The 144,179-nt window shown below is 46.1% G+C and overlaps 2 protein-coding genes across 2 annotated transcripts; one reads left to right on the top strand and one right to left on the bottom strand.

The window, feature by feature from the left end:
* The first annotated feature begins 11,675 nt into the window (after positions 1–11,675).
* LOC144170743 (oxytocin receptor-like) lies at positions 11,676–115,331 on the top strand. The gene is made up of 3 exons (XM_077700724.1): positions 11,676–11,720; positions 106,538–107,526; positions 113,486–115,331. The coding sequence occupies exons 2-3, from the start codon at positions 106,744–106,746 to the stop codon at positions 113,867–113,869; spliced, it is 1,167 nt and encodes a 388-aa protein (XP_077556850.1). The 5' UTR covers positions 11,676–11,720; positions 106,538–106,743; the 3' UTR covers positions 113,870–115,331.
* On the bottom strand, positions 41,143–56,574 carry LOC144168652 (uncharacterized). Its single transcript, XM_077697597.1, has 4 exons — positions 56,539–56,574; positions 53,285–53,350; positions 41,468–41,645; positions 41,143–41,399 (listed from the first exon to the last, which is right to left on the bottom strand). The coding sequence occupies exons 1-4, from the start codon at positions 56,572–56,574 to the stop codon at positions 41,143–41,145; spliced, it is 537 nt and encodes a 178-aa protein (XP_077553723.1).
* Positions 115,332–144,179: the final 28,848 nt, after the last annotated feature.

Raw genomic sequence — 144,179 nt, forward strand, 5'->3', positions numbered from 1 at the left:
AATTGCATTTGTGCGAGGAATGGGGTACGGGCGCTAGGAAATAAAAGAAACATTTTTGGAAGAAAACGGAAGTTCGTGGATGCTAAAACCCACAAGTAGCAGTGAACCATAGGAACATCGTGCATTGCACCCGAGTACGCTCAGTTCTACAGTGCTACAACTCTGTGTACACAAAGGTGACTTCTTTCGTCATCGATACTGCTAGAGGGAAATGAAGGAGTACCTTAGGGACAAGGGTGGGTGGATTGCTTGGAGGACGAAATTGCCTTTCTCGACAGATATGACCAGAACTGGTCGAGAAATCAAAGATGAACTGATGATCTCGGCGAGAATTTGCAGTAAGGTTTGTGAAATTGAATTTATCGCACGGAGGTTCTTTTTTATACAGCTGTTTTTTTAGGCGTAGTTGTATTTCTGCTTCTCGGCCGTGCTTCTTGCCCATAGGTCAACCTGAATGCAGTGGTCTGCGAGTGTAGAGATTTTAGTTGGTAGTCAGCAGTCGTTCTGCTCATACTGCTTGTGTGTCCTTTGTGCACGTGTTTGTAACAAGCAAGGCCTGCAACGTTGCTTAAATGTCCAGTATGTCACCGCCGTATTTCCAGCGGCTTCCCGTTCCTCCCTGTGTTCGGCTGCTTTCTGTTCCGAAACTTGGCTTCCACTCCGACGATCATCCACGGCTCTTCTTTCGGATGTCTGCGCTGAAACAAAGCGCGTGCTTAGGAAGAGAGTTCAATAACCTTCTCAGCCTCACGTGCTGCACCTAATTTCATTAATACACCCCAGCTCGTTGACGTGTCTAAAGCGGTCACAATGGTGCAGTCACTAAAGAAAGAGTTGTTTGCAATTCATGCCAAGCTGTTCGGGATTGGCCATGGCGTAACGGCTACAACGCCGAAGCAAAGCATTTGGACACACTCGCGAACAGAAAGGAAGCGCAGACTAACACTCACAAATGGACTCGTGTACATGAATGTAAAATTCGTACTGCTGCATACGGGTCATTGCGTACGTTGCAAATTGGCTTTTGTAGTCAGGCTCGGTACCGACATGGTAGTATTTCCATGGAATTCCTAGAGACAATGTTATTGGAAATTTCTAGTTGTACCTAAAACCTACGAACAACATTGGCCGTTCATCCGAGCTAACATGAATGTGGGATCGGTCTTTAAGCGCAACCAGGATGCCTCAGTAGACCGAACTAACCTAACTCAGTAACGAGCCCTGTTGTGGTGTGAAAGCCCCTAATCAAGCAAGATATTCACCTCACCATACAGAAAACAAGACCTAACGACTCCCGGCACTCACTTTGCCGGTGCTACTGTAGAGACTAGGAGGGTGGGGGCGACGGCTTCAGGCGGCTGATCATAAAACGAAAGGCCTGTGTTCTGTATCAGGATGTTCGTTATGGTGACGGGCGCTCGCTCATTGTCGTCTGCTATCAAATTGCTCCTGCGCTTGATTAATTTCGTTCAGGCTTTCGTGCTCATTGCATTTCCGCATAGAGAAGTGTTGCTTTTTTTTACAAAAGAAGTATTCTGGAATCTCGTTTCCACCCAATGCTTGCAGAACCCCCAACGGGTTAAATAAAAATGAAATGGACTTCTTTGTAAGTGACAATTGGTAGAATTTCTACGCGAACTAAAGCTGCTAAGCAAGATGAAGAGCAGCGATCATAGGATGGTAAGGGGCAGAATACGGGTGAAACCGCAAAAGGGAAAGAGGGAAGCTGGACAGAAGAGGAAAACCCATCACGGAGTCAGACAGAGCCAGAATGTGGGTTTAAGATAACCCCTTAGCACAAATTGGTGCTTTTAGCAGAAGACAACTACAGAGTTTCCAATCTAAACGACTAAACCTACAGCGCTGTAACAAACACACACAAGGACAGGAAAAAGACATACAAACTGAGAATTTATTAAGACGTAAAACATTTATATACATGTTCAATATGGTAACACAACATGTGAAAACAATTAGCCCAGACTTGAACCTCACTAAATTTAAACGACAACCTAAAATCGGTAGTCCCAGGATCGGCATCATCTGCAGGTGAAGCGAAATGTAGGAAAGAAACAGGTAAAATAATAAAACAGGAGTTTATTTTAAAGCGTACGTACATAAAATTGTCGATAACGGTGTATCAAATTGAAATAATTGAAATAACGGAGTTGTCCAAATTGTTTAGCAGAAGAAAACCAAATGGCATTTATGTCTACAACATGCTAAAGACTGAGGATACATTTAAGAGAGGAGGAAGCTTAAAACAACTCAGAAGAAGCTATCTACCGGAGAAGATAGGTTGTACGCATTGGAAGACGAACAGGGTTTCATTATTACATTACGTCCAGCATGGATGAGGTAATAATAGTAGCGGAACAATTTTATAGCAGGTTGTAGGCTGGCAACGTTAGAATGGAGGACACTGGTGAACCTGCAAATTTAGCAAAAATCAACGGTAGGTATTATGTAATGACAGCAGATTTAGATGTGCTTAAGTCCCGTTCTCTCCCCCGCAAAACTCGAACCTTTCCTGCCTTTACTATTTTCTTTTAGGCTACAAGAGCAAACGCCCGTAGCCTAGGATTACTGCTGCCGCCGCACAGTACACTGCTGCTCCAGCCAAGTGAAAGGCCCACGTCCCTTCAGAGGATAGGCTTTCCGGGATACCGTGCCCGATGACGGTCATTTTTAGGCGGCCGAAGTGGTCATTTGCCAGCTAAACAAGCATGCACACCGCAATACAGCTCAGCCATCTCCTTTCATTGCAGACAGCGAGTCCTGACAGCAGCAATGAGCTCAGCCTTCCCCAATGAGTGCTTAAACGCTATTTTTGAGTCATGTGAAAAGAACTACCAGCACAAGTGACGAAAGGGAGTGAGTGGCTCAACTCATCAAGCGCTCACTTGCAGCAGGTCTTAGTGCAACTGTAGGGGTTTATTTTTTTCTGTCTTTTTTTAGCGTACGGTTGTTGGCGCCACGTTTTTCGAGCTCGGTGTAATTTATTAGATTTAGCACGATGAGGAAGCACCTTTGCACGGAACGCTTTACATGTACATGTATAATCGGCGTTTTGTTAGGCAGGCACTTCATTCTGGTGCATTTTCACATTCACGTCTGCTTTCCCACTTTACAGGAAGCCGTCGCGATATTTATTTATTTATTTATTTATTTATTTATTTATTTATTTATTTATTTATTTATTTATTTATTTATTTATTTATTTATTTATTTATTTATTTATTTATTTATTTATTTATTTATTTATTTATTTATTTATTTATTTATTTATTTATTTATTTATTTATTTATTTATTTATTTATTTATTTATTTATTTGCTGCAAGCCTCAGTGACAGGCCTTACGGAGGCGGGGTGAACGGGGTACAGGAACATTCGCCACATAACAACGCTGAGAAAGATAGTTCGATTGACTATCGAAGAGACAATAGTACACAATATTTGCACATGGTATACATACTTGTGCGTAAATAAGAGCTAAGTACAAAACTTGGTAATGACAAACTTATACAAATAACACAAAAAATGATGGCAACGATGCACTGGTTGCAAATTAGGTCAGCAGAGAAGCAGGGCGCACCATCCACAGTTATCACTAGTTCGTAATATGACATCAAAACATACATGAAATCTTATCATAGGCAGAGCGCAGCAATTTTTGACGAAGCCAATTTTTAACGACAACAAATGCTGCATTTTAAATGACAGGCCCAACGCACTTAGCGCAGGTTTCCTAATCCACAATGCACTACCCGTTTCCTGTTGGAAATCTAAGCACACCATAAAGTTGGTCGCTCTCTCGGAAACCGGAACGCTTGAAAGCGCCAAAATATGTATTCAATCGCACCAGAGAAAGGTACCGTGCCTCTGTGTTTCCGCATGACTGAGGCGGAAATCGATAACTTAGGGGAAATCACAAAGGCCCTTGTCGCATCTGACACTCCGCATCCCACGGGGACAATGCAGCACCGAGGACAATGTTTTGCAAAGCCAGCCATCTTCTCTGAGAAATCTGAGCTTTATAGCACGGCGAGCCCCCGTCGCCCGGTTAACGAAAATCTGTTTTCGCTTCAGTAAAGTACGCGCTTTCCAGCCAGCGTTATTTCCGCCATCGAGGGGCTTTTCATAAATTATAAAACAAAAGTAATAATCCACGTTCTACGCAGAGATGATAAAGATCTCTCCTGTGCCTAGTCAAACGCACTTCGATACCTCATTCACAGGCTTGCCGTCGTTCCACCTCCTCACTCCAATATTAGGAAGATTTGTTCCCAAGTAAACAAAAACTCCAAATAACCCGTGGTTCCGAAGTTATTTCAATACGAGATACATAGGTTTTCAGGTGTTTTATTGTTATCAGGCCTTTAAGCATTGCTCAAAAAAGTAACGAAATACGATACTCGTTATTGGCAACTAAATACAATGCATCATGGTTTAATGTTACCTCGAAGGAAACTAATTTGTCATTGTTACCAAAAATATAGCGTAGGTTACTTTATCATTGCGTTTTGATAATATAATTACCATAACAGTAATCATTCACATGACTGATTTGTATTGATTTTCGACCACTCTTATAGCGAAGCCCCTAGGGTGTAGGAAGTTTGTTCATTTATTTATTTATTTATTTATTTGTTTGTTTGTTTTTATTTATTTATTTATTTATGTATTTATTTGTTTTTTATTTATTTAGTTATTCATTCATTCATTTATATACACATTGCGCACTGGACGGCCACTGGATCGCCTCCAGAGGAGTTCATTCATTCATTTATTTATTTTTTATTCATTTTTATTTATGTATTTATTTATTTTATTTTTTTATTTTTTTATTTTATTTATTTATTTATTTATTTATTTATTTATTTTTTTTTATTTTTTATTATTTATTTATTTATTTATTTATTTATTTATTTATTTATTTATTTATTTATTTATTTATTTATTTATTTATTTATTTATTTATTGTAGGTTTTCCCGCCGATTCCCGCGGTGGCCAGGAATCGAACTAGCGTCCTCGGGATCAGCAGCGCAATGCCTCAGCCGCTGAGCCACCGCGGTTGGTGGAGTGAAAATGTGCCGAAACAAGTAACTTTATGGCAGTCATGGTTACGCATCTATAGATGGGCGTACCATCATCGAAAAGTTTTAGGGAGATCTGTTGTCCATGATGATTTCGGCAGATAACAAGAGCGCGGGTGGAGTTGTAAATTCTTCCGAATTGTGGTTTCTTGTCGATACATAGTCTTTTACACGAAGGCTATTACAGAAAACGGCTGCAACTCGAGTGTTATCAGAACCATTCGCGCTCGTACTCTGCCATTTATTTCGGAAGAACCTCACAGCCGCCGTCACACGGGGAGCCCCATATTTTCTCTAAAAGGACAAAAGTTTATTATCTACATCTTTTTTAACTAATGAACTGGAATGTGAACTAAATCTGAAATTAAAACAATCTCGTTTTGTTTGAGTAGTTTGGAATGTCCCGGTCATCATGTTTTCGATAGTGCTCCCATGTGACTTGCTGTACATCCAGGCTTACAGCACGGATTAAGGCACTTTTTAAGGCCAACTTTCTATAAGCGGTCCTGTTTTCGTTTATGGCCCATCTCTGTAGTTTGCGGTATGTCTCTCCATTTCTAACAAAAATGGTAATTTTCACGGAGCTCTAATAATTCGGCGATACTTCATGCATATCCGCAATGATGTTTTCCCTCTCGATTTTATAGACCTGGGAATGGGACTGTTTTTTTGTGTCTGTGCGCACAATAAAAGTTCCAGAGGACATCCACGCTTAGGTCGTAATATCTGAGGCGGGATAATGTTACATCGTCATGGGGGTATCGTTTTCGTACGGAACGTGTGTATCCAGACTCTTCAAGCTGCGTAGGCAAGTCCAGAGAGCGATACTAGCAGCAGCATTGGTAAACGTCGCAGCACGCGAAACCAATCACTCATATGCGTGAGCGCCGATCAAGGGAGAACGAACCTCACTGCGCAAGCGCGGCGACTACTGAAATATCGTATCCTCTCTTTGCTGTCCGCCGCACCATCATAATTGCCAAGCTCACAGGTCCGTGTGCCCCTTTCCAGATTCGAATTTTCCGCCGCGCCCAACTCCAGCTGCAGACGGGCGCTTGCAAGATTCTTGCTGCCCGTCGTTTCCGGTTAGCAATGAAGACGTCATTTCGCAGTCGCCTTGGAAGCACAGCTGAGGAGCACGCCAACTGGGGACGCTTTGCACTCGCAGAAAATCGTCGACGCGGGGGCGGAGCGGAGTAGCGCTATTGCGCTGAAATGGGATATGACCAACGCTGATACGAAACTAGCGTATTTGGGTAATAGGTAGTACGTCGGCTAATTTCAGTTGAATTTACATAAGTCCTCTACTAGAAGGTAGAAATTCCCAATTATGAGTGGGTAGAAATCATCCCACTCATTCAATAAAACAAATAGGGCCGGTTGAAAATAAAATGCCACGAAGAAACCTGCAGTACTGCCGGTGCACCACAGACCAAGGACTCCTGAATCAGAGAGACCTCCCATGGTCCAGCAACTAGCAGTAAATAATACTATAGTCTGGTCCCAATAAAACATACTCCTCCTACTCCTCCCCCCTCCTCCTCAACTTCCAACCCCTCAGAAACGAGATCAAAGCTTGATTTAGCCCTGCCTTCCTTGGCCAGTCTTGTGAGCCGCCTGTGAAAGCAGCCGGTGAGATTCCCACATTATTCAAGAGGAGTACCCAAATCAGTGGTCGATATTCGCAGCATTTGTTCGCTCAAAGCCCACAGCGCCCAACCAATTTGCTGCTGTTTCTAAATGTCGTGGTGTTCGTTTGAACCCAGTTCGGAATGTTTAAACAAGGATCACGCCATCCATGGGAAGGGGGCTGGAGTTAAAACTACTCGAGCGCGTTCATCAGAGAATTTGAACCTCTAAATGTTTTGCTTCGACGCCTAGATACCGGCGAACGGGATCAGAATTCCGGCTCGCGGCTCCCAGAATCGAGGTTATCGTAAGCTCAAGTACGTTTACTTCTGAACTACTGGTATAGACAAGTATTCTACTGATTACATTTCGTTAATTACGGGTAATGCTTCGGTTTGAGAATGCACGCCTAGAGATGCATAATAAACTTTTCTGTCGCTGAAGCACGCGATCGGTTTATCCTTCTATAAAAGAAGAGCTGAATCCTGGTACCCATCGGACCTGGTGTTTTCCTTGATGCAAGGTAATCCTTACAAAACTTGTCGACCTACGCTTAACAGCGTTTGCTGCGCTTATCGGCGAAGTTTCAGGAGTTGAGCCGGAATAAGCGGGTCCTCCTCCCCCGCAAAGTCTTGTGTGGCTCTTTCCCAACATCGAAACATGGGGGGAAGATCCAGACGAGAAGAAACCCATGTATTGTCAATATTTGTAGTGTGAAAAGAATACTCACCGTCCCCTTCCGGCAGTGATGCAAAAAATGTCTTTCAGTTCCGCCAGCGAATGTATCGTGAAGAATCTGTCGGTTACCACGTTATCAGCTACGCGTTGTTTGAGTCATCAGTCAGTCAGGCAGGCAGGCAGGCAGGCAGGCAGGCAGGCAGGCAGGCAGGCAGGCAGGCAGGCAGGCAGGCAGGCAGGAAGGCAGGCAGGCAGGGCAACGCAGGGCAACGCAGGGCAACGCAGGGCAACGCAGTCAAGTAAGCAAGGCAAGGCCGACAGGCAGGCAAGGCCGGCAGGCCGGTAGGCAGGCAGGCAGGCAGGCAGGCAGGCAGGCAGGCAGGCAGGCAGGCAGGCAGGCAGTTCTTTCACTGTGCAGTGTTAACCTATCCATACAAAGAATCGGCCCCTTTATTCTATCTTGTCCTGCTCCTTAACGGAGAAGTGCAAAGTGTTCTTCGGGTGCAGGTCTATTTTATAATACCAAATGAACCTCGCAATATATCTAGCGAACATATTAGTCCTTATTTTTATTACTTTTGTCATCGATGCTCCAAGTTTAGGCGAGTTCGAAATGCCTGGACTAAAAAACAAATCTGAAAGAGTACTTAATTTGCCCCAAGGAGTGGCGCCGAGTAGTTATGATTCCCTCTTCAGAATATTCCGTCTGGAGTTTATTCCTAGGGTGGACAAATGGGTCTATCTCATTGAATGAGCAGCCGTTCTTGTTGGCACATATATAAGCAGAAATAACACATTTACGGCAGACTCGTCGCTACGGGTCTCGCCATAAAAATGAGCAAGAATAAACAAATGTGGAGAGCTTATAGAGGCGAATAAACAAATGTGGAGAGCTTATAGCGGCTAGCTGCTTCTGGCCGTGTCGCACTCAGGACATTTTCTGTTCTTGTCAAAATCGTAATCCGCACAGGCCAACCCTTCTTTTCTTGCATGTTGCGCTTCCGTATTACGCCAAGGAAACGCCGAAGATGTAAGGGAATTCATTGCTTCTAAACAAACAGGATGGTGTAGCGTTGAACAGAAAGAGAAAGACCAATGACAGCTGTAATTTTTATTCAAGTTAAGCAGCAATTTTTTCAGCCTTTAGCGCGAGTTTTATGCAAACAGGAGTCGCAATGTAGACAACGGTCGTAAACACGATGATAAAAAAAATACGAAAACACCTAACGCTCGAGATTAGTGAAGGGGAAATTATCTGTGCCCACTTCGCTAAGGGATATGGCACGCCAGCATCGCGCACTGGATCATTAGGAACAACTGCGCCGCTGGCTTAAGCAGGGGCGTCAATGTTACGCTCGACACATTCCGCCCTCTGATTACGTGTCTTCTCACGATTATCGTCACCATTTCTTGCGTGCGTTTTTTCTTCTATCTGTAACTATCCCCCAGAGCTCTGGTAAAATGCCCTTGTTAGGCCGAAGTGCAGGCTTAACGTTAAATAGTCGTACCTTTCACCCTAACGGCACGTCGAGGAACGTCCAAATCACTGTACGTCAAGCTGGGCGTACGGCTTTACGACTATGGAGCTCAAAATGTAATGTTCCACTTAAAATCAAGTGGGCTTCACGTTTTACCCGATGCTGCGTGATGGCGATTCTATTGTACCCTAACAAAGACGAACTTATAGCGCAAATGTCATTTGCTGCTTGCTTCCGTACGTAGCATACTCAAATTACTCACGTAGGCTATAGCACATATGTAAATCACACGTGGTCAAGTGGAAGTCAATAGCTCTATCACTAGGTCCACCGAAAAGAGTAATCAAGTCGCTATGGCGTTGGGGCAGCGTGCTAGTCGCGCATTCTGGAAACCCTGTGTTCAATTCCCATCGGTCCCTAACCTTAACAAGTATTTTTTTGAACTCAAATGACTTTACTCTGTCTTCTTGAGATTCCATGAGAAATTTGCCGTCAATCCGAGCATTATATGACCTGTTTCTTGTTCTTTGCACAGTCAGCAATTTTGTTTTATAATTCTTTGACCACTTTTTATGGAATCTCTTGCTCATGACGGTGGCAGATTTTCTACTTGCCTCTTTATCTAACGTTTTCGTATTGAAATAACGAAAACTGTACACAAGGAAAAGCGTGCATCGGAACCTATGACGTTGCAAAGCTTTCCAGAGCTATGTCCTGAGGAGGAGGTCGTGTGTGATTTGCATAAAATATCCAATTCTCGGGCTGCCATCATTATGCAGTTCCGTGCCTCTTATTATTGCAGACGGTGAAAGAAAAAAAGCATTAGCGAACCTGACTAGGAGGATCTGCAATTCGCCGTCGTTAATAATGGTCCGCTGCGATCGGATCCGTGCGAGAGAAAGTTAATTGGCCCTCTGGGGAGAATTTGCGCTCCCCTTCAATGAAGAAAGGATTACGCATTACGGCAAGTTTATTTAGGCAGTATTTTTGTCCTGCCTCTTCGTCCATGTGCCGTAAATTCTAGTACCCAATATTTGCTCCTTCAGAAACGCCTAACAACCAAGGTTTACGTTTGAGTTAAAGCCTTAGCACACGCAGCACATAACAGATGACTAGGAACCATCCGTCAATTTTAGTAGGCACCTGGTATGTGTTGACGAAGACGGAGAGGGACCTCCTCGCACATTTCCGCGTGAGTAGGGTGTGTCAGGACCTGCGCTCGTCTCTTGCTGCAGCGTCGCCTGCGAGTGAACTCTACGACCTGCAACCGACCTGACACTATAGTGTTTACAATTGGTGCGGGCAGCCGTTATCCCGATAAAAGACGATAGTGCGGCTCCCTTTGCACTGATTTTGTTAATAGGAGGTTTCGCACACAATAGCAGAACCGTATATGATAGCGTGAGGCGGTTTTTCTTTTTTTCGGGGGTGGGGGGCGGAGGAGGGGTGGTTGATATTGTTTGAACAATGTCGAGCTGTTTTGTATGACACCGCGTTCTAAAAACCGAAGGGATAATTTTAATCCCCCAAATCTTTTGCGTTTCTTAGACTGATAAACTTCACCAGCGCTCGCAGCACAGAGATAAGGTTGTGATTATCACCAGCGATTTTCTTTTCTCTTTGTAGGGAAAGGTGTTCAACATTCGCGTTTCCAGGATATACGCGTGCTCGGCTCATATCCTCAAAAGCCGCCGCTTGATCATGCGAGCGAGTTCGGGACGTTGGCGATGGTTCCACCTCCATTCAGCTTGCTTGAAAGAAAGCCGGACTTAACTTAAACTTATTTCGACGAGCTTAGACGGCTTATCTGCAAGCTACCCCAGGAACGAGTGCGTGCACCTTGGGAAATTAGTTTCCTGCAGTTACGTTTGTTCAAGCTTTTCGATAAGCCCCGACTGTTTAAAACAGCCAAGGCATTGCTCGCCGAATAATCTTATACTAATTACGGCTCTGTTTCTTTTGAACCACCAAGAGAGCGATAACTTCGTAGTTTCGCGAAGCGAGGACATTAATTACAACCACTAATTTTTTATTTGATGCGCAGACACTGCATAAAAGTTACGTGGGCTGTTTTCACTCAGCAGGTGCAAATCAATAAAACCGAGAGATTTTGAAGGGTAACCATAAACTTAAGGCATTTTATCACGTTTCACTAAGATTTTGGTTTATTTTGGGTATATTTTTACTGTGTTGTCGAGTGTTTCTTCCACGGATATCCCCTGTGAGGGGGACCGAGGTACAGGCGGAATGCCTGAAAAACCCTCTGCCCCCCTACAGATTAGCGTAGCAGGTAACAAAGGAGAGACGTACTAACAAGCACTTGCAAAACACGCAGTGCATAGTGCTTGAATAATACTACACTATACAGACATGCAATAAATGCCTAAAGATGTCACGACCTGCGCAACTTAATATAAGCGATTAATGTACATTTTAAGCCGGTAATAAATGTAATCTCAAAACGCACATTTTTTCGCACGTAACAACAGGCGCCATAAGAAATGCACGTTGCTGATTATAATGACCACGCAAATCCCCAGTGTAGCCTCCGTACACCCCACTAGCTACGTGTGCGCTTTCGGTGGTGTCGAAACCGTTCAGCCAACTGCGAGCTGCGAAAGGGTATGGGAGGAAAGCTGGTAATTGGGGAGCAAGGGAAGTTGAAGGAGAGCAAAGTGCGGAAGAGGGGAAGGTAGCGAGGAAGCGAAGGGAAACGCGCCAGTGGCGTCTCCTACATTCGCGAGGCGACACCTGCTCGGCCGTCTTGTGGGGGTCATAGTAAGCGCGGCCAGCGTCCCGAGCGCGGCATGTCTCGCGGATTACGGCGCCCCTCTAGGTGAGTGCGTCGCTGCCAGCGCGTGTACTCGCTCAATCGATTTCTTCCGTAGAGTTTTTTCTGTGGCTTCAATTCTGGAAACTGTTAGCATTGAGTTGGGAATCCCAGTAATCAGTTTCTAATATATAATTTTATTTTTCGCATGCAAAAAGCATCGTTTTATTGCTTCGAGACTGTTCTGCAGGGTGCCCGATCAGTAATCGCAATAACAGCTGAGCACACCAAACTACGTGAGGAAAACCACGGGAGCATCAGTGAAGGCCCAAAACCGAGAACGCACTGTTCAAACTGTAGCCCATCAGTGTTGGTTTTGCAGTTTCAGAGTGCTGACAGCATGCTGCAATGCAAACAATGCTGGCTAAATAAATGAAAACTTTGCCCTACCGCTTCTGAATCTGCTCAGGTTGCATTTCAAGCGGAAATGTAGCTTCGACAAACTGTCACGAATACAATTATAATAAAGGTGGGTGCTAGGTACGGGGCCGAAACTATTTTATGGCATGTCATTTGAAGGTATCCGCTTAATGAATAATGTTGACTTTGTTTTAAATTGTATGCAAAACTATCAGTGTGGAAAGTTTCAAACTTTGTAATTTAACAACAGCATTTTTCGGCACTTTTATATCCTTTGGTTTTACTGGGTTACAAAACGTCTTTAGCTTGTTCTTTCGGGGACCTAGATGCAGACACTTTATTGGCCAATTACCTGCTTTTCGGGCCTACATATACGTTAGAAAACACATTTATGTTCATCAAAATCAACAAAATACTGTCCCGTCTTAGAGAACCAGCTACATTCCCCCCCTCCCCCTACTCCAGCCTCGCGATATGCAGCATCATCAAAAAGTAGGGGGTAAATGTGATGTAGTGTAACCGCAAGTGCGTTAATTTTAACTTCGCTTCATTTCTTCTGATGACAAATTTTCTCACACGTATATTTATGCACGCTAGAAGGCAGTTTAAAGCATAGTAGTGCGGTGTCAGCGCCGGAGAAATCTATCACAACACCAGAAAAACTAAAAAATTGTTTGATCGTTTTAACAATACTGTATTGGTTGTATAATTTAGCCAAAGTTTCTAGGATTTCGTGCTGTCAAACTTCTTGGGAGAAATGTTCTGACTCAACAAAAAGTATGCAAAAAGAAGAGGAGGGAAAGCGTTGAGGTTGTCACACTCAACAGCAAAAACAGTGATGAAGACCGCGTGAAACTTACCGCATCTTTCGAATCCTTCTGCAGCCCCACGTCGAGCGTAAACGGAACTGATGGGTTCGGAACCATCATGCCGACAAGCTATTCGGTACTCAATCTGTTCCAAACTGTGCTGATTTCATGTTTTCTGAACTCGGGAACTTGAAACTCAAAATGTGTTATGTTAGGCTTATTATCATCATCATTTATTGTACCCTTGAGGGCCCCTTGCGGTGAATAACATACGGGGGGGGGGGGGAAAATAATAGTACTAAATTATACGAAAAATTGGCACGTTTAGTTTGATGATGTAGCAAGACGACGTTCGCGGCCTGGCCGCGTTCTACTTGAAACATGCCGATGCTCACCATCAGGACTAGCTGCCGTGGTTACCAAGAATTTGTGTTAGCTCAACGCCGGTGGAATCCGTGTAACATGTAAACAGATTCGTGAGGCAGCATCGACGCCATTGCCTTTTTTATACATAGCACAATTGGGGCGTCTAGATTTTATGGGAGGCCTTGGCAGCTCCGTCAAGTGGTACGACGGGTCCGTGGTACGACGGCTACCGTAGCACGCTTAGCTAGCTATTTCAACGTTCACGGTAGTTTGAGAAGCCCCACTGCCTCCGGCTGATTCTGGATTTTAAAGCGACGCTTTCTTAGTGCAATGGCGTTCTGTCAAAAAAATAATTTCTTTAGGCAGGTTCGTCGAACGAAAATCGCTGATAATACCTGTGGACACACGGCGCATGTGTGAAACTGGGCTTCGATTTTCGAGTAACCGTTTGTTACTTGAAAATCGCGAAAAAGGAATGGTTCTAGATAAAACCATGCACGCATAAATCACGAGAAGGAGTACAGTGGTATACCTTTATCATAAACCACGTATCGGTATTCATTTAGATCTTTCGTAGGGGCGTATACTTATGGCGCGAAAAATCGTCGCATTGGTAAGTTCTCTGTTTGGGATTTCGGTCTTTGAAGGTCTAAAGATCGATTGAACGCACTTTCAGAGTATGTTGGACGCACATTTAGCGAAGGTTTTGACGCACTTTGACACAGCTTTGACGTGAGAAAGCTTTCTTGCTTCTCTCAACTTTCTTTAGGAAGGTATGGTGCAGTTTTTTTGAAGACCGTTGTGTGACACTGCAGTGTTCCTTCACAAGTCCTTCTAAGCGTACGTTAACTTTTCCGAATCACACACGCACACACAAACAAACGTAATAAACACTCCGCACACTCGCATGATGGCACGCCATAAGTGCGCACGCTGTTAACAGGCCCGCTCCGAAGTGGCCGCGGTCGTGAAAACAAAACCCTTGCGCACATTTACGCTCTGGCTACTGAAAAAAATAACGATATATCCCGGCTGTATTGGCGGGAAAAATGGCAGGCAGCGTTAAAAAATATATAAAGCAGGAGGAGCAAAACGCAGTTCCTCGAGACGCCCGGAAGCAAAGTTATACTTTATTTATAATTCTACTACGACCCACGAGGGAGCGCACTACAAGCAAGCAGTTAAGAACTATGAAGGATATGCATGACGCGTACTGCAAGATTGTGGCCGTAAACAGTAAAAAAAAAACACTTGTAATAAAAAGTCAATTAAACAGTTCTATATGTTAGAGATCATTTGTTCAATCAATTCTCACTTATACGGTTAGCCTACGAAGGTCACAAAGTCTGGTCCACTGCCCAGGCAGCGTGCGTAAAAGGGAAAAGCGTGCGCCCGAAAGTATGGCGCTAGGAAACGCGCTAGGACCACGGCTTCCTTCTTTATTGCCAGTTAAATGACCTCCCGATGGCAAGCTTTATTGCCTGGCGCAGGCCTCCTTTTATCCGCAATAAAAAGCAATTACCCACATATAAGGACAATTTGTAACTGTTACGTGTAGGAAGCTCCTTTGCGTGTGAATAAATAACCTTCTGTTCCACATGGCGAGGTTGTATTTTTCTTTCGTTTTTTTTCTTTCCTTAAGCTCAGTACCGAGATTGTATGTTCAAGACATAATTACTTATATACTTTTTTTCTTTTGGGGGGGGGGGGGGGGGGGGGGGGGGAGGGTCCAGTGCGAAATTATCCGCAACCCTATACTGTGCGTACATATTGCTTTAACAAATTGTTACCGCGGTGGCTCAGCGGCTCAGGCATTGGGTCTCTGAGTCCAAGGACACGGTTCGATTCCTGCCTCTCCGGTCATTGTTTACTGGAAGCGCGGAAAACCGATTGGTCAACATGTACAGCAGTTGGCGTACGTAAAACAGCGCCGATGATATAAATAATTCCGTAGCTCTTCCCTTTACGGAACCTCTTTATCCCAATTGCAACTTCAGCGCGAAAAAGCTCATTTTTATTCACAAATTGTTTACAGCGTCGTTCTTTCTCGGCATGTGAAGAAGTTTAAGGATATTGTTTTTATTGTTTCTACAAATTATTTTTATAGCAACCAACTGTTGCTGAAGCAACCAATTTCGGACCCATGCAAGGAAACACGCGACATTCAGTTTCTATCTGTTTTTTAGAAAAAATGAACGACTTCACTCGGTTTCTGCAGCTTTGTTGTTGATTAGCCAGAATCGCGAACCTTCTTCGTCACTGAAATTTTACATTGACGCCTAGACGAATGTTTCCTTTCATGGTTCTCAGTGCAGCAAAAAAGGTTTTGTACTGCGTGAGCAGCGCGTTTGTTGAACGAACAATGGTGAAGGGCTTTGCTTTGGGTTAGTTGATATTCCATGATTGAGTTCTGAGTGGACAGGAAAAAAGACACAAAAGATAGGATGAGGATAAGCGTCGTTCCCATATTGTCTGTCCCTGCCTTCTTTCTTTTTTGCACACTGAAAATACAATTATAGAACAATGACGATTTCCGGGGCACCCGGAAACGCATATATTGTTTTCTTTAGAAAGAGACGGCGCAGAACAGACGCGTTCCAAGAACACGGGAAATGCGCCTTGACGTCATTTTCTCCGTATGCTTTGAATATGCAGTGAGAATAAGTAGACAGTAGCAATGCAATTCCCTCAATAGTAGTATGCTATTGGAGCTGATGATGATGATACTGATGCTTAGTGGCGCAAGGCCAAGAAGGGCAAAAAGTGCTATTGGAGCTACGTGCAATCCTCCTAGCTCGAGTGATCTTTTTTTTTTTTTTTGCGAATAGTGGCCTCCGTACATCCGGGGTGCCTGAAGCGCGAATAATTGAAGGGTCACTATACAAACCTTATTAATTCAGAACGTCGGATAATTGGATCTGGCGGGCAGGTCTGACCATGCCTACCTAGGAAGAAACGTGTTAAATATCTTGTTAGTGGAAATCCATTCCTCTACCTTTCGTTTGAATTAAGCCTCTGGTCTGTTCCAGTGATGACGACTCCCGTTCACCTTGCGTGGCAGAAGAACATGACTCCCGTCAGGAGACGACGCATGGTCTCAAGAATAGGTTTGTCTTAATAAGGGAAAGCAATGTTAGCGGGCGCTTTTGACTTAGGCTGCTCTTACATACTCGTGGCTCACAGCTCCATGGAGGTTGCCTAAGCGGACATGGTTGGGGCGCTGTACTGCGACAGTGCTGCTAAAGGGATACCGCAACACTTTCGATGAATTCTTTCACTCTTTCCTTCGCGCCCGGAAGCACTGCGAAAGCTACAGTAATCGCCAGCACGGAGTGGCACTACGTGATTTGCTCGTCGCACCAGATATGCCTTCAGTTTTTGCTTTGTTTTGTGGCTTTATTTTTAAAGTGTCTATCCAGAAGCGTTCATTGGTGCAACTGAAGGAAATCCGGCAAACAGCCGCTGCATAGTCTCAGTGACGTAATTCGGGCCGTCGAAAACCGTCAAGACCGGGAAAGAGAAAAATCTTTTGAGCGAGTTTCCTAGTTATCTGATGACATGAGCAGTAATTTCTTGCTGAGGTACTTTGCGACCCACTAATCTATGTACTGAATGTGTTGGGTGACTACGTTCTGGAAGCATTTAAGATTTCAAAAAAGTTGAGAAAGGTGTTGCAGGGTCCCTTTAAGTACGTTGCGCTGTAGTGTATACATGGTGCTCCTACTAACGACGTCATTTACGCTGTAATTGGTAGCAATAATCTCACTGTGGAAGCGATCAGCGACGTGTGCAAGGAAAAATAGTAAATGGAGGCGGGGTGATGCGCGTGGCTGAGTATAGAATGATTTAAATATTCCCTCCTTTTTCTTTATTTTGACACAGTCGTACGTTGCTCTACACACTGCGTTCCAGCTCTAAATAGAAGATGGAGTATCCCAGTTTCAACACTCCCTGTCCCTTCTACGTTAAAAGAAGACATTATTTTTACATTTCGTCGGATAGAATTGCGCTTATCTGGAGCGATGTTTGTATTACTACAGACTGGGATTAACCAGCTTTTACTTATATACATCTGCACGACATTTTTGCCTTGTATGCGGTCCCGAGTTTTTTTAAAGATAAATGCTGTACTTGATACATTCTGATAAATTCTTGATAAATTTTAACGTAATAAATTCTTCGCAGTATGGTTTTTGTAGGAATAAGTCTACACAACCCGCGCTACTGGCCCAGAAAAAAGGTCATGATAGAAAATTTCTAACGTAAAATTATAGTATTTGGGTTATTTAGACCTCATTAATATTAAAACTCTGCTTCAAAAACTGGATCATCATGGCATAGGAAGGAAGGAAGGAAGGGTGTAGGAGGAAGGCAGGAAAGTTAACCTGGCTAGAGCCTAGTTTGCTATCCTGCACGTGGGAAAAAGAAAATAGGCAAAAAAGAGAAAAAAAAAGAATGAAGAGAAGTTGGAGTAGACACGTATGCCCAGCGCTGAAGCACTGACACTGATAGACACTGGAGGCGTTCAGTCTATAATCTGGTGTTTACGTTCGTCGCCCGTAGAAAGCGTAAACGTTCCTTAGTCGCCTTCTGAGCGGATGACGGAGAGGGCCAGTAGCGCAGAATCTTCTCCTCCGAAAATGGCCGCCGAGAGTCCAGGTTCCTCAGCGCTGACGAGAGCTTTTTTCTTTCAGCCGAGTAGCGTGGGCACTCGCATAAAACGTGCCGGATCGTCTCCGCCGTGCCACACGTTTCGCACTCCTCACTTGCTGCCATTCCTATTGTGTATGAATAAGCATTTGTGAAAGCCACCCCCAGCCAGAGACGGCAAAGAAGAGTTGCGTCAGACCGCGGGAGGCTTAGTGGAAGGGGACGCTGCAGGTGCGGGTCAAGGGAACCAATGCGTGAACATGTGAATTCATCTGGATGCCATTGGGAGAAGGCTGTTTCCCGGGCAAGTATGCGGAGAGCCCTAGCTGCGTCCGTCCTAGACAGTGGGATGAGCACAGTCGCCGCTGTTTGATGCGCCAGCCGGGCGGCAGCGCCCACACTGTCGTTGCCGACAATGCCGCAGTGGCTAGGAAGCCACTGCAGGGTGACATCATGGCCCGCCTAAGTAGCACGGTCGTACAGCATTCTTATTTTTGTCATGAGCTGTTCGTGAGGTCCCCGGCACAGGGGTGACTGGAGTGACTGAAGTGCAGCCTTCGAATCTCAGAAGATAGCCCATCTGCGGCACGAACTTTGCTCGATGGTGCGAAGAGCGCAACGGATGGCCGTAAGTTTTGTAGCCGTGGAGGTTGTAGGATTGGTTATCTTGAATTGGCTGGACAGTGACATTTGTGGAATAAAAACAGCGTCGGCAGAAACCGACGATGTTACAGAGCCATCGGTGTATACATGGGTTCGGTCATTGTATGTCTCGTGCAGGTATGTCAAAGTTAGCTGTTGCAGGGCTGGTATGGGAAGGATTGCGCAAAAATGTATTAATTCGTATTTACAATACCACACTCAATTTGTTGTAATCGAATGAAATTATTCTGCAATGAAAGTAAATAAAGCAGGAGTCCCGCAGAGAGCCGCCCTGGTACAATTTTTATTTATACTTTATATCAATGAAGTAGTCCCCATGGATGAAACAGTCGGTTATATAATCTGCGCTGATGATACCAGATTATTCTTTTCAGGCAAATCGAGCGCTGATTTAGAAAGCAGAGCGAATAGCCTACTGTCTGAAATTAATGAATGGGCTCTAATTTTGTGCCTAAAACTAAACATTAAGAAAACGAATGCTATTTTATTTTTCCCGCGCCGCATGCACGCCGAGTTGCCCACCATTCTGTTAAGTAACTCTGAAAGGGAAATGGTAAAAAGCTTGAAATTGATCGGTGTGTATTTCTAAAAAAATGTTACATGGTGTGATCCCGTGAATTATATTGTTATTAAACTATGTAGGACAACCGCTATAATGTGTATCCTACCTCTGTTAATATACGCACATTTAACTAATTTTATTCTGTGTTACATTATGCGTTTCTCGTATGGTCAACGAAAACAACAGTAAACATTATTAGGCTTGCCCTCTTGCAAAAAAAAGAGCATTACGCCCAGCTCATAAAGCCCCATATCACAACCACACCGCAGAGTTATTAGATGCAACGCATCTCATGCTCGCCCCTCTGTCCTTCCTGAGTCTGTCCGGCGTTGTCCGCACAGCTGCGCCTCTCCTCCTCTCCTCTCTCCGATAGCGAACACATCTCTCCCAAACAGCTGCGGGTTGGCGCAGCGCGCTCTCACTCCGTTACTAGGCGCCGGTGGGCGGCGCTGCGCTCGGCGCTGCGCACGCTGCGCATGTGCAGTACTCTCTCTCTCCGCGCTCTCCTCTCGTTCGGGCGCTGTGAATATAAAGCGGCATGCCGCGCTCCGGCGGTCTCAGTCGACGGTCGTCCGCCCACCTCCCCTTCTCGTGAGAATTTCTGCTATAAGCGTAATCAATACGATGGAAAACGCCAATGGAACCCCCCATGAGATGCGTTGCATCACACCAGGGTTCCCGCGAGGGGAGGTGGGCGTAATTTATGAAAAGCATCACATAGTTCAGGTTCCATCAATGCACGGCTATAAACAAAGTCATTCATTTACAATAGGTTTATTGAAAACTAATGAGACCGTAACAAGCCACGCAAGACTACAGAAATGCATCCCACATTACAGTGTACGCCATCTTGAAGTGTGCCGCGTTTGCAAATGCAGAAAAAATTATGGAAAATCGAATGTTAAAATTTCAATTGCCTGCAACCGCATAATAACCGCAACCCACATTGACATAATATGCATAACAGCAAAAAAAAAAAAAAAACTCCGCTCAATGTGCGTGTAATGGTGGGATATTGCGACTTCTTTTTTTGTGTTTCTCATTTATAACTCTCTGTTCAAGCGGCAATGTAACACTCGCATGTCTTCCATAATTGTGACTTCCCCCTTAGCTGTAAGCTTTATATGCCGCCCCGCGTTCCAGATGGTCAGGGCTCGTCAAGCTGTTTCGACAGCTTTTACCTGTCCTCCTCGTAACAAGTTATTGTTGCAGAATATTTCCATTCCAATTCCTTTTTAACAGAATTATGAAGTAATGAACCTCGTAGGCAAGGAGCGTCGTGGACATTACAAGCAACCTTTAGAGGACGTGTGGTTTCAAGCGCTCAGGCTTTGTGATTCAACGGGTGCTGCCGCAAACTTCCCCAGTACATCAAGAGGAGGTCGAACTAGGTTTTCATATCCGCGTCTTAAAAAGGTCTCAGCATACCTCATAGTTTCATTTGTTTTTGTTCTTTAGGTAGTAAACGCCCGATGAACTTGCAGGTGGCTGTAAACACAACTTTATATTGTCGTTGTAATCAGAACTATGGCTATAATTTTGTAAAGCCGCTCTTGAAACATTTTCTGTTGTGTAATACAGAACCACACGTTTCTGCATTTTTTTCCCTTGTATAGCAACCAAATAACAACTGACACTGCAAAACCTTCTTACGTCGTTCGGCCACAATTTCTTTGCGAGATTTGGCCGCACTTAGCTAAATTTCGCACGCCGGCAATTTCAGAAGTAAACAACTGAAAGACATCCGCAACATATCCTCGAAACAAGGCGCTAAACATCGCCTTTTCCAGCTGACAATTTGCAGTGCTTCATAATAATGCTTCATAACAACGTGCAAAATTGTTTTGCAATATGCGCGCAGAGGCCGTGAAGCCCATTTCCGTCCCTGTGCTAACTACAGATACAAGTAAACACTCACCAAAATTGGCAGCAACAGGCCCACAAACTGGCCCACATCAAGCTGTTGCTGGTAACACCAAGCATGTGACTATTACAGGTCAGCTCAAAAATGGCCGCAGGACGGGGGGTTTCAGTCACAAAGGAAACGGCCCCGCATGGAATGAAACGCAACTTCCTTCATACCACAAGGCAGCGCCCTTCCTTTCTTGCCAAAACCCTCCATCGAGCATCTCGTTGCCAGAGATTCAAAGTTCACCCTTTTTTCTGGCCGTTGGCTGCTCTCCGCGTTTTGTACAGATGCACTGCTTCAACGTCCGTTTGAGCTTTTCGTCGGGCGATCTCAGTCCTGCATAAAGACTTGGATCGCACTTTCTCCAGATGTGTGTATGTATCCATGTTTGTCTATGCAGGTGTGGTGGGGAAGCGTGTTCTGCTTGAATAAACGTCAAGCTCCATCAGTACCGTAGCTTGAAAGCTAGCGGCGCGCTCGTAAGATCACACGGCAAAGTAAAGCATTTCCGAGCTGTACTGGTTTCATGGAGTACCCAAACTGCCCACTGAAAGTTTTATTTCCGACTTTGTTCTTTTTGTGACCATAAGTCGGGCTCGACAAACCAACAGTTTTTAAGGCTCCTCAAATTCCTTTTCTTCCAAAACAGCTGGAGCAAGATTTGATACCCACTTACGAGTGCCGAAGACCGTCCACAAAAGATTTAGATCAACGGACCCCAGCCGACGGGCTGTTTGCTAGCTGAGAACGTGCGAAGAATCCCTTGTGCACTTTTCCCCAGGATATTTATCCGCCCAGCGTGTGTCAACAAACCGGAGACGTGAGAGGCTAACCAAGCTTAGAGTTTTCCGAACTTTTGAGCCTTCTATGAAGGGCTCGGAAGATGTCCAAATAAGCAGGCATAAAACACAAAAAATGAAACACGCCAGTCTTGTATGATTGAGAGCCACACAGATAGACCGTGTCCACAGCGTATTTTAAACAAACCCCGCAAAATATCTGGTGTTCGTTTTTCGGCCTCGGATTTTCTGTAGCGGGTTTGTCAGTATTTCGTTTATTGGCATCTATTTTTTGAGGACAAATTCAAGCCATTGGTTTCAAGGGAGATTTCGCAGTTGTTGCAAACGGCTGTAGCTGTTTCATGACGTGAACATACCTTCAAAAATTAGCGACTCATATATATATATATATATATATATATATATATATATATATATATATATATATATATATATATATATATATATATATATATATATATATATATATATATATATATATACATATATTTAGCGATGAATAAGTTCCGGGATTCGGTTTCAAAAATACACGAGAGGGTAGACACACGTATGAAAACGATGATCGAACTAACGTTTCGACCGGGGTCCGGTCTTCGCCCATCTAACTCTGACGAAGACCGGACCCCGGTCGAAACGTTAGTTCGATCATCGTTTTCATACGTGTGTCTACCCTCTCGTGTATATATATATATATATATATATATATATATATATATATATATATATATATATATATATATTTCAATGCAATACTTTACGCTGGTGGCCAGACGTGCGCAATTATATTGCTGATGAGAATGTTCTAATTTATACTCCCGGGCATGCTCGCGGAAAACCGCCGTAACTCCCTATATTATGCGACTACATTAAAGCAAATTCCACCCCCCTACATACCAACTATTCCTCCTAAATGTATGCAGCTCCTGAATGCTGGATGCCTAAAAAAACTGCGGGCCAATTCACACTGTGAATGTGGTTGGAAAGCGAAGCTGTTTACGATACCAACAACCATTACCCATGCGACGTCATTTGAGTTCACACACGTGGCTCTATAAAGAGTGAAACCAAAGACAAGTGAAATTCACTTAACCACACCCGTTATTAGTACAAAGAGATACTATTTGCTAAGGTTAAATCATTGCATGATCCCCAATTGTGGTTGATTGAGTTGTACTGGTGAAGAAGATGAGTGGAAACTGATTGTTTTTATAAAATAAAGGCTCAAACCCGGTGTCTCGGCCGCCGCCATCTCCGTCTTCTCCGTCTCGGCCGCACCCCGACGGAGGCGACGAGATGAGCGGCAGAAACGTAGGAGAAATGAGATGCCATGCATTGGTGTGATCTCCCTTTTATAATCATCATCACCACACCACCACCACCACAAACACCACCACCATCATCATCATCAGGAGCCTTGTCAACGCCCACTGCAGTACATAAGCCTCTGCAATATATATTAAATTATTCCGGCCATGTGCTAACTGCGACAGATGTATCCCCGCAAAATTCTTGATTCCATCTGCCCATCTAACTTTCTACCACCCCGTGCCACTCTTGCCTTCTTTAGGGATTAAGTCTGTTACCCTTAATGACCAACGGTTATTTTGCCTTCGAATTTTATTCCCTTCCCACACCCATTTCTTTTTGTTAATTTCCGTTAATATCGGCGTAATACGCGCTTGTTCCCTGACCCGCCCGGCTGTTTCTTCTGCCTTAAAGTTACACCTATTATTTTCCATTTCATTGCTATCTGAGCTGTCCTCAATTTAAGTTTAACCCTTTTAGTGCGCCTTCAAGTTTCTGTTCCATAAGTGAGTACCGATGAGATGCACCTGTTATACACTTCCCTTTTTAGGCAGAATGGTAGCCTGCCATTCATTATCTGAGAATGCCTAGAGAATTCGCTCCACCCCATTGTTATCCGCCTTATTATCTTTGTCTGATGGTTGCGATAGGGGTCACTATTTGGCCTAAGTAAATATACTCTCTTACCCCTTCCACTACCTAGCTGCCTATCTTTAACTGCGGCGCTGTGCTCTCCCGAGGCTTTTGATCATTACTGTAGTTTTTTGCATATTAATTTTCGGGCCCAAAATCATACTCTGCGTGTAAAGCGCGGTAATCATGCTTTTCGATTTCGTCTCAGGAGTTACTTAGCAAGACAACGTCATCAGCAAATCAGGGGTGGTGGATGTCTTCTCCATTAACCCTTATGCCCACCAGTTCCCAATCCAATGTTCTGAATACTTCTTGTAAACATGCTGTGAATAACATTGGAGAGATTGTCCCCTTGTCTGCCTCCCTTTCTTGTAGGTATCTCTGGACCCATCGTAGATATCATCTAGTATTCTTACATAATGCTAGTCTACACCCTGACTCCGTAATGCCTGCATGAATGCTGAAGTTTCGACCTAGTCAAATGCGTCCTTATAATCTATGAAGGCTATATATAGGGGTTGAATATACTCCGCACATTTCTCTGTCACCTGACTCGAAACCCTGCTTGTTCATTAGGTTGACGGATATTTAGAGTAGCAGAAATTCTGTTAGCCATTATCTAGGAGAGTACCTTGAATTCGACTGAGTGTAAGCTTTTCAGTTATTTTTTCGTTCTTTTATTTTTCCTTCCCGCCTTTTATTTGTTCTTTCATTTAGACTTCCTTCCATTTTTACCCCTTCAATTTTTCCTTCCTTTAATTTTTGCTAAGTCCCAGGGTATGCGCAAGCTGCGCACACGGCCTCTACAAGTGCCGTAGGAGGAGCGCACAACGGTGCAAGAGGGAGGTCGCGTGACGCTATCACGTGGCTTCAGTGAGAACGCAAGGCGTTCACCCGCAGATGTGCGCAGTGAGTGCACCCTCTGCCTACCCTTCCTACGCGTGTATTCGTAGCGCAATCGGCAAGAAACGGGCGATTTCCCGTTCAAGTTGTTTGTTCGTTCCAGGTTCGATTCCTGGCGGTGCCTGTAACTTCTTTTATTTGTTCGCTGGAGTTTTCTGTTGACACCAACGGTCGCGAAAGAACCCTTGGGGGGTAGAGGTAAAAAGCTTCGCTTTAAAACTTTTTGTTTACTTTGAAGAAAACGGCTATTCCGCAAAGTTCTGCGCAGTTCAATTCTGTTCTGTTCAGTTCAGTTCTGCGCAGTTAAATACGCACAGTTCAATTCATCAAGTCAATAGGGCAGCGGGGTTTCGAAAAAGAACCAGAAGTCTTGCTTTAATGCGCTCTCTTCAAACTATCTTACCGCACGCTAAGTCAGCTGCTAAACAGTGTATTCAATCATAAAGAAATCGCAGAATCTCTCGAGCGGGAATGACCGATAGCGCGTAAGAATTTCCTCCAGGGGCTCCGTAGATACACGTATACCTGTACAACTAGAAAATTTCAGTGTAATGCCCCAGAGGACCCATTACCGAGAGGACCCAGAGGACCCAAACCCAGAGGACCCAGAGGACCCATGGAGCATACCCTGTCACGCGTAACACGCAACACGGACACACAGGAAGACTTATGAGGGGACTCGTCGCGCAAGAACCCTCGTCCGCGTTGATTTAGGCAGCAAAAATGAGACAGAAAGCAATCGTGTAATCCCCCCAAAACAAAATTTGACCATCTCGAGATGGGGAAGACGACCAGGACGCGTGGAATGTGTTTGTCAATTTTAACCAATGCGGGTAGATGTACTCGCTTGCTCACGGGCAGGGGAGCACAGCACCCGCCACAACTTCAGCATGTAAAATTCGACGTGGCTCCCAACTTTTTCCAGCGCGATCAATTATTCCAAATTTATTCGGGGTAAAGTAAAGGACGTATGTGTATATCCACTATCATTCTCACGATAATTTAAAAGTGTAATCAACTTCTCCGCTTCGCAGGTGTCCCAACAAACCCATGAAAGTATGAGATGTGTTTAGCATAGTCGCAAACCGAAGTGCCGTACGCAAACAGGTACCTCGTCCAATCCCTAAAGACGGTTTAAGGTATACCCGGCTCGGGCTCAGTACAGGGATTTGATGAAAAAAGAAGAAACAACGACACGAATAGACCAAGGAACTAAGCAGCTGATCGACAGGCTGCTCCCCTTCTCATGAGGAAGAGGAGTGCCCTAGCTGCTCCAGTGTCTCCTGTTCCCGATGAGAGAGGGCGCATTTTGTTCGAAGTGTGTCGAGTAAGCGGACCGAATGTGTGGACGCGGTGTTCTGAACATCCCGCTTTGCCACAGAAGTGCGAATATAAACGCATCTTCTATTAAAGCTAGATGGTGAGAATCACCTTGCCGTTCTCCACAACGTCGCCAGTATTCCGCAGCAGATCATCAGTTACCGTCGCCCCTGCGGCCTTCCTTCTTTTCTTTCCATTAAGCTCTTTTTAAAGACGACAGTCTTTATTGGCTACCTAAGTCCAAAAAATTTTAGTCTGTCTGTCTGTACGTATGTGCGTGTTTCCTTCGGTTCCGTCACCGGGCCAAAACTTAAGAGTTCTTGGACGAGAAGTTTGTATACGCAAAACTTCGTTAAACCGCGAAATATGGAAACACATATTATACTTGTCGACATTGTTCAGAAAAAAGAAAACATTATCCATATTTGAGGCAAAATATCAACACATAACGGGTATTTTAAATGTTCTTTCAAAGGGGCCATACAGACAAAACACAACTTTGATTCATTGGAGAGATTGCCTCGTTAGAATCATACTGTCACCACTTTCAACTAAACTTTGCTCAACTAACCTATATAATCAGGGAAAAAGAGAATTGCCAGGCAACTCACTAGCTTATCTTCCATGCTAGACCCTATGACGTTCTATGCCCAGCCGTGAGGTCGGCTGAGGCCGGCAAAAAAAGTTAGGCAGAGTTGCAGGCTTGCAGCACAAGGTATTTCCTCTTAATAAATGCAATGCCTATTCATTTTATAGCAGTAAGAATGGTGTGGTAAACAATGAAAGTTACGAAAGTACACGTAAACATAGAATTACCAGTGCGCAATACTGTTGGTTCAGCGCGCACTATGCTTTTATTTGATACAGAGGAGTCCGGCGCTTTGGGTTTGTCTCAAATGACTCTGGCCCATTGGGGGTAACCGACATTGTTTTACGTGACCATGTTTGTTGAGCATACCCCATGTTTCACGAGACTATTACTACCTACCGTACCAAAAACAAGCCAGATGCCACTACGGTCAGAAACAAAGCAAAGGCGAACAGCCGTCGAGCGCAGTACGCTGGCGTTATCTAGGACGACTGACGGTAAACAAGGCATTCGGCACATAGTTTCTGACTAGGTTACCTAGAGGGGAATGTGGCGCTAGCGTCAACGTGATTCTGCGAAAGCGCTCTATGTCTGGGTGCCGCCATACCGTGTAGTTCGGACCGAAGTTCGGCGTGGAATGCCCGGCAACGACCTTGCAGCTACGTAAATTGAGTTTTTTGTTAAAAAAAATTGCTGCCGAAACTAACAAATTTTACTTTGTATAAGACACTGTGTTAGAGGGCTTATGTTGCAAAGCAAATTTGGTGGTTACAAAAAAAAAGCAGAAGTCCTGCCTTTGGCTCACGCCGCCAGATACAGCGGGCCGTCCCGGATATATTTTCACTTCTTACATACTCCAAATTGGGTGAGGTTTTCTTTGATTTTCTGCTATATTTAGCAGAAAAAAATTGTTGAGATGGTCTTAAACTGTGTTCTTGCTTCTTCTCATCATTATCATCACCAGCCTATCTACGCCCACTCCAGGGCAAAGGCCTCAACCATTCTTCGCCAATTACCCCGGTCCTGTGCCAACTGTGACCAATTTATCCCTGCAAACTTCTTCATCTCATCCGCCCATCTAACTTTCTGCCGCCCCCTGCAACGCTTGCCTTCTCTAGGGATCCCCTCTGCTACCCTTAATGGCCAACGGTTATCTTGCCTGCGCATTAAATGCCCTGCCCACGTCCATTTCTTCTTATTAATTTCTACTAGTATGTCCTTAACACGCGTTTGTTCCCTGACCCACTCCGCTCTCTTCTTGTCCCTTAATGTTACACCTATCATTTTCCGCTCCGTTGCCCTCTGAGTCGTTCTCAGTTTAAGTTGAACCCTCTTAGTGAGCCTCCAAGTTTCTGCCCCGTAGGTGAGTACCGGTAAGATGCAGCTGTCATACGCTTTCTTCTTCAGGGACAATGGTAGGCTGCTATTCATTATCTGAGAATGTGTGCCGTATGCACTCCACCCCATTCTGATCCTTCTAATTATCTCTGTCTCATGGTTGGGATCCGGCGTCGCAACTTGGCCTAAGTAGATATATTCTTTTACCACTTCCGCTGCCTCGCCCCCTATTCCAAACTTTTGTGCTGTCCCGAGGTTATTGATCATTACTTTAGTTTTCTGCATATTAATTTTCAGGCCCACGGTTCTACTCCGTTCGTCTAGTGCAGAAAGCATGCTTTGCAATTCGTCCCCCGAGTTACTTAGCAAGGCAACGTCATCAGCAAATCTGAGACTACTGAGGTATTCTCCATTAACCCTTACCCCCACCTGTTCCCAATCCAACGTTCTGAATACTTTTTGTAAACATGTTGTGAATAACATTGGAGAGATTGTGTCTCCTTGTCTGACGCCCTTCCTTATAGGTATTTTACTGCTCTCCTTATGGAGGATGATGGTAGCTGTGGACCCATTGTAGATATCCTCTAGTATTTTTACATAATGTTCATCTACTCCCTGGTTCCGTAATGCCTGAATAACTGCTAGGGTTTCGACCGAGTCAAATGCTTTCTCATAATCTATGAAGGCTATATATAGGGGTTCAGAATACTCAGCGCACTTCTCTATCACCTGATTGATCGTATGAATATCGTCCATTGTTGAATAACCTTTACCGAACCCTGCTTGTTCTTTAAGTTGACTGAAATCTAAGGTTGCAGAAATTCTGTTAGCGATTACCTTGGTAAGTACCTTGTTGACGACTGACAGTAAGCTGATCGGCCTGTAATTTTTCAGGTCCTTCATGCCACTTTTCTAATGGATTACGATGATGTTCGCGTTCGTGCAATATTCCGGTACGCTTGCGGTAATTAATCATTGCGTATACAGGTTTGCCAGTTTTTCAAGTAGAATTTCTCCGCCATCGTTCAAGAGGCCTACTGTTATCTGATTCTCACCAGGTGCTTTGCCCCCTTTCATTTCTTTCAAAGCCTTCCTTACTTCTTCGGTCGTTACTGGTGGGATGTCTATCTCCTCTGAACTACTTCCTCGTTCATCATTATTCTGGATGTCCCGGCTACTGTACAGATCCCTATAGAACTCCTCGGCCGTTGTGACTATGTTATCCCTATTTGTGATGACATTGCCTTGCTTATCTTTAAGTGCATACATCTGATTTTTCCCCGCGCCAAGACGCCTCTTTACTGCTTTCAGGCTACCTCCATTCTTTACAGCGTATTCGATTTTCTCCATGTTATACTTCCGTATGTCAGCTGCCTTACATTTATTGATTAAATTCGAAAGCTCCGCTAGTTCTATTCTGTCAGCTGGGGTGGAGATTGTCATGGTTTACCGTTTCCTAATTAGATATTTCGTCTCCTGGGAAAGTTTACCAGTATCCTGACTAGCCATCGTGCCCCAGACTTCTACTGCACACTCCGTGATAATGCGTGTGAGGTTGTCGCTGGCTTCCTGTGTCGTAAGCTCGGCTTCCTCGGTAAGAGCTGAGTATCCGTTCTGCAGCGCGATCCTGAATTCTTCTACTTTACGCCTTACTGTTAGCTAATCAATTGGCTTCTTTCGTACTAGCTTGTTAGGGTCCCTCCTCAAATATAGCTTAATTCGAGATCTTAGCATACGATGGTCACTACACCTTACCCTTCCGAGCACTTCCACATCCTTCACGACACCAGGGTTATCGCATAATATGAAGTCTATTTCATTTTTATGGTCCCCATTCGGGCTGCTCCACGTCCACCTTCGGCTCTCCCGTTTACAGAAGGTATTTATTGTGCGTAGGTTATTCCGTTCTGCAAACTCAACTAGTAGGTCCCCCCTGCTATTTCTACACCCCAGACCATAATTCCCAACTGCCTTGTCTCCAGCCTGATGCTTGCCTACTTTAGCATTGAAATCTCCAATAACTACGGTATACTGTGTTTTTACTTTAGCCATTGCCGATTCCACATCTTCATAGAAGCGTTCCACTACCTGGTCGTCATGGCTGGATGTGGGGGCATAGCCCTGTACCACCTTTAGCTTGTACCTCTTATTGAGCCTAATTACAAGACCTGCTGCCCTTTCGTTAATGCTATAGTATGCCAGCTATGCTTTTATTGACTAGAAATCTCACGCGCCGTTCTCTTCTGTCCTTTACACCACGGTAACATAGAACGTGTCCATTTTTCAGCACCGAAAAGGCTTCACCTGTTCTCCTAACCTCGCTAAGCCCTAGGACATCCCATTTGATGCCCTTTAATTCATCGAACAACACCACTAGACTCGCTTCACTAGATAAGGTTCTCGTGTTAAAGGTTGCCAGGTTCAGATTCCAATGGCGGCCTGTCCTAGTCCAGGTATTCTTAGCACCCCCTGCTGCGTCACAGGTCTCACCGCCGCCGTGGTCAGTTGCTTCGCAGCCACTGGAGACTAAGGGCCGTGGGTTAATTGGCGTATTCATGGGAGGTTGTGGAGCGACCCGGGGGCACATCTCGTAACAAAACACGCAGCTGATTTTCTTCCCGCGGTGGAGACTGAGCTGGGCCCCGGGAGTCTCTGCGAACGCGAATGCGCTCGTGCTTTTTGAGTTGCCTTTTAAATACCCGTCAGGGGATTGACGCGCTCTAGAAGTTTCGGGATTAGAATTCCATCGCGGAGGGGCCAGCGGCCTACTAAGAAAGAGAAAAATAAAAAGTTGCCCGGGGGCACATACCATAACGTTGTTCTCTAATCACGCAGCGTATTTTCTTCACGCGGCGGAGACTGAGCTGGGTCCTGGGCGTCTGTGCGAACGCCAGTGCCTGCTTCCTCTCAATACAGCATTATTATCGTAGGCTACGCGCTTTGACATGCAAAGGAGATGAGATGCAAGAATGATGGATTCGCGTTGTATTTATTTGTTTTGTCCAAGCAGATATAAATATCCCAGAGGCGAAGCCTATTACCGCAAGTAAGTCTTCAAGCACGCTCGCAAAGCATCATTAAATTGCATGAATGCTTTAAATGACAAATAAATACTGGCTTCTCGAGTCCCTATGTATGTTGTCTCATTGCGCCTGTCCAAGGCAGTGCATGCTTCAACGGGTAAGTAAAAGCAGCGACGGCGGCGAGCGACGCGAAAATCGTAACAGAATGGGTACAGAAAACGGATAGCGTGGGCTTTCGTAGCTTATTTAGTGGTATAGTGTGGGCAACAGCGGCAAGCGGTATAAATTTATACAAAGGCCGCCGGGCCCCCGCCCTCTTTTTCGCCGTCCAGAAGCAGCCCACAAGCGTGCGGCAGGGACGATACAGTGGACTGTAGCGACGAGCGACGACAACAGGGAACACTGGAGGCAGTGTATTAATTTTTTTCGTTTGTCGCTATTGCCCGGTACACTGTATTGTTGCGCCATTTGAGTTACGGCTTCCCCGTCGCTCGTCGCCGTCGCTGCATTCGGTCACCCCATCATATTAAAAAACTCCCTCTAACGCGAGCAGATGCATTAAGTTCTAATCACGCTGTTATTTAAAGATATTTGTGATAGCCATTGAATGCCAGGAAGGGGCATACCGAAAACAGAATAGAATACCGAAAACAGAACTAACAAAAACTTCAGAGCCAAAAAGCCTAATCCACTGCTCTTCGCACTAGACTTGCTGCCAATCCGATTCCCACAGTACCCACGATTCTCATGGCGGCGTGCGATCACAGCGACACTTTCGACTCTAGGCGATATTGAGAAACTCTATTGTTCGGCAGTCTGCTGCAGACCAAAAAGCGCATTTCCGTTCGCTTGAAGACCTTTCCTGCCTACGTCATCGCAGACGTCACGAAAGACATGATTTGGCGGGTGAATAAAACTTTTACCATGAATTGATTAATTCATCCGTGACAAAATCATCGTTTGCTGCCAGACAAGCGCTTGGGGCACTACAGAACACAAAATCTTTCGAATAAAACAAACTCGCATATTTTCTGTGTGCCCCCTTTACATTGTAAATACATGGCTGCTGATTTTTGCGATGGCAAATAAAAAAAATTCCAGTTGACAACAATGTTTCGGCCCAAAAATTCAAGAGCTCTCACCCCCGAGCTTGGACCTTCTGGCGGCATTCCAAAAGACCCTACAGTAACGGAAGGTTCCAGCAGCTGGCGCGCGAGCAGTGGAACGCGGGAAAATTGAATCTACTCCAGCGAACGTCCACCGTCTTTGTCATGGGAGGAGCGAGACAGGAGGGGGAGATCGTGAGGGGTGGGCGGAAGAAAGATGCCAGGGGCGCCAGAAGACTATGACATTTTCAGCGAAGTGCACATATACGCGGCCAATTTTTCCACCTCGCCGTAATACTGCTTTAACCTCGATACCTAGCTAGTCTGCTGAATACTGTTGCCTCGCATAACTTTGATAAGGTACAAATCTACATAGAAACTTTCCGCTACTTTAATGATCGAATTCATGCTGGTCGTTATATTACCAGTTTCGCCTCTCAGGGCACCAAGTAAGCCTCTCTTTATACATGTGTAAATACATACATACATGCATATCCTCAAAAAGAACAAGAGTAAGTGGGCTATGGCACATAGCCCCATGTTTACCCATTAACGGAGAAGAAGCACATAGTGTGACACAGGCATGCTCGATATATATTGAGAGAGTTGGCGAGAATGCTCGAGGTCCAAATTATTTGCGAGCGCCGGGCAGGGCCACAAAGAAACAGCAACCGTTCCAGCAGCGGAGATGACGATGCTCGCCCGTGGAAAAGGAAGATGAAATGAGATGATGAACGTGCAAAGTGTATAAACGACAACGAAGCATAAAAGGGATATTGACCGCCCACGTTGCTAAGCCTCTCGTATGCTGAGCTCGCCGGAGAAACGATTGGGTCTATAGGCAGGGTTGGTCTCGCAACAGCTTGAGAGTACGACTGGACGTGTAACGGAGCAGGACGACCGGGCTGTTGAACGTAGGTCATACACGCCAGCTCTTCCTTTATCAAGTCGCACCCGCCATGAGTGTGGACGTGGGCATTCTGGAAACAGGTTGCGTCACGCTGCTGTAGCACCTCAGGGATGATAGTCCGAATCAAAGTACAGAGCTCTGAATCTGCAAACGTGCCGGTAGGCAAACAATCTTGTTGAATGCGATTAGACTGCAGGAGGTCCAGGCCCTGGCAGATCTAGCGTACGTCAGCAATCGTGATAGGTTCAGTACCGCGAGAGCATTGAAGGCGAAAGGGGAGATCCTCTTCATGACGTGATGTACTTTGTCGTTTTCCGACATGCCCTTGTCAGCTGGTCGTCAAAGCGCGATGACAACTTCGATGTACGAAGAGTAGCAATCATACGGTTGCTGCACCCAGGCCGAGAGTTTCTTTTTGGCTCCATCCGACCGAGTCGACGACGTGCCGAAAATTTTACGCAGCTCTTCTACAAAGGTGGTCCAATCAGGGATGTCTTCGTCATTGTTCAGAAACGAAGTCTTCGCCACTTCAGTCAAGGAAAACGAGGCATTCTGCCGTTTTTACCCGGTTGAATTGATCTAGTTAATCTTCAACAGCGTCACACCGGAGGCCAGCGAAAAACGGAGAATCATGATGACGGCTAATGACTGTGATGGCAGGCTGGACCAGGGCCGCAGCGTTGCTGCCCGAGTGCCACTGCTCTCGTGCTGCTTGTAGCTGGTGGGCAGTAGTAACCGCCGGCCTGATCGGTGCTCGCGCATATGCGTTTCCTAGTCAGTACAGCCAGCCGTCACTTGAGCTTGCTAATGGGGGTTAAATCAGAGCATAAAAGTTCCTGAACCATACAAAACCACCCGAACCGAAATAAATAACAGCCAAAACGGATCTGAAATGGGTAAAAACCACGGCGTAGAAAAATATTGAAGAGAACTAGCCGAAACCGACCTAAAAGGGGGAAACCCGCAAAAACACACAAGAAGCAGTAGCTGAAACTGACCAAACGGCAACGAAAATACCCTAAATCCCATTTATAATGCACAAAGTTGTCATAAATAAATCATATGAGTGATAAAAATGTTAATATTCAAATATGACAAACCCTTGAAAATGAAAAAAAAAGCGGTAACGGGATTTGAACCCGGATTAGGTTGTTCGCTTCGCGGGAGCGGAGCTACTACACTACGAGTCCTGGCGGTTCTCAGCGAATAAATTGAGGTCCACATGCACGTGGATATAGTTTCAAACATGCCCCTAGATGGCACCTTGCGTCGCTTGGCTGTGCTGACTAGAAAACGCCTATACGCTCGGAGCTCCAGTGGCGCGACCGCGACAGGTACATGGCGGGATCAAAGGCACCCTCCACCACTTGAGAGAGTCGGTGACAACGCTTGAGGTCCGCTTTATATGCGAGCGCCGGGAACGGCAACAAAATAACTGCAACCGTTCCAGCAGCGGGGGTGATGACGATCATCCGTGGAAAAAGAAAATGAAATGATATGATGATGAACGCGCACAATGTAGAAACGACAACGAAGCATAAGCTGAGCTCACGCTCACAATATGAAGACCGGCGCAAAGTTCCTCATTTTTGTGACGTGGCTGCTGTGTACATTGCTTAGTTTGATAACGGGATGGAGGCACAGGATAAGTGATAACTGGGACCCTTTCAATCTTGGCTGGCGATATCGCAATTTAAAGTACTCGGAACCGCTATCGAAACACAGAAAAAAAGGGAGGGGCTTAGCGCAGGTATTCTGTTTCTAGCATGCGTAATCATGCGAACGGCAATTAAACTTCGCAATTCGATATGTCGGAGTACGGTTGACCTAGAAGATTTGAAGAAGTGGAGAAAAAAAATTCTTTCTTTCTTTCCAAATTCTTTATCTGTTTCAGTGACCTACCACATCCTCCCCTTTGCTTTCCGAGGTTTTCTTGACTTCCAACCCTTATTTACGTATTATTTTGAACGAGCCCCTCATTTCCTATTCTGATTCGTTACAAGCATAGCGAGGGGCCTCTGTTATGGCAGTCTTGGTGCCATAGGGAGCTTAAAACGGTTTAATGCTGGTCGACCACTCTCGACATGTCGTAGACACTCGAGTCATGGCCCGGTAGTTAAAAAGAAGGTCCCCTTCATCCCGAGTAGTCCGAGTGGCACTGGCTACCACCCCCAAGCGAAAGAAACAAAAATACCTTAACATAAATACCCCAGAAAGTGGAGGGGAAAACAGCCCCGCTGGTAGCGTAGTGGTCATCACACCATAGCGGTATCTTGGAGGTCATGGGTACAGATCCCACACAGCGGGCATTTTTTTCTCCACTTTCTTTCTTCCTTTCAAAATTCTTTATCTGTTTCAGTGACGTACCATATCCTCCCCTTTGCTTTCCGAGGTTTTCTTGGCTGCCAACCCTTATTTCTGTCTTATGTCGAACCGAAAAAAATACCGGTTCGGTTACTCTTCTGGTTCATGCGAAATCATTTCGTTCCGGTTCAGTTCCGGTTCGACAAAATCCCGTCCGAACCGGCTCGCGAACCGGTTCGGGAACTTTAACCAGTTCCCGAACCGGTTCGATGAGTTGAATTATCACTGAATTTAGAAAAAAACCTTTAGTAGTTTAAAATGACAGTTAAATAAAAATACAAACAAAAATTCAAGCGGCTGGTGTTCCCCAAGGGCAGTGGCGCAATTGCAAAGCAAAATTAAACAGTTACGAGATATTAGAAAAACAGATTAGATGGCGACGATTTACCAAATACTTTCTCGCCCTGACTTTATGTTGTCCTAGCGACGATTCATAAATCCACCGCCAAGGGATATGACGGTGGGATATATTTTCTGCCCTTTCCTTTTTTGTTGAAATCACAATCGTCGCTATGGAATCGCCCATCACGCTAATCTTGAAGCCTTAAATTTAGGCCTGCGTAAAGGCTTGTTCAAATACCAGGGCTTAATACCAATGGCGCACATTTTTTTATTTTTGTTACAAGAAAGAAAAATCCTACAACAGGCACATAAATACTACCAATGAATTAGATTATTTGGTAACCCTGAATAATTTGTAAGCTGTCGCCTTATCTAATGTGCTAGCCACACTTCTGTTTAGAGTAAGCTTTAGTTAACGTGTACTGCATTATTGCTCTGACCACTGCAATTCCTTTTGCGATAGCTGTACCGGATGTGTGCATTACAATCAGTATTCATCGTACCACATGACCTCCGGCCATCGTTCCGTGTGCTACATTGTGGAATCTTATAACAGATTATGCTGTTACAAAATGAAAGGGAAATTTGACGCGCGGAGCATGAGATCAGACTTTTTTGGGTAGACGCTCTTTAATTCGTCCACAGCAGTACTCCCCTACTGAATGGGTAGCTGTAGAAGTAATGTAGTGAGTTCAGCAGTCAGTACAAATGCACCTTCGAAAAAAAAGCAGGTCTGAAAGAGACAAAACTGCAGAACAAGCAGAAAAGATGATCGCTGGGCATTTTGCGGATCGACCACCTTGTTGCGGTTGTGCCGCCAGGAAACGAAGCCTTGGGACCCCTGCTCCAACGTCTCTTTAATGGGGATGACTCCGTTACAATGATTATGATCCCCATGCCCTAGGTGCCAGGAGCAGCGTCTTCCTTTTCTACGCGATTCCCAACATTCTCACGGCCACAAAAGAGTAAAACAACGTCCACATGTAGCCAGCGGCTCCTGGCCTAAATACCGCACTATCATTATCGGTAAAAATCTGACGCATATACAATCCTTTTCCGTCTAGACCGTCCTTTTTTTTTTCCTGTGGGTTTCCGTTCTGCCTGGTTCCCTTTTTTCTTTCGGTGTATGTTGCTTAGAAACGACATTGTTTCTGACGTGTTCAAATTGACATTGAAAAAGTGCCTCCTGTGCTGACGGTTCCGGTAACCATTCAAGTGCTCGCCCACTGCTGAATCAGTTAGCGAAGCGGCTCCTCTCTTTGGCATAGAATGCGCCCTAACGCTGTCTTCGCAATCGCAATTCATAGGCTTTGACTCATTGCACATGTCGGCAACTTGTAAACTCAGGGGCGATGTCGACAATTGACTCAATTCCTTAAGAGTTGGATGTCTGCGCTCACGAATCCGGTATCTGTTGTCTGGCTCCGGCCAACTTGGATGCTTGCTGGATTGTCCTTGACCGTGCACGTCCACTTCAAAACCCTTAAATGCCCTTGCTTCGTTTCTTTCTGTGGTGTGCTGAGCGACGGATTCAGCACCTGGGTATAGGGCAAGAAGGCTGCTGCTGTGCAGACTCCCTGCAGGGTCTCCTTTTGATTTGTCGTTGCGTGGTACTTGCGTACTCAACAGGCAAGACACTCCCGCGGTTGTCCGATTCGCAGTAGTCAATTCCCGGACATGGCCTTAAAGCTTCCATCCGAGCGAGGTCTTCATAGCGTACTAACCCTTGCACTTGATCGCTGCGAATGAAGTCCCCTGTCATTATCGTCCACAGCTGGTCCGATCCTATGAGCAGTTGGATACCTTGGTCCTTACATTCTTGCGGAACGATTCGTTCATCAGCAAGTCTGAAACCTAACTTTCGTAGATGTTCCACGAAAGTACCGTTCATTTCCGTATTTCGGACGTTCGAGCAAATCGTTGGTACAGCAATTGCGGGGATTACATGCTCTACGTCGTCAAACTGGCTGCGCAGTCGAACCCCAACGATCCCTCTTCTTCCCACTTGAGAGGGGACTGACGCTGCAAAGGTATTGAAGGCGAGGCTTGTCTCTCCTACGACTTTTCGTCGCAATGTCGCCACGAGGTCTTCCTTAATGAACGTTCGCGGGCTGCCATCATCCAAAATGCCTCGTATGTAGCCTCTACCTTTAGGACCGATAACCCACGACCGGAAGGTCTGTAGGTGAACGTCCTCAACCAACAGGCAGCTAGTGAGGGCAGTTGATGCTGACTTGGAGTCCAGCGTCTGCACCGGGGCTTTGCAGGTTGGGTCAGTGTGCGCCTCATCTCTCTTTGCTTTGCATGCATAGTCTGGGTCGCACATGACGGTTGCGTGCCTTCCCTTGCATGTCAAACGCCTTATCTTTCGTCGGTACTCCTTTGATCGACGGCCCGTCCTCGTAGATCGATAGCACCGCATAGCTTTTGCCAGTCGCTTCTTCTTTTCTGAAATGCTCAGAGAAGCGTAGCATGCTACTGTGCCCGGTATCACGAGGAAGGAGTATATTCCGGCTCCCGCACTAAAGTTCCTCGCCCTGGACTACATGTCGCGGATATACAGAGACCACACTCATGTGTACACTGATGGGTCGGTGTCATCAACATCATCCACTATCGGGGTGTGGATACCGTCATCTCCTACTACCATCACTGTCATGCTCAGTCACAGAACGTCAACTACGGCTACCGAATTTGCAGCTCTGAGGGTGGCTTTCGCTCATATCGTCAAGCAACCCGCTCGAGAGTGGGCCATCTTCACAGACTCAAGGGCTGCCCTTCAATGTCTAGCATCTTTTCCAAAAGACCAGCTTGTGTGTGACATACACGCTTTACATCTCCAAGCTCTACAAGCGCACCATCACATTTCACTTCAGGAGATTCCAGCCCATTGTGGCATAACTGGCAATGTGAAGGCGGACATTGCTGCATCCGTTGCGCATAATCATCGTGCATCGGCAATAGCTATACCATTCTCCAGGAAAGATGCATCTATACTTGCATCCAGCGTGGCATGGAACATGCAGCGTGCAGCCTGGGATGACGTATCACGTCATTACGCGCCGTTATCTTTCATCGATCCCAAGTGCAAATTTAAAATGCCACCAGGGGCCCTATTCTCGACTGCACAAATTGCCGGCATTTCGCCCATGTTTTTTTGCGTAAGCACGACGTAAGCAATCAGTGACGTGCTGCACCTATAGCTATGACGACATGCAGTGTAATTTGACGAGTGACTCATAAAGATCGCCACCAAGGTATCAAACATTGTGCAAGAAAGATATAAAAACACTTGGCATGTACTATAAAAATTAAGACGGTGGCTGAGGCTGACAAGAAAAACACATTTATGGAGGTCACATTTGGCGCCAACACCACAAGACGATCGAGTAACGTTGATCCAAAAGCGGGCGAAAGGCGGATGTCGAGCTAAAGAACATCACACAATTTTTTTACCGTAGCTATTTATTTCTTTCAATCGCTTTTATTAACATAGCTGGGCTCTCTGCTTCAATGCAAGCTTTCTTGCGTTATCACCTTCCCTGCCGCCACCGCTGCCACACCATCGTCTGCTGCTATGTTACAAGTTTATGGCATGATCACAGAAAAAGACGGCCGCGACCATCGCTTCTATGAAACATAAGAGCAGCGAAGCGCTACGCCTGATAACCGCGGAGCGCACCGATGTCGCCGATTCACTCATTCGTCAAGCTCGACTGCAATCAGCGCTGTAATGAACTAAATAGTCACTTTTCATTGTTATTTTTCTCTTGAGTTCGATCATGTGACCCAACAGCTTACTAGGACAAGTATGGACAAATGCCATGCATTGGGTTCTCTTTGTCATGGAGAGGCTTGTACTGCCCTCTTATGTTGCGGTTACGCCAAACAAATAATTTTTATTTCATTGCCAAACATAAAATCAAAATACTGCATGTTATTCGTATGTTCCATGATCGCTGACTTGGAAGCAGTTAAAACTATAATTTGTTTCGGTAGGAAACACACTTTAAACAGCGCGCATGCGAAACGGCGCCTGCTGCAAATTGCCGCACATTTCGCGGCACCGTAAGACGGGGCAATATTGCGCCCTATTTTGCTTGTATTTTGCGACAAAAACAGCCGCCATTTTCAAGCTGTTACGTAGCATTACGTCACTTTTACGCAGGCTGAAGTTGCCAATGCATGACGTAATCGTTCCCGCCAACTGTTTAAATTACGTCACGCCTTCTCAGCCAATCACAGAGGGGGTGTGTATTACAAGCAGTATTGTTATTGAATAGCAACGACAGGCTTACGTTGTCATGTCCGCTGAATTTAGTCTGGTTTTTCATTGCCGGCCAAGAATTATGCGCCTGTAGTAACGAGAAATAAGGCAAACTTTAGAACTGGTGTCCGTAGACGACATGAAACGTCAAAATGACGACAGCACACACAACCGCTTTGTCAACCGGAAGCACGTGACCAAAATTGAAAGCCAATCAGAAAAGACTTCCGGAAAATTGCCTGAATTGCCGGCAATTTGTGCAGTCGAGAATAGGGCCCCAGGACTCTCCAAGCGGGTAGAAGCAATTCTACATCGCATGCGATTGAATCTCGCATACACGCGCAACTTCCTCTTCAAGATAAAACAGGCTACGTCGCCACTCTGCCCACACTGTGATGTGCCAGAAACCCTGCAGCACCTGCTCTGTGAATGTGCTCGATTCAGTGCTCAAAGAGTATCCCTCCCAGTGACTTTGGGACTGCCGCTTTCCATGGACATGCAGCTAAAGGACGTTTTAGGACCATGGGCTTGTCCCAAACGTGCTTTACGGGCTACCAAAGCTCTGATAGAGTACCTGCAACACACAGGTCTAGACCAGTCGCTGTGAATAACTCGCCGTATATATACGCATCAACTTCGTGAACATCATCGCCATCATCTTCATCACGTCATCAACTGGCGTAGCAAGTTAGGCATTTTAGCCCAGCTAACATCGCCAGACTTCATTAAAGATCCCCTCTCTCTCTCTCTCTCAGTAGTGTGCTTCACCGATTTGCAAAAGAAGCAGTCGTTCCTTTCGGTCATCGATGCTTGAGATGCGTGCGGAACCGACGTTGACTGGCCGTTACTTTGGAGAGGGTCGCTTGAGTCTGCCGAAGTTTCCACGGGAGCACTTCTCTCCCTCGTCTGGAGCTCAATTTGCAAGTACCACAAAAGTTGCTCCAGTTGGTGGCCTGTCGTTACGTTTGCTTCACCAGAAGACGATGCCGTGGCCATTGATTTCTTTTGGAGGAGGACGTGCCGGTAAAACGCCACAACGACCTTTTCCGGCAAAACCTCGAGCAGGATGTCGCATAGCATCGCCGAGAATCTGCTCGTTGGGACGTCCAACACGTTCAGCCAGCGGATGTTCAGCTGAACGGAGTCATACAGACAGCGCAGCTCTCTCGTATCAGATGCAGATGGCACGTGCTGAAGCCCGCGGAGCATTCAGAAATGCCGGTGTGTAATCCGGCTTGTATCCCCGAACCCGTCCTGGAGCTGCTGGATGGCACTCTCATAGCACGTCTCCGTTGTTGGCAGTCCGGCGATGGCAGCTGCTGCTTCACCCGACCGGTAGTTTCGGAGGTAATGAAACTTGTCGGTAGCGGTGAGACCCCGGTGGGTGTGGACTGCGCCGTTGAATTGCTCCCAAAACGACGTCCGGCTACACACGTCTGTGAGCATGGGAGACGGGGTCCAGAGATCTGGGATGGAACCGTCATTGGGGCACGGGGCGTGTTAATCGCAGCCGAAGGGGCAGGTTGCGCCATACTGCTGACGCTAATTTCCTCGAGCCGGTACATCAGGCGAGTCAGAGTCTCGATCGTCTGGTCGTTGTAATGCGCCGCCGACTCGTACTCCCTTTCCAGCTCCTCGACAGGAATCACGTCCTCGGCCTGGGTGTCGATCTTGGTAAGGTCCTTACGACTAGCCATGAGCTTGTCCAGCACCTTTCGGAGCGTGAGTCGGTCAGAGCAGCCACTATCGATGAGTGCTGTCGTGTCGGTTGAAATCTCGCCTGGCAGCGCGTTTCGCCTTCAGCCGGTCCATCGTTGAGCGAAAATGTCCGGCTTACTCGCTTTGGCAGGCAGTCAGGTCCGCGCGTTTTCTCCCTGTGTGCGGTTCCGATGAGGACGAAGTGCTGTGGCGGCCGTTTTTCAGTGAAACTCGTCGTCGCCGTCACCCGTTGTCCACGTCGTTGGGAGCCGCTCGCTTTCCCTTGGGGTTCGGCACCAAATGTTGCGGATCGACCACCTCGTTGCGGTTGCGCCACCAGGAAACGAAGACTTGGGACCCCTGCTCCAACTTCTCTTTAATTGCGATGGCTCCGTTACAATGATAATGATCCCCATGCCCTTGATGCCAGGAGCTGCGTCTTCCTTTTCTATGCGATTCCCAAAAGGACGAATGGGGCAATGTGAGGTACCGGCCTGCCTTTCTGCACGTGTCATCTGCTTTATTACTGTTTCCGCTTCCAAGTCAAGGCTGAGAGCTGCAGTTCCTTGCCAAGGGATTAAGTGCGCACTTTAGCAGTTTTCCCTGACATATCTGTTGTTATTTTTATCTGTAAAAAACGGAACTTGTCCACTGTACTGTCCTCAAAAACTGACCACGGAACTCACTTCCTTCGCATTGATGACACGTTTGGTTGTGAAAGGCAGTGCAAAGAAAAGTATAGAGCAATATACGCGTTTGGGTGCTTTTTTACTTATTCGGTTTTACTTACTTTTTGCGTAATATTTTAAAACAACGTGATTCGCCTTTTCTTTTTTGTTGTTTTCCGTGTAAACACATTTACAAAAAAACTTGCGCACTTGATGCCCCGTGATATATCTCTGGTCCGAGGCGCAGCTTATGTTGCAGACCGGCAGGCTCATTTTAACCAGCTGGTAATATTATACGTGGATAAAAATCTCGACACACGGACGTTCTCGATGTCCATCTACTTCAGAAAAACGGTCGTGGGGAATGGAGATTGACGCCACTTGTGGTTAGCAGGAAACGGCTTAGCCACTGAGCAGCTCCTGCGGTCACACTTGTAAACTATTAACAATTTGCAGGTGTCGGACCTTTTAAACAAATTATGAAATGCAAAAAGTTTGCACACATCGGGTGTTGGCTTTCGCTGTTGCGCAGTGGAGCACTCCTGCAGCCTGATTGCTCCAATAAAGTGGCAGCTGGGGAAGGGCAAAGTCGTTTTATATGCCGTGAGAGCTGCCGAGAATGACATTTCGTTTGGTCAGCTTGCACTACGCTCGCGCTTCCAGCAGCAACAGACCATTGCTACATTGGTGCTCATTCATTTTCACTGTTGTTACATAGAGCGTGATAGTGTTCCATTGTCGGGTACGAAGTTGATGGTACATGACAGAAAAAAAAAGACCTGAATTGTCTTCACTGTGCAATATCAGCAACGGAGGGTCGAACCTTTTCGGCGTGAACCGGTAACCGTTATTTCATTTTTCGGTTCAGTTTCGTTTTCGGATCCTGTTCGACACCCTGATTATATATATATATATATATATATATATATATATATATATATATATATATATATATATATATATGCACGAGAGGGTAGACACACGTATGAAACCGACGATTGAACTAACGTTTCGACCGGGGTCCGGTCTTCGTCAGAGTAAACTTTGATGATTGAGCGCGCTGAATATATAGGAACGAAATGATAAAGGCTGACGAGTAGTCTTGCCACTTTGCAGATACAAATCAACAATAATAAAATAAAAAGAGCACACGTGGTGTTTGTACACGTGGGTATTAACATGCCGTTTTAATATACAGAACTTGTACGGAATATCGGAACGGATAAGGGAGGATCAACAACTACTCATTAGAAAGAAAATGATAACGTTCGGGGATTACAGCTTAGCGCTTAATACGCAAACACATCAGGAGCAGTATGTAGATATAAAAAAGAAAAGGTGTCATCGTTTCTGGAAACATTTCATGTCGCTTCCGTTCGCGCAATCAAACAGAGAAAGCGGTAAAGCCGCCTTGAAAATGGTGGCTCTGCTTCTACGGTTCCAATAGGAATAATGCAATATATATATATATATATATGTATGTATATATATATATATATATATATATATATATATGCAATATATATATATAAGAGGACTTCCTGAAGAAAGGAAGTCCTCTTCCTGAAACGTCAGTAAACGTATTTTTATTTTTCCTACGTCTTTCTCGTGTGTGTCTGTCTCTACTAACATTATATATATATATATATATATATATACATATATATATATATATATATATATATACGATAGACAAGACAAATTGAAAAACATAACAATATTTTTTCTAACATTTCGACCGGGGGCCGGTCTTTTTCAAAGATCTTTGAAAAAGACCGGCCCCCGGTGGAAACGTTAGAATAAATATTGGCCTGTTTTTCAGTTTGACTTCTCTAGTAAAGTTAACCTTAGTGCCAGGAACCTTTTCTCTCTCTATATATATGTATATATGTATATATATATATATATATATATATATATATATATATATATATATATATATATATATATATATATATATATATATATATATATATATTTCACCACTTTCTGTCTGTCTCGAAACATTCTTCAACTGCTTCTATGTTCTACCACCTTCTCCCCTGATTCTCCCCTGTGCTTTTCGAGGTTTTCTTGACTGCCAATCCTCATGTCTGTCTTAATTCAACAAGCGCCTAATTTCCCATTCTGATGCGCAATCTATATATATATATATATATATATATATATATATATATATATATATATATATATATATCGGGGCTTTTTTCTTAAGTTAGTTTGCTAAGTTAGTTAAGTTAGTTTTTTTAAGTTAGTTTTCGGGTTCCCCGAACGGGAACCCGCAAACTAACTTAGTTTTAACCCACTCATCCTCCGCTCCAAGAGTGTCAACCGTACTAAAAAAACATCACAATATCCTAATGCAAAGTGACTGCTTAAAAAGCCTATTTCCCGAACCACCACGCGTTGTCTACCGGCGTAATAAGAATTTAGGTGACTTTCTTACTAACTCTCGTATCAACCGACCGGCAACTACTGGCTGCATGCCCTGTAATAAACCCCGGCGTAAAGTATGCCCACACATGACCACTACACAGCGCGCCACTAGCACGGCTTCAGACTACTACGTAAATATAAAAGGTAACTTTAACTGTGACTCCGCTAATGTCTTATATCTTCTAGAGTGCACTCTTTGTAGGCAACAATATATTGGCCAAACTGAAACGCCCTTCCGAATACGGTTCAATAATCACCGCTCTCATGCAAAAAGCTGCCCTTATTTGCCCCTGTCAAGACATGTGAACAGTCCCGGGCATGCATTTGAACATCTTAAAGCAACGATCTTAGAACCCGCCTTCAAAACGCAGCACGACCGCGAGGTTAGGGAATCTTATCTCATTTACAAGTTTGGGTCAGCCACACTTGGGATTAATGAAAGTTACGGAAAACTAACGTGCTTATCCCTCGATTAAAATTGGCGGCTTCCGAACCCAGGATTCCTGCCCAAGCGCCTCCGCGGAGAGCAGCGCCTGCTGTCGGCGTGTGGCGGCGCGACGCTCCGTAACTGAAGGGAGCGAAAAATGAAAAATCAATAGCTCCTCACCCAAACCAGTGAGCTAATTGCTCTCCCGGTTGTATGCAGAACAGCTTTTACTCTCCATTACTGTATATTTTCAATCATGTAACTCGAACGATGCGTGTTACCTGGGCATATAACTTTTTGTCAATGGCGTCTATGGGCAGTCTCTGAAAAATTGACCACTTGGCTCTCTTAAATCGAGCACTGTGTCGCTGCAAGATCAGATATCCAATTGCTCTCCCGGATTTGAGTACTACAGTATGTTAACTTCAAGACGCCATAAAATTCCACGTGATTGGTTCACAGAAAAATGTTACTGGGCACTTTTTGTCTGGAGTCTGATGCCAGGTTAGAGAGTTGGAACGTGTGGTGCCCTCTCTCGTAGTGGCCGGCATCCTCTACAGCTCCCATAGCCTCCGCGGTCGGCTCCGGTCTTTTCGGTGCAGGACGTTTCGGTACAGTGCGTTTCGGTACGCTCTTTCCGGCGCACAGACCTTTCGGGACACGGGTGTTTCGGGGCACGGACCTTTGGGGACACGGGTGTTTCGGTACAAAGGCGAATTCCGGCATGCGCTGTAGGCTGCGCGCGTTGTTTACGTGGTGGTTGCGAGCACGCAATTCGTACCTAATTATTACAGATGTTCTTGTTCGCAGTTCTGCGTTATTTTAGGCCAGCAGTTGGTTGGCGGCCTTGCCAAAAAAAAACTTTCGTTTATTTGTTGAATATTAGCTGGGATATTTGTAGAATTTATAAAACCTAACTGTTCATTATTCTTTTTGTAGTGACTTATTAGGTATTTTATATAACAAATCAGTGACAGTATCACCGTATTTCCTCGGTCGTGTTTTGACGACTTATTATCGCTTTTTTTCCAAAAATCAGTGAGAGTAACTATTTTATTTTCACACTTTGCGGATCCCCTACGACAAAGGCTGCGGATATGAGGGCCACTGCGCGGGAAAAGGAACCTGTGCCTTTTTAGACCGCTAAATGATGTAGGGCAATTTCTCGGCATTCCGCATTTGTATGCGTTGGTTTTTTTTTATAACGCAAGTGCTTAACAAGGCGTTTTTAGAAATGCATTACGGAAGGTATGTACCTATTATATTCGTCATACCTGTCACCCTCTCCATCTATGCTCTTCCCCCTTGCCCACCCCCACACAAAGTAGCAGGTCAGAGACTATACGATCAGGCCGACCTCTCTGTGTTTTCTTTCCATGCAATAAATTACTCTCTCTCTCTCTCTTTTTATCGCCGCACGCTTCCATCCCGGCTTCGTTGTTAGCAGGGGCTGCGGCGGGTTTGCATTGTTTGTTTTATCAGAAGTTGGAAATGCTTTTTAATAATGTTTTCTGCAGCATACGTACAGATAATTAACTTCTCAAGGACTACTCATTTGGAATTTTTCTAAGGAACAATGCAAATATATGTTATGTATTGGTGTTTTATTTCAAATATGCTTAATGTTTTTTTTCGGCTCAACAATAATCACAAGTATTGACATTGCCAGTGGACTTAATTGTTTAGAACTCTCTTCTGCATTAACTTTGGCCGGGCGGCTGAATCGAAGAACAGAAAGACAGGCTGACAAACAGACCAAGAGAGAGACCAAACTTTCCGCGTTTAATGAGCCCCTCAACCGTCACAAAAAAAATAAAAAGGAAAGAAACCAAAGTGCCTTTTAATTAAAGCACGTGTGCATTCGCCTTTCCTGATATTCTCTATCACCCCGTCGTCGTTGCATTCGGTGTATTGAAGGACTCTGGTTCTACTCAAAAATAATCAGCGATCGCACTTACAGTGGCGTTGCTAAGGGGATTGACCAGGGAGAGGGGGGGGGGGTTGTTGCTGGAGAACCTCCTATATCGGGGGTGCCATTTGTGCTTTTCCACTGTGCAAAGTGGGCGCCGAAAGCTTATAGACAACTGTTGCAGCTCTCGCCACACCAGCCGATTAAAAGTTCCTTCCTATTATAATGGGAGCAGGCGAGGAGACGTCTGCATCCAACAATGTCGGAAGTGTTATTATACCCGGCTTGAAGCCGTGGAGGCCAACGGGGCGAAAAAGGAGCGATTCCTGGAAAGGGGCGCCATCGGTATGACTAAGGCCCTTAGGTATGACGGCGACGCGCGGAAGGGTGCAGGGAGCAAGCCTGTTCCTTGAGATGGGCGACACTGGGGCGAATGAGACTGGTCATTGTGTCCTCGGGGGCTTCTTCGGTGGCTCTTTGTTGTGCATTAAAGAGATTATGTCAGCTCATGGTGCATGTATAGCTATAGCACTGCCATGCACCCGGCCACAGAAACGACTTCGTCGGGACAGCCATCGTCGAGAACGAAAACTTGGTGGCACAACGTCACAATACCTTAATCGCTACCTTGGGACTCTCACTTTTGTGTACACGCATGGCCTGCGCTAGACAGAGAGGGGCGTTGTGAGATACCTAACGCGATGAAAGGCTATCGGACGCGGCAGCAGGCTGACCCCAGTCACCCCTGAGAAAGAAAGCTGGTTGTGAAACGTCGGCTTCTCCATTTATTGTACCATTGTTTGCAGTGTAATTATAGCTTTTCATTTGTAGCCTCCCAACCAGACAGGTCGCAGCCAAAAGTTTACCTTCACTGCATGTTGTGTGGGTCCTACAGAGGAACCAATTGGTAATGGGCCTACCCAATTTCCCATTGATTCCGCTGAATGACGATCATTTGCGACCCCACAAGCACGTGTGCATACGAACTTTTAGAGATATTCGAAGGCACGTCATCCCGCGGCTCAGAAAACTTGCACAACATAGGCAGTTTTTTTTCTTTTTTCGTACCACCGGTGTTGGGAGTCTAAGCTACTTTCTAGTAGTCGACCAAGTGATAGTAAACAAAAACAAAAGAAAAGTGATTATGAGCGAGCTCTTTAATAACAAAGTTTTACTCGCAAATAATTGCAAATCGGCACGAACAAACTGGGTGCGAGAGTACAAGCTTTCGCGTTTCAAAGGCCTTGGAGATTTTTAAAGGTCGATAGTCGTGCTCTTTTGTCTCAAACGGCATTTCAATCAAATGGTTTTGAAAAACGTTGTGTGTCAGCTCAAAGGTGGCATTTTACTCAAATGGGGATCCGGACATTTCAGTGTAGGACATTTCGGCGCAGACATTTCGGTGGACGGACATTTCGGTGCACGGACATTTCGGGGGGTCTAGGTCTTTTCGGTACAGGGCGTTTCGGTACGGTCTTTTCGGTACACGGACAGTTCGGTGCACGGACATTTCGGGGGTCCTGGTCTTTTCGGTACAGGGCGTTTCGGTACGGTCTTTTCGGTACACGGACGTTTCGGTACAGGACATTTTGGTACAGGGCGGTTCGGTACAGGTATTCGAGCGAGCGTTTGAGGCAGCAAAATCCGCGCCCGTTGTTAACATGGGAGTTGAAAGCACGCAAATCGAACGTGTTTATTACAACTGTTGTTGCTCGTAATTTTACGTTATTTTAGGCCAGTAAAAAGATAAAAGAAAGGACACCAAACAGGCGCTGAAAGTTTATTGACAAAACCACCATGTATATATAATACATCCATGGAACGGAAACAAAAGCCCACATATATGACATACTTTTCATGATGTCATACCTTTCACTTTTTTTTGGAAGCTCGCAGATACTGCAGATGCTCGTTTTTGGCGAGGACTTGTTTAAAGTGATAGACACATGAACGACCGGCGGATGCGATTCGCATGCGACTGATCGTTACGACTGATTGTTAGGACGGGTTTTGGCGGATCAGTCGCATGCGAATCGCATGCGCCGGTCGTACTTAGCGCCTGTCTTGCGTGTTTCTTTCTGTCCTTGTCGTCTGAGCTGTGGAATCATAACGTCGACAATTGAGTGCTGCTGCGGCCGTTTTCTCGATTTCCCTGGGAAGGCCGATATGAGTGCTCTTGTATTAAAACACGAAGGTTCAGGGCCTTTTATTCTTACAATTTTCGCATGCAGGAAAGTCTGGCACATCCTGCACCCCAGACGGACAGAAGGGTTTGCGTGTTGAGTCCACACAGAAAAGCTACACTTTTAAAATGTTTTGAGCGGGTTTCCAAGTTATCCGATGTAAAAGGGTTGAGATTTGGGCGAGTTGGTAATAATGCATCTAAAAAAAACTGCGCGGAAATTAACGGGGTTCTCTGCTGTCTTCGTGTGTTTTTGTCCCCGTTAATTTGCGCGCAGTTGTTTTTTTTTTAGATTATCCGATGTGCCTGGAGTGGTAATATTACTGCGTAAGAATGTATGTCTGCAGCAACAGTAAGTGTCGAATTGGTCACGCTGGAACATGTAAGTGTTATAGTAGATTAAATGTAGATTGATAGCTCCCAATTTTGTGAGGAATAATCGAAAAGAAAAATCACGAGACATTCCAGGTGAATGTGGATTACCAGCGAAGCTTGTCTTGGTACGTGACACGCAGGTGGCGCCAAATTTACCGGAAAGGTGTAAACAAATTTAATTTCTGTTGAAAGTTGACGATGGGCATCCTCAAGGAAGACATATACATTTATCCACGCACTTTTATTTTTAATTCTAGCGAATGAGCAGACGGTGCATCATATTAACTAGTCTACTGATGGTGCGGATCGAGTGTTGAGACGCATAAGCTTGAGGTCAAGAACGGCGAGTGACATTGGTGGTGACCGTGTACTGATAATGCCTACACCGGGACATTTTTTTTCGAACGCCCCACGGTAAAGAACGCCTCACTCTTCAGATACGTAACTTTTTGTTTGCATACATGCAAAATACAAAAAAAACACTATATATTCAAATGAGCTTCGCCTAAAAAATGTATTTGTCATGAGGCGGCTCGCTGTCGTTGTTTCGGAAGCCGATTCCGAAAAGAGAGGGTGTGGGTAAAGCGGGGCTTAGGCGTTGCGCTGCTAAGCACAAGGACGCGGGTTCGATTCCCTGCTGCGGCGGCCGCTTTTCTAGTGGAGGCGAAAAGCAAGAAAGACCGTGTGTCCGGAATTTCGGCGCACTTTAAAGATCCCCAGGTGTTCAAAATTAATCCGGAGGAATCCACTGTGGTGCGCCTCATAAAACGTGAAGCGGGGATTTCCTCCTTTTGACCTAACGCTATTGCTCGTGACCCCCGCACTTCTTTATGTGTATCCAACATGAATGTTTACCAATTCACTCCAATTCGCGGATTTTATTCGGCCTTGTAACTGGAGTACCCATATTCGGGGTGATTTAAATTCAGAATTTTTCTACAATACGTTTCGGAGTTCATATACAGTGAACACTCATGTTAGCGCAGTGTCCTTGTTATTCTTATATCGCCTCAAAGGCGTTCTGCTGTGGTAAATGGCGTGTTGGCAACGGGAATTCTTATTTCTAGAAAAACAAGAAAAACGGAAAAGAAAACAGTATATGTGGATACTTTTAAAACGAATAATTCTCGCGATTACCACGGGCTTGGAGGGCGACCGACAACATAAATTAATGAAGCCACCTAAGGTTAGGAGTCTTCATGCGATCGACATCGCTTGCAGGAAATGCAGTAAAATTTAATATTCATCAGACGCGATATCCGTGCAGTGAATCGCAGTTTTTGTTCTGCCATGAGGTGAGATCCTCATTTATGTGTAGGTTTGTTTTATGCGTTTCTTATGTTTAGCGTTCATTTTTATATACCCCGTTCACGCATTACTTGTTACACATGCTAAAACTTGTACTTGTGTCTTTTTTAGCTTACCTTACTCAATGCCTTATCGAGGAAACTGAGAGATAGTTATAAATAAATAAATAAATATATCTAGAATATTACTCATATGGAAGCTAAGCCCTTAGTTGAAACACTAGTTACAAATCTTTATCTCTAGTGGTGTGTCCGTGAGTTCGCATCGTGCAGAAAGGTAATAATGAGCAGTGACAGAGGAATTCTAATACTAATTATTGATACGTCATGATGTCATAAAATGAATCAATTCCAGAACTTCATTGAAGTAGTAAAGGTGACGCACCGGGAACATCGCTCGCAGGAACTGTTTTGAACGCGTTTTGAAATTTCATGCTTTCTGCTCACGTAATTAGATGCGTCCCTGCAATTTGAATTTTCTCAAAAGCCATTCAAGAATACCAAATTTCGGAAGAAAGAAACGGCGGCTGCTGCCGTAGCATTTTTTTACTCGAAAATATCGTTCCGCAGTTCTAGCTGTCCGAAATAAGTAATTATTATCGAATGCTTTTTTTTTTTCTGGTGGTATGAAATGTGCGATAAAGAGGAAAATAGCGTCGTAGATAGACATAAGCCGTATATCTAGTAGTTGTCGTGAATTACTTCGCAGCGGACAACCTTTCCAAGTTCCGCCAAAATCCTAACGCAGAGGGCATCCGCTTTCAGAGTAGAGGGCAGCGCAATGAACGGGACGAAGCGAAGACGAGACAAGCACAAAGCGCTTGTGTGTGTCTCGTCTTCGCTTCGTCCCAACTTTTGCACCAACCGGCTCAAGCTTCAACTATTCTGAGGCATCCTCTTGCCATCCCACAATAGTCGCGGGGGAACTCTATTGAAGTGACTCCCCGCTCACAGACGAACAATTAACTTGAGGAGAAGGAGTTGACTGCGCCGTCGCACTTGACAGTCAAACCCGTCGAACGCCGCGACCGCCCCGAGAAGAATGAGGGAAAATAGCCCGTGTAGGCAAAATTCCATTCTGCTACGGCACGTGGTGGCAGCTTTGAGAACTAGGGGCGCTTGGACAGGAATCCTGGACTCGGTAATTTTTATAACTATGTTCATTAATCCTACCCTTGAGTTTCCCATCAGAATTCGCAGAAACTCTCCTAATACAGCAGCTTATTAGCCTAATGCGGCTCAACAATGCCATTTGTCCTGTGGAAGGAGGCCTCGTTCCCACCACCACTTAAGAATGTTTAACCTTTTGTGATCTATTCATGTTTAACCCTTTGTGACCCTACCTATTTCCTGTTCAGTTGCTAGCTTCTGTGAAATGCTCTTTTGTGCCCCGTATCTATTCTCTTCATCCGCGGGGGCACACCCATCTTCGCTTCCGCCCCAACCAGTCTCCCCAGCCACTGAATACCTTACTGTATACTCTTCCCTTTCTTTTAAAACCATGGTTGCCCAGTTTCCCCCATTGTCTGAACTTGCAGCCCACGCGGCATACGTTGACCCGTCATGGTGCAACCTTGAACGCTGCTTTGTTAACACGACTCCTTTCTCTCTCTCGCTATCCCCCCCCCCCCTTTTTTTTTTGGTTTGTTGTTGTTGTAACATAGGCGTAGCCCGACTGTATGCATACTCTCCATTTCCGAAACATTTTCCATTCCTTCGCACAGCTTTCTGCAAAGCTATATAATAAATGTGTTCCAAATGTTTGCGACAGCAAAATCATGTAACTGTACTGTGATGAAGGCAAGTCCCGTTGCCACTACGTAAGTAAACCGTGTTTGTTATGGTTCTGGCTGTGTATCCGACTATTTCTGCGCGCTTTGTGAGTTTTATCTTTCTCTCTCTCTCTCTCTCTCTCTCTCTCTCTCTCTCTCTCTCTCTATATATATATATATATATATATATATATATATATATATATATATATATATATATATATATATATATATATATATATATGAACACACGCAAGCCACCCGTGTCATTGATTAATGTAACCGTGGATTAGGACCTAGGCCTGGTCCAGCCAGTTCCGATATCCCTACATCGCGAGCAGCACGGAGCCTGCGCGCAGTAGCGTGATAATCAGCCGGGCAGCGGCACAGTAGGAGTATTTGCTTCCGAGTTGTGTGCCAATACGCGTGAGCGGAAGGGTCGTTAGGTTGCCCGTCTGCTCGCGCTGTCGTCATTGGGCATGCTGAGGGAGCACTGGAACGTGGCTGGAAAGTCAAGCACTCGACCCCTTACGGCCTGCGACGGCCGAGCGAGCTGCCGTAATTACTGGGTGCGTACCGGTTTGCGTGGCTGGTCAGCGGGGTGGCCGAGAATGACCACTTCGACCGCCACATTCCCTCGTGCCTAAAAGCGGGGAAAGGGGCAAACTTCTCGAAACTTCGGATAGCCACTCGTGACAACTTGGCATTGATTAAAAGCACGAGCGATGTGTTTAGATGGCCCTGAAGACAATGATGTTGATGACTACGATTATAACGATGATAATGGTTACGTCGATGATACTCGACGTAAAGAAAAAATGGAAAATACTTAATGAATTTTTAAATAAGGTCCAACTACCCGACAGAGTAATTACTCTACGCAAGGATGTTTCCGTTATCACCGAACCCGCAGAAATTGCAAATGCTTTCTGCGAAACTTTCTTCCGTAATGTTCCTGTCGCCACGGCTTCGCATTATGCTCCGCCTTTCAATCGCAGTTTGCAATCTTTTTTCTTGAACCCCACGTGTCCACAGGAAGTTGAGTCTATTCTTAACACACTAAAAGTAACAGGCCCTGGCTTAGATGGTATTCATGGCAAAAATATTGTTATTATTAGTAAACTTATATCGCACGTACTGAGCCACATTTTTAACTGTGTATTTAAGACCGGAATTTTTCCACAGCGTCTAAAAGGGGCTAAGGTTGTTCCTATATTTAAAAAAGGTGATCCTACAAACCCGGACAACTATAGGCCAATTTCCATTCTTTCTTTTTTCGACAAGATTCTAGAAAAACTGTTAGAGGTAAGGTTGTCTAGGTATTTCAAAAGGTTTAATATTCTCACTTCCAACCAATTTGGATTCCGAAAAGGTTTCTCAACCGACATTGCCATTGCTACTTTTACTGATAAGGTTAAATCTTACATCGATGAAGGTAACATCTCGGGAGCGGTCCTAATAGATTTTTCGAAAGCTTTTGACACCATTGATCATAGCATTTTGTTTAAAAAATTGGAATATTATGGCATAACTGGTCCAGGTCTAACAATTATAAAAAGTTTTCTTCAAGATAGGTATCAAATTGTTTCCATCAACAGTCACAATTCCGCTAGGGTAATAACAAACAGGGGTGTTCCACAAGGTTCTATTCTAGGCCCCCTGTTATTTTTAACCTACATTAATGATCTTCCTTTGTGCCTCTCCTATTCCACTTGTATACTTTATGCCGATGACACCACTATTTTATCACACCATCAGGATATCGATTCCCTTATCTCTAATTTACAATCGGACCTCTTCTCCCTCGAGCAGTGGTGTCATGCAAATAAACTTTCCATCAACGTCTCGAAAACCTGTTTCGTACCCTTCTATTCCCCTCAAAGAAAATTGCCCGCCATCTCATCCTTGAATATCAATTCTCAACCGATTCCGTTACATGAAAAGGCTTCTTTTCTGGGTATTATTATAGACACGCACCTAAAATTCCATTTTCATGTTGCCGCTACCTGCAAAAAAATTGCTTATGGAGTAAGGGCACTTCTAAGGGCAAGGCATTTCTTTAATGTTCGAACTCTCACTTGTCTATATTTTGCATTCATCCACAGTCACTTAAACTATTGCATTTCATCGTGGGGAGGCGCATACAATGTTCACATTAGCCCGTTAGAAAAGATGCAAAAACAGGTCATGCGTATCATTACTTCCTCGCCTCGTCTATCACCGTCGTCGCCTTTATTTTCTCAATTGAATATTCTTCCCCTTTCTAAATTATATGCATATAGTCTTGCCATCATGTTATTTCGTGCAATAAATAATGACCTTGTTCTAGACATGTTCCCTTCCCATTTAATGTCCAACCGTAATAATACACGTTTTGCATCTCAAAATAATCTGTTATTACCCAAAGTACGAACAAATTATGGAAAACAAACTATCGCATTTTCCGCAATAAGCTTTTGGAACACTTTAAGCATTGACCTTAAAAACTCTAAATCCTTGTTCTTCTTTAAAAAGCATTTACGCATGCATTTATTGGAATAAAAGGAATTGGGCTATGCCACTACTACCGGTTTTGGTTGTGGAGAACACTTCTGGCATCTTGTTTTTTTGTTGTTGTTGTTTGCATGTAACCATGTATGAATTATTTCGAACAAAAATGTATTGTACTTTATTTTTTCAAATTTTTTTTTTCTTTTTCTTGAATTGTTTGCTCTCATTTGGTCTGTGCAGTATACACAGTTGACCCATATTCTAGGTATACTTTGCTATTGTGTGCTTTTGATGTGTTTCTGTATCGCCCACTATTTTTTTTTTCCGTTACGTGCTAATGGATTGCTGAATTCCGATTACGTCTTTTTATATGCTCGCCCTTTATGGTGTAGAAGCATAGGAGGTCCCGCCCACGGTTTCTTACCTTGGGACCTTCTCTTGTATACTTACATTATGTAATAACACATTATTGCATTTTTGAAATAAACTTTGAAACTTTGAAACTTTGAAACTTTGAATGGTTGTGTTATTTAGTGGCGCAAGCGCTTCTAGGCCAGAGAGCGTCAAAAAAGGTGTGTTGTGTCTCAGCTTACTTGTATGCGCCGTGTTTTGGTTAAAGGTTTTTGCCGAAAAACTGGTGGACTGGGCAATAGTTAGGGGGATAAGTGAATATTTATCAGTTTGGAGTGGAGAAATAGATTTGAATTTCAAATCAGGTTGCTTCGAGGATAATATTTTTGCTGAGGCAGAAAGAAGACGAGACCCCTTGGTATCCTAGGTGAGCCCTCAGTACTGTTCTCAACACGGGAACCTAAAACTCTCCTGGAAGCTTTATGCAAAACGGAATTAAAGCGAAAACGAATCTTTATTATGTGAAAAGTCTAATATTTTAAGGAAACTGAAAAAAAAAGATATACTGAAGAGGACATCTTTTCCGGTTTACTTATAATGCATCAGACTTTTTACAAGAGTTAACCAATGCTTTTTTGCTTTAACACAGATTTTTCATCAAGGTGATTCCTAAAAGTTTTTAGTTCACAATATTATACTTTGGCAAGGGTTGATAAAGCGCGGAGCATGCAAAAATATCAAAGAGGTACGAGGAGGAGGAGCAATAAACGTCTTTCTAAAGCAGTCAGCCCTGGGGTAGAGTCCTTCTTCCAGGACATGAGTCTGTCCGGCTACTTGGGCTCTCTGCACCAGCCAAAGCTGGTCATAAGATGCGTGCTGGAGCACGTATTTTTTAAGTGAAAGTTTTCCATAAGGCATTATCATCATCATCATCATAATCAACAACAGCCTATTTAGGTGCACTGCAGGATGAAGGCTTCCCCCACTGACCTCCACCCGCTTCTGTCCCGCGCTGCCCGCATCCATTCTTTACTTCCGAACTTCCTTATTCGTCTCTCCATCGAGTTAACGGTCTTCCCTTCGTCTAGTCCCGTCTCTCGGTGTCCATTATGTGGCCCTTGCGGCCCATATGTCGTCAGCTCATTGTACCACATGACCAGCACAAGCCCATTTTTTTTCTTAACGCGAACCATGATACCCTCTATCCCACTTTGCTCCCTAATCCAGGTTGGTCGTTGTTTATCCCTAAACGTTGCTCCTTACATTATTCGCTCCATGGCACGTTGGGCGGACCAAAGTTTGCATTATAATTGTTTAGTAAGGTGCCAAGCTTCCGCTCCGTATGTCATCACCGATAGGACGCATAGGTCAAATACCTTTCTTATCAGGGATGGAGGTAGCTTAATTTTCATTAGTTGCGAGTTCTTGCCAAATGCGCCCCACCCTATTCCTATTCTGCGCTGGATTTCTTTCTCGTGGTCAGGATCTGCACGGACAATCTGGCCAAGGTAGTTTTATTCTGCTGCTTGTTCGAGTGTTTCGTCACCTATGCTAAAAAAGACGCGTTCAGCATGCTGATTAATCATTTCACTGTAGTTTATTCATATTTATCTTTTAGCCCCCCAGCGAAGCTCTCTGATTGTAGTTCTTCGGCCATTTTTTGAATCTGTTCTACAGATTCATTGAACAGGACTATGTCGTCTGTAAACCTTAAATGGCTCAAGTATTCCCCGTTTATCCTTAAGCTTACGTTTTCCAAGTCAATCTTGATGAATGCACTCTCCAGTCATGCTATGAACAATTTTGGTGGGATGGTATCTCTTCGTCGCCCTCCGTTGCGGATCGGGAATCCATCACTTTCCTTGTGCAAGGTAATTCTGCCTATGCATTCCTCATTTATGTCCTCTAGGAGTATTATGTCGGTGTCCTATATTCCTTGGTTTTTTAAGGCGTCCATAACTGCGGCTGTGTTAACTGAATAAAGCGCTTTTTCATAGTTTATAAATGTCATGTATAACGGCTTGTTGCAATCTGCGCATTTTTCTATTTTCTATTTTTCTAATAATTTCTAACCCCAGTCTGTTCCCTGCGTTACTAGAAGTCTAGGCTGTCAGTCACGCGATTGATTATTATATTGGCAAAGAGCTCGTATACAACAGACAGAAGGCTGATTGGTCTGTAGTTCTTAAGATCTTTGTTAACTCCCTTCTTGTCAATTAAAACGATGTTGGCGTTTTTGCAGGCTTTCGGTACCTCTAAAGTACTCCAATATTCTCAGAAAAGTCCAGCAAGCTTTTCTTGTATTACATCTCCACCCTCCCGTAGAAGGCCTATGGTTATGCCGTCACCCCGTGCAGCTTTACCTCTTTTCATGCCCTTAAGAGCCTTTTCTCCTTCCTCTTTAGTTACTGTGGAACATCGCAAGCTAAGCTTGTAGTCTCGGCAGTTTCCTCTGGTCAAGCGTAACTGGCGTATAGCCTGGTGTAAAATCCTTCCGCTATTTTTATAATCTCGTCCGTATTATGCGTAATGGTACACTGTTCATCTCAAGTGCGTACATTCTGATTCTGTCTTGGCCAATACCTAGCTTCTTCCTTGCTGCCTTCAAGCTACCTACTTTTTCCAACGTTTCCTCGATGGCCGCCATGTTGTATGCACGAATGTCATTTGTTTTACTTCTGTTTATCAATTTTGAAAGCTCCGCTAGCTTAATTTGACCCAACGTACTCGACAATTTCATCTTCTGACGCTTCGCAATAAGCTACTTTCTTTCTGGCTTAATTTTGCAGTTTGTTTGCTACAGTCTCCTCCTTCAATAGCCGCTGCTGACTGTCATTGCTGTTTTTCCGTTGTCATTAACGTCAACACTGTCCTCGTTCTTATCGTCTAGATGCGTGAATTTCTTCTGAAGGGTTATTTTAAACTCCTGCGCCCTGCTTCCGACTGTCTTGATGCTGGGTTTTAGACTTTTTACAACTTTCCGACTTTTTACAACTTTCCTTTTTTCATTTTTGAGATTTAACCTTACTTAGCACCTAACCACCATGTGATAACTGCAACGAATCTTGCCTAGTACCTCCACGTCCTGCACAATACCTGTGTTGTCACTCAAAATGAAGTCAATTTCGTTTTTTTAAAAGCGAACATGATGAGCTAATCGTAATTTTTTTGTCCTAAGATCAAAATAAATAAAAAATAGCCGAATGAGCGCAGGTGAGCGTGCGCACGTTAGCGCGGGCCTCCCCTGTGCCCCTGGAAACCCCGGCGGGCCTCCTGGCGTCCCCTGCGCAGTCAAGCCAAGCTTGTCAAGCCAAGCTTGTAAAGCCAAGTTTGTCAAGCCATTCATCAATTACTTAAACGTAAGCGCAAACTGACACAGGGAAGGGAAAGGGAAACGACACCCTGTGTCAGTTTCTCGTCCCTGTGTCAGTTTGCACTTGAGTTTCACTCATGGATGTGCACCAACTAGCTCGTCTCTGTATTTTGCTTCATCAATTAGTTTTGTTAATCCAAGCACACACACTTAAGGAGACTGGCCGAAATTGGAGCGATCGCCCGGGAGTATGAATGAATGAATTAATTAATGACTTTAATGCAGAGGGAAGACTAAAAAGCTCTGTGGGTAAAGAATGGAAAACAGGATTGGGAAAGATGTCAGTAATTAGTAGCACACCTGTCTAGGTAATGTTCAAGTTTAATTATCATAGCAGCTCTCTCTCGAGGTCCCGTTGGAGCAACGCACACACCCTGGCCTCTTCCCCTGAGGGGAGAGGGTGTCCGGCATAGTTTTTGTAGCGACATTATGGTTGGTGTGGCAAGACGGAAGCGCACCGGTGTTCATTTGTGACTGGATAACATGAAAAGGGTAGTCATTCAGCCGTTAACCATTTTATAGAGACCAATTTTAGGGCAAAAGGTCTGTTTGTAATCTAACATTTAGGGGCTGTCCCTAACATACTCGACATGCTCTAACGCCACCCGCCGCGGTGGCTCAGTGGCTAAGCCGTTGCGCTGCTGAGAACGAGTTCGTGGATTCGATTCCTGGCCGCGGCGGTCGCTTTTCTGATGGAGGCGAAAAGCAAAAATGCCCGTGTGGACGAGATTTCGGCGCACGTTAAAGAACCCCAGGTGGTCAAAATTAATCCGGAGCCCTCCACTACGGCGCGCCTCATCGCCTGCGTTGCGTCGGCGCATTAAACCCTACAATCAATCAATCAATCAATCAATCAATCAATCATGCTCTAACGCCGACGTCAGAACCAGGGCGATTGTGACCAACTGCGCACGACCGTCTCAGAAGGCTGCACATGACCCAATAAGGTGGAACAAGTTAGGTGTTTCGTTGCGGCCACAGTGGGGGCACCTGAGTAAGGAGGCACGCCTTGGGCTCGCCCACTTCGAAATCACATCAGGGGTATAGGCCGAGTTGGCGTAAACTTTGTTGGCGAAGATCTCTCATGTTCTGGGAAGGGTCTTGCAGTAAAAAAAGCAACGAAAAATCTGAGCGCTCGTCTGTGCGTGCCTCGCGTCGACCGCCCAGCGTCCCCGCCACACGCTTGTCAAGCTAAGCAAACCGACTTAGGGAGATTGACCAAGTCTGAACAAAAAAACTCCAGCGTTGGCCGTAATCTTGGCAACCGTTGCTCGGAACGAGAAAGACACGTCATAGTGTACGCCCTTTCTGGGCTGGGCTTTCGAAGCCTCTGCTGGGCTTTCGAAGCCTCTGGGGTACGCCGCCACGACAGCGCTACAAGAGAACGCCCTGTTGCTCTACGTGGGTCCAGAGAGCGAGATACTCCGACAAGGCGAGCTCCTAAAGTGTTCTGAACTAAACATGACTAATTAATTAATTTTAAAAACTTTCAAAGAGCGAATGGGTGCCAGCATCATATCCAGATGTGCTGACATGAGCTTCCGGTCGACAGTGGCTCTTCAGACTAGGTGGAAAGGCGACGACACGCGCTCTAGGTAAGTCGCTGAGAAACGCTATTGATCTGTCCCGTGTTTTAGTAACAACAATTCGAGCCCTAAAGAACACCGACGAAAAAAAACGGACTATCAGTGTACTCTCTGAGTTGTTTTTGAAGGGAAGGAGAATCGTATTTGTTAACATCGCTAGGATGGTGCTGCCAGTAAAAGTGCCATTTGGACTTTGAAATAGATTTTTTGTTGCGGTGTCTTCTCCTAGGCATGTTTCGCAATATTTTGATCCCATGTACAAAGAGGATGTTTACAGCCATGGGACCGGAAACTATAGCTCTACGTAATACGCGAACGCTCAGACAGACGGTAACAGCGATAAGTAAAAGGAATATGACGATATGAAATAAAGCGCTCGGTTGTGTACAGATTAGGGTGGTCGTAGCACAGTGCCGTAGCACAGATGTCGTAGCAAAGATGCAAAAAAACCTGTTAAACATTGTTCTTTGAAGACACATAAGCTGTACCACTGCCCCTTCAGTACCGTTGGTTCATGAATGTAAAATAAATAAATAAATACGTAATTACTACTTTTCGAAAATTTCAAAGCAGAAGTGTTACTTTTAAAGGAAGAGCTGTTAGCGCTGTTGTATCACAGATTTCGTTATCGCATTAGGCGCCTGCAGTTGTTCCTGTGCGTCGGTTCAAACGCTAGTTAGGTTAATTGGGCGACACGAATGTTATGTTCGTATTAATATGCTTTTGTGTGTGTTCGTGAGTGTGTGTGCGTGTGTGTGTGTGTGTAAACATGCGTGGGTGTTCGTGCATGCGTGCGTGCGTGCGTCTGTGTGTGCGCGTACGTGCGTATGCGTGTGGACACCAGGTTACCAATTCATAAGTTTTTTCTTTCCTTGCCGTAACTGAATATCAAATCAAATCAAATCAAATATTTTATTTCCAGAATGAATTCTGGACGGTTCCCTGACTAAAAGCTGTGAATCAGCTTGACGAAGGACAGGGAACCGTTCCATTACATAGCAGCCAGCGTAAATAGCGTAAACACACCAGTGTACAGTGCTTGATAGCAGGCGGGCAAAGAAACACACCGGAAAGAAAAAAAAAGAAAAAAGAAAGGGATGGAAGGTAAGAGAGAAAAAAAAGAAAATCATTGAGTAAACGTTGGTTAAACATGAGTTAAAATATATACACATACATATATACAAATCCACATATATATATATATATATATATATATATATATATATATATATATATATATATATATATATATATATATATATATATATAAATATATATATATATATATACCCATATATATACATGCACATATACATACACATGAACACATACATAAGCGCGCCTGTAATGGCATATCAACAATACACAGCATTATACGCAATAGCAACACAGCTTAACACAATGCTAGCGAAAAAACACAACGAGGTGTAATCATATCATCACAGTGTTATATAATGCCATAAAACGCAGACATGCAAAAAAAAACTTTTTTACAATAAAATGGACGTAAACATACAAAAAAAAACATTAAAAAATGCGGTATTTATACTTTACAGAACAGCGCAGTAAGCTCACGTTTGGTGTATCCGATTTTGTGAAGGTATCGGTTTAATATGCTCGGTACATTATGAGCAAGGGACTGTAATTTATAATTGTTATGGAAATATGGCACAAACCATATGTCCCTGTTTCTGGTGTGTATAGAAACGTCGCGACAATTTAGTGAAGCAAGTTGCTTTATGAATGTGGTGACACTAGGCGGTGAAAAATACATTGCATGTAAAAGTCTGTAGTCATAGGTGTGGTCCAGGCGGATAACTTTAAAGGCTGAAAATACCTCCTTTGTGCAGCACATGCGGTCTAGATTTCCAATTGTACGGAGAACTTTTTTTTGCTTTGCAAGAAGCCTGTTTATATTGGTTTTGGTTGTTGTTGCCCAAACTAGGCAGCAGTAATTTATATGGGACATGAATAAGGCATAATATATTTGAAACTGAATTTTTTGAGGCAATAATGAGTGGCAGCGCGATAAAATTCCCGTGATTGAGGAGAGTTTTTTGCAAAGGTAATCAACATGGGCATTACAACTGAAATTGTAAGAAAAGTATACTCCTAATATTTTATGTTCTGGTGCTATTTCTACAATCTGCTGCTCAAACGTTATAGCATCATGGTGTGGAACAGTTTTATTTCTAGAGCGGAATATAATAGCTTTCGTTTTACTTAGATTGACTTTTAGTTTATTTCTATAGCACCAGGTAGATAACTCAGAAAGAACTTCATTACATTTAAGTACAGCAGCATTTACATCTTTTCCAGATACAAGGATAGTGCTGTCATCAGCATATATAATAAATTTTACAGCGGAATCTATATTTACTATGTCGTTTATATATGCATTGAAAAGAAGCGGACCTAGAATACTACCCTGCGGGACACCACATTATATTGGCAAATAAGGTGATTTAACACTATTTATGTGAACAGATTGCGTTCTACCTTGCAAATATGACTGTAGTAATTCCAAAGGGTTTCCACGGATGCCATAACACTGCAGTTTTTCAATAAGAATTTTATGATGTGTTGCATCTGCAAAGAAGTGTCTTTGTGGAGTTGAATATATTGAAACACTACGGGCAAAACAATTTTGCAAAATACGTCGTTAACACGCACAAACACTCCTGAATATACAGATGTAAAAACACACCAGCGTGCACATAAACTTCGTACACAGTGGTGCATGTGCCTGCTTAGCCTGGCCGTTCCGTTATTTTATATTCACTCCTACTTTTCAATATAACGCACTAATTTCAGCATTCTCTACAACTGCTTTACGGACACAAGATTTCTGGGTTTTGCCTCGATGTACGAAACGCATCTGTAGGCCCAATTAAGCACCGCAGCGGTACCAAGACTACAAACGTCCAAGCATGTTTTTCCGCAGCTTTGTCGATGGCGTATACCTTAGAATCATATACCAGAGTAAAAGCGACCTGTGTAGTGCGTATAAGGTAAAATATTTAGTTATTCTACACAACAGACCAGGATGACAAAAATGGCAGCATCTCCACTCCGTGGATGATGGCGAGGGTGCGGAGTACGGGGACCCGAAATGACATCAAAGTTGCGCCCCGAGTGACATCCGATTTGCGCCCCAACCATCATTCGATTTGAGCCGTGAGTTGCACATTGATTATTCCCTAAATCGCTTCATGGTAGTGTGCGCACGGATGGACGCGGGGGGAAATTGGGAGATCCTAATGCACTCAGCACCGTTACAGCCTAGGGAGTAAGCCGTTTGACTCTCGGGTACTAACTCACGGTCGTAGCACCGTGGGTAAGACGACTGACACTAACTCTGTCTGTTTTACCAGACACAGGCTTGAATCCTGCCGGTGCCTGTGTGATTTTTCGCGATTGTAAATGCTATGCGTACGGACGCGCACGTACATTCTGAGGTCCTAAGGTGCTCCGCACCTAAAAAGTAACAAACAATGCAGTCAAAGGCACGGCGTATTCCCCGTCGGTAATGTTTTCTCGTAGACATGTGACCTGTGCACTTCATGCCTTAAGCCTGCTTAGTATGCCGATATAATTGTAAGCTGCTGAAGAAATTATCCCGAATCACTAAAAAATAATAAGTTCCAGCCCTCATATGAGGCCCCTTATATAATGAAGCCGAAATCTGGAGAAGCAATTTAGGCTTGCTGCGGTATGGGAACTCCACTTCGGCTGGAATGCTTCTCCTTGAGCCTTTCTTGCGGCGGGTGCGTTCCAGCCCTCTTCCGCCGCTGCTCATCAACCTTTGTGTAAGCGAGGATTTTTTTTTTCGTTTTTTTTTTTTGCCCCGTGTTTTTGCTAGACGACATATAAAAGGAGGCTTAAAGGGGAGGAGACAGAAGAGAATCATGCACCCCTCTGTCTAACGACGACGATGGTTCAACGCGAGACTTTCACGTGAGGTATTCATTGGTTGTTGTCAGAATTTTGTCTTTGACTCGCAGACGGTTTGGACTTTGGCCCTTTACCATTTAATTTTGCACAAAAAAGCTTCCCGTTCAACTATCGTCGTCGTTAGACGGAGGGGTGCATAATTTTTCTGTCTAAATTTGCACGTCCATGAACCCCCCCCCCCTTAAAAAAAAGGGCCCATCTCCCCGCGAGGGGGACTCGAGTAAATGCGTCTCATAGGGGGTGGGTGTATTGCGTTAACGTTTAGTGTTTGGGGAGTTGGTGGTAGTGAATGCGTTGTATCAGCAGCTTCTTGACGTAGTTTGAATGAGTCAAGGATATAAGGTGCGTTCGTAGCTTTTCACTCTGTGTCGGTATTGTGGCGCAGTGGGAAGAGCACCATGTACCTCGCGTTCCGCCCACAGGTAGTGAATGCGTTGTATCAGCAGCTTCTTGACGTAGTTTGAATGAGTCAAGGATATAAGGCTCGTTCGTAGCCTTCCATTCTGTGTCGGCTTTGTGGCGCAGTGGGTAGAGCACCATGTACCTTGCGTTCCGCCCGCAGGGTCGTGGGATCGAAACCTGGCGCCGGTAAGTATTATTTTTTTATATAGTGTAGGGGGAGGGGTGCGGACCTGTTGTTGAGAGCGAGGAGGGTAGCGTGATGCGGGAGAGGAGGAGTGGGGGAGAGGGCGCGCCTGCGCGCTGAGCTGTTGCGGACGGACATCGGACGCTACATGTGAGTTAAAGAAATGCTCTGCATTTAAAAAAAAAGAAGAAATTCCGGACTGCCTCGACCATGCCGGGATGGCGCAATGAAATTGACGTCGTCTTCATAACGTGAGGGGCCTAGGTTCGGTTCTGACCACTGGAAGCGTTATTTTTCTTTCACATCAACCACGATCATCATCATCGTCAGAGAAAGTTGGCTTTCGTGCGCCGAGTTTTCGACACGACATACGGCATCAGGGAGACGTAAAAAGTTTCGCTATAAAAGTAGGCAAGTAGCAGAAAGGGGAGTAAAAATTAGTAAATAGTGAGGAAAGCGATACACAAGTGGTGACGTACCATAAAATGTGGTAGGCTTCACAGATTAGGCTTCACGAATGGGATTTGAAAAGAGACTCCACCCGCATAAACGAGGAAGGCGAATGGTACTTTCCTAGTCGGAAAGTACGGAATCGGCCAAGGAAGGCGGACAGTACTTTCCTAGTAATAGCTCCTTCCATGGCATGCAGCAGGAAAATGGAACAGCACACCAGGAGGAGGGTAGGTCGCTGCCGAACGCGCAATACAAAACGCTTTGAGACATAAAGGCACCGACGGGGACGAACAGAAGCTTCTTGTCAATGGCCTGCCAACGGCACGATTTTCGGTGGGTGCTGTCCAGAGGACTCGTCAACTGGTGATGCGGGCGGCCGCAAAGTTCAACAGACAGTTCAACAGCATATAAACAGAAGGTCCACAAGGCTTTCATCTTTACATTCTTGGAAAGTTCTAAGCATCCGCCGTTATTTTTCCTTTGTAAAAAAATTGGGCGTTGGCCGTGCAGGTTGGATGGTTGCAAAAAGCCTCGAGGGGTGCAGTGCATGATGGAAGGGCAAGAGAGCACGAGGATGTAATGGCGCGTGAGGGGAACACGTGCGCTTTGGCCACAATCAACGCTGATTCTGGGGGTCTAGTGGCATGAGTGTTGCCAGCCTGGCAATCAAAGTGATTGGCTCCCCGTCTCATGTCGCGGATCCGCAGCTCAACCAAAAAAGTCTGAACTCCTGCTAATACCCCTAAACGAAGGATGCACAACTCCCCGAAAATAAAATACACATCGACGACAATTCCAGAGGTCTCATAAATGGAACCAGAAGGCCCCCAAATTCAGAACAGGGCAAACACCAATTTACTCCAGACAATGAAAGACGTCAACCAAACAATCGGTATGATTCGTCGAATTTCAAACAGACGCAGGCGTTTAAAAGAAGAGTGTAGGGTCAGGGTGGTACAACCGTTTGTCATCAGCAAAGAAAAAAAAGACGGAAAACCTTCTTTGTCATGCCTAACCCTAAAAACCGCAGAACAAAGCAAAGCGAATCACTTAATAAGAAAAGTATATAAATCCGCACTGCACCTTCGCATATGCACCTCCACAGTCAGACTCGAAGTACAAGGACTTCACTATAATGCTGAAGAACTTATAAAAGCTGATTTGTTAAATCAATACCGCCGATTATCGGAAGCACCCACAGGGGTACACATCTGCATAACTTAGGAATACAAGACCCTGATCAATCACCTGGCAAATTCCCAATACTGTGTGACACGCCCGCTATCATAATGATTAGGCCAATACCACGAAACAGAGCGAATGGAAAAAGAAGCTCGAGCTCTCCAGACAAAATTTGGAAGCAAGCTCAACGTCGTATATGTTGATGCAGCTGAATATAGACATCACGAGACGAGCGCGATCGCCATCGGAGGATCCCCTTTAGACATCACAACCAAGAACCTTAGTCCTGAGACAGTGTAAGAGGCGGCAATAGCCTCAGCACTTTCACTGCAACCCACCCCAAGCAGTCACCTCAGATTCCAAATCTGCAATTTAAAATTACGCTCCCGGCCTAATCTCCTAAACAGCATTCAATATTTTGAACTATAATCCCCCTGCGTGCCCCGTAGAACTGATGTGAACACTGGCGCATTCTGGCTTTGACGAAGCGAGGCAGCTCACGAAGTGGCCCGAGGCCTCACCATCTGGGCGGGAGCTAGCCTACACCAAAACCTCCCGCACAACATTACGGCCTCTCCCTCCAGGTCTAACCTCCAGCGGAAAGCCAACTAACGAACGAACAAGCGCACGTCTCGCGCCTCCTGCATACAAACGCCTTCTGAAACCCTGCAACACATTCACCCAACAGAACACCCTGACCGCCCCTTATAAGGTGTCCCGGTCAATCTACCTCACATAATGTGGTTTTCCCTCAAAATAACCTTCCCCTAACCTCCTCCAAACAGCTGTAGTAGGAGGCACTGCGTAGCCGGGACCCGGACGTGCAAACAACCCTGGTCACCCGAGACAAGGCTTAATAAAATCTTTCTCTCTTTCTCTCTCTCCCTCTCCCTATCTATCTATCTATCTATCTATCTATCTATCTATCTATCTATCTATCTATCTATCTATCTATCTATCTATCTATCTATCTATCTATCTATCTATCTATCTATCTATCTATCTATCTATCTATCTCCAATTACGAAATTTCCAATTGCATGCGATGTGATGAGAAATGAATAAAACTGGTTGATTTCTTTATTCCTCCTCCTCCTCCTCCTCCTCTCTCCTAGGAATCCGTAAAACACGAAAGTGAAATGGGCAGCGAAATCTGCAGCTGAGCATAATTGCCGGTCGGTGGCTGTCTCGTGGGTGGGCTTGGCGAGCGACGTCCTGCTGGCGGGTCGCTCCGGCAAAGCTGCACTGGTGTCATTTCCGTGACGGATATGACGTCAGTGAAATATTGGTGTATCCCGCTATAAAATTCTCGTGTTAAAATATAAAACCCGAAAACAAACAACTTGATGTATAACGTACTAGTTGGTACTAAAGGTTGCTTCCCCGCAAGAAGGCCCTGGGTGCAGGGGTGCACCCTTTACACGCCGCTTAACTTTGGCGTCACTTCCGTGATGGATATGACGTCAGCGAAATCTTCGTGTACCTGGGGATAAAACACTTTCGTGCTAAAAAAGAAGGCGAGTGCAGAAAGACCCGCAAACATATGGCGCTTTATATATATGGCCAGCATGGAAAGCCACAATGCTTCCGCCTGCAGAGTACGTAATCAAACGTAAGTGCCCAAGGAGGTTTTATTGCAAGACCAATTTGTTGGTATATGTCGGCAAAACTTTGCGCTGTTAATCCGAGGACAGAAAGCGATACAATAACCGACAACAACCGAGTGGGCGGGAAGAAGGGAACGTGCATACCTCGGCAAAGTTGGCGCGGCTCACTCAAACTCACTCACAATTTTTTTTTTCGAATCACCACTCACTCAAACTCAGACTCAATGCTGAGCAGCACATCTGCGCTCACTCAAACTCAAACTCACATTGAGCTCAAAACTCAGAACTCACTCGGACTCAAAACTCAAAATGTACTCAGAACTCAAAATGTACTCAAACTCAAAATGTAATCAAAACTCAATATGTACTCAAACTCAATTTGGACTCAAAACTCAAAATGTACTCAAAACCAGTGTTGTACACGTTCCTCTAAAATAGGAACGAAAGCCCGTTCCTCGTTCCTTGCCAATTTTGAAACGAGTTCCCGTTACAAGTTCCTTTATTGCGAAAGGAACGCGTTCCAGTTCCACTTCGAAAATTGGAACGTGTCGTTACTCTAACGTTACAATTAGGTTTTTAAATTAAAATATAGTGTCGGATAATCCTGGGTCGAAATTAAGTGAGACATTTAAAACTAACATCGAACTACGTATATTATACGAATATTAACACCACCGGCAGCAGATTATCTGGAGATAGATAATCAAAAGAAACGCTTCTAGGCGATTTTTTTCAGGGAGCACCGGACAAACTCCAGACGGCTGGAGGACATTTCGATGCAGGATATTTCGGTGCGGAAATTTCGGTGTACGGACATATCGGTGTACGGACATATCGGTGTACGGGCGTTTCGGTGCACGCACATTTCGGTGTACGGACATTTCGGCGACCAAATTATCCGGTGCTTATATTACCCGTGAGTTATGGACAACAATCTGGAGAAGTGAATTTATTTTTTTGATTGATGCATTCGATCTTTGCCAGGTATTTTTTGAAATTCTACATTTATATATATATTTTTAATACCTCTCCCTGGGGACACCTGTTAGCAGCCAATTGAATTCTTTAGAACCGTTTTTTTTCATTTATGACAGGTTGTTAATTTATATTCGCTCTTTTTTAGCTAAGACAATTACCGGTGTTTACAATGGTGTACCGCCTCTTTTGAATTTTTTTTAAATTACACACCCTCAAATTACATAAATTACATGCACACTTCAATATCCAAAAAGTAACAAACATTAGTTAGCCCCCCAGAATGAAGAAAACCTTATGAAGAGTATTACCAGAGTCCTTCAATGGTTTACTGGTCACGAAACTGCTCCGTAACTCAATGGGAGAGCTTCATATGCTGCGTTTGGCCGCCGCGCGGTGGCGCCACCCTCTCACTGAGGTCACTCCTCGGGCGGCGTGGCGCTGGCTCGAACGGCGGAGCCGCGGCGTGTTGTGTTTGTTTTGTGCGGGAAAAAAATGTAACGTGCATCTCGCGCTCTTGTGATGATGCCTAACATGTGTTGCGTCCCGGGATGTCGTTCCTTGTACAGCGATACCACAGAAAATGTTTCCTTGTTTTGTTGACCGAGCGACGGGGAGCTACCAGAGAAATGGAGGCGCGCCATTCCAAGGCAAGAAACGGGAGATTTCAGCTTCGAGTATAAGTGTTTGACAGTGCGTGAAAATGCACTGTGTGTGAGAATGGAAAAAGCAATGTACCCTTTTGAGAGCATCGTGGACCTAGAATTGTGCAAGGCTAACTTAAAGCCGTATTTTTGTAATATCAGTCAGGTTGTAGCGGTGCTTCATTACCTGTTTGCAAACTTGTATTACCTTGCGCTCAGGCTCACGTGTAAAAAAGCTTTGGGACGTCATTGTGCTTTTACTTTTCATATTTCCGCGAATTATCTCTTAGGGTTCGTCTTGTTTGTTTTGTAACCGCGCGTGGCCGATTCCGGTTTCTTATCTGGCGTTTCAACCGGAGCGCCCGTTTGCTCTTTTTGTCGTACGTCCCGTCGGGCAATATTGTTTGATATGGAAAGGGTACCACCTTGTCGCCAACTTGATTTTTTGTTTCTTCGACAATGTTCTCGGTCCCATTTCCATGGATCTGAAATTAATAACGTTCCGAGAGTAATGCATGCATAGCAAACGCCGCGCAACTCACTTTATTGACGTTCATCTGTGCACGTCACACTGCGGACTGCTTCTTCGACGTTTGTGTTTCATTCTAGTCTTCTGTAGAACAGGAGCTCGCTAGCTCGCTGCGTTCAGAAAAGCTTTGCGTCGTTCTTGGCTACGTGACAGTATTCTGTTTCCACCGTGTGCTCCACATCGCAGCGCGAAAAAATAAATTTTTGTACGCTGGACCACGCTCTTTTGTCTCCCTTCGTAACATTGAATTTTTGTTGCGTGTGATAAAATCAGTTTTATTGTTCTGCTTCCTGTTTTTGCAAGGATTTCAAGGCGTGGAAGTGAAAAGACACATGGTGCAACATATATCTTTTCGTGTTTGGATCCTTCGCGTTTCTGCAGATGGGGGTGTCAACAAACCCCGTCCCTTACTCCCAATCCCCAACCTACTTACGAGCAGTGGGTGGCACAACTGACCAGCTCCGACCTCTCCTCCCAGCGTAGCCTGGTAGAGAGGGCCCGGGTGGCCAGTGCAGGCCAGGGTATCCCGGACTAGAGGAAACACCCCACCAGGCGGGTGCCCAGACAGCAGCACCTAAGGCTCGCAAAAATAAAGTTTATTCCTGCTCCTCCTTTAGATGTTCTCAAGTATGTACCCACTCATTGAAACGACAATACTATTGGGCTATCTCTTTTAGTGTTCTGTGCATTCCAGAGCAATCAACGGATTCATTAAGCGTTGTCTGAACGACGCGTACTTGGTTTCTTTCAGTTTTTTTTTAATGTATTATCGATAGGCCCGCAGCAGTCCGTGACTACGCAGCTACCGTATGTGTGGTATTTCGAACTTTTGTTTTAAGAAAAGAAGAAATAGAGGTTTATAAATCCGAAAACACGACGGCGCAGCGCTTGTGCCAGAGCACGCAGAAGCCGTTGCCGTTCGCGGCCGAAGTCTACGGTAATTTACAACGAAAAATAAAACCCCATTGAAGGCAGGTGATGACTGTACTATTTATCGCTAACTACTACGAAAAAAAACACACTTAATCAGCACGCAGACACCAAAAGACGCTAGCGTTTGCACGCCAAGAGCAGTCCAATACCCCGCGAAAGCTGCGGCTGGATGACCTTCGTGCGGCGGTGGCGCCTGTAGTGGCGCGCGCGGTCCCTATATGAAACGAGCGCTGAAGTTTCGTGACCAGTAAAGCATTGAAGGACTCTGGTATTACGTAGGCTGGGCTGCCTTGCTAAAATGAATTCGCGAACACTGGTCTAGGATATTGTCGGGCCTTTTGGAAAACAGCCGCAGGTTCTAATGTCCTAAATACTGATTAAGCGCGTACCGGTTGTGCATACAAATTCCACCAATTGTGTTCGGGACAACCAACCTTCGTTTAATGTTTACAAGCCTACATTTACCACATTTTAATTCTTTGGTCTAGTGCCCCCCCCCCCCCCCACCTCCCGCCTGTACGCCCGAATCTCGACCAGATTTCTTTTTCAGCCATATTATTTTCGGTTTCCCCTGAAAATCCTACTGGCGTGGTGGAGTTCACGGTCTCCGAAGCGTCACCGCAGTGATTTTATTTTTTATTTAGAACATACTGCTAGAGGAATTGGGTGATACATTTAGAACAATGACATAGCACACTTCGCGTTTAAAACAGAGAAAAAGCTTTACATTCACCATAGGCGCACGAAACCTCTATAACGTGACACAAAAACCACCCAAAAAGCCGCTGAGAACACAATGGCCACTATCGTTTGCTGGCTACGCCCTTCCGCGAGTAGCGGTCATATCAACGGCGCCCCCACTCCAGGAATCGCTCTTTCTGCGCCTTCAGTCACCCCCTTGGGAATTAACTCATCAAGTCGCGCATATTATGGACACCCCAGGTATAGGCCTCCTGCGCTGGAGTTTTGGCGACAGGCAGCGCCCCTAGCGGCCAACGCCTCTGGGTAGTACAAAAGCAGACGACCCTCGCCGCCCTCCATGTGTTTTCAATTACAAGCCAGAGTGAAAGTTGGTCGTGGCGCTTTGTGGCGAGTTTAAATGACTGCATATTGTATGAAATAGCCCTTAAAGTAGTTGCAGAGGCTAAACAAAATAATATCCGCTAAAAGAAGCCGATTTGTCGGCTTTCTTTTAGCGAGCTTTCGCGATGGTCGCGGCGTGGGACAGTATCGCCAGGTCGGGTGGTTTAACTGCTTCACGACAGTTACAGTTTTTTCTTCTTGCGTGCTGTCGACAAAGGAAAGTTCACGAGTAGCATAAACACGGAACGCTGCTCATCCTATATCCTGAGGTAACTGCAAAAGGTTGCTTCAGCGGGAGCATGCAAGCGAACCCAAGAATTGCGCAGCCGACTCAGCTGACACTGCTGGCCTGGCACCGCCTTTGAAACGAGTGGAAATTTTGTTTCGTATTTTCGCAAACTAAATGATTCTTGCGTAACATTTTACGCCGCATGATTTACGAACGGGAGGGTACATGTATACTAGCGAGTAGGTGCGGCAATAGCGCCAAATAAACAAATTAAGCGCTATTAAAGGACGCAAAACATGCACCAAATCACACGCCCGCTGCCTGCAGAGATGTGTACTTCTATAACACCACATAACACAGCATAACATAACACGGCCGCATACACGGCGCGGGGCCCCGAATATTTACATACGATCATCACTGACTATGTTGGTTTTCTAGTGCAGGGGTCGTCGAATCTGAACGCCGACACGCCAGTTTTGACTTCAAATGGAGTTAGACAGCGAGGCAAGAACAGAGAATTGGCGTCCTCCAGTTGAATTGCACCCCCATCTTCCCACTTCGCCGTATTATTGTCAAATATTATTAGAAATTCGCTTAATTTTTTCTCTTTGCATTCAAAGCCCCCCTTCTCCCCCCCCCTTCCGATTTGCCGTCCAGCCCTCCGCCGTGTCGGGTGCATGGAACTCGGCCGTTGCTGACCCTAATTCTAGGCTATTAAGTGCGAACTGGGAATGTATACTGCAAGAGCGTAATTAAGTAAAGCGAGAGCAAACAAGGAAAGCGAGCGGCCTCTTAGTTCGCCCAACCACTTTGTTTTACAGCCACTAATTTCGGAATCGCAAAACAGATTTCACGCTTCTGACGGTCGCGGCATATTGTCACTGAGACACGCAACAAAACGGCAAGCTAACGCTGCACCGTGTATTCGTAACGGCGACGCAAACGAGCACTGTTTAATGAAAGTGCACGCATAGTGTGCAGGTACTCAAAAGAGCGGCGCACCGCAGCAGGCGAGCCTGCGGTCCGCCGGACTCGCTGGCTTTTTAAAGCGCGATCATCACCGATTGCGTCACTCATCTTGGCTGTTTTTGAGAAGTCTCTGTCACCTAGAGTATAAGTTTAAACTAGAAATTTCACTTAAAATTTCACTTCGGACGACCATCGATCGGTAAACCTGCGAGTAGCAGACGCCGTCACGGTCCCGGCACTTTCGTCGGCGCTGTAAACGTGTTAAGCGCTGCAAAGCTTTTTCCCCTAACGCCAAGTTGATCGCTGAAATAGATCGGACGCGTCGGGGATGAACTGGTGACCACGTCGCAAAATAATCGGGAGCGTCGAGCTCATTTTGCTTCTGTCAACACGGGATCCTATGGGACCCGCGCAGCTTTGTACTACCCGGAAGTACTGCCCGGAAGCCGCTTGCGCAGCGCCCCCTGGGCAGCGCAGGAGGCCTATACATCGCTTCCTCCCAATATAAGGAGCAAAAAAAATGAATAGGCTAGTGTGACGAGAGCGGCAACAGTCGTCTTCAAGTTTTCGAAGTCCAGTCGACGCAATGGTGAAGCACAGGTGACACCCCTCTCTCTCTACTTAGGGGGGTGATTGCCGGCGGGGCTCAGCTTTCCCCTCCCCTAAGTAACTCCACCGTAAGTGCGATCGTTGGTTTGTTAGTTTTAAGTAGAACTGACACCGAATGCAACGAAGGCGAGATTGATTGAGAGAATAATTAAAACGAAATGCACACGCGCCTAATCGACCTCGTTTTTCTGTTGTTTTTTCGCGGAAGTTTTAGTTTTGCTAATAGACTAAAAGAAGCAGCGTCTTGCACCGTTGGGTGAAGTGAAAGGAAAGCGCTTTGGTAACACTTAAAGTATTAGGGTTGTTCACATGAATGTTAAAATAACAAAAAATGGTTGAACGGATCCAAATTAACAACGCTAATTTTTGACATCTGACACAGAAATTGGGTTTCACGTGGAAATGCTCCGCCACGGTTTAGCGTTCGTTTCCACGAACGGCGGCGCAAGCACAAGTCCCGAACGTAAAATCATATCAAGTCACGAAGTTACAATATTAAAGCTAAAATGTTCAAAGAATGCCTGGGACATCCCCTCACTCAAAATGTCTGGGCCAAGACGTCGTGCACCAAAATGTCCGTGCTCAGAAATGTCCACACCGAAACGTCGTCCGACACCGAAATGTCCGGATCCCGTTTAGCAGTCCATCCGTTTCGTTGGCTACGTTGTTACCGGGTTTACCGGGACCGGTCTGCTCCTGAGCGCGCGGAAGGGCGAGTACGAAGGGTGCGGAGGCACGGACATGGCGAAGGCATGCCCGCGGAACCAATCCCCCTACCGCGACGAATGCCCAAGTGCCCAGCCGGATCCCGGTCAACCCAGTAACAACGCATACGACAGAACGGACGGACTGCTTAAACTCTCTATTCTTTCCCCGCCATTCTATCGGCCAGACGCGCATTCTGGGCTCCCTAGACAAACGATGAAGGGTGAAAAGCATTCTCGCGGCTACGCTATTCACCCGTAGAAGCCGCGTAAGCAACCAGCATGAAAGCAAGCACAAGCTGCGGCCTGCTGCGTGGTTATTCTTCTGCTTTTGACCTTCGAGGAAGCACGTACGGCTGAAGGGCAAGCACACTGACCATCTTATAAGAAGAGAAACGCAGTAGCGCTTTCTGGATTTTTGTATTCGAGCATTGGCATCAAAAACAGCCAAATCTTAGCAATGTAACGGCAGGAACGCCGTTCCTGCCGTTCCTTCAAAAACGTAACGAGTTCCCGTTACAGTTCCACCGACCCTTAATGGAACGGTGGCGTTCCTCCGTTCCTCCAAAAAGGAACTAGTTCCAGGAACGCCGTTCCTTGTAACGCCGTTCCGTACAACACTGCTCAAAACTCAAAATGTACTCAAACTCAAAGTGTACTCAAACTCAAAATGGACTCAAAACTCAAAATGTACTCAAACTCAAAATGAACTCAAAATTCAAAATGGACTCAAAACTCAAAATGTACTCAAACTCAAAGGGAACTCAAACTCAAAATGGACTCAAAACTCAAAATGTACTCAAACTCAAAATGAACTCAAAACTCAAAATGGACTCAAAACTCAAAATGTACTCAAACTCAAAGTGAACTCAATACTCAAAATGTACTCAAACCTCAAAATGTACTCAAACTCAAAATGTACTCAAAACTCAAAATGTACTCAAAACTCAAAATGAACTCAGAACTCAAAATGGGCTGAGAACTCAAAATGAATTCAGAACTCACATGGCCTCACAGAGATTGAGACAGTCAGAGAGTGAGAGTGAAAGTTTGAGAGTGTGAGATTGAGAGTGTGAGAGTGAGAGTGTGAGTGTGAGTGAGAGTGTGAGTGTGAGTGTGAGTGAGAGTGTGAGAGTGAGTGAGAGTGTGAGTGTCAGTTTGACTGAGTGAGAGTGAGAGTGAGAGTGAGAGTGAGAGTGAGAGTGTGAGTGAGAGTGAGAGTGAGAGTGAGAGTGAGAGTGAGAGTGTGAGTGTGAGTGTGAGTGTGAGTGTGAGTGAGAGTGAGAGTGAGAGTGAGAGTGTGAGTGTGAGTGTGAGTGTGAGTGTGAGTGTGAGTGAGAGTGAGAGTGAGAGTGTGAGTGTGAGTGTGAGTGAGAGTGAGAGTGAGAGTGTGAGTGTGAGTGTGAGTGTGAGTGTGAGTGTGAGTGTGAGTGAGAGTGTGAGTGAGAGTGTGTACCTTTTGCTGTATACCTTTTGCGATATCCTCATAATTATAACCAGAAAGCATTTTCATTTGTCCCACGTGACCCCCTCGACGAGACCTTTAATTTGATACCCCACACACCCTAGCAGGGTCATATGGAATTCATACCAGTCAAACTAACCATGACTCATGACTGTAACCAGGACGCATTATTTAGGTGTCCGACATGATTCCCCTAACTGGAACCTTCAATTTGACGCCCCACATGCTTCAGCGGCCTCACCTTGAATTTAACCCCATCTATGACTCATAATGACCATCTCATGATTCGAACTACGAAGCCTTTTTTTATTTGTACCACGTGATTCCCCTCTTCAAGACCGTAAATTTGATACCCTACACTCCCTAGCGTGGTCACTTCGAATTTTACCCAAATATAAGACTCGCCATGACAATCTAATGGTTATAACCAGGAAGCATTTTTGTATTTCTCCCACGTGATTCGGCTCATCAAGACCATTGATTTGATACCCATCACATCCTAGCAGAATCAATTTGAACGTTAAACCAATCATAGACTAACCATGGCTATCTCATGATATAGCCCTACCACATTTTTGTCCCACGTGATTTTCCTTATCGGAACCTTCAATTTGATACCCCGGACACCCAGTGGCATCATTGTGAATTTTAACCTAATTTATGACCCATTTTGACTATGTCATGATAATAATCAGGAAGCACGTGATTACCCTCATCGAGACCTTTAATTTGATACGCCCTAGCGTCATGAACCTGAATTTTAACCGAATCTTTGATTTACCATGACTACGTCATGATATATCCATATCTCATGTTCGTCCCGAATGATTCCCCACATCGAGACCTTGAATTTGATTCCCCACATGCCCTCGCAGCGTCATTTTGAATTTTAACCCAATCTATGACTCATTATGACTGCCTGATGACTACAATCAGGAAGCATTTTTTTTATTTACCCCGCGTGATTCCGTTAATCCGGACCTTTCATTTGATACCTTACACGCCTTAGCCTCATCAGTTTCACTTTTCACCCAATCTAATGTGGTCATTATTCTGTCTTGAGGGGCGCTGCCCAGTCAATTCAGCTAATTCATTTGAAACAGTAGAAAGGACAGCCCCCGCTCCCATTTCCCCCCGGCTCTCACCTCTTCCTTTGTGACCCCTAGTATATCAAGCCGTTAACAGTAGCAGGCGAACAACCAGCACGCCAGCGCCGCCGTGTGCTTTCCCACCACCCTTTCCCACGCTCTTAGTGGATCCGTCAGGAGGAAAAGTTAAGACAACCCTTTTTTATGACCTCACCAGTCAATTATCACTCACGCGCCCAGCCGCGAAAATTAGGTATACAGCAAGTGCTTATGGCCATAAAAATTCAACAAGAAACTAAAAAAAATCAGACACCACCTCCCTCCCAACCGATCATGCAGATCGCGATTGGTGCCATACCCGCAGGTAACTTGAATTCCGAGCCCACAGTGACGCATGAAACTTAACAGCCAACCATAGCTGCCTGCTAGGCTACCCATATGTACTCAAACTCCAAATGGACTTAAAACTCCTATTTACTCAGAACTCAAAATGTACTCAAAACTCAATATGTAATCAAACTCAAAATGGACTTAAACTCAAAATGTACTCAGAACTCAAAATGGACTCAAACTCAAAATGTACTCAGAACTCAAAATGGACTCAAACTCAAAATGGACTCAAACTCAAAATGTACTCAGAACTCAAAATGAGCTCAAACTCAAATTGTACTCAGAACTCAAAATGAACTCAAACTCAAAATGGACTCAAACTCAAAATGTACTCAGAACTCAAAATGGACTCAAACTCAAAGTGTACTCAGAACTCAAAATGGACTCAAACTCAAAATGTACTCAGAACTCAAAATGGACTCAGAACTCAAAATGAGCTCAAACTCAAATTGTACTCAGAACTCAAAATGAACTCAAACTCAAAATGGACTCAAACTCAAAATGTACTCAGAACTCAAAATGGACTCAAACTCAAAGTGTACTCAGAACTCAAAATGGACTCAAACTCAAAATGTACTCAGAACTCAAAATGGACTCAAACTCAAAATGTACTCAGAAATCAAAATGGACTCAAACTCAAAATGTACTCAGAACTCAAAGTGGACTCAAACTCAAAATGTACTCAGAACTCAAAATGGACTCAAACTCAATCGGACTCAAACTCAGCCGTGATCACTCGGCTCAAACTCACTCAAGCTCAAACTCACCATGCCACACTAGCCTCGCGCTCACTCAAACTCAAACTCACGCGTGAGTTTGAGTCCAAATGAGTCTGAGTGAGTGGACTCATGAGTGAGTTTGCCGACCCCTGGGAACGTGAAGCTGCGCCCCGAGTGGCGGAGGCATTGTTGGCGCTGGCGCTGCGCTCACAGTTGCGATAGGAATACGTCAAATCGAAGCGGTGACGGTGGCTTCTGTCTGCCCGCCGCATCCGTCGTGGGGCTTATTTACGCGTCCCGTCACAACCCGTGGCCGTTATAAAATGGAGTGTGATGTGAGTGTGGGGCCGACTACGAGAAAAGACAGGCTGGAACACAAAAGACAAAAGACAGCACTGCGACGAAATGCCCGCACCGATGGGCAAAAAAAGGAGCGACAGGCAGCCAATGCCACCGCTAATTCGAGAAAATGTGATCACTGAAATGGTTATAAGGCAAAGCACGGTTACCAAGTGGTATAGGCGCGTGCGAGAAACGCCGTACTGCATGCTCCTAAAGGCCTGGCTAGGCGTGCGCATTGGGCCGACTCCAGTATTCCGGAGAGAGAATAGGCGCTCAACTAGGCTTAAAAGGTTCATCGATAGATGTTTAGCAAGTTTATGTTTGTCGCTTGCATAACACCCCATAACAATTTTCGTTAAACACAATAAGGCCGTGACATAAGGGCTTGGCTGACTATCGAAAATTATTTTTATTGCCACCTGTTTGATTGTAAAAACGCTGGGTTTAATTTCGGCTTTTGACATCTTATCTTCGAATTTCGTCGTTAAACTTGAACTCTTCAACTCTATCCAACTGAGGGCCAGGTTATCACTAGTCTCATGGCTTTTCCTGGGCACAATAAACATATGATATGATATGATATTATTATAGTATCAATATCAGTATTATTATTTTATATCATCATCATCATAATAATCATCACCACCTTGACGACATAACAGCGGCGTTTATCTTTGTCAGCGCTTTCATTGTATTCAAGCCCGCAAAAGCTGAACATCGTTTTGTACGCTTCTCGTTTCTTTGCAGCGCGCTCAGACGCTGTTTTCTACTTTATTATATTTATCTCCCTGGGTTATCAGTTGCAATTTTCTGGTATCAAAATTTGGCGAAGTGCCAAGCATCTGCAACCGCATACAGAGCTATCTAAATAAGTTTGGCTGGGGGTTTACATTAATTCGAATTTCGACAGGAATCACGGTCGGCGTTCCCATCGAAAGTGACGCAGTCAAGGTTCGGGATTTTTTTTTTTCTATTTTTGTTCTCTTGTCTTGAAAGAAATATGCTAGCTGCTTCGAAGAGTTTAGGAGTAGCGATATCTCGAGTCCCGGGATAGACGGAGTCTCCATTGGGACAATCCGTAGCCTTGCAGCGGTGATAAAAAAAATAACTGCGGCTAGCAGTGTGGTATTCAACGATATTCGACGTTACGGCTCTTCTGCTGTGCAAAATTGCGCCTTCAATCTGGTGATGGCTGTGCTTGCGACTCGAAACGACGTGCCTGTTCTTTTTCTTTTCTGCCATGGGCGTTCTTTACGGCCTTCGAGGCCCAGCTTCTTCGCATTGCTTTCTATCGTCTTCCCTGCAATGTTCGTCTTCTACAAAGAAACGAAATGGGAAAATATTTCACAGCTAAATTATACGTGTGGCTAGAGCGCTTGAATAGCTTTTTATTGTCACTGACGTACGCTAAAAGACCAGAAACTGTAATGCATATTTTTGCAACAATCGGAATAGCGAGTTGTTTCTAAAAAAAATCTTCGCACAGATTTTCTTCGAGGAGCACAAAAAGAAAACAGGTTTTGAAATGAGAACGCACGCTGATTTGAATGTGTAGCTGTCCATATCAGGAAATAAGGAGCCTAAACATCCCATAAGAAATTAGTGCAGGTTTAGCTCATTTGAAGGAATACGTGATATACATCTGTTGACGCCACGCAGGAAATCGAGCTTGCTCCGAACTATTTACGAAAATAGGAATGAGAGCAATATGCCCTGATCCCTCTGCTGGTTCGCAGTATACCTTCAGGTTGTATACAGCAGTTTAGAACGCCCAAGAACACGTTGTTAAAAGGAAGTGCACAAGTGTCCACCACTGCTTGTTCATCGCACGCCGCATTCATGGCGAACCGTAAATGATATACCTAAGGTGTGATTTGTGCTTGGATGAAAGGGTGGACGCTGCATTCGACGCGATGGGCGGCGGTGGGAGTGAGTGATAACGGGTGTTAAGGAAAATTAACGCTGCTCAGTGCAGCCTGAATGCAGGCTCCGCTGCTACAGAACACTTTCAATGAAGAAAGCCATACGTAGGATCGAAACGCGACCTCCGAGGCCGTATTTTCTGTATTTGCCGCGCAAAAAGAGTTTGGCGCATTGTCGATGAGAACGCTAATCCTGTTTCGCCACTTCCTGCGCATGGCCTCTTTACAGAATTCCCAGAACACAGGGTAAGGTGAAATCACATGGTAAAATCTTTGCTCACAACACCCGTGGACCCATGTTGTGAATAGGAGCAAGCATCGCGCAAGAGTGGTGCTGTTCGAACTGTACGATCGCTTGGTGAATGTTCGCGCAACGCTGTAGTGTAGCACATAAAAGACATAAAAGACAGTGCATCAGAATGAAACACTACCGCACCGTATGTTATGCTCATAGTTTTCCGTTGCAGCAACACGCGCTAGGTATTTTGTTGCCCGTAACGATTTTCATTTTAAAATCATACACCCGAGTGTCAGTCGTAGTAGAGACGGCACAGACATACAGAAATTTGTCCCGTGGAACGAGTGTTTTCTCTTATTATCATCGTCGTAAACCTTTTTCGATTCCCGCGCGTTCTTCTCTCTGTCGCTGAATGAGTAAGGGGCCTTACCAACCGCCCTTGTTATCCCTGACTATACGCCGGTAGAGTAAACGCACTTTGCAAATTTTGCGCTAGCATTCTGAAATTACTCCTGTAGGTCTTCAGTGGTGCGATCGTCTCCCCTGATTTACATCGTCATGATCCCTTTTATGTTGCGTCATTTTCATCTTCTCAATTGTTTTCTGGTTGTTTGCGCTTGTAAGCCCCACACAACAGGCTATTACGTAAGCGGGCTATGCCTAGGTATGTAAGTTTTCATGAAAGTTTGACGGACGTAAAAACAGCAAGTCTTTATCAAGTTTTTTTTTCAGAAAAACGTAAAAAAAATTAAAAAGACGATTCAGCGGAGATCTATAAAAACTTCGACATACGTCTTGAGGCGGAAGCCTTAGACGTTTCACCAAACGCGGGAAATGACCGCAGTTGCTGACGACTACACGAATGAAGCAAAATTACGGCAGCTGTAAAAGGAAAATAAGTAAAAAAATATGCATAGAAACTTATTCGGCTTCGAATAGAATTTGAACCCATGTCACCAAGAGTCGCACCCAAGTGCGGTAACTGCGGCACTAACGCTGTACCGTGCCGGGATGGAACAGAAATTATCCTGTTGCGTGCCGCATGACAGAAGAACGCGACGGCACTGCAAACCCGATACAGCAGTGAAGAATTAGTATTCGAAAATCACTGGCTTTCGCCTTCAAATCACTTAAGCAACTTAAATGCCCCATAAATTTTATGTTTACAATAAAAACAATATAATTATTACATTCTGCACCACAAAAGTCCCAGCAGAGCTTCCGCTCTCAAAATCTGCGCACGATTGCACGCCAAATCATTGATATCAGAGAGCGTTTCTCACATTGCAGGTTGGTCGCATGACAACGAATTTCCTGGGGAAGCTTTGATTGTTTTTTTTTTATGTTAGCATAGTTGAAAAACAAAAACAAAAGAGCACGTTTTTTATGCTTATTTGTTTTGTTTTTTCAATCGCTCACACTTATAGCTGCGCCCCTTCTGTTTATTAGCACGCTCACTCTGTCTCTACATGTCTCTAACAGACATCAAATAAGTCGATGGCCACAACGCATTCAATGGGTGACTGCGCTGTGGTTGTTGCGTTGTGGTCTTTTTTTGGTTTTATGCTTTTGGCACTGTCGATCAATTCTGGAACCATCAGCCCTTTACAAAATGAACAGCAGCGAAATAGCGACTGGACTCGGTGCTTGTCAAACATGCGTGGCGAGGCTGAATCAGCATCGCCAGAGAACGTCGCGAAACACGATCAATACAGGCCATTCGGTCTAACAGCCCGGGACGTTATTTTTAGAGCCACTAGCGAAAAAAAAAACAGCTCTATGCACAGGCACAAAACAATAGAAGGCTGCGGGGAGCCTTTTATTCAGCGGGGTGCGTGACAGACTGTCCAGATGTACTGACATGTGTCAAGTGCGCTCTAGGGACACTGCCTGAAAGTACCGCCGACGCAACAAAAACCAAGACAAAGTGGTTAGGCAAGGGCGGTAACTGCTTGCTTTAGCGATGCATCACATCGAAGGGGACCACGGTATAGGAACAAAAAAAGAACGGATATGCTGTCGTAGACAGAAATATTTGTTGGGGGTGCAAGCTGATGGAAACATGCCACGCACTTTAGTGCTAGGGAAAACCTTACAATCGTGTCACGCGTCATAGCATGAGCATTAACACAGGAGTGTATTTTCCCACTCCTTCGTTTCTTTCCTGACACGTTTGCGGTAAAACAGCTTTGCTCCGAGGCAAAATAGGAGACAATTAACGGCAACGTGGCGATGAACAACGGCAGCATATCGACCGTAATGCATTTCTCGATTACATGTTGCATCCCCTTCTCCTACCGACTCCACCTTTGGAATTCAGACATCAGCGATGCTTAAAGCGCCTGGACGCGGCCCGATGCATCACCCGGTCATTCACCGAAAGAATCTCGGCTAGATAAAATAAACAAATGCATTTGATTTCATTTCATTTTATTTCCTTAAAGACCCCTTGCGGGCTATTCCGTAAGGGGCGGGTGCATAAAAACTGAGCAGAAAAAAATCGCTTGTCCTACGGTGAAAGGTGAAAGGTACGGAACAATGATGAATGTTAATCGCGAAAGCTTAATTGATAACTGATAAGTGGTTTTGCCGTGGGCGGGTTCATTTCTGCACTGGGAGATAAGGCCTATAATTTATTTAAATACTGGTCAGCCTAAATTTAAACCAGGACCCTTTTTGGCGATGTTTTACCTCACGGAAATTCGTCAACAGCACTTTCATACGTCTAGATCATTCTACGAGGCTGGAAGCCCACGTGCGTCTGCGTTTCTTAGAGATAGAGAGAGAGAAAGAACTTTATTCTGGGCTCCGGTGACCTGGGCTGCTCGTTCTGCGAGCCCTTGCTGGACCCGCGGATCTGAGCTGCCTAACGCCTGCTCTCAGTGCTTCACACAAGAGACGAGGGGGAATGAGTTTTGAGGGCATTGCCAAATGATATGAGCAACTGTTTCGTGGGCTGCACAGTCGGGACATTGGGGAGATGGAATTACAGATGGATGAATGGCGCGTAGTCTGGCGCGACAGGGGAGGCTGTTGGTTTGGAGAAGCCGCCAGTGACCAATGGTGTGGAGGGTAGCGCTGGCGAGAGAGGCGGTAGTGACAAGTGATTTCGTGGAAAGTCAGAAGGCTGTCGCGTGTTGATTGGGCTCCATAGGAAGGGGTGCGACCTTGCAGCTCTCGAGCTGCAAGGTTAGCCGCTTCGTTTCCTTCCAGCCCCACATGGGCAGGAGTGTAAATCAGCTCCGCGTGGGAAGTGGGAGGATTCTGAAGGAGAATTTTGACAGCCTGCGGAGAAATAATCCCCCGGAAAAAATTTCGAACGGCCGTTTTCGAATCGGAGATAACAATTGTTGGGGTAGGCCGATGAGTAAGCGCTAGCGCAATAGCCGCCTCTTCCGCAGTGGCAGGGGAGCGCGTTCGGATAGTGAGTGAGTGGTAAGAGGTTGCTTTTAGATCAAAGATGGCGGTAACTGCGTAGGCGTTGTGACGGGTATAACTAGCGACGTCCACATAGCCAGTGGACTGGCCCATGGGATATTTTCTGGCTAGGACGCGTGCGCGATGCTCACGGCGTTGTGCTCCGGGTGCATACTGCGCGTAATCGGCCGCACAAGCAGATTGTGCAAGTCGGGAGGAGTGGGAGGGAGGACTGACCGTGGGGTCAGAACAATCTGTGGATGAAGCCCGAGCGACTCTAGGATGTATCTGCCAGTAGATCTGGTAGAAAGGCGGGAAAGTTGACTGATAGAATGGGCTTCTATGAGCTCTTCAGCTGTGTTATAAATGCCTAGGCGTTCCAGTTTCGCAGTGGAAGTATTTTGTGGGATTAAAAGCGCCGTTTTGTATATTTTTCATATGAGGCAGTTGATTTTAGATAGCTCCTTTTTACTTGGGTTAAGGTACGGGAGGGCTTATGTCAGGCGGCTGAGAACGAATGCTTGAACCAGCCGGAGGCGCTCAAATTCCGTCCTTCCCTTGTTTTGAGCAGCTATGCAATGGATGAGGCCAATAGTGTGGTTTACATGTGAGGTGAGTTGAGAGATATATGGCGTATTGGCTCTGTTGCGCTGTATGATCAAACCGAGGACTTTAAGATTAGTGGCACATGGTATGGGATTATTCTGTATTCTTATTGTTACGTCTGGAGTGGAGAGTAGAGAGACAGGCCGGCCCTCAGTCACACATCAATTACAACAACCGTGAAGTAAATCAAACGATATATTTATGCGCCTACGCGTGTGCTACACCTTAGACTATAACGGCGTTATTTTTACACGCGGCGGAAACGTATTCAGAGGGCAGCTGACTGTACCCATTTCTGGAATTGTCGCCGGGCAGAAGAATGTATACTTCCATTCCACTGGGGACCTGAACTCATAACGTGGAACGCCCTATGTTATGAAATGCCCTGAGTGATAGAACGCTTCTCAATGAGCTGTTTTGCTGTACCAAACGTTGGCGCCGGCTATGTCGCTCTATGGGCCATTAAATGCTGGCAACTATTTTAAAGGACACATGAAAGGGACAGTCACAGACAAACGGAATGCAAACGAGCAATTATGAACGGGAACACCCAAATAGGGCAATTATTTTCTATTCAAGCCAAATTGTCGCATTACTCCGTAACTGCAGCAAGGCTTGTAAACCCGATTTTCCAAATATACGACAACCACATCATTATGGGATCTCCACGAACCGAATTCTTTGAGTTTGATGGTTCTGGTTCATATTCCCGTGTTCGCGGTTCATTTTCCCATCACTGTACAATTGATAACGAGGATTCTGTAGACAATGGCCTCAATCTATAGTGATGCCAGCGATATTAGGCCATTACTTTTGTCAATTAGTCAAGACACATAACAGAAAAGGTACTAGGACATCGCGAGATTTTGTGCGCTCCCCTAGGCGTACTTTAAACATCCTAGACATCAGCGTCCAAAACGTCCTCGCTAAAGAACACTGAAAGATTGCGCGTCGCAAAGTTTCATTTTGTCCGCATTGTGGGCACCGCGCTGATGGTGTTACGCCCCACGCTGTCAAGCGGTCTCTAGTGGGCAGAACGCCCCAACCACGCTCCCACCCGAAATCTTTGTCGTCCGCTGGGAGAACCGAAGAAGTCAGCTGCCTCCAGCGCGCGTTTTTAGAGCGCGCTTTCTGCTCCGCAGTGAGTTCCGCCACAGCAAGTTGCTCGTAAAGTTTGCTTGGGGCAATGTCCGAAATTTCAAGGTCGGGGATCTGTGCTAACAGTTCTCTAAAGGTTTTCGTGACATTGGCGTAGAACGGCGGCGGTTCCTCTGCCAAAGGGCCGATGCAAGGTTCAAAGTAAAACACACCTCGCGATGTGCCCAGGAAGTAGTTTAGAAAGCTGCTTCCTATGTATTCCGGGTTTCGCGTCAAATCTACAAACCTACGCAACGCCAGGACGGTGCACATTGTCCACATGCATGGAAGGCTGTATCCCCCCATGCTGGTTGGGAGCCGCATGAAAGCCCGAGCCACCCTCTCCGTCTTTCCTCCCCAAAAGAGAGAAGAACTTGCTCTCCAGCTTCCGCACTACATTTCGGGGTGGACGAGCTATGCGCGCAACGTAATAAATAGCGGAAGAAACGCATGCTTTAATTACGAAGCTGCGCTCCGTAAAGGACAGTTTAAATTGCGTAGCCACCGACAGGCGCTTTTTGGCCTTCTTCACAATTCCCGTCCATGTCTCACGCGCCACCTCACCCGAGGCGTGGTACGTTACACCAAGTACTTTGACGGCGGTGATCCACTCCACTTCTCCCCAAAGGTCTGACGTGAATGCTCCGAATCACAGTGCCTTACTCTTACCCCTGTCTATTTGCGCGCCAGACAGCTCGCTGTATAGAATAGAGGCGTGAGAACGTGGTAAAGCTGCTGTCGTCATCTGCGTACGCTGACATTTTTACCTGGGCCTGTCCGGGAAGGGGAAAGCCGCGTATGCCAGGAGAGTTCGCCACGCGTCTAAGTAGAGGGTCGATTGCCAGGACAAAAAGTAGGGGGGAGAGTGGGCACCCCTGCCTGATCCCTCGCTCAACTGGGAAAGAGGCGCTAAGTTGTCCGTTTACGAGGAGTCGGGAAGTGAGGCCACGATACAACACGTTTAACCTCGTAATGAGTTCCATTGGAAAGCCGAAGCTGCGAAGAACGGCCATCAAATAACGATGTTCCACTCGATCAAAGGCTTTGGCTTGATCCAGCGATACAAAGCAGCCTGGAATGCCTGTTCGAGTGGCGAATGCGAACAAGTCCCTGGGGAGAGACAGGGCCGAAAAAATCGAGCGCCCCGGCACGCTACATGTCTGGGCAGGGCTCATTACGTGCGGCAACACTTTGGAGAGGCGCCTTGAAATTATGATGGCTACGATCGTATAGTCAGTATTCAGCAAAGTAATAGGCTTATATGCTCGCGGGTCTGACGGCTCCCCTCCAGGCTTCGTTATAAGGACTATGTTGCCCTCTTTAAAAGAAAGTGGCCGCACACCATGGGTGAAAAAGGCGTTCACCTTCTCTAACAACGGGTCCTTCAGGCACGAAAAGAAGGCTTTGTAAAAGCTAAATGGAATGCCGTCTGGCCCCGGGGCAGAGGACTGGTTCACGCTTCCGACTGCATCCCACAGCTTCCCGTAAGAGACAGGAGCGGTCGAAGTGTCAGCTAAGGAACTGGGAACTTGTGGAAGTTCACCGCAAAAGTTGCGAACATTCTCCTCAAATTCCGGGGAAGATTCGCGCTCTCCTGACGCCTTAAAAAATTCCCTAAAGTGGTGAGTGAACACTTCACTTATGTCGGCTGGACGCGAACTGGCGGCGCCGTTCAGCAACACAACGTGGGGCACGTGCGCTCGACCAACGTCATCTACCGAACCTGCCCTAATATACCTTAGTTGCGACGGGTCTGACAAAGGCCTGCCTTGCACGAATGCGCGACCCGCTGCGCTAGACGACTGACGCAAAAGCCTCTCGTAGCGCGCCCTCAACAGACCCTCATAGTCACGCATGGCAAATGTCATTTGCCCGCTCTTTATGATGCGCAACCTCCTCAAAGCCTCATCCAGTTCTCGTGAGACGCGGGCTTTACGTTTGCGTCCCGCCTCCATAAGTATCTTGCGCCAACTCGACTTTAAGTCTTCCCACTCGTTCCTCTACGGCCCGGGTTTCAGCTGGTCCTTAAGAGAAGCAACGCTATCAGGATCCGCTAGCGGGCAGATATCCATACGCCACATGTCATGGCTGGAGATGGTTCCGCGTTGCACCAGCTTTACGGAGACGGGAGAATGGTCGGAAGTACGAGGTGTGCCACAACGAAACACCAGCACCTCGCAGCTTTCGAGGTATCGACTGAGTTCTGGGGGCAGATAGAATTTGTCCAGCCGGCTGGCGGATGCTCCTCTCACCCAAGTTGCAGCGAAGGTGCCGCCGTGGGTCTGCACCCCAGCGTCACTCAGTCTAAATTCATCTACCAAGTCACCAAGAGCGCACGCGCCGCGCCGCGTTCTTCCCTGACCCGGCCCCCGAAGCTCTCGAACAGGGTCTAAAACACAGTTAAAATCACCCACTAAAAATGTGGGGTAACTGTCGAGTAAGTAAACATCCAGCGATGCAAAGAAATTTGTAGAAAGGTGACGCTGTGCCGGCGCGTACACGTTTACAGCACGTACTCGGCGAGAAAAAAGGTAAAAATCGACCGTGATCGTTCGGCCGTCAAACCCAAAGGTGACATGCGCTTTTTGGCGCAAACTGGGGCGCAAAAATATTACGCCAACTCCTGAGGCAGGCGAGTTCGACAATGTAAAAAAAAATTGCGCCCACCTCCCCGCGAGGGGAACCCTGTGTAGATGCGACGCATCGTGGGGTTCACTTGGTGTTTCCGTTGGATTGATTCTGAAATCGCGTGAAACGTGTCGGGAACGCGTATGATTATTATGTTTTATGATTATTATTATTATTATTATTACTATTATGTTTTATTGGCCAATCTTGGTCAATCTCTCTAAGTGGTATGCTTCGGGCTTCGCTGTCGCAACGACCTTTACTCCATCATTGTTGCTGTAGGTGGGAGCTTCTTTTCTTTTATTGCAAGTGTTAATTATTGCCCCATCATGCGTTGTATCAGTAGCATCTTGACGTAGTTTGAATGAGTCAAGGATATAAGGCGCGTTCGTAGCATTCGATTCTGTCTCGGTTTTGTGGCGTGCTCGGGCGTGTAACACGTTCCTTGTGACCCGACTTCTTTATGTCCTACAGGTGTTACATTGCTCACGACTCAAGATCCAGGCTTTTCACCGGATTTTTGCAACCTTCATTTGGTGTTCGCGTAGTGAGCCAATGCGTCGAGATAACCTTTTTCTTCCGGTTGTGCGAGGGGGACTGGGGCTTGTTCACCTGTTTCTTTGGCAGCTTCTTTCTCGTTTATTCTACTTTCGAGATGTTCAACATCCTTTTTTGAAAGCTGTACTGCAAACGTCTTGCACATTTTCTCTCAGATATTGTGGTGTCTTCGCTGTCTGTGGACGCAGCCCGAAGCCCGCGAGGTTTCCTCAAAGAAGTGGTTGACACAATTCGCTTCTTACAGGCTCGGTTTAGCCTTGAGTACATATTTACTGCTACGCGCGAGTCTATTTCTGATGCCCTTGTTTCTGGGCTTTTTCCCACACCTCTATATCGTGTTCTGTACCTACAGTGTCCGTACCAGGATGTCCTCAATAGAGTGTGTAAAATGTGTGTTCCGCCAGGTGTTAAAACATTTTTCTTCAAATTACACACTGGCACGCTCCCTGTTAAAACTTGGATGAAAGATCGGGGTCTGTTTATAGCTTGGTCGACAGACTGTCGGCTCTGTACTCGACCAGAGACAATTGATCACTGCTTTGTAGACTGCAGAGATGCTGTCTTTTTCTGGGACATTCTACAGCGAACGCTGAAAAAAGACATGGATATTACGCCTTTCTCTATCCGATTTTTGCCATTCGACTATCCTGGTGAGCCACCTTATGACATGTTCGTGTTGATTGGTTTGTACAGTCTGTGGCGATGCCGCTTATGTGATAGGCATGCTGAGCCACCAAGATCAACTAAGTCTTATTTCCGAGAAACTGTGGCATTTGTACATAGTGTGTATAGTTCGCTTGATCAACCACCTGACTGGTTCCCTCTTTTGAACGCTTGTGTGTGTTTGCCTGAATTTTGATGTATATTTGCTTCTCATAACTTCAGGGTATAATTTTGTTTGTTTGTATTCGTCGTACTGCAACGTCCGAGCGTATTTTCCCATGTAATAAAGAAAAAAAAAGTTTTGTGGCGCAGTGGGAAGAGCACCATGTACCTCGCGTTCCGCCCACAGGGTCGTGGGATCGAAACCGGGCGCCGCTGACTATTATTTTTTTTTCTAGTGTACGTGGAGGTGCGGACAACGCCGTATGGAGGGACAAGGCGAGTGAATGAGATGCAGTCGCATCTAAAAAGCGTCAACACAGAAGCGCTCTTTAAACAGGGAAACATCTCGAGCCATGCGAAAATTGCACTCCTGCAAGAAAAGAACATCAACGTTTCGCGCTCGAGCAACGTGCATAACCTCCCTCTGCCTATCCTGGTTTCGGAAGCCTTGGGCGTTCAAGGAAAGAAAGTGCACTAGCATAAAAGGTTAAGGCGCTACTTAGCGTTGATGCTCCTTTCTTTCTCCACTGAGCTCAGTGATCGACTCGCACGCCGAACATACCACGAGCCCCTTGGGCCTGGCGTAGCGAACGCACCTCGTGAGGCGCAAAATAGAACAAAACAAATTACACGTGACATGAGCGGCACGCGAGCACGGAGTGGTTCGATAGGGGCCGCGTGCAACGTGGAGCGATGTCACGCGACCCCGGAACGGAGCAACAACCAGAAGGGGCCCAATGATAGCCGCTGGGTCCAACAAAAAACAAAATAAGGAACGATGCAACAAAATAGGCATCAATGAAATTTCGCGAAGCATGTATACGCAATCTGTGCTCCCCTGCTCGCCAGGGAGAATCATCGCCCTTGGGAACGAATAGCAAGGGCGTCGGTAGAAAAAGAACGTTAATAAAGACAGCGAAACCCATTGATGCCCCTTCAATTACAAGTCTGGACTGGCGTTAGAAATAGGCAGACACAGCTTCTTACTTATGTCTGCCGTGTGATCCGAGTCGGTTGCCGATGAAAGTTCACGTTTGCTGTCCACACGAGAGCTGTCCAATAGGTCTGCAATCTGGCTAATCGGGTTAATCAGGCGCGGGTCCTTGTACTGTGTTGAGAGAGCTTGCTTGGTCAAGACAAGTGGGTCGGCAGGCAGCGAGGCATCGTCCTGGTGTCGTGCGAGGCCAGCCGGGAAACTTGCCGCCGCCGCATCACTGTAGTAAGGCTTGGATGCTTCTCGGGGGGCGGGCTTGGCGTCGTCCTCGTTGAAGGGAACGCGGAGTCCTCGGTTGCGGGTACCTCGGGCATTTTACGCTGCAACGTGCGTTTGATCGACAGGCTTGGACAACGATGGCTGCTTACGCTGATCCGCTGAGCTGCCTTCTTCTGCGTCAACTTCTGAAGAGCTGGCCGGAGAGAAGGAGTTATCGGTGGATGACCTGCCCGCTGTCGCTGCAGTGGGTTGGCTAGCAAGCTCGTTGGTTGATGACGTGTCCCTGCCAAGTGCGGGCAATGATTCAACGTCATCCATCGGTGTTTCTTCAACGATTGTCGTGGTTTTCGAGGGGTCGTCATCGCTGGAAGGCACAGAACTGCAAGGAGTGTCCTCGGGTGGGGTCTGTCGCGGTGATGAAGTCGCCGCGAAGCCTCGTTGGCACCGCGAGGAAGCTCAGGAAACTCACTCGCTGCGTCTGCGTAAGACCGCGGCCGCAGGCAGTCTGCCGTGGCGTGGTCTCCCCGGCAGCGGCGACACACGGCCGAGCATGAGTCCAACTCGTGTCCGAAGGCCTCGCACCGAGGACACTACGGCGTCTTGCAGTCGGAGCGGTTGTGGCCCTCGCGTTCACACCGACCGCACACTCTCTTTACGCCCCGGTACTCGCATTGTACCTTGTATCCACGCACAGACAGGAAGTTTGGAATGGGCGACTTCATCTCAATACGAACGAGACGAACGCCGTTCTCAATGCGCGGCCGACGATTGAAGATCGGGTAGTGCACGCTGAGCACCCTGCCGTAGGGCGACAGGGCTGCTCCCAGATCTTGGTCGTTCATACACCATTGGAACCGATAGATGGTGACGTACACGATCTGAGGACCTATGCATGTAACAGGGCACGAAGTGCCATTCACGACGATGGCACCACGCTCATTGAGGGTCTTAGCTGCAGCAGCGGACGAAACCGCGGCACAAAACTTCATGCCTCCTTGGTGCTGCAGGCCCTTCAGGCCGTGGGGACCAACGACGTCTTCGATGGCATCAATGATGTCGTCAACGGAACCATTCCTGGGGGCATCAAGCTTGAAACATTGCGCCTTGGGGACTGGTGGCCGGTATTTCACGGAAGCGGGTTGCATAGAGGCCATATTGAACTGCGAGACGGAGGAGACGGGCAGCAAGGTGGCGGAGACCGTCCAGAAGCACAGGGGGGGTGCTGCCCAACGCAAAACGTAGGGTCGCCCCGCAGGAAACGAACGAGAGTGCCAAGCACAGACGAGGCCCCAGACGCCTCCTCCCGGCTTGCTCAACATGAAATGAATTGGTCAAGAAAGCAAAGGAATTTTTATTTTTACCCTGTAACAAAAGCCGGTACAAAATACTCGTGGTTACGCTTTTCCACGTTCACATACTCGGTCCGTCCGTTACATTCCAGGACGACATCTCTCCTTGCTATTAACAAAGCAGATACAAAATGAGTCAAGAACTAACACGGCGTGAACACGAATGCAAATGACGTACACTTCTTGGTACATAAATTGTGCACTGAGAGGACAGCCTGTGTCCTGGGAGGGGTGGGACTACTCCCCCACCCCAGGCACCAGCTCCCTTTACACAAGACGTTTCATTTACTCTGGGTCTTCCTTGCTACATACGCAGCTACAAAACCTTCAAATGCAAAAACAAATACAAAAGAAACCGAGCATTGGTTTGTTGACTGTACCACATACACTTATTTGGCCCACCTTCCCGTTTGGGGCCACAAAACTAATTGAATACTCAGAACATGACCTCTGTTTACAGAATGCAATTGGAACTACCTTTGGCAGTAGCAACACAGTCACGCGGTTTACATCCGCACCACATGGCTTACACCTGTGAAAACGCAAGTACGCGGCTTATATTTGCGAGCCCGCTCACTTTGTAATAGAGTGAGGCGCCAAGTGCACAGGTGCGGGTGGAAAATCTCCCCGCCCGAGGCGCTTGCGCCTTTTAAAAGCCTCCCCTTATGTTCCCGTAAACTTGACCCGTACGTTATTGAAGTGCAACTCAAGTGCACTCACTTTTATGAGCCTCCCGTTATATTCCCATGAAATGTAGCCCATGTAATGGAGTGCGGCTCAGGCGCACCCGTTTTTATAAGCCTCCCTTTATGTTCCCGTAAAGCGTACTCCGTGTATTGGAGTGCAACTCAGGTGCACTCGTCCGTTTTGAACCTCAATGAAAGGACAAGACCATTTTCTCAAGAATTCTTCTTCCCCTAAGAAGAAGAGCTCTGCTTCCAGGTTTTCTGTTAGTTTTGTGTGCATGTGGATCCGTAAATTCCACTGGTTACGTCGGGGGCGCGATTGCTTGACAGCAGTATACCTGTTTATCCACAGTACATAAAAACCAACCGTTCTGATAAGCACTGCTAGAGGGTTTTTTGGGCACCATCTGCCCTCCAGGAAGTCCCGAATGCGGAGTTGTCTGTATGCCCTGCTCACTATGAACCAAAATGTTTTGGCCACTGTGCATTGGATCATTGCGTGTTCATTTGTCTCCCTCTTGTTACAGTGCACACACTTGTCGGTTGTTGTTGTACCCCATATCCTTAAGACAGTTCTCGTCTGCAAGACTGACCACCCATACTTCCATGTTACGTCCTGGGCTTCACCCGGTACATTTGCATTGATCAGCGTGCGCCAGGGAAAGTTCTTTTGTTTGCTCGTCTCATCTAGTTTGTGAGCCTGTTCTATGTTCCATATATCTTCTATTTCCCTGCATGGGGACAGCGAGTACATACTCGCTTAGAAGTGCATCTGTTCTCCGTTCTTTTGTAGCCATCAGAGGAAAATCCTCAAATAGGGTCGGTGGGCTTGTCTCAATAATAAGATATTTTAGCGGTAATTTTAGAATTATCCATTTAAATGTAAGCGTATAGAAATCAGCATGCGGATTTGCAAAATCTTTTTAATCGAGAGGTAGTTATTATGTTCAATAAGCCAGAATTTTATTAAATTCATAATACACAGGGTGATCAAAGTTAAGTCGACGGGTTTTTTCAAAAATAGGCGCTTAGATTAACGCGAAGAAGACCGCTACAGTGGCGTTATGCGCCCAGGGGGACACATAAATAGGAGGGAATTATGGATTTCCGAGATTTAATTAACTAAAACTGATTAATGAATTTTTTAGTGGCTACAGTAACCAGGCATGTTTGTATTGGAAAGTTAGACGCAATCGTGTTTCTACGCAATTTCAATTGGCCGAATTCTTCTAGCGCATCCGTAGTCCGAGATATCAAACGGCGAAGTTTAATTGCCGGTCGCATGATTACGCATGCAAGACAGTCTGCACCGGAGCAAAGATCCCCCCTTCTGTGACGTGCCTGCTGTGTGCGGTGTTCAGTTCGACAAAGGGGTAGAGGCACAGTAAAAAGTGATAACTGGCATCCATTCATTCTTGGCTGGCGTTATCGCAATCTGCAGTACTCGGAACTGCTATCGAAACACAGAACAAAAGGGAGGAGCTATGCGCCGGTGTTGACTTCTAGCATGCGTAATCATGCGACCGGCAATTAAACTTCGCCGTTTGATATCTCGGACTACGGATGCGCTAGAAGAATTCTTCCAATTGGAATTGCGTAGAAACACGATTGCGTCAATATTTTCAATACAAACATGCCGGGTTACTGCAGCCACTAAAAAGTTAATTAATCAATTCTGCTTAATTACGCCCCCTACGTCAATAATTACCTCATAATTATGTGTCCCCCTTTGCACATCACCTCACTGTAGAGGTGGTCTTCGCGTAACCATAAGCTCCTATTTTTAAAAAAACCTTTCAACTTAACTTTGATCCCCCTGTATATTCCCCGCCATCTCAACACCCTTCAAAAAGAATGTTCATTATTTCAACACCCTTTATCCGAAAAGTGTGTAAAGATACAAATTAGGGTGTCGAAAACTAAGAAAAAGGGCGTTAAGAAAAAGAGTCTAAGAAAAGACCGCCAACTGAAAAAAAAGGTGTATGATACCTCCAAATTTGGAGTACCCGTTTACACGGGTGGACAGAACATTTTCTACAAACTGAATATGTTTTGTATCTCACGATGGTTCACACAATACAAACTGAAATAATTTATTACAAGTGATTATGTTCGGTGCATTGGCAACAAAAGAGAAAACGAAGTGCGCCCCCTGGAAAGGGTGCACCACCGGCGATAAGTTATGATAACAGTGAGGCCGGTTTTGGAGCCTGTTCGAGTGTGATCACAGAAGGCTTGCGTATACGCACCTCTTACTATACCATTTCAAAACAACTGGTTTCTTAGGGATTCTAGAACGCAGAAAAAAAATTGGCGCAGCTTGCAATGGGGGTGCAAGGCTGGAGAAGCAGCATAGCTGGGAATCTACCTAGCTTGTTTCCTCCTTTGATCCGCTGAGTGTGGGGGACACACTGGAACAGCCTTGTAAAGTCCGGTTAAACTTGGACTCGCCCCTCAGCGCATATGCTAGTTTATAACAAGAACATTGCAAAGCCTAGCAAACGTAGCCAAACTTAGCAACACCGGAAGAAACTAGGTAGACCCGCAGCTGCGCTGTTCTTTTTTGCCACTGAACACCTATTTCACACCATTTCCAGATCCTCCAAAAAGCCAAGCATGTTGCAAGCATTCAACACCCTTTTCGCCACACAACTACAGCAGTTTTTAAATTTTAAAGGTTAAATTGATATTTCACGTGTTAAAGGTAAACTTCGGGCATGGGACGCACTGTATATGGAAACGACGGATCATTGCAGACGAACTTTTTTTTCCTCCTTTGAGCATTTCTTACGAGTAGAGGAGGGTATGAGGGGGTGTCTTGTTCTTTACAGCGCAATTATACGTGCATGCGTGGCCTTATTCAATAAAAACTGCTGAACACCTTTTTCATACCCTTTCAACACCCTAAGAAAACCCAATAGTGTTGAAGTTCATCAACACCCGTTTTTTACAAAAAAGTGTCGAGCTACGAAAAGAGTGTTGATATTCAAGAAAATGTTGTAACCGGCTCCCAACACCCTTTTTCCACTTATGCTACGCCTTTTTTGGCCAAAAAGTGTGTACAAAAGTTTAGTGTGTGCGCGATTGCTGGGCTGAGCTTTCTGTTTACATTGAACGGTGGAACTAAAAGCTAAAGCGTCTCAGTGGTTAATGTAATAACAAGTTCTAAAGCGGCGAACTGAAATATCTGTATAAATGAAAATCAGAATCCCCTTCATCTAACGACATCGATGGTTGAAACGCGAAGCTTTCTTGAATGCGGAAATCAAACGGCGAAGTGCCAAAGTCAAAGCCGCAGGAATCGAAGTCAAAGCTTCAACGATCAAGTGCAATCCGCCTGAGACTCAAAGTGCAAGTGACAACGACCATAGTACAAAGTGCCTGCGAGTCGAAGTCCAAACTCAGACGGAAGCAAATGAATCCCTCACGAGAAAGCTCAACGTCCCTTCCCCCCCACCCCCACTCCCCATCATCCGTCGCCGTCCTTAGACCATCACCGTCTTCCAAAATCCGAACTGCCAAACACTAAAACCAAAGTGGAATTAAACTCAGCCAAAGCACAAAGCCAACGCCCGTGCAACGAACCGCAAGAAAATGCTGCCCGACACGAATGCGAGTATGTCACAATCGGACAGATAGATTGAGTGATTGCAGGCTTTAACGCGCCGACACTGCAGAGACGATGAGACGCGCGTTAGTGGGGGCACCGGATTAGTTCTGACCACCTGGGGATCTTTAAGGTGCTCCGAAATCTCAAACACAAGGGCGTTTTTGCTTTTCGCCTCGAACGGAAAAGCGGTCGCCGCGGCCTGGAATCGAATCCGCGTCCTTGTGCTCAGCAGCAGAACGCCATAGCCAGTGGGCCACCTCGGCCGGTCAAAATCGGATAGACGGCGGCTTCGTAACGCGAGGGAGCAAGGTTCGATTTCGACCACGGGTATCGCTTTTCTCTTCTCGTCATAACCATCGTCACCATTAGGTGCCCTCTCATTGTGTTAAGTTGGCTTTCCTGCAATGCATATTGATCACGTTGCCGCTATCAGTGACGCCAATACGGCTTCTCTTTAATATGAATCAACTGTAAGAATCACATTTATGCTGCGAATCAATATTTCTAAACTTCATACTTATACTTAAAAAGCGCGATAGTGCTTTCTAAGTTTGTATTAACTGATAATCAGCCATTTTTACCTCAGAAACATGTTAAATGGTCTGTATTACGCTGCATTCACGATGTTTTAGTTCGCAAAATAGTGCCCGTTACCCGCACTAGGTGAGGACGCCAATTGATCTTACTGTTACTTTAAGAAACAAACATAGCACTAGCCACATGAAACGTGTACAGTCGTCCAAACACTCTTGTTCCCAAATGCAATTTTCAAGCGGACACGTAAAGTAAAATTAAAATATACTATGATTATCACGGGCTCATGCGTATATGGCCAAAGAAAAAGGAAAAGGTATACCCGAACTGCTTTTTAATGGCGAAAGCCGTTGTAAAGATTTAAACGCGGGGGTACGTGCGCGTAGATTGTCATCAGGAAGGACAAGGATTGGAAACGAGGAGAGGTCGGTGCGCGTCAGGCATTTTAGGGGCGTTAGGTGCGCGTTAACCACAGGGCGCCGCAGGCGGCGGGAAGAGGAGGAAAAAAGCCGCCCGCATCTTCCCACGGGGGGAACTCGAGTAAATGCGTCGCATCTACTCGAGTCAAGCAAAGCGTCACGTCAAGCGTAAGCCATGCAAAGACGCCCTTGACTGAATTCCGAACGCGCGCTCCGCCGCTTATATACGTTGAGGGGACTGCGTAAGCCGGTCCCAGTCGACGACGTTGGCGTACTTGTAAAGCGGCGTGGACTCTAGGTGTTTGAGCCAACCGCGGATGTTGCTTGGCCGGAGAACGGCACACCGGTTATATGCGCAGCGCGCCCGAAGGAGAGGAAACCGCGGAAGAGAGAGTACTGCACATGCGCCGGCCCAAGCGCGTCTGCCGCGGCTATGACGCAACGTGCCGCGGCTATGACGCAACACAATCCAACACAATCCACTTCAATCCAATCCAATCCAATCCAAATCCAATCCAAGCCAAGCCAAGCCAAGCCAATCCAATCCAAGCCAATCCAAGCCAAGCCAATCCAAGCCAATCCAATCGAATCCAATCCAATGCTCCTCGCGAGAGAGTGTTCGAATCCAATCCAATACCCCTCGCGAGAGATGTGTTCGCTTTCGCCTCGACTCGACGCGCATGCGCAGTCAGCGTGCGGACTACGGACGCCAACGCGGGTGACATCGTGAGTTACTGAAATGCTCTGCATTTAACAGCAAGAGCGTGGCGCCTCACCCCACGCGCAGCAGCGAAGACATGCCTCGTGGCCATGTGATGATGGACTAGGCAGGAGCGGAGACAGCATCGGTAGGCTAGGTTGCCGAGGCACACGCTCAACACGTCGCTCTTTTGGAAGTTGTTCGCGCAGCGACGCCTCGTCGTGTAGAAAGCGCAGCCGAAGAATGCGAGGCTTCTTGCAATTCCAAGCCGGATAGAAGGACGGAGCGGCCCGTCAATCCCACTAAAGATTTGGAGATAAAAAAAACAGTAGTTTATAGGCTTTCGTTAGTACATCTCTCAAATGGTAGCATGACGAGCCGTGATTCTTTTTGAACGAAGTACTTTACAAAAAAAACGCATTTTACCCTTATTCCATTTGGCCAGACAACTCCACCCCGTGCGCTGAAATACAAGGTTCAACGATAACAGAAAAGCCCCCGCTCAGCACCGTGAAAGTAAAACTTGGAAAATGGATTTCGGGCAGACGCGTCTACTGGAAACCCTTATCGGAGGTCACAGCCAGATGTCGGTTGTGGCAAAGCAATTTGAAAAGGAATTGCAGGCGCGGGCAGGAAAATGCCGAGCGCTGCCCTGAGGCAACGTTTTGCGAATGCCTGATTTTTTTGTACAACAGCCAAGCGCTGCCCTCAAGAAACGAAACGAAAATACAGCTTGTTGCGTTCTGCCCACTTTTATTTGGGGTGGCGGAATGCGCTCACCGATGGCGTTCCGGTCGGTGCTGTTGCCTTTCTCAAGCAGCAGGGAACGTGGCACATGAGGAAAGCGGTAAGAAGGTTGGTCGGGGCGGCCGTGGGCGCGTACTCTTGACGCCATTTCGGCCTGTACCAGCGCAAGATAACTTCGTCGCGCCCCGCCATTCATGCTGACGACAGTTCTTTCTGGGGTCCGCACAACTCACGCCTGGAATGGCTGTTTCTTGCGCCCGTGCCTGCGCGCTTTTTCTTCCCTTTTTGGCCACGTTAGACAACGCTACCAGCCATTCCGGCTCGGGCTAGTGCTTCCCCTTCGGTGACAATAAAGGAACGTGCTCTTACGTCGTTGCTTTGGGATGCAGAAACCGGTTTGGCATTCGATTTCTTCTTTTACTGCCTTCTGGTGACCGCAACATGCCAAAAAATTCAGAATACTTCCCTTTGTCCTGCTGCGTCACCGAAGATAGAATCACTTTCTATCATTTTTTTGTTGATTTCGTCTGTGCAACAAAATCCCGAAGCGCAGATCCCGAATGGGCGTTCTGGCTAAGGTACTGTAGCTTTTAGGGCGAAAAGACGTGCTGCGGAGTAACAGCTTGACCGGACGCAAAATTCGCCGCTGTACTGTTTTTAAATGGATTCTCTAAAATAAAACTTTATATTAGGATGGAGGCATACGTGTCTCATGAAACGTGACATGTGACCTTCGTCGTCATCGGCCTAAACACAACTGTTCTTAATATGGCCGCCACTGTACAGAGAAAATAAATAACTAAGAACACAGTCGGATTCTTGTGGGATTTCAATCCGGATCTCCACAGCAGGACCCAGGCGTGCTAACACAGCGCTAATTCGGCTTCCTGCCAGAGGGTGTCCAATAATTAGCGCGGTGCGTGTCGCGTGACAGCTGAACGTGCGGGCATATGAGTATAACAGGTGCGGGCCAGCTACGGAGAGCTCTGACTGTGGGAAAGCTGCCGCGTGATTTTCGGCCAGTCTACCTGTCACAGTAATTTGCGTAAAAAGACGAAAAAAATGAGGTGAACAAAGAGACACAAACACGATATAGAAATAAATCACTAAATCTCTGCCAATAATCTCTAGACTTTCGCCTTCAAAGCCCATAAGCAGACTTGCGTTTCCGAAATGAAATTCTTCAATTTCATTTAGAAATGCTGGGTTCAAAACGTTTGTTTTTTTGTGTTTATAGTAGGCTTTTTCAGAAAATACAGCAAGACGTCAGTAGAAATTCCACAGATAAGTATAAGTGAAGAAGTATTATTCTGAGCTTACGAATATCTTCATTCAACAATAAAGGTTAAGCGAATGACCACCTAAGAATACTAAGGCAACACATGCACTTTATCTATGTGGACGAATGAACGTAACAGTTTTCCTCGTCTTCATGAAGTGGAAAAAGAGAATATTAATTTTCCGCGTCAGCAAGGCTGGATAAAATGCTGTGTTGGGCGAGTTGGTTCATTGCTTTAAAGAGATTCAGAACTTGCGCTAAGGACGTGGACAGAGAGACACAAGTAGACTGGACGCGCACTCACTACCATATAGTCTATTTCGAAACACTTTTTGAAAAATTGGCTGCCGATTACGATACTCTCTAATGCGATATTTGGGCGCAACAGCAGTGCGCTGAGGCAGCACTCACTCGTGGGTTCTCTCGACGGCAGCGATGGAGAGCCTCTGCGTCGGCGGCGCGAAGTGCGTCTCAGGAAGGGACCGCAAACTGCGTCTTAAGCGAGCATACATCACAGTCACGCGCACACCCCCTCACGTCTTCGCCAAGTGTCGCGCCGTTGAGCGCCTCGTGCGGGCACAGCATACTGCCGCCTCCTTTCCCACACCGCACACTTTCGGAGAGCACTGGTTCTCGCCGCCATGGCGCACCGCCCTCCCCTCCCAATTTTGCGACACTCACCTCCTTTGCTTTCTTTCATCGTTCGTTTTACTTTTACTCGTTGGTCCAGCCATCGTTCGCTCGGTCACGACGGCAGCGACACGGCTCAGCCCACGAACGGGCAACAAAGGGCTGAGCCCTAAAATGCCGGTACATCACGGTGTCTGAGCCTGCGCACACACCAACCGAAGAGCCAGCCCCATGCACTGCTACTGGTTACTGCATAACAGGTGTAATCCACTTTCCCGCACAATCTGCGCCCCTCCCGCACCAACACAATCTGCGCCACTCCACTCTCCCGCACCAACACAATCTGCGCCCCTCGTTTTTATATGATATGCCACCAGAAGTTTGCGTGCCACTGTATCTCTGGTGCAGCCCAGCGCCTTCAACTCAGAAAATAGAGGAACACACACACTGAGCAATGCGCAGGGCGGTACGCACGTAGATCGCTCGTGAGCGATAGCTCATGCTCACGGGCCCCGCCGTTGACACACCGGCGGATTTCTACAACGTAGGACTTACCTCAATGCATTGGCAACTCGTAAACAACCGATACCGCACACTACACATAGCGGCTGATGTGATTTTCCGTGAGGCACCCTTTTTTTTTCCATCTCCAGGAATGCATGAACACGCCTTCGACAGCTTGCGCGGCGTTGAAAAAAATTGATCGCCATCCCGCCCTGCGAAAGTAGATGTCCGGCAAGGCTACAACCGCTACAAATGGTGAAGGAGGGGGGTATGAAATGTTTCTCTTCGCCTCGGGAGGCTTGTCGCTGGCGCTCCACTAGGCTCAACAGATAAGGGTACAGAGTATGGGCACCCTTTTCTCTAATTGTTCCGTGCAGCCACCATGATCATTGGTCAGTTCGCATTACTGACATTTGTTTGCTCTGCGACTGTTCATTGCGCCTTCGTTTTGTTGTTTATGCGTTTTAGTCCGTCCATTCAGGTAGGCTTAGCGTGTCTTCCCTGATCTGCGGCTGCGCGTGAGTGACGTCTTTCGAATGCGAATCTAAGATAACGTGTGCAGCAGCATTTCAGCAGCAGAAGTGTGTCCAAAGATGCCGCTTTGCTGCATCTTCGGTAGAGTTGCTAACAAACGACCCGGTAGAAGTTAACGGCGCGGCTGTAGATGCGGCAGTCTCGCGACACTGATAAACGCCAAAATGGCTACCGTTCCTGGCTTGCGTGCTTCAGTGGCGGTACTCTAATACCCTATCTACTGACGCTGGGCTTCTCTGTTGGCAAATGCTGGCTCCTGCCTGGGGAGACGCATTCGTCTGGCGTTTTGGGCAGGAACTGCTCTATTTAGTGACACTAGTCGTGCCTAGCCTTCAACGATAATCTGCAAACATAATCTTTACCAGGAACACATGGGGAGTGGAATGAGAAAGGGGAGGGTCCCATTATTCACAGGCGCCTTACCATCCATAATGCGGTTTCGATGCTTGTTTTGTGCTTACATTAAAAAAATTCAGAGCTCTATGCTGTATGCCTGATATGCCTGACGCCTGCGCTCGGCGTCTTAGGCCTTTGCGCCTTGACGTTTATGACCACGGATATGAAACCGTTGTGGGGTAGTGGTTTACAGCTTTGCTGTAAAAACCATAGCTACATGGCGCCTGCTCGCCGCTTTCTTAAGGCTGTGTGCCACCTCGTGGATTTATGGTATCACCTCGCGCCTCGTGACGCTATTTTGCCTTTTTTTCTCCCTCAAATTTCCTTTTGATTCATTATGGCTGTTTACCGCGCCGACGCTTCGCAGGCGATGAGGCGCGCCGCCGCAGAGGACTCCGGATTAATTTTGACCACCTGGGGATCTTTGGTGTGCACCAAAATCTCGTACACACGGGCATTTGCTTTTGCCTCAATAAGAAAAGCGGCCGCCGCGGCCGGAAATCGAACCCGCTTCCTTGGGCTCAGTAGCACAACGCCTTAGCCACTGAGTCGCCGCGGCGGGTCAACCTGCCTTTTACTTTCTGGAGCAGGGACTCCGCAGTCACCACCAGAATGGTATTCGGATAACCTCACGACCGCAACCTTTGATCTCTTGCTAAAAACAGGTGGGGGCCTCGTGGTCGCGACACTTTGGCTTTTAGGGTGGTGTGTGCGCAGGCGCGCCCATCATGTCCCGGCGTTTTTTTTTTTTTTGCTAAGAAGTGTTTTGAACTAAACTACCTGGTAGTGAGCGCTTGTCCAGTCTACTTGGGTTTCTCTCTCCACATCCTCTTGCTCTTTTAACAGCGGAGATGGCCGTAATGTGTGGGGCTTAATGCGTAACGCGTTAAAAATACCAAGAAAATGCCAAGCGCTGGTGGCGGCATGACTCGTGGCGACCGCCCAGCGCCCCCGACGCACGCTGTGGCTTAGCACAAAAAAGAACTGGCTAAAATCTTGAGGAGAGAAATAAACCCAGCGCTCGTGGCGCTCGTGGCTAATCAGTGGGTTTAGCAAAAAAAAAAAAAAGTAACTGGTGAAAACGCCGAGGAGCACTTTGCGCTGCCTAGCAACCAATAACACCTCAGCTGCCACAACACCTGCTCCACGGATCCTCGATGCGACTCCGGGAACGCCGCACATGCGGCGTGCACGTACATGCCGGCGGTGCACCCCAGCTGTAGTCAAGCTTTACCGCGCATGTAATGCTCGCCATGAGGAACACGACGATAACAATGCATGTGACGATGGCTACTTCTAGCACAGCCCTCAGTGCTCACATAGAAAGACATCCTGCAGCTTCGCTATGTTTGAAGCCCTACGCGACTTAGTGCAAGCTTCTCCCGTTTTTTTATTTAAAGCAAGCCTGGAACCAGGTAAGCTAGCTAACAAGTGCCAGCAGTCTTCACGAATTCTTCACCGAATATTCGCGTATACGTTTGTTTTTGTTATAATAGCGAATTTTTCTTTTCTGTTCAGCCTATGACCCTTCCGGTGGTCTGCTGGTGCGCATATCTGTCGACGGGTGGTACAAATCTGCGCACGAAAAAGATTCAAAGGGTAGTCTAAGAACATGTCTATCCACCATATCTATCTACCAATGTATCTATCTACCATATCTAGCATGCTCTCTGGTAATGAATACCCACGGGAGTAGGCGCGGTAGGCGGGTACGAGACTGGAGGCAGTCTTTTTTGCAGCAGCTGACCCTTCTGATCAATTCGGGAAGTGCCTACACATTTTCTGTCCACTTTCCAGTTGAGCCAGATTTGACTCCAGCAACCATATAGGAGATTCGATCTGCTAAAGGCATTTCTACTCTAAATAGGAACGCACTTCTGTCACGGAGTATTCAGGCGGGCTCTCCAACCTTACGCCACAGCTCTTGTGCTATAATCTCCAGATTGCTTTCTCTTCCTTTTTTTTGTTTGTTCGAGTTTCTAAATAAGACTCTACTTCTATCACGGGGTGTTAAGGCAAGATCTCCAACTTCACACGGCTTTTGCGCTGTAATCTCCGTTCATTTTCTCTTTCATCCCTTTTTTTCGTTCGAGTGCATGGGATGTGGCAGTGATATAGATACTTTGGTTCGATCTTGTATACTTCGTGTCATCTTTATTAGGGCAACGCCCTTTTTTAATCGCTGCTTATTCTTTCTTGATCAATGCTATGGCAAACGAACTGGCCGCGTATCTGCTCCTTTCGTTGCAAATGTCGTCAAAAGACGATAGTCTTTGTAGGCATTTCCCAAAGAAATGCCCCCCTTAGCTTTCCCGCTCACCTCACATGCTGTTCCTGAACAATCGCGCTCATCCAAAGGTAAACACACTAAGGTTTGTTTAAGGCGATTTTAATTTACCGCGTTCCACTGCTACAGGCCGGGTTCCTCGATGCCAGCGCTGCAGTACGGAGAAGAAGCGCGTGAATCGAGGCGGCCGACTACAATGTTTATAGAACCGCGGGGCCGTGCTCCATGTGCGTTCCAAGCAGAACGTGGAACCTAGCTAGTGGAACCTTTCGTTGCTGTTGCCGCGTGATTTCTCATATGCCGCCCGGAGGTGGCGCGGGCAACAGCAGGCGGCGGTTTTCTGCAGTAGATGTAGAATATCATTTGCTATCGAAAAACCAAGCATCCATGAATTTTTTTTAATAAAGGAACACTGTAAATGTCCCTTGTGTACTATTTCCTGTCTCATATTTGCGTAATGTCTTGTTGTTGTTCAACAAAGTTGACAAGTATGAATATATAAACCGGGCTTAGACGTTTACTTTTGGCTGTGAGTATGTAAGACTATTGCGCAGTTTCTGCGTCACTTTGGCCGGGTGGCTGAATCGAGTCATAGACAGACAGACAGACAGACCAAAATTTCTGGGTTTAAGTAGCCAAAGAGAGACTGTCGTCTTTAAAATGATTGCCGCTGTGGGGAGTTAAGTCTCCTTGTGATTGTCGGTCTTAAAAACACCAACAGTAACTGTAACGGCAAGGCAGAAAACGACGAGAACAACAGCGGTAAAAGCCGCCGCATAGTATACATCTGGCTGGCCTCGTGCATGCCATCGCTGGCAAACGTGTACGTGTTCCGCAGCGTAAGATTGGCACTTGGACCATGGCCCTCTCCCTCCGCTCAGCGCAAAATCTTGTCCGCGCTATTCGAATTCCTCCAGGACATTGGTGTGTCCACGAAATTGTAGTCGTTCCTCTATCTCAAGAACCTTTGAACTCAATACCCTGAAGAAGGATCATATTTTATTTTTTTCTCTACAACTACTCTCCTCTCCTCCACTACACCTACTACCTTCTTCCCTGTCCTCCTTTCCCCGCAGAGTAGCATGCCGGCGAACTGGTGTCGGCAAACCTCTCTGCATTTTCCTCTTTAATAAAGAGTTTCTCTCTCTCTCGTAAGCTATAAGCATGTTGTCTCCAAAATTTGCTTAGGTGCAGTAGCCGGTGCCCGGCAGGATGCATTTATCTCATGTGACTGGTTGGATCCTGAATAAAGGCCACAATGATATTAATTGCACTCCTTTGCCCTGTATAGTGTTTTCGTTCAACCTAAGTTATTGTGTTTCTTTTATTTTTTTGTATATTTTCCAGAAGCTTCAAGAGACATCCAGCAGTATGTCGACGGGCCTTTGACACTCATGACTTGGTCGGTGCCTGCTTTTTGTTTTCCGCACGACGAGACACCAGAGCCTAAGAAAGGGGACGAAGATGACAGCATGAATGCGGCCGCATTAATTTTCGAAACTTCAGGAACAAATAATGAGACCGCAACTTGAGATATCTGCTGCTGCTGTAAAATGACGAGCCCGTCTAGCGGTGCCGATGGAATGGCAAATGATTTCAAGGACCGCAACTTCACAGTCTTCGTGGCCGGAAATGTCAGCGACATTGTGAACGCCACCTCGGACGATATCCTCGGTCCCCGGTACCACAAGCGGGTTCGAATCGTCATAATCATAATAATGATCGTCAGCTCCATCGTCGGCAACACCGTCGTGTGCTGGAAGCTTGTGGTGAAGCGCCGGCATCGGCGTGTGTCCAAAGCCAGGGTGCTGTTCCTAAACTTAGCCATCGCCGACCTACTGGTGGCTTGCATAACGATGACGTCACAGGTGGTGTGGGAGGTGATGGGCAGGCTTTGGATCGCGGGCGACGTCTTCTGCCGCTTCTTCAAGTTCCTGCAGACGTTCGCGCTCGTCTCCTCCACCTACATGCTGGTCGGCATTGCAGTGGACAGACACATCGCCATCGCCACGCCCTTGGCACCGAGCCCCGACCCGTGGAGGGTGGCGGCGATCACGTGGCTGGCCTCGTGCATGCCGTCGCTGCCAAACGTGTACGTGTTCCACAGCGTGGAGGTTGCGCCAGGGCAGTGCTTCTGCGCGTCCATCTTCTACGACCGTGGCACCCCACTGTACCACCGCCAGGTCTACATGGGGTTTGTGTTCTTTATGGTGTTTTTTGCGCCGCTCGTGCTGCTTGTGACTTTCTACACGAGCATACTGTGGGCCATTTGGAAGCACAGCTCCAGCAGTGGCAAAGTTGGCCAGCAAACGGCCTCGGCACTACCGCTGGCAAAGGTGAGTTAATATGCAATCTACAAATCTCCGTTAGAAATACACATCAACCTCCTGTTTAAAGGCAAGGTTATAAGCCAAGAAAAATGCGTATTTGCGGCTGAACCACGATTTTAGAGGCACATTTTTTGTCAATTGGTCCTAAATTATTTGTTAGCTGGCCTACGTTACGGGTTAGGTAGAGTCTGGCACATCCCGTCCAACTTGTCACCGGGGAAACATTCAGTGCTATTTACAGTATTTTTTTTGATTCTGAACCCCCTCCGATTCTGAGCACCCTCCCCTACCTAGGGGGAAAAAAGGAAAAAAAAGTTAGCCTGCGAATCTAAGCACCACTTTCCCTAAGCAACCATCGGAAGGTGGATTTCGGACGCGTGTAAGCGGGCCCGAGTTCGTGGTGTGGCCAAGCTATTTAAGAATTTTTCAATTAGAAACCACTTTAACGGAACAGAAGACGACCACCTTCGGGGGGATACTGAGAGCGACTGCCCAAGCAGCACAGCGGACTGGAGTGGCAGCGAGGGGGATTGGGTATCAGACGCGAGCGGTGGGTTCACTCTAAAGCGTGTTTTTCCTTCAAATGTTTGCCAAATAGAACATTATTCCTTGCGCCCGTCCCGTCGAGATACTGCTGCGAAAAAAAGTTGTAGAAGGGGGCGGCGAGGGGTGGGTGAGGGTAATTTGTGTTTTTAATTTCTTGGCACCCACCTCACTTTCGGTATCGCTTACGTAAGAAAAAGGGTGGTTAGAGTTGAGTAAATACGGTATCCTTCTAAACTTATGTCGGATTATCCACTAAACCTTACAATACTAATAAGCTGGATTTATTTGCGCAATGACATTTTCAGTAATAAAATACAAACAAAAACAGTCGTCGGGGCCACACTACCAGGCCGTGCAGGCATCTATATATACGAGATCCTTCTCATTCCGTCTCGTTTCAGCGACAAAGCGTCAGATGGGACAGCAAGAGAAGTGTGCAAACATTGCGCCTACTGGCAACCGGATGATTTTATTGGATCAGGGTGCCAGCTTTATACAGGCAGGTCGATCCCAATACAACAAGGAACTGGTCCACAGAAAACTGAGCGGTGTGGAGTAAACGCTTGAACCAATTTTTTAATGTCAACAATCTTTCTTGGGCTACCTAAATGCAAAAATTTGATTAGTCTGTATATCTGTCTGTCCCTGGATTCAGCCACCCGGGCAAAAGGTGAAGGTTACATTGAACAATCAGTATATATATGCAGAAGTTTTATATCTACTGAATCTGGTAGAATACGTCATACTCATCAACTACCTTCAGCAAAAAAACAAACGGTAGGCGTATTTGAGGCAAAAAATAACTATATAACTCAGTGTTCTTCTAATTAAATATCGACGGGGGAGGGGGTATTTCTGCCATTGGAAATACAAAAACACGTAAAAGACAATTTTTCCAGGGAAAGGCCTGCGCTCATGCTCCTGGGGGCCGCACACCAGTTTTAACACTAACAAGAGATACCCAAAGATCTCGTCATTGCACGCATGAGGCTGTTCACTAGATTTCCCGATGAAGTCAATCCCGTCGTGCTAATTGCCCCCTTTCTTTTGTCCTTGCCATTTGTGCGGTGTTACATTCTTCAAGCTTCTCAAACAGTCCGGAGCTTCCCCGTTAGCCAGCTATTTGATTCCTGATGACAAAATATCGCCAAAAGCTGACAAAATCAAGCATCAACCAACATGTGTCGTTCGACTGCATCGCTGAACAATCACCATTTGCTCTAGTTCAGTAAATTCAAGTTTTTGGTGTTAGTTTTTATCTTTAACCATTTCACATGGAAGACGTGTTGTATTTGAAACCTAGTGTTCTCCAATGTTCGTGCCAATGTCACTTTTGTGTATTAAAGAGTTCAGAAGAAAAAGGGTTTCTACCTTTTTCAGTGCGGAAGCTATAAGTCAGCGCAATTTTGAAAGTTTTTATCGTGTATTGTAGGGTGATGCTTAGAGATATTTAGGCTATCTTATTAGCTAAAGCTTTCGTCATAGATGAAAACCCACAATCCACTATATTCAAGGGCCAGCACGTCTGCCGTTGGAGATATGCCACTAATCACATTACGAGCTAAATATGCCTGCATTTTGACACGTTAACTCTTGAATGATTGTAAACAACAAAAATATGCGGAAATGACATGTGAGACAGTAAGAGAGAGAGAAAGTAAGAGAGGGAGAGAGAAGGAGTATAAACTTTGTTGCGATTGCCAAATCTGGTGCGGAGTCGTCGGCTGTGAACCCTTGGTCTCGTGAAGCGTCGTCTGCCGTCTAGGCGGTCTAGAGTTGATCTTTCTGACTGGATCTGGGCAGCACGGTCTCGCACTGCTCACCATTAGTGATTGTGCAGCCATTCGTGACCGCCAGCAGACATTGCCATAACTTGTGAACTAGGTCCGCGCGGTCTTAATATCTATTCTATGCAGCAATAAGTATTCAAATGTGGTTTGGGATGCGAGTGGGTCTGTAGGAGTCACCGGACCGCTGAATATCGCTTACTGCAAAGTGGGTGCGCGGGTGGGTAGCGGGCCCGGACTAAACGATAATGTCTTGTAATTCCACTGTAACTCGTGTAACGGTAGCAACAGTCGAGAGTGATAGTTTATCATTGCGGCTAATTAAAAAAACAGCCCTTCTTGGAGTGTGTGCTGAAGTCAGACTAAATACTTGACACCTGAGACAAATAAATGCGTCATATTAGGTTGCGTATTTCAACGGCTATACCCAACACTTCGTAGTTTTCTTGAAATAAAGCTTACGGACAATCAAAGTTTTGGAACTTTCCTTCCAATATTGCTCTGGATATTTGCTATATTGCGTCATAATCCGTTTCTATCAGAAAAAGGTTATAAAAACTGAGTTGCTGTTTACAATGAAGCCCGCATGGTGGAGTAAGTTTCTATGAAGTGAAAATCTAAAATGGCGGACGAAGCCGCATTTTTGTTCAACTGCAGGGATTCCGAGAATGGTGTATCACTTTCGTTTGTACCCGCATCGCTGCGTTCTAGGTAAATATTGCATTTTTTTGTTCTACCGTGTATGCCTATGACCATGAGTAAGAGTGAAAAATATTGTAAGTCTCAAAGCAATTTGTGTCTGCGAGCGGGTCGGTCCGCAATGCTTACCTTTAATACAACTTCTTCCAGTGTGCTCTCTAGAAATGTGCTTTTGTCCAACAAAATATTTTAAATTGCACGCTTCGAAACTGTTCGGCGCGCGGCACAAAAGCACGAAATAAATTTCTGCTTTGCATCCCTGCAGTAAACACAAAAAGCGTGTCTTACAAGCACCGTGCCGGGATTTCAGAGGTCTATGTGTGCTGCTAGCAATATTAAAGGTAATGTTAAAATATACATTAAAGCACACCAAATATGCGATGATACCTTGATGTATCTACTGAAAGGGCAAGTCTAGGTCATACAAGACCGACTAGCAGGCGCTGGGTTCGTGTCCTATAGAGATGTGGTCACCCTTTTAACTCAAAAGGTGTACTAAAAGAACACGAATTTACCACATAGTGTGTAAATAAGTACCTCCTCACGTTTATAGCTTCTTTTACATTTTTACCCTGCTCGAGTAATAACAGTGCTTGCTAAACAGAAAACGAGAAAACAGAAATTGCGAGGCTAATTTTCTAGTAATGGGTTATATTCGGATCTATATATGTGTATTATGCCAGGTAGAAAAGTTTCAGGTATGTGTATAGACTAATACGCAGCCGCTAGACGGGCCTATCACATTAGACGAAGAACATTTGTTCGCACAAAACTTACGATACCTAACCAAGACACTCGTTCGGTGCCCTGTTCTTGACGCGCCAGATTTCATTCGAAAAACCTTGCCTTTATGAACCCAGAGAACGTATGGGCTTTTTAATGCTTCATTCATTAACATATAGTTGTTTATGTGCCAAAAAGCGCTGTCTGGAACTACTAAGATGAACACACCTTTGACAATTTATCCTTGTGCGGTAAAGGAGATTGAACAAAACGACACTAATAAGGCAATACCTATTCGTAAAACGGTTGTCGCTACTACACATGCCTACGTGGGAGGGCCATAAATTCTACGGACAAATTGTCGCCAGGTGCATGAAAAAGAGGATGCCCCTGTGCGTGTTTTTGCTTTACTGGATAGACATCTAGGCTCTCCCACTTACACCAAACCAGCTTACTTAAGAGTGGCTTAGTTTCTCACTGGACCATGAATGTAGATTAAAAAAAATCACAGCATATCCACGGGGTGAATGATGATGAGTGGGCGAAGCTCCTGAGGGGAAATCATCGGTAAAACCGTGACTCTTCAGTGAAAGTTCGCCCACTACATCTGTGTCCGAACGTAACGTCTAGAAAGTCTCGCTTAAACCGCGCGTCGGCACCTTGGGGCTGAGCTCGCCTGATGCGTTTTGCAGACGCCTCACGAGCTCTCACTGCATCGGGGTCTGCCTGCCGATACGCGCGCTTTCTCGCCGCTTCCCGTTCTCTGACGTTTTGGAGATCCTCTTCGCGCCGCAGCCGTGCCGCTTCGCGTACGGCAGGGTCATCGCGCCGTTGCCGTGACGCTTGGGCCTCTCGTTCTCGAACGCTGGGATCTTGGCGGCGGCGTCGCGCAGCCAGACGACACGCTTCGGCCTCCCGCTCTCGTACGGCAGGATCTTGGCGGCGGCGTTCACGGAGCGCTTCTGCCTCGCGGGCTCGCACATCTGCAGCCTTATCCATCGGGCGACTCCGAGCGCGCGCCAACAGCGAACGGATTTTATTACAACGCTCCCCGCCATCTAGTAAACAATCCAAGAACTAAACTAGAGGTAGCCACGCCATCTAGTAAACAATTCAAGAACTAAACTAGAGGTGGCTACATACATACGTCGAGGATGGACAGACCCACGCCCTAAGGAGCTTCGCCCCTAAAAAGCACCTGTGTTTTCCGATCTGGTAGTTAAAGGGACCCTGCAACACCCTTTGTGCAGTGCAAGTAAACCTGCGTGGGGTTTAGTTTAGGCCTCCAAGAACACCCGAACCAAATATTACACGTGCACGTGAAGCGGTAAGCGCGAAAATCGCCGTGAAAGACGCGGAAAAACCAACCGCTCTCTCTTCAATTCTCCTCATTTGCACCCCTGGCATGGCCTCTGCGACGTCAATCGGGCCATGGCTGTCCTGGCTGTCCTATTGGCTGTCGCTGGTCAACTTCGCGGCTAAATTCTGGCATTTCCTGTGACGATCAGCCGTCGTCGGCGCTGTGTATGAACCTCTTCTATGTCTGAACCTGTCCGCATGCTTTTGGTGTTTCTTTTGTTTTGAGTGCGCGCGGACTTTGAGTGATGAACTAAATATTCCACTTTCAACGAGCCCACTCCACAACAAACGTTTATTGTTCCAAAAACGCCCTACCAGCCTGAGCGCTTGCTTGCGAGCAGGCCACCATGCCTGCTTTTTTTGTGGCACCAGACCGGGAATAGGCCCGTCCACGTTGCGGGGGAAAAGGACGAAACTCCCCGGCCTGTGACATATCGAATGCCGCCGAACAAAACGCCGCGCGCCGCCCCCCTCTCCGGGAGAGAGCGAGCAGCTTTCGTCGCGTTGTCCGCGGTTGAGTTGAGAGGGAACATTTATGCGCGATTTTTTACCGCGCGTAGTTTCTGTGATAGTGAACGGATTTTCATAATTCTTGCGGGAGGAGATTGCTGGGACAATAAACTTTACCCCTAAATGCATTGCGAGTAGTCGATGGTAAGTGTTGCAGGGTGTCTTTAAGCTGAGGAAGCATAATATTAAGGCACGAAACAAAATTTTTTTTTTACAAATGAGTCGACGAATTTGGTGTGAATAAGTTTACCTAAACCTTAAGAAGAATGCCATTCTTTTCGGTTAATTATCTGAGGGTGACAAAATACAGTGTTGTAACTGCACTTTTTCCAACTCCGCAGGTGAAAACCCTGAAGATGACGGCCGTCGTCTTCGGTGCGTTCTTGGTGACGAATGTACCGTACATGGTGCAGGAGGTGATCTTGGCCTTCGGGAACCCCGGCATCCTGGACGCGAATGTGGTGGCTCTGTTTGGAGTCATCTCGGCCTCGAACAGTGCAATAAACCCTTACATCTTCCTGCACTTCCAAAGAAGACACGGCACGCGGAGCAGGTTGGGGTCGCTGCTGAAAGAGCTACCCTGCTTTGGTCGCCGGGTGACCAGGTGTGACAATGGCGTTCAAAAGATGGTCAGACTGACAGTCACCTACTCGAGCCGACACTCACGGACTAATACCACAGTCAACGGTGACTCGGCTACATGCTCGGACAAAGCTCAATCTTGATGGGACTCAGCCTGCTGCAAGCCGCCGAAAATGTAACTTTAATGTAGCGCCGATTTGCCCAAGGGGTGTTACGAATTACTACTTTTTTCGTTCTTTAACTGAATGTTCACTGTTTGTATCATTGAAGCAGTGGCCCGCCAATAAGTGAAGATAGCTTCCAGGCTTGCTTTGTGAGACTTTACTTTCTGGCCAACCACAAATGGCAACGTTATGATAAAAGCTGCGACGCAGTGCTCACTGCCTTGGTTCGGAATTCCTATTAAGCATACTTCTGCTCTTGCTCTGAGGTTTTTAACGCGGAAGATTTCAACTCCAATGTGTGGAAGTACCAGTGCAAAACTTTTCATGTGCTCGTTTGCTGATATAGTAGTAACTTGATGTCAGTCAGAATTATAACTGCCAGGAGAACAGCTGAGGAACTCTATGTTAAAGAATGTTCACTGAAGTGCAGTAGCCCCAAATTTTGTCGAATGTGATTCCAACCGCTTTACCCTCCTGTATTTTTTGTTGGTATGCGGTATGCTATAGCAACTGCAAAGAATTCAACTCGCTCATAAGGCTCCGACTGAATAATACATATGTTACAAGTCAAATTTGAAAGAGAGAGACTTAGTACTTCGGATCAGTTGGTAAACGGTAATTAAATATTATTTACATTGGAAACACACAATATTTTGTTGTTTGGGGCCGTGTATTTGTCTATGTGGGCGGCGTCCTGCTGCTCACGTGTTGCTTGCATTTAGTTTGCTCTAAGAGATCAGTGCGAAAGACTCGAGGCGGTATTACAGCGCTGAAGCCACCAAATGCTGTTTTTTATGATTCAGTGCCAATTTGCACAATGCAGACATCGCGGGTGATTTCATTGAGTAAAGCACAATAAAAACCGTACACGCCCTAGAGTGTTCACTGTTGTGCCGCAAAAATTTTGAGCACGTGGTTTGCAGCCCATTTCTTTGTCACGCTGGAATCACGTGTTCGCGACGAGCCTAAACGCGGGGCCCTTCGACATGGCGGTTCCCGCTGGTTAAACAAACCCGACGGATTCAGGATTAGCCACCTGCACTTTACTTTACTGCGGCAAGCCTAGTGGCCAAGATCATTGAAAATGTGACCTACCTGTAACGCCATGTTAAGCTAAAAATAACTAAAAGCCTTTCGAACTGCGACACGCTGTCCGTGATGTTTTATTTCCACAAAGTGTCTACGGCGTATGACAGCGTCAAAGCGTTCACAGCAGTATTACCGACTTTGAGCGCTGAGTGTGTTGATGCTAAACTACATGCTGCTGTATTAAGCTTTATCTCGGATGTTTTCTGTGTGTATTTGCGTGTTTTACCCATTGTAAATAATTAGAAAATGTTATTTCTGTTTCGAATAATCGGAACATACGAAGAATTTCAGGTGCAAGCAGACACCCCTGAACTGTTTAGTAAGCACACGTATTATGAAAAGATCCTCCAAAAATCCAGATAAATAAAAAAATGTCTTTTGCAGTAAAATATTTTGAAACAACCAGTCTGTCATGTTGTCATCACTGCTTGCGCCACATTATAGTTGTTGACCCACGTTTCTTTTCGAATGACTCACATTAGCGCACATTAGAAAGGGGAGTAAGCAAGGTTGGTATATTTTCTTGAAAGCGTATCACTCGTATAAACAACGTGATGTGACATTGTTGTCCTTTTTATTTCCCGTTTAATGTAATTCTTTCACGGGCAGTGGTGGACGTGGAGCTTGAAGCCCACCTGCCTTCAGTGTGCCGTTTAAGATTGTAGTGGGGGTCAAATGCACCCACAGACCAGAATTATGCACTCATGCCCCTTAAAACTTGACTTTGCAGGTAAAATGTTTTTAAAGCTCATTGCTCCTTAAAACTTAGAAGCCAGCAGCAACGAAATTTTCGGCCCCTTAGACTCTTTTGCAGTAGCGTTACTTGAACAGGTGCTTCGTGCAAAACTTGGAGGCATAAATAAATTTACGTGGCTGCATAGTAAACAAAGATAAAAAATATTATTTTCAAACCAAAACTGTAAAAAAGGGAGCCTTAACAGCCGGCCGGAAGTGACGTATCAGTCAGGAATCGAGTGGGCGCAGCCGGCAGATTCTCCCTGGGCTGCCTGCGAGAAGACAGCGCGCATTCCAAGTATTTCGGGTAGTCCGTTTATTAAAAAACTTAACACATGCGGGAAAAGGGGTTGGAAAGTTTGTGCAATTATTATTGCTCCGTTGTGAGCGGCTGAGGACGCTCCATAGTCGTCCGGTAAAAAGGTAAACACATGTATCGCGAGGCGTCGTGGCGAAGCTGGGAGCTAGGAAGCAGGTACACAAAAGGCAGTGTGGAGCGCTAGATGGTAGTCGGCACAGGCTTATTGGTTGTCCTGATCGAACCTACCTTCGTTTGCGAGAGAAGAAGAAACAAGCTACCGTGGGAGGAAAGCGGCGAAACATGAGCGCTACCGTGTAAAAATTCGGTTTCAGCGCATGTAATCATGTTTCAATCCAGAGTTTGATTATTTTTTCTTTACACTAGCAGTTTTGTTCCCGCTAGCAGGGTGCCCGTGCCAAATCTTTAGTTATTGATGTTATGCAGCGACAGAAAACACTGGAGTGTCTTCGCTGGCGTCGAGAAACAGGGAGCTTTCCCGAGACTCAATGCTGCCCAATGTGCCTCCCTTTTTTATCTTTGTTTGTTCTAACAAGTGAGCGGAATATTGCCAACAGCAGCCACTATTTAGCTATTTTTTGACCAAGTTGTTCGAACTGAGTTGATTCCGTGCAGTGCGCCACATGCTGTATTTGTTCGCGCCCCGACCGGGAGCGATAGCAGTGACAACACTTAACAGGGATAACATATAACACTGACAGTAGAGATAACAGTGATAACAATGACGCCTCGCACCGGCCGCACTCGCGCCAATCGCACTCTCAAAGAGTCGACTGGTCGCGATCGTGCAGTGCGCCTTGAAGCTTCCTGCCGTATTCGTTCACGCCCGGACCGGCTGCGACCACAGCGTATCGCCGCGAGTATTGCGCACTCGTAGAGACGTCCGGCCGCGAGCTTGAAGTGTACCGCACAGTCGCCGTACTCGTTCGTGCATCGACGCACCGACCAGCCGCGACCACCGGAGCTCCGGAGGGGGCATGCACCTGTCTGGGCTCCTCAGAGCTGCCCAGAGCCTGCTCCCAGTGGGATGTGGATGAGGAGGAAAGGGATGAGTATGAGTGAGGAGGATACTCTCACAGTTAGGGATAAAGAGTGTCAGTCCGCATAATGCTGCGCTTGCTACTTCAGATGGGTGGTGATCATGCAATGATTGTCGAAAAAAAAAAGAAAACACCTGAGGAACGCTCGCATCACATTCACAGAAGAAAAATTAGCGAGAGATGCAGTCACTAGTTGGCGTCTAGTCCAGAGTCTCTTAAGAAACGCACAAAAGATTCAAAACTTCTCACCGCGCTGTATTTGATTTTACAAGCCCTCAAAAGTCCTTCGTGATGACATTTCTCGCCCGTTGTGAACATCGCGCCGTCATTCGCGCCGAGGAGAAGCGTCGACAAACACAAAGGATGCACAAAGGTTATGTCATTGGTCCTGTGAAGAAAGTTTTTGGTGTAGGCTGTCTTGAGGCGTAGGAGATGTATAACACACCCAGTTCATCTAGATTGATCACGTAGTATACGAAACATACATTATGGGTCGAAAGCGTGGAGGAGTTGATACATTTAAACACTATAAAAACATAAATAGAAATAATTGGTCGAACAAAATTCCAGAAACGGAAAATTGAAGAAATAAAAATGACAAATTGTAAAAGTGGACTTCCGAAAAAGGAAGCATGCATCTTGTACACCTCTCCCACAAAACGCAGACGAAAATGAGGAAGGCGGAAAAAGAATGACAAGAACACGAATAAATAAATCACGAAAGCAGACCAACGCTGGACTACTCTTCGCATCGGTGGAAAATTACATCGCCGTGGACACTTAATGGCACAAGGACATGACCTTGTACATCATTTCCCATAAAACAGAAAACTTTGGACAATATAATAACCAAGTGTTTACTCATAAGCAAATCACAATGAAGACAAACGGTGAACAATGGGACGCATTAGCAGACAATCCTCTTAATTTGTTCATTTTTTTAATCGTTGATGATTACCCCAACCTATACAGGCACTTTGCGGTCTTATTAGGGCAAGCCAAGAAATCTTTACCTGCACCACAGCTATGACTGTTCTAGAGAAAACAAAATTGAAGCTGTTCCACTCAATGTGAGAGCTGTCGGAAGTGCAGAGCACTGATTCGCCATAATGGGCTGTACCGCCGTTATCCGCTCACTGCTGCCACACCATGCAATTCAAACTTCCCGCCTTCGCAGTGTCGCGCGCCCAATGCCTGAAACTGCGCGAGCGGGAGTTCTGTTCTCTTTGTGCTTGCTTTAATTTCGCATGCTGGAGTTGTTTTGCGTCGTTTCGAACACGTAAATTTTTTCTTGCCTAGCTGGACCCTTTCTGCGTCATTTCCAACGCGCCATTTTTTTATTACGCGGCTGGGGACTTTCGGCGGCGTTTCGAACGCGCCATTTTCTTCTTACGCGTGAAGCTTTTTTGCGTCGTTTCGAACGCGCCATTTTTTTCTTGCGCGGCCACTTTTTTCGCTTACTATCGTAGAAACTAACCCAACGAGCGTTCCTAACTAAATGAACGCTGGCGCTGCTCAGGAGTTTCGAACGCTTATTACTATATAAACCACGTGGCTTTCGAGGCCTCTGGGGTACGCCGCGACGACAGCGCTACAACGGAACGCACTGTGGCTCTACTTTGGTCCACCGAGTGAGCTACGACGGCAAGGCGAGCGCCTAAAGTCTCTACATTAAAAGTTGGTGATATCTGGATAAATGTCATCAAAGGTACCGCACAAAACACAACTGACCTACAGACACCAACACGTCTCACATACCCCATTGACTGGAAGTGGTTGACTTTTGATTTTCGCCCTCTTCTTATAAAAGCAGCCAACGCGAGCGCAATACGTCAAGAACATGCAAGAAAATAGTTCAGCATTCGATAGAGGCGACCGATAACTGATTGATCAGGACATATTGGCTCTAACTTAAAGGAGTACTCACCCGAAATTTCAAAGCTCAGATAACTATGCTAAAAGCTTCCTTTGTATATAAAGATACCGTCTCCGAAGTTTAAACCGTAACCGTTAAGTTGAACATATTTTAAACCAATTTATTTTCTTGCGCGCACGCGAAAGCTCATCCGCGCCTTCGAGTGAGCTCAAGACGTCATCTTCGCTTCGACCCAAACGGCTGACGTCAGGACTCCCGTGACGTACCGAGGCGGCCGGGTGCTTTTGGAGCGCTTTTCCCCTTTGTGCACGCGTCACATTTTTAATGCGTAGCGTTCTTTGCCGAGCAGCCAGGAGCGTGTAACGCCCTGCATTTTGGCGGAATAGCAGATTTCGCGAAAGTTCCAAACGTAATCGTTAGAATAACGCAAATAAAAATAATTGGTCGAACAAAATTTTGAAAAAAAAAAAATAACAAAAATGTATAAAAAACAGAAATGTCAAGGCGTATACCCCATGGCATTTCCACAATAATGTAGATTTCGCGAAAGTTCAACCTGTCATTGTTATGGTAGCGTAAATTACGATAATGGTCAAACGAAATTTGGAAAAATTAACAGAAATAAGTAAAATATAAAATAATTACGGAAAATGGCGAACCGTGTAACGCCCTGCATTAACACAATAGTGCGCATTTTACAAAAGTTACAAATGTAATCATTATATAACGTAAATTGGAAAAACGGTCGGCCGAAAGTTTGAAAAACTAAAAAAAAGAAACAAAAAATACGGAAAATGACAAAATGTATAACGAAGGGAATTCCCACAATATTGAAGGTTTCGCGGAAGTTTCACCTGTAATCGTTATAATAGCGTAATTGGGGATATCTGGTTGGGCATGTTTGTTGTAGAAAAACCAAAAATTTCGCTAAAAATAAACCCATATTCAAGACAGGAGGCATAAGAATACTACGCATTAGTAGATAATTGTTTGAATTTCTGCAGATTTTGTTTGATTGACGTCGCGTGTGACTGCGGACGGTCGGGCTTTTCTGGGGCGCGCACCCTTGCGCGCAGACCGGAATCGGATGGGGTGCGACGAGAACAGTGACGTAAAATACGCCTTTCCGCCGTGGCGCCTGCCGCAGTGTCAGCTACAGGAAACCAAAACTGACACGAATAAACGGAGCTGTAACTATTTAGGCTGCGCTCGACAATCTAATGCGCCATTCTATGATTAGTGGGCTCGTAGGCACCTATAGCTGCAAAAAGAAAACGTAACAGAAAACTTTCGTGTCAGCACTTCTTTAAGTTCTAAATTGTTCTAGTATTGAGAAGAAAGCAATAACAAACTTTTCCTGCAAGCAGGTAGACAATAACATATTAAAATTTCCACATTGCAGCAAAGCTGTTCTTGAAATTTTTGTTTACATTCTTTATGTGTATTGCCGTGATGACGTCATCGCCCATTACATCGATGCCGTGGTGTGCTTTCAAGCAACAGCTTGATGCGAGGCTATTGGATTTTCAGTTCGTGGAGAAACCGAAGCGGAAACAACGCGTCTCAGAAGTGGTGGGTGGAACGGAAGGTAAGGTGCAGGAACTGGATACCCACACCGGGTAAACAAATGATGCCGCCATGGTCACTGGGCCATAGAGGTCGTTCGACTCCAGCTACGACGCCAACACCGCGTATATGTGGAGTTGTCTGATTTTTAAAAGGCGCCTTCTGGCCGAACAGGGCTAAAAAATAAGGGTCAAGGGTGAACGACAAAAACGAAACCAGGAGGGATAATTACTACTCGCACATTTAGCGACCATATCGCTCACGCTTCAACATATTCCATGCCGGCTGGTTATCTGTGTCTAAAATATAAACCAGTCACCTGCAATCTTAATCCTTTTTCAAACACTCTGTAAGCATGTGAATTGATACCTGTATTTTTTGTCTTTTTTCTTAGCATTATCAGTCCAAGTTCTTTCAAGGAATTTTCACTTATTTTGTACACAAGGCGAACCATTGGCGTTCAAATTAGGAAGGGCTCATCATATATATAACAGAAATAACATGCACCATGCATAGGACAATGCACTTCGTTCTATGGAATGCAGAATAAATGGGGCTCACGTAATTTGTGCCGATGGGACATTGTCCGTGAAAAATGAGCACATTAAGGCACTGGTTCTCGCAAAACATTGGGTAAGCAAATTGGGGTGGTGATGTTTGGTGTTCATAGTTGACAGGAAAGATAAATATGGTGATGGATCAACGTGCAGTTTATTGTAAAGTAACAAGACAAGAAAATCAAGTCGTTGTTTGCGTCTGCGTGACGCAATGCACTGAATGCCGTTTGCAGTCATTAGTGCAGAGGGTGAGTCAGATGGTAAGTATTAAGAGCATCTAAACAAACTGCTTTCCTTTGAACCCGCTCCATTTTGTCAATATTGAGCGTAGTGCAAGGTTTTCATGCCATGATGGCGCATTCTAGTTTAGGCCTTACAAAAAAAATATCTAAGAAGGTTTAAATTTGAAGGGCAATTATGAAGTTTATGTATTAGATAGCGGAGTATACGAAGATAAGAGTTGGTGTCAACAAAAGTGTGTGTGGCGAAACGGAACTAACCGACCACCAAATGTTTAATTCGGAAACCTTAAATGCCCATTAAGCAAAAATTAAACCCGTGAAAGCCACTCAATGTGAATTCCGTCGGAAGTGTAGAGCAGTGATTCGCCATAATGGGTGTGGCGCCGTTGTGCGCTCAGTGCTACCACCAAGCGCGCTCTTTGCCGCACTGTCTCACTCTTCTTTTGATGAATATGCAATTAAAATTTCCTGCCTTCGCAGTGCTCGCGTGCCCCCGGCCTGAAACTCCGCTAGAAGGTGTTCTGTTCTTTTTGTGCTTGCTTTAATATCGTATACTGGAGGTGTTTTGCGTCATTTCGAACGCATAATTTTTTTCTTGCGTGGCTGGAGCCCTTCGGCGCCATTTCGAACGTGCCATTTTTTCCTTGCGTGGCCGCTTTTTCTGCTTACTATCGTAAAAGCCAACTCAACGAGCGTTCCTACCTAATAAACGTGGGGTCTGCCGGTTATATACACAGATTTTTCCTGAAATGTGCCTGCAATTTTCCTTGCGCAAAACAACGGGGAGATGTACAAGGGCCAGTGGTTCACGAGGTTCGAACGGTTATGACTATTTAAACTACGTGGTTTTCGAAGCCTCATCGTGCCTCCCTGAAGATGGTACAACAGGCTCTACTTGGGTCCGTTATCTCGCTGCGCTGCCTGATTCCGGCAGTCGCTTGACATCTACCGTTAGTGAGCTACGATGACAAGGTGAGCCCATAAAGTGCTCTGCACCTAAAAACCCGGTGTCGGCGTTCTCCGGCGCTGTCCGTAGCATTAAAACGGCCCCTACATGCTCATTCGCTGCGTCGCGCCAAGTGGCTCTACAGCAAGCGCTTCGGGAATAAATACCTGGGAAGGAAACATGAGCCAATGCACTCTGTGAATGTGGATGACCAGCGAAGCCTTTTAGCGCACGACGTAGAGATAGCACAGAATTTAGGCGGAAGGTATGAGCAAATTTTATTCCTCTTGAGTGTTGACCTCAGTCATTATACACTTATAGCCGCCTTCTGCTGGGTACTGGCCACACTGGGTATTGACTCCCAGCAAACTGACCACATTGTTAACAGGCCATGGACGCTTCTCGCACTACTCTTACCGCCTGCAATTACAGAACAATTGCCAGTGGTTTTGTGGAAACAGCGCCTCTTCTGTAGCTCATAACTTACTGGACTGCGTTAAAACAATACCCTACGTCGAACAACTGAAGAGGCTCGCATAGAATCCCCTTGAACCACCACACCTAAGATAATTACTTGATAACACTGCAATTAAAATCTTTACAGACCTTGTGGACTACGAGGCTAGATCTGTACTTTATGTTTGGCTGTCTAACAGGTATTTCTGGAAGCCAACTTCATTAAGAGGCGAAGTCATACGCGGTCATGTGACTTGTGTGGTGAAATGTGATGTGCAGCGTAATACAGCAGTGCGGCGATTTGTGGTGACTTTCCCATCGACCAAATACGCGCTGTTAGTGGCTCATACGTCATCTAAGTGCGGTTTTGGTGAATGATAAGCTGCATTTTTAGAAGACACTGATGCAGAAACGGCAGGGAAGTGAAGTGTATTTAAAGTAGTGACTGTACAATGTGAAAGACTGTGCAAATTTTAGTCCACGATAGTGTTTACTTTCCGACCGAGTACTGTTATTTTGAACTAAATGGTTTTGTGTCCATTCTAGCTGGTTTATGTCTGGTTGATCCCATTTTAATAGGATTATTGTGTCATTGGGTTCCAAACGGGAGGAGAGGGTCATTGAAGCACCAACTAATTCCGCATAGTTCGAGAACATGCTGTACTGGCATTGTTAGTGTACTGTTTTGCGTGTATTTTTTAGTGTGTTCTCATTTCAAAACTCCCTTAAACTATTTTCGCACTTCGCCTTCGATATTGTTAGATTTAAACATTAGCTCTATTGTGTATGATTCTTTTAGTGTGGATGTGGAGTGAGAATTTTTTCTGTTTTTTTTTTACTCAACACCGAATCGGCTTTTTTCTGAAATTACTTTTAGCCTAGTGCCGATTTTATTTATTTTGAATTGGCTTACACCTGCGATAGATTCGTTGGTGCGGGTTTCGCCCTCAAATTTCTTACATTTTTTTTAATTTGTAGATTAAAGGACAGGCATTGAATGGGATTAAATCGGTACTCGCGATAAAGTTGGCTTTGCCGTAACGCGGGTTTCCCCTCACAGAACCAAAATGCACGGACCTTTTGCCTCTGTTCATCCCCAAACTCAGACTACTTCATTCTAGCAGTTGAGTAACATCAATTAAAGAATTGCTTTCTCCACGTGTTAGGGGCGTGCGCCGCTCTCGAGCCCAAGTATAGAGCGCCTTTTGTGAAGAAGACGAACACGCCGGTGGGTTTCATAACTACGCGGCCACGATTGGAATCATAGGACGTTTTAAACATGAGGGCAGACACACCGCGACGTTCATTTTAAAGCGAAGATTTGGTGTTCTCACTGATGGCGTCTGTAACGCGAAAACTCCCTGCAGGAAAACAAGCTTTCTCTGACGATGATGATGAATGATCGTGGGTGAAGCGAAAGAAAAAAAAAACGTTCCTGTGTGTGGCCGGAAGCGAACTTGGGTCCCACGCGTTATGAAGCCGCCGTCTATCCCATTGCTCCATTTCTACATGGTAGCGGCGAACACCGAGTAGCAGGTAACGATTCGTGCCGTACACCCCAAGCACAAACGTTAGCCCTCCGGAGGGAACACCCGAGAGATGGTGTAGGTATTCTAGAAAAGTGGTGCGTACCTCCAGAGCAGCCTACACGCAGTGTGGGAATGGCCAACGAAAGAATCCATCACTATAAGAGAGAGAGAGAGAATAGTCTTTAATGATACTGGTGAGATTAGCCTGGCTTAGGCGCCTAGCTTGCTACACCAGATGTATGAAAAATTAAATCAATGAACAGATGATGATAATAACTGTGATGAAGCTGACCCGCTCATTAAGAGAGTCCTGTTCAAAGAGTCTGATCAAGTCCTGTGCTTCGCAGGAAAGACAATAGAGCTTTTGTCGCTCGAGATGCTCGTTTAGCATTCGACCAAGGGCCTAGCACGTCACTTAGAGTTAGTGCTCTAGAAAGCGGACGACCCAAGGGCACTAAAAAGGACGTTCTAGCTGCTCTATACCGCGTACACTCACATAATACGTGGTTTACGTCCTCGCGCATGTCACAAAGAGTGCAGAAGGGGGAAGCGGCCTGTTTCATCTTGAATCGAAAATAAATTGTGTAAGCGACATTTAGGCGCACGCGGTGAAGAACCACTTCGTCATGCTTGGAAAGTCCGTCAGGCATCCTAACGGTCCCGTGCGGGTCTGTGGAGTGAAGCGGCGCGTAATGTTGCGGCGCAACAGCCCACATAGATCGCTGAAATCTCCAGGCAGCCTTGTACGCTAGGGCAGAAGCAGCTTTTCTGGAGAACGGTATCGGTATCACTGGCCCGAGCAGATCATGCGCTATCGATGCCGCAGTGTCCGCCTTGACGTTCCCAGTTATACCGCAGTGGGCAGGAATCCACTGAAGCTCTACATGATGGTGTGCATTTAGAGCTTGTAAGTGCAATGCATGGATGTCGAAAGGAAGCTGATCTTTCGGGCACGATTTTAAACACTGAAGGGCCGCCCGAGAATCTGTGAAGTTTGCCCACTTACATGCTGGTTGCTCGATGATGTAGGCGAAAGCAGCACGCAGAGCGGCAAGGTCGGTGATGGACGTCGTGTGGCTAAGCGTTGCGCTGTAGGCGGTACAGGAGGACGGAAACCAGATTCCTATAGCCGATGAACTGGCTGTCACAGATCCATCCTTGTATAGATGGGTGTGGGCCCTGTATTTTTGACAGATCAGTTCCAAGGCGAAGAACTTTAAGGCAGGTGTGGCGATATCCTTTTTGCGGGTAATGCCTGGCAGTCCAGTAGTAATTTGTAGACGCGGGTACATCTAAGGCAGTTGTAGCGACGGAGAAGGATGCTGTTAATGAAGAGGCAGAAGGTCTCGCACTTCAGTGGCTGAGCTGAGTGCTAATGGGTGACCTTGCTGCCATGCTACAAATCGCAGTTGAGCGCGAAGGAGCTCCTGCGCGCCAAGAGCAAGTGGTGCCAGTCGTCGACACTCCACCATAGTTCCCACCGTGGATGTGGTCTTCGGAACTCCTATGCACTCCCTCAGGACCTGCGCTTGCATACTTTGCAGGACTCTCGCATTTCCTTTTGCGAGGAGGAGAAGAACAGGAAGGCTGTAGCGTAACAATCCTACGCAGATGACGTCATACAGCCGAAGGAGAGACGGGACGTTGCATCCGCCGGCGTTACTAGATAACATACGGAAAATGTTGACGAAGGACGCAAGATTGTCTTTTATATAGCGGACGTGTTTTGACCAAGTCAGAAACCTGTCAAATGTCCCACCCAGAAATTTGTGGTGCGGTACATAGGGGATAGTGCAGCCTGCAAAGGTGAGTCCATGATTTGATATATCACGCTTAGTGAAAGCGATGGCAGCGCACTTGACAGCTGATATATCTAAGCCTCGGGTTCCTAGAAACGCCGCAATGGAATTGATTGCCCGTTGCAGTCTCGCACGTAGTACCCGCCTGTTGCGTCCAGCACTCCATGTGCAGATGTCACCCGCATACAAGGATATTTCCACTGACTGCGGTAAGCACTTCTCTATGCCCATCATAGTGATGTTGAAGAGCGTTGGACTGAGGACGCCACCTTGGGGAACACCACAGGGTCACTCTGTATAGCGGTGTGTCACCGCTGTCCGTTGACATGTAGATGCATCTATCGGTTAAATAGTCCGAGATCCATGCATACATGCGACCCCCAAGGCCCGAAGACCTCATGGCCGAGCATATAACTTCATGGTACACGCAGTCGTACGCAGATTTGATATCAAGAAACACAGCGATTGTAATGTTGCGCTGTGATTTGGCTTGTTTTATGCTGTTAGCAAGGACTATGGCATTATCAATGCTACTACGTCCCTTGCGGAAGCCAGACATCTGTGGCGGGTATGCGTTGCGAGTGGTCAGGTCCCAGTCCATGCATTGGAGCACCATTTTTTCCATAAGCTTGCCGACGCAGCTCAGGAGGGCAATAGACGGTAGGAATCGATGGAAGTCGGTATTTTGCCTGGCTTCAGTACACCCACAATACGCCCGTGCTTCCATTTTTGCTCTAGGCGGCAAGTTTCCAAAGAACGATTGAAGATGCCTAAAAGGCACTTCTCTCCCTGTTCGCCCAAATGGGAAAGGGTCATGTAGCTGATATTGTCCGGACCAGGCGACGTAGCTTTCTTGACAGAGGTCCACGCATTGACGAATCCTGCCATAGATAAACGGTTCATCCATGAGGGATGTTATGGCTAGGGCAGGCGCACTTGTGGGCGACGAGGGTCTTATATGTGATGTCGGCGAAGAGGTAATTTTTCTGCAGAAGGCGTTTGCAGCGTCCAGGTCACTGATGTTCGTGCTTAGCGAAACAGAGTTGAAGGGGTGCAGTTGTGTCGGTGGTGCCCGGAGGCTTCGAACCAGGCGCCATATTCCCGAGAGTGGCTTTCTGGGGTCCAACTTAGAGCAAAAATACGTCCACTCGCGCTTCGCCAACTTGTTCATGTGACCCTGAATGGTCTTCTGTACTCTTCTAGCATCTCGGATATCTTCCGTTGATTGCGTCCGGCGCACTCTTCTTTCGGCTCTCTGACGCACTACACGAAGTATTTCAAACTTTGCATTGGCAGTAGTGTACCTTTTCTGCAACCTCAAATACTTAGTGCAGGCAGTCCTGGCCGATAAAGGTGTTTGTACTAAGTCGTCATAGGATGACGAGCAGTCCACTTTCTCCTCTACTGTGGATTGGAAAGACGTCCAGTCAGAGCAACGCAGTGTCTGTTGAGAACGACTGCCCTGTAAGCCATCCACAGTGACGTAAACCGGAACGTGATCGCTGCCGTGCGTTTCAATGTCAGATATCCAACTCGTTCTAGATAGCAGTTGCGATGACACAATGATGACGTCAAGGGCGCTTGACACGGTTCCACGGAAAAACGTTGCTTCTCCAGTGTTGAGTACAAACATGTCGTACCTTTGAGCACAGTCAAAAAGCCGCCGCCCTTTAGCTGTCACTTTTTTTCCTCTCCATGAAGGGTTGTGGGCGTTAAAATCACCCGTCAGAATGTGAGGTACCGGGGTAGCAATAATAATGCTTTCAAGTCGATGTAGGTCCAGTGCGACACGAGGGGGTATATAGGCCGCAATAATAGTGAAGCACAAGCCACTACCTCGCACTGTAGCCGCCACGTATTCGTTTGATGCATCGGGTGGAATGCTATGTTCTTTGGTGGCCAGGTTGTTACGCAAAGCTAGATGGACCCTTGTTAACGCCACTCCAGTTGACGATCGTAAGACCGTGTAGCCCGAGAGACGGACATCTTGGGATAATCACGACTCCGAGATGGCGATCACCGGGAAGCGATGCTTTTGCACGAAACGGCGGAAATCAGAGAGACGCTTCTGTTCGAGTTTAACTATCGTCATCGTTAGAAGGAGGGGTGCATGATTTTTTAACTCCTCGTGTTATAAAACGCCCCGCGCTTTACAATGGCTCGTCTTCAGAGACGCTAGCAGCCTCCGGAGTTTCTGTTCGCAGACGCAAAAAGTACACGGACTCTTAGTTTAAGCTTCGCGTAAAAATACACCACACAAAACCTCATGTGTGACCTCCTTAGCGCTCTTTGCATTTGCTTTCCTTCATGTATTTATTCCACGTACTCGTCATTCTGAGCTATGATAAACTTTATGTGTTGAGAACAGATTTAGGGGAAATCCCCAAGGTGGGCCAGGACGAATTTTTCTTCAACCGCGAAGTTTCTGAGAAAGCTGTATAGCTTTCCTTTGTAGCCGTACGGCTGCATTCTGGTGGATGTCAAACTTTCCTTTGCAGAAACTTACTCCACCTTGGGGATTTCCCCTAAATCTGTTCTCAACACCTGCCCTTGACTTCGAGTTGTTGATCAATTCGCTCTCGCGCTACAAACGGCTAGTTAGCTCAGTTAGTAGGGCGACTGCTCCGGTTAAACGGTGGTCCCGGGTTCGAATTCTGGACCCGGATGAATTTTTCTTCAACTGCGAAGTTTCTGAGAAAACTGTATAGCTTTCCTTTGTAGCCGTATTCCTTTCCTTTCCTTTCCTTTCCTTTCCTTTCCTTTCCTTTCCTTTCCTTTCCTTTCCTTTCCTTTCCTTTCCTTTCCTTTGGAGGCTGCATTAAGGTGGATGTCAAACTTTCCTTTGCAGATAAACTCCATGGGTTCGATGCTGCGTCCCGACTACCCAGACGCCTCTCAAACTTGCCTCTACCAAACCATCCGCACCTTGCCACCGCCATCCGGGATGGCCTACAGGCACTAACGCCGGCCCTACAGCGCGTCCCAGTGGGCTCCATCCTGCATTTTTATGCAGACGTCACGGCGGCGATACGAGATTTAGAAAAAATATTCAATAACTTCACTTTTTCAAGGGACATCCACACCCTACAAGACACAGACCCCTGCCCTCTCCGGCTGTTGTGGCGTCGCCGGAATACGCCCCCCTCTCAGATTGCAGCGGATAGTGGTTGTCACCCTACGTATATTCCTCTGCCGCTGCCTATGCCAGCAACCGGATCATTCGAGAACTTTCTCCAAAAGAAGGACGATCTGCGTCCCGCCACACGTACTCTTATCCCACCGTGTGGAACGGACCTCCCCTGTAGATTCGCTCGCTGGGAAGAGGTTCTGCTGCGCAGACTTCGTGTTGGAGCGGCGCTTTCACCTGCTGTGACCCGGGCGTGGCCACCCCGCTACCATGACCCGTTCGATGATACCTGCCCCTTCTGCACTGCTCCTCTCGAACAATCTGATGCGAATAATCGCATATGGGTGTGTGCGTCACTGGACTCAGCCAGAAGGCCAACTGAGAGGCACAGGCTTCCTTCCTAAAAGTCCTCCCGACCTCCAGCGTTGACTCTGAGGACCCCACCACCGCTCCCTTTCTGCCTTTCTCCAAGACACAGGGGCCAATCTCTATCTGTAAATAGGTTATTTTTATTCAAAAGGGTATTCTATCGCCACTAAAAAAACTTCATAGGTACCAAGGGTTAACTCCGGCAGCCTTCATTTCACAGATGGCATGCCATTTTAGCCGGCTAAACGTCGTCTTTCTACGTCTCTTAGAGGATCAAGCACAAAGGCGAGTTAAAAAATACGTTGTTTTCATAGCGGCACTGGCTACCATCCTTTTGCGCTGGGCCATTGTATCCTGCTTGTAGCCTAGACGTGGCAGGGCTAGTTTGGATGAGCCCACGCGATCGATATAGCGGCAGATTCTACACCCAAAGAGATAAGGGTTCTCCAAAAGCAGCTATTCCTCGCCCCTTAACCACGAGGAAGGCGGGAAAGACGCTCTCGATTTCGATTTCCGATGACGCGTTGCGGAGAAACCTACCGCCAAACTGTAATAGAACAAAAGCTGCAGGGTCCTGGTGGCAAGGGTTGGAAGAGCTCAGAATTCGGTAGGTTTGGATTTGGTTCTTTGGGAAGGCTACCTTTACACATATTAAACCCAGCATGTTTGACGTTCGATATTCGGCATAGCTTGCCGCTTCCAAGTTTGTTATGATCGGTTTCGGCTGCTACCACGAAATGGGGGACAGCGTAGGCTTCACTTGAGCGCACGCGTGTGCATTGCCGAACGCGTAAATGAAATTTTGTGGGGCCTGAACACACTTGGGTAACGATTTAGTTTTGTCTTATCTCATTTTTTGTCTTTATTTCACAAACATTCTTAAAACTATCTCCCCTTTTCCTCCCACCATTGGTGTTCCTGACTGCTTAAAATATGTGTCTTCAAATGCAACAGTAGTAGGACCAAGCCGGATAACGCAATGAATGTGACTAGCCAGAAGGTGCCCTTGGGCGACGGACCTCGGGGTAGTTTTAGCTGGTTAGGAGTTTCTAAAATGCAGAGTGTGAATTGAGTTTCTGGCTTGTAGTGATATCAAATTTGAAGGGATTGTAAAGCGCAGATTAAGTTGAACGGAAGTACTTCGCGGTCGGATGCAGACTTCAATCAAACTACGAATTAATTTAAAAGAAATAACATGCAAGACCGGGAGTAATCGGCTCTTATAGTGGGATTTGCGAAACTCCGAAGGAATGTTTGTTGAGTCAGAGAAATGCAAGGCATTAGAAGAAAAACCTGAAAGGGATTGCCTAGTATATGCGTCGTACCGAGAGGCTTAACGTATTGTGTTTACGGATGGTCCAGTTACTTTCTTTTTGAGGCGGCAAAAATCGTATATTCGGACATAAATCCAGCGGAACGTAGAATTGCCATCCAGGCCACATTGAGAGTAAAATTTTAGCTTGGAGTAAGCTAAAAGAAGCATATTATCTGGGTGGTTTTATGGGGGGGCCTTTTTGGTTTCTGCAAGGACTCATTGTTGCCGTAGATGTCGCGATATTTTTCGCCTTGATACATCCCCAGCGGTCGAATGTAGGCAAATGTTTCAGGTGGTTATGAGGCGGTAGTATATCTTCAAAAATGGGGTCTTTCAATAGCTTAATACGGGACGCCCCAGAATATATACAGTCTTAAGACAAAAAAGAAAACAACATCCTTTTTATTGATGAGGTACTTTCCATTAGTCTCCCCTCGCCCGACACCACCGCCGATGACAACTACGGCGACAACATCACGCATACGCACACATGCGCAGAGACAATAGCCTACCTCAGTTTTGTTGGGCGGGAGACAATACTGCTATTGAATTGAAATATGCATTTGAATTACCAAATTCAAATTATGCGCGCCCTTGTCAACATCTGCTGCATACTGAAATCATTTATAACGTACGTAGGGAGCAGGACGATTTGAAGGAAAGTATGTTGACTACATATCAAGGGTCGCGTACAGGGATTAACTGGACCACATAAAATTTAGTGGAGCGTTTCAACTCTGCAACGATATAACCGCATGAACCGTGCTTGCTCCCTACGATGAACCTCGAGGTTAGGTTCAGTACGACTATTGCCCCAACTTAGCTATTGGTGTTGCGATTTGATTGTGGTAATTGTGTAAGGACTACCTAGATAAATAGCGCCAAGAAAACGTCACCACAAACTACCCGCTTTCCTATTGATACTGTCAGTGTTCCGATGAGAAAATGGGTAACCCAAGTTTGTACTACGCACTCAAGAATATAGTGCGGGGGGCTTAAATGTAAATGCTACAATAGCTTCATAAAGATGGCGCAACGCCCTTACCAACCTTGTGATTAGATTTAGACGCATCCGCCAATTCTTAAAGGGCGACTGTTTGAGTTTAGCGAATGCGGGGAAAACATTTCTATCTACATTTTTTAAAAATATCTAGTGTCCTAATGGTCTTTTTTCTTTCGTGCAGCTGAATTGAACTTATAATACTTGTTGTTCAGCAAGGAAAATCATTAGACGCAGATAAAGTTGTCTGTTGGCTAGTGGTTGCTTTTATCGTCACCATTATCCACCCAGAATCAGATACAAATGGGTATATGAAGTGGTATTGAGATAAATCTGAAAGCAGCGCCTTTGTCAAGAAAAGCGTCCCTTCAAACTAAAACCATGCCTAGGAATACATTTCAAATGACGCTGGAAGCTGAACGTAGTCTGCTGAACGGTCGCAGCGGCCCTTAAAAAGGAGTGGTTTTCCTCCGCTGTCACTGTTAAGAGCAAGAGAAGGACCGTGATGCAATAGCAGGGCTTGCGAAGAGTGACCGCGTGTCTGCTTACTTCCCTGCAGATGCCATCGAAAGACTTGTCTGGTGTGGAGCACTTCAGGGTCCCGCTTGTCGCCGTAGCTCGTCCGGGGCCACGCTGCCCGGCCGCGTATTCCCAAACCATATCCCGTAGGGGCCCAGGCCGACCACACCCACTAAGCAGGGGCGCAGCCAGAGAGATTAAAAAAATTACAATTTTTTAACCTCCTTGGACGCAGCACCGTGACGTCTCTACCTAAATGTGCGCGACTTCATGCAAGGTGGATTTTTTTCTTTTTTTTTCCCCTCCCCTCGTTTCGACTGCTTGGCAGGCGGCCGATGGTTTCGCTCCGTGGGCGGGGCTCTCCTGCGGCGCTGGAGAAGCGGACGCACATGTGGTAGAAGCTAACTAAAGCACACAGAAGGGTATACAATTGAGTTGGGTTCTCTTTCACTATATACACAGCTCAAAACACGATTCGGTGCTGTACGAGATTTCGGCGCACGTTAAAAGATCCCCAGGTGGTCAAAATTAATCCGTAGCCCTCCACTACGGCGCGCCTCATCTCCTGCGTTGCGTCGGCGCGTTAAACCGTACAATCAATCAATCAACGATTCGGTGCTGCTGGTAAGGATTACAAGAAAGGCAGTACCCATAACTACATTTACAAACTGTCCTACTCTTGCGAAATATTACAGCTGCATGAGCTGCTACATTTTGGCACTTTCATAAGCACTATTACATTGAATTTCGTTAACATTAACTTCATTGCATTATTCCTTATCAGGAACAGTGCCACTAAGGAAACCATTGACATTTTGTTAACAGCAATGGAAGGTGTGAATCGTTCTTGCAAGGGTGATACATTGATAAGAAAGCCACCAGCTCAAACGTACACGTTTTGCACTCTGCATAATTCTGCATAATTTACACTGCTGGTCATAACAATTTAGGGAAACAATATCGAAAATATATACCAACCAAGGGCTAAGTAATAGTTGGATTGTACAGCAACTGAAGTACTCGAGGAGTTTGATATATGTCTTCTGTACAGGGCTATTGACCACAGTCTCTTCACTGAAGCCACCAGGCCGAGTTTGATATCAGTAATCATGCGTGCTACCACTCACGCTGTTGCCAATGTCGATTAGTTATTTTTAACAATTTGTGCTTCATTCACACAGAGATTTTGCTGCATAAGATACGTTATTTATAAATAGACAGCTCCAGCAGGATCTGAATGACGCTGATGCCCCCCCTGTAATCGGCAAGGCACACCAAATCGTTACCATTTAATTTGGCTCTTTTCATTATTCGACCGTAATCGCCACCAGCTTTTACCTCTAGGTCCCGCCCCTGCGACTGAACAGGAACATGTTAGTCGGGTCCGTGACGATCCCACCGCACTAGAAGAAATTACCGAGTACGCCCTTGAAAACAGACTCTACAAATTGGTGTAGCAGCCTGGCCGACTTTCCCGTTCGGTATACAATGTGAACTGTCTGCAGCGTGCACTGTTTTCAGTGTGAACCGCATTGTCCACAGTGTGAACTGTACATTTAAGTGTGAACTGTGCGGTTTGCTGCCACTGACTGACTTTAATGTGTTCATTTTGCGATTAGGACCCCAAGACTGCAATTGTGTTCATTGTGCGAGTTGTGACCTTCCCTTTTTCTCCTCATCCTTGCTCCCCCAGGGCCCCATGGCCTCTCATTTAATGCAGTGGTACACTCACTCAGATGCGTATATACTTTTCGCCGGGACTAATGAGTAGTTGCCCTTGAGCTTGAAGTCACGGTAGTCGCAGCGGAGATAAAACTAAGTAAAAAGTTATCTCCTTGGCGCACTATGTTTACGATAGTGATCTCGGAGTCCAAATAGCGGCAAAAAATTGTTTTTTTTAGTGATCCACTGATGGGTATAGATGAGCAGTTTGTGTCTGTTTCCTGCGACGCATTTTTAGCTACCACATATATATATTTCTGTAGTGTCTGGCCTTTTAATTCGCCAGCATTGTGTCACAGCTCGTGCCTCAACTGTAAGCTACACACACGCAAAAAAGTATACAAATGTATAAACAAGAAATAGCAGGAATAAAAATATAAATAGTACAACAGAAGTTGCCCGCGCAGCGAAACCATCGGCCACCCGCAAAGCAGCCGAAACGAGGAGAGGGGGAAAGAAGAAAAAAATCCACCTCGCATGAAGTCGCGCACATATAGGTAGAGACGTCACGGTGCTGCGTCCAAGGAGGTGCAATTTTTTAACCTCAGTGGCTGCGCCCCTGCTTAAAGGGTGTGGTCGGCCTGGGCCCCTACGGGATATGGTTTGGGAATACGCTGCCCGGCCACCGCGGTCACGCGACGTCACGCACCCCAGCAGATGCTTCGAAAAGATCACCGCTTCCGTGGGTCGAGATCGAACGTGGGTCCATCGTGTTACACTGCGTGACATTGCGTGACACTGGCACATTGCGTGACACTGGCACACGGTACACATATGCAAAGTGGTGTATATGATCTTTGCGCTTCGCCGTTGCCGCGGAGGCAGCCGTTGCTAGGCCGCAAATAAGTACATAGTCATATCAAATAAGGTAAACATTATGAATGTCTGGATTAATTACCCCAAATTATTTAAAACTTAATTCAGCGTCTCTTTATAGGAATTTCCAGGGGTCGCGGCACCCTCTCTTGACTTCTTTCGGGATCAACGCCGGGATGATACTGAAACTAGTCAACAGAGGCCGCCACAGCCCAGTTCGCGAATCCCTGCTCCGCACTTCGCAGCTTTGAAGATTACTGGAGCAGCGTTAATTTTTTGTTGTCGGTCGCCCTGCTACGTAACTCTCTGTTGTCTCATGCTCTCTCTCTCTTCAGGCACATTTTCTCACCTGGATAATGGATTCAATTCAGGGAGGTTGTTTTTATTCAATTTTCCCTCATTCGGATGCTCTCACACAGTTTGTTGGGACAGCGCGCCTCTTTTTGTTTATTTTTTTCGTTCTGCTTTGAATAACTTGGGTCCTCATCTTTTATTTCAGTGTTTGGAGTTATATTGCCTCTGTCGACATCGTTTTTAACGCATTTTTTTTAAAATTTGGTATTGTAAAAACCAATCCAAGGTCTGTTCCTAATAGGAGGACGGTGCTACCCTCGGTTATGTGCTTATATTTTGCCTCAAATATGTCTGAGTTTTTTTTTGCTTTGACTAACATGGACGTGTATGGGTCATGTCAGCAGCTTCAGTAGTTTGCGGTGGTATTGTCTGTATAGAATTTGCGTTCAACCTTTTTTTTTCTCACAGTAACTGGGCACCTGCGTCGAGTGACAGACAGACAGACCACAATTTCGTTGTTTAGACAGCCTAAGAATGGCCTAAGAAATACATAAGGAAGGCTAAGAAGAAGCTACTGCCCAAGAAAAGGAATTCCGCAACTTCTGTGGGGCAGCGCGTGCGAATGGAAGCGGATTCGGCACAGTGGGTAAGGAATCCACAGCTGTGAAAACCCACCGATGGCCGGTTGGAGTGACAGGGAAGGGTCCATCGAGACCGGTGCTGCTTTAAAATGAAGCTGAAGAGCACGTCAGGGCTTGCAACTTCCCAGCGGGAGCAGAATTCGGTCGCTACATGCGTTGACGAGATTACCAGGACGACACAAATTTGGCGACGCCGCTTTTTGAGAGGCCAGGTCGAAAGAAGCTTTTAACGTGATCACGTGCCTTGTGGAAAGCAAGATTACCAGCGGTTGCGTCGTCACAGAAAGTTCCTAATACGTTTCGCGGAAGAGATAGGGAAAATTATATCTACTCCCCACTCGTACATTATCGTGCAAAGCGCTATGCATGATTCTGGAGTTCTGTCCGTGCCTGGGGTCGCTCAAAACTCGGAGCTGCTAAGTGGAGAAGAGGAAACTGCTAGGCCAAGAAGTAAAAGGGAAAGTGGCGAGGGGGCAAGGAGCCCACGAGCAGCTGTGGGGAGGGCGCGCTTTAAGAAAAAAAAAACGCTTCTTGTATGGAACTGGCGTGGGAGGAGGCATTGCCCTCCCCAGACCAGGCTGCTCAAGCTTCGCTGGTCGCCTGTGCGACCGCGATCGTTGGTTGGTTGGTTGGTTGGACCCTTGAATCATGGCTTATACCCACGCGTGATTGGCCAAGAAGCTGCCTGTAAGGATTAGGCTGTAGTCCGGTTTATTTAAGAGAGAAAAAATAATAAAGAGAAAAACATTAAAACAATAAAAAAGCCGTCTTTGGATATAACAGAATAGTCAGGGAAAAATTATAAATAAAGAAATAGCTGCTCAGTAGGGCATCCGGCCTGTCGCCGCAACAAAGGAGTGAAAGACGAGCACAACATCTCTGGGGCAAACTCCCAGGACGGAAGAACCCAGGGAAAGAACAACGGTGCAGGATAACGGGAGATTAGGCCGGTGTAACGTGTTTTCATGGTGCGTGCATCGCATCGAGGAAAAGCTGCGGCACTTTAAAAGAAAGCGTTCTATAGCTTCGGCAGCCTTGAAGAAAGGACATTGAGGTGATAAAGCCTAACCAACTTTGTGTAGATAAGAATTTTAAGGGGGAATTTTGTGTCGAAATTTTGTGATTGCCACCTCGCATTTGCGAGATTCGCAGAATTTTTTTTGTTTCTGTTTCTTCGTTTCCACCTTCTTTGTTTTCTTTCTATTCTTTTTCCCTTTTCCTTTTCATTTCTATTGTTTTCCCGTCTTTTCTCTTACTATTCTTTTCCTTTTTCTTCTTTTTTATTCTTCTGTCCGATTGCGCTACCATCGCATTCAGGGAACTCGGCATTTCTTTTAGGTTCGTAGCACGCGCGTTGGCTTTGGACTTCGGCTGAGTTGAAATGTGAAGACGTTGGGATGGGGATGTGCGCGTCGGGGATTGGCTGCGCCCAGTGATGAAATAAGCTGTGACGAGCAGGAGTTCTCCTAGTTGAGACAGACGGCGTGCGCTCGGTGGCATCAATATCCGATTGACCGGTAAGATGGCAGACGTAAGAAGAGCCAAGCTAGCGCTAGTGAAGACCGTTCCCTGACACCCCTATTTCCTCAGTGGGAAGGTGGCCGAATTTTGGCGGCGGAGCTGTTCAAGCTTTCTTCTGTCCGCGCGTATCGTTAACAGGAACTTGTCACCGTCTGCGAAGTAGACACGGGTAAAATGCCAGCCCAAGAAGTGTCAGCCAAGCTGCTGCAGCCTCCCTGTGGGTCTCTTCTGCTGCCTCAGGCGTCGCCAGGGTTTCAAGGCGCAGCATTACCCATGCAAGAATATTGTTGTTGCGACGGCGGCAGGGCCACGTAATCTTATCCGTGAGCTATTCGGGCTCGCGTTTGGCTGAACTCTGCAATTGCGTTTTTTAGGTGGCTTCATTGAGTGTGATTCGTAACTCAATAACGTTTGTTGGTGCTCCTATTTTTCTATTTAGAGAAGACTTTTTTTAGAAGGCCAATAGCATCACTTCTTTGGCGATTTCTTCCCCGGGCCACACACCTTTATACATAAAATACTTAAAATAAGCAACGCACAGACATAAGCAAGCTGATGAGTTATTGAATGAATGAACATTTTCTTGTCGACAAGTTTTGCGTCTCTATTATCTGACTTTCAAACAAACCTTATAAGTAAGCTGCTCCACCCCATAAGTCACCAATGTGTTAGAATTTGTACCGAATTCTTGGTGAATATCTGCATTGGCAGAGCGTCGTACAATTAACCCCAATTTAGGTGTCTTGGCTATTAATATAACCCGGAAGACTGTTCCGCATGCCCCGCACCTCTCGCACCGATTTTAGGGGTATTTAAAAGAAAGGTAAAAAATGGTGGCCTCTCCGGCTGCTAAAATTTGGAGCGTGCAGAGACACCGAATCGAAACCAGACTGGTATTATCCCTGAAACTGAATCCGGGCCTGGGCAATTATTACTTTACCACGGCCGGATACGATCTGAAATTAATCTAGCCAAAAAGATAACGTTTATCGGTTCACAAAAAAAAATCGGAAGGTCCTCTGTTTAACGACGACGCTAGTCTAAACGCGAAGCTTTCTTGCAGGCGAAAATCAAATGGCGAAGTACCAAAGTCAAAGCCGCTGCAAGAGAAGTCAAAGCCTCAACGATCAAACAGCGAACCGCCTGAGAGCCAAAATTCACGCGTCAACAATCATAGTGCCAACTGTCTGCGAGTCAAAGCCCAAGCTCAGACGACAGCAAACGAAGGACTCACGAGAAATCTGAGTGCCCCCCCCCCCCCCCCCCCGCCCTCCCTCCTTCCCATTGTCGTCGCTAGACCACCGCAGTCGTCGAAAAGATAAAGTTCTTAACACCCGATGGTCACGTATCAAGAAATCACACAACACCACCCACTAGCGCGACAGCATTACCCCCAGCGCACAAACCACTCCCGAGAGAGCTGGAGCGACTCCTTCATGCCCTCCAAACGAACACTTTCCCCCACCCCACCAAAAGTGACATTTTGGCTCCTACCTGCTTCCTCCCGAGGTGCCGCTTCTGCTCGGCCCCCGGGACACTCCATCGCATTATAGGAGGCTGCGACCAAGCCCTACTTCGTCGCCCCAATTCCTATCCCACCCAGCTTTGGGAGAGAGCCTTCGCCTGCTCCACCCTCGACGATCAGCGTCAGCTCATCGAGAGGGCTGGGCACGCGGCCCGAGCTCAAAGTACGTGTCCTGGACTAAGGAAACCACCCTGAAGACTCACTCACTCACTCACTCACTCACTCACTCACTCACTCACTCACTCACTCACTCACTCACTCACTCACTCACTCACTCACTCACTCACTCACTCACTCACTCACACCTCCCGTTGCGGATCGCGATCACTGTGGCCGCAACGGGAGGTTTGAAACGCTCTGCGGACTGAGCCATGAAGTAAAGCCCGCGTAGCTGTGTGAACGCGCCTTATCTCCTTCCCTCTAACTTTTCCATTCACATGGTGCTGCCGTCTAGGACAGGTGACGCGAAGTAGTGCGTCATGACGCTAATGAGCGCCAATAGTTGGCGCCTCGACAGGGCACAGTAAGCTGCTGTGTTTATCCGTCCGCCGAATTCTGCGAACCGATCAACGAACTCTGCCTCTCGCGCTCCACAAGCTTAGCTCGTTGCAACGCAAGCGTCCGGCGTACACGCCATGAAGCGGGATGCCGCGCGCCAAGCACACCCACAAGACTGCTGCCAACCCGTAAATCATGCTCGTTTCCCTGTAGCGGGCCGTTACTTCGCCACCGGTTCGGTTTAGTTCACACGGTTTGTGAGCGCCTGGGGTTTCAATCGGATTTACGTAATTCTCCGGCGCATGTAATCAGGTCTGTAATTTTGATGCGTCTGTGGAGGGTACCATATCGACGAAATATAAATAGCGATGTGCAAGTTCATATTGATGCACAATAAATATTCAACTGATCCTGCGAAAGCACATTTCACTTTCGTGTATAACCGATTCCTATGAAAGAAGGATCAGCCACATTGTTTTCTGAATAAAGTTTATTCTCTCTCTCTCCGCGCAATGAACCCAAAGGAATTAATTGCATAGCGCCCCGAACGGGTACACTTCAAGGAGATTGTTATATTTACCAAGTTTTTAACTGTGCGATTTTTCATGGAATATTCGACTCCTGCAACGAAGAAAAAAATTTATAAGAATGTCTGCGATGTTCTCTTTCCAGTACATTTGTGCAGATCTTTGTATTCGGTTGACCTCGGCGAAAATGTCTTGAAGCGTGTAAAGCGTATGGAAGTGCATCCAGGAATGAAGTCACTCTTTTTTATGTCACACACAGGAACACTGTAAGTACTTGATGCATGAAAGGCTGCTGTTTGTGCCGAAGGATTAAAGTTCTCTATTTGTAAACAGCCTGAGACCATCGTGCACGTATTTATTCACTGCTGGGCGGCGGTTTTTCTTTAGCACTTCCGCCAGAGAACGATCCATAACGTGCTGCCATTACACCCATATGCATAAAGTTTTTGTCTGTAGAAAAGAAGGAAAATGTATACTTTGATGTGGTGATGTTAATTGGCCTCATTATTTGGAGTTCGCGCATGGCCTGGCTCCACAATGATGTGTACTCGAGGCAGACGCGACCATGCTTCCGAGAGAACGCATCTAAGTTTGTTGGAGAGAAGAGAGCAACAGACCTCGTTCCTGAGGGGTTCCTAAGGGTTGAAACCCTGACCACACGAAAAAAATTTTATAGGCAAAGCAGGCATATTTGTAGGGTGGTGGCACATTAACATGTTTGAACTGTATTATTGTTTAGTTGTATTGGTGGCATACTACCATATTGAATCTGTAAATATTGTTTGTTTGTGTGATGTTAAAGGCAATGACCGAAACAGTTAATAAAAAGAAAAGATGAAGGCGCAGTCAGATAGACATGGGATATATAACACGAGGTACCTAAATTCGAGCACGACCGCGGGAAACGGTTATTTTTCTTATGATCATGCACAACATCATCATATGCCCTTCTACTGTGTGAAGTTGCATTTACTGAAGTGCGTTTTGGTTATGAAACCACCATCAGTGAAACCAAGAAAGTTTCGCTTTAATGACTGTCCGAGCCCTCCCGTTCGATATTGTGCGAGGTATTTCATGTTGAGTTTTCGCTTTTGCATACCATCAACCTCGTATTCGCACGGTCATTTTCCCCGAAAACATTGAAAAAATTACTCACCCGGCCAGATGCTTCTGTTAGTTCTGGCAAAATCCGTCTCTACTTCTATACTTTAGAAAATGAGCAAAGGATAAACAATGGGATGCATCTGGCCTTGAATCGCCACCCTATGAAACTTGCAAACTGCTTTTACTGGTAGTTGTGTGGATTTATTTCAAGAGGCGAAGAACAACAAAGATGTGCTCCGCTACGAGGGACACACCTGCTTCCAACTCGCCATCCAGATTAACGATGCTTGTTGACATTTTCGTCATTTTTTGAGTGAGAACCGATTAAACTTGGTAATTACAGACGTGTGGCACTGGAAGTAAATATGCGCCAACATTAAAATGGTATAAGGTCCCTCCGAGGGTTGCTGCGATGGTGAGGTAGCATATTAACTAAGTTGCGTAAACATTCTCGCCGTGAGTGATAATAGCTCGTACCATTCTATAAAGTTAATTTCTATAATATGATTCATGCTATCTAGTTCATGCACCGTATGCCTCATCATCGTTGAACGAAGCGAATGAGGAGGCACGGGCATGTAGACAACGATTAGAAAGGTGTCTGTCTGTCTGTCTGTCTGTCTGTCTGTCTGTCTGTCTGTCTGTCTGTCTATCTGTCTGTCTGTCGGTCGGTGAGTCAGTCGGTCAATCAATCAATCAATCAATCAATAAAACGATCGATCAACCAATCTTTCAATGAACAAATTAAATTACCCCCCCCCCCCCCCCCGGCTACAGTGAAAGAATGCGTGAACATGAAGTACACGTAAACGGTCGTTTGAAACTACCAAGGTTGAATTGCAATATCGCCGAGCTCTGCAATGCATGGTGGTCCCTCGAAGGGCTGATGCATTGCCAAACATTACAGTCTAGAACATAGGATCTACCCACTAGCACATCCGCAATGGACCTTTTTCCAATAGCGTAGCCCCCTCGAGACGGCCACCCACACCAAACCAAACCACGAGCGAAAACGCCTGGGTGTACAAGATTTCACCTCACGTTAAAGATCCCCAGGTGGTCAAAATTAATCCGGAGCCATCCACTACGGCGCGCCTCATCGCCTGCTTTGCGTCGGCGCGTTAAACCCTACAATCAATCATCAATCATTTTCCCGCCCTGAGTCCCGATCAGTCCCAAGAATGTAAGCGCTCTGGTCTCGGCGAACGAAGTTCGTATGATGTACAGATGATAGAACATATGAAACATTGGCTTTCATTCCCCATACATAGTCTTGTCTCGGCTAGCCCAAGTTTAAGAAAGCCACAGGCTTGCTTTGTGGCGCATTACTTAGAGATTACACCGCAAAGTGTGTGTTTAAACGCGTTTCTTGTAAAAACTGCCCCGAAGATCGGGCAGATAGTTTTGTATTTAATCTACATGATGACCAAATAAAACAATCTGCGCTCTTCTTTGCTTTCCCCGTCAAATAAGTAAAATACCAAAAGTTCAACTTTCGATCTTGACGTCAATTCAATTTCTCTGGCCTTTCCCATAACGAGATGTTTCGTCACTGTTAAGGCTACAGGTCCCGTGAAGCCTGCCGTTATTGTGACGTAGACAGGATGAGCACTGCGTACATCTGAGCATTTTCAAGGAAGCCGAATAATCGCAATATCTATAGCACAAAATCTCTGAGCGCACAACGCGCACCTCTCGCCTTTTGCAAAAAACTAGGTCCACCGACGTTGCAGCCGCTTCGTATTTCATTATTGAAAAAGGCGCTTCAGCTTATGTAACGGGGAGAGAGGGTGCAGGAACCGTCTGCCTCCTCTTTTGCTTTTTTGTCTGTGTCAGGGGTGTTTTGCTTACGGAGACGTAGATCTGCCAATTAGCCAAACTCATACTTCTACTCCCGTTACGCAGGGGGCGGATTGCTTTCGACAAACTTAAGAACCCCTTCCCCAAAAGTGCAATCTCCTGCGTGTAGTACAAAATTGCCGCTTCGCTGTTAATCGCATATCCTGTCGTTGCATCACACATTAACGGTGAAGTAGCCATGACAGGTGTCAAGCGCAGCGGTGTCGTTTTCCCACGCTCGTGCACATTGGAGATAGTTACCCTAAAACGCGCCCCAGTTATCACAGCATCAATGCAATGCATGAGCGTTAATTAAATCTTACTTTAAACATATTATCGACTTGCGTAAATAAAGCAGAGCTCAGGTGCAGATGAGTTGACACAAGGGATATTACCAGCCGGACCTGCATACTCGGCAACTCTAATGAGGGCGTCACGTTACCCCGAGACAGAGTGCAATTATAAAGGACTTCCTGTTCAGCCACTGGAGATAAAACTGCACCCAAATAGAAATAAATCCAAGGAACTGCTCTGAAACAAAAATTTCTCAACTGGGAGGACACTCGAAACTGGTTAGTTCTTTTCCCTAAGCAGTGTCTGGGCAGTCCGCGACTTCTTCCGGCAAGGTCTTTTTGGGACAGCGGTCTGTTTCGAGTAAGTGATTGTCTACTTCTCCCGAATTGAATTGTCGCATTTTCAGCTCTCGAGTCCATTGGCAATTTCAGTTTTCCTTCATCGCCATAGTAGCCTTCCACGCTCCCCATGACCGACATTCCCCATGGCCGAGAACCGGTCCTGCTTTGCTCAGAGCAGCCAACCTTAATGTTGCTTAGTTTAATGGTTACCATGGCACGTGGATCTTTTTAACATCCGCTAAACTGGTTACCGCCGGCGCAAAAACAATTTCGTTTGAGAGGCGGCGTAGCTAATTGTGTATAATGTCACTAGCATGAGTGTCTGTGTCGTGGGGTGCAGCCGTTATAAAGTTGCCAGCTGCTAAGCTTCATCTTAATGTATTAGTCATATGCTTGCAAAGGAAATAAGACGGCGGTGGTCCTAATGCTGTCAACTTTTTGTTTATCATCATCATCATCATCATCATCATTTAATTACCCTTAAAGGCCCTGTCTTCGGTGGTGCAGGCTGGGAGTCTCTTCTCCTTCTCACACACTGTCTTGGGTATTACATAAGGGGGGGAAGAAACTAGGGCCTGCGATGGTCATGATAAAATAAGGGGAACCCACAGGAGCAATATCAAAGACACGTAAACACGGCAACAGCAAGAAAAAGAAGACTAATAAACATGACAACAGCAATA

The sequence above is a fragment of the Haemaphysalis longicornis genome, unplaced genomic scaffold (assembly GCF_048455015.1).
Source record: "Haemaphysalis longicornis isolate Haplotype H1 unplaced genomic scaffold, Haemaphysalis longicornis Haplotype H1 scaffold_2, whole genome shotgun sequence".
Classification (NCBI taxonomy): Eukaryota; Metazoa; Arthropoda; class Arachnida; order Ixodida; family Ixodidae; genus Haemaphysalis; species Haemaphysalis longicornis.

Coding starts and splice junctions, on each gene's coding strand:
- LOC144168652 (XM_077697597.1), bottom strand. CDS start 56,574: ATGGATGCGGGCAGCGCGGGACAGAAGCGGGTGGAG. Junction 41,646..53,284: donor CTGACCAGCCACGCAAACCG/GTACGCACCCAG, acceptor ACGCTCCGAAAG/GTGCTGGACAAGCTCATGGC. Junction 41,400..41,467: donor CGAGGAAATTAGCGTCAGCA/GTATGGCGCAAC, acceptor GTTCCATCCCAG/ATCTCTGGACCCCGTCTCCC.
- LOC144170743 (XM_077700724.1), top strand. CDS start 106,744: ATGACGAGCCCGTCTAGCGGTGCCGATGGAATGGCAAATGATTTCAAG. Junction 107,527..113,485: donor CGGCACTACCGCTGGCAAAG/GTGAGTTAATAT, acceptor CCAACTCCGCAG/GTGAAAACCCTGAAGATGAC.